The 144,179-nt window shown below is 35.2% G+C and overlaps 1 protein-coding gene across 1 annotated transcript; it reads right to left on the minus strand.

Moving 5' to 3' along the window:
- Positions 1-34,687: 34,687 nt before the first annotated feature.
- On the minus strand, positions 34,688-85,676 carry LOC145675276 (uncharacterized). The gene is made up of 6 exons (XM_081745680.1): positions 85,558-85,676; positions 76,542-76,739; positions 70,378-70,531; positions 44,194-44,330; positions 39,592-39,761; positions 34,688-34,791 (listed from the first exon to the last, which is right to left on the minus strand). Exons 1-6 carry the CDS (start codon positions 85,674-85,676, stop codon positions 34,688-34,690), a joined length of 882 nt encoding a protein of 293 aa, XP_081601806.1.
- Positions 85,677-144,179: the final 58,503 nt, after the last annotated feature.

The raw sequence follows: 144,179 nt of genomic DNA on the forward strand, positions 1-144,179 counted from the left end.
CTTATATCATCTTTGAGCTGTTTTATCCTTTCTTCCATCTTTTTTTTATGTTTCTCCTATGTAACGTTTGCTACACACCACGCATCCCGCTCCACATGTTATCGGTTCCTAAGGTGGCTCAGTGGTAGAGCGTTCACTGGGGTTCCTGTGCATGTGGTTAATGGTTCAATCCCAGCTCGCGCCAAATGAACTTTCTGGTGGACAAACACAGTGAGCGTGGGTTTCCTCGGGGTTCTCCCGTTTCCTCCCACTGTTTTCATTTCACCATTTCATTTCATTTCTTCTCATCACCGTCTCTTTTACCCTTGTCGGCATAAACGTGGGACGTGAAACTCAAATATTTCATTTTCTCTATATGTTACCCCTTTGCTCTTTTTCCACTATTGACTTTCTCTTGTTTTCTCTGACTTATTCAATTATTCTGCTTCCTCCTTTCCTGTACGTCCTTTTTCCTGCTTTCTAAAGTATCGCGTTTATCTTCTCTGTTTCATTGCCTGCGCTCTCTAACCAAGACTTTCTTTTTGTTCTTCTTCTTCCTTCCTTCCTTTCTCGTTCTTGGTACACTTCTTCTTACTCTATTCCCTTCACTGTATCCATTTTTCCTTAGTTGTGTCCAGAACTTCTTTAAATCTCTTAATTTCCTCTTTATCTGTGTTTAAGTCTACTATTCTTTCCTCAATGTTTTTTTTAATGAAATTCTTCTTCGTACCCTCATCTATACCACCTCTTTTTCTGTAATACACTCCTGCTGCACCTCTCTCTGATACCAAGGTGTTACAATTCTCAACCTACCTAATTGCTTATTTTGATATCTAGGTAGTTCGTCTCCTTGTCCACTTCTATCTCATTATTTACGCTGTTTCACTGCAAGACGATTGTAAAACGGAAGTCCGTCAAACGCGTCAAAGCAGTGTAGCCAGTAGCAAAATGTGCACTTTTCTGTCAGAAAGGATGAAAGACTATCGTTCTTTTATACAAAATGTGCATATAGTCTCGTACAACAAGGCTACGGACCCTATAGTTTCCTGTATTCGCAGAAGAGTTGGGAAGTGAATTACACAAGTCATTTTATGTAGTTATTTATAACAATATCTTTACTTAAATCCTAATGGTGTGTGCAATCGAATTTATGAGTGACCAAACGGCAAAGCAGAATGATAAGATTTCGGTTTATATTACACTCTAATCATAATTATAATATCAAATTGATTATAATAGTGTTTCAAGGAGGATTGGGGAGGAGTCCGAATTTTTGCAAAAAGGAAATTAGTTTCTTTCCAGCCACTCAACTTAGAAAGCTGAAATTCGACATTTTTAAAAAAATAAGCAGACCGCCTAGCAATTTTAGCGTTTTTGATAATTCCCTTCAGATCCTAGACCCTTCTAATACTCAATTTTCTTATACACACCCCTGATAGAAAAGGAATCCAATTTCATCTTCAAATCCAATTCTATCAATCACTATCATATGTTTATTGCATCAATTAAAAAACGTTAGGTTTGCTGATTTATAAGTTTCCTTTCAAAATACAAAGTAAACGCATTCTCCTGCCTGGTTTTGTAAAACAATTGATTTTGTTGTTTCGGAGTTTCGATCAAGACAATTAACAAAATTAACATGCTTAATCCTTCTCTTCTGAGCGCCGTAGTCCCTTCCGTGAAATACTTACGGTATTTTTTTTTACCAAATTGATATGCATAAATGAAGATTGAGAGAAAGGAGACCATTAAATCAGTTATTATCGCTAATAGTTGAGTTACCGAATATACTGCTTTGTGAATACATCCCCTTTTATTTTGAATATCCCCTAAGTAAAAGATCCTGACGCACTTATTGATTCCTTTTTCAGTGGATACGCGCACTTTTAATATATGACGAGTTGGTAGTGGGTTGATATGTAAAAGTGATCGAAAACGATTGATGTTAGTGTTCACTGAGATGAATACTAACTTCCCCAAAGTTTTTCAAGTCTAAGCTTAGCCCTCATCCACATGGTGGGGATGAAAAATAAGATATCCAAACTCACTAACATTAGTGTAGAACACTTAGTTTTCGGGGGTCGCTAGATGAATAGTGACAATCTCCAATCTGCCCAAATAAGGTCTTCTCGTCTCGTCTCGATTATGGAAGATTTATTCCTCGTCTCGATTATCGGAGGACTAGTTCTAATGTCATGTCAAGATTTACTCGGATTGTTTCGTAAATTTATTTATGCCCTGATTTTTTAAAATTTCATCTACACTTTATGAGATTACCTCCTCATCACGAGAGGTTCGCGAAAGGTTGAGTATAAAAAAATTTAAACTATGTTATTTTTTGTAGCAGTAGTGTAACCAGGGAAGATCTGGGGCCATGCACAATGTTATTTTTTTAAATTACTACATTATTATTTTTGTCGAAGTTATACCTAGCCAATTTTAAAACTGTTAAAGTTAATAGCCAATGCTATTCTTATTTGTAGTACACTGCATTTTTTATGTATTTTATTGTAATTTATGATGTGAAACCCTTTTAAATGCGCTTGCCCTTTTTCTATTGAAAGTCTTTAAACGAAACAAAACTTGCTTCAACAAGTTATTGAAGTAGTGGGGGAATATAAAGGGTAAAATTTGTAAAACATGAAGCCTAAAACAATGATAATGGGAGAGGGTTCCCGAAGGACTCACTATCCTGTGATGTATTCCATACTGCTGGTGCGAAAAGAAATAACGGGTTTTCGGTTTTTAAAAGAACCCACAAAAGTTTTCAACAGATTACAAAACAGTTCCGTTTTTCAGAGAAATTGTTTCAAATTAAAAACTGTTGCGTTTGTACTGAAGCCGTTTTTTAATAGAAAACCGAACCGTTTATAGTGGAAAAACGAGCTCGTTTAAAACCGAAAACGATAGTTTATAATTGAACATTTTAGGGCAAAACCCCATCATGTCCAAAGAGTGAAATTGTGAAGGAGATAGCTTCAAAAGGATCTCTCGTCACCCGATTTTCTCCAAACTTGGCACATATATACTATACCGAAAACAAATCGACATGAGTTTATAGTTTCTTTCGGAAAAAAGGTTAAGGGGCAAAGGGTCCATTTTCAAAATATGGTAAACTTGATTAAAAGGACTATTTTAAAGAAGCGAAACTCTGCCGATGCAAGGATGACTTCAAAGCAGGAAATACGGCTTTTGCTGTTTTCGCCAGAAACGAGTTGCAGGGGCAATGTCACCTTCCAAATGACAAAGGACTCCGCACAATCCTTACGGAAGTTGGATTTCTTTGGAATTGCCAGAAGCCGTGAGACGTTGTAGATATGGTGTTCCTAACGAAAGGGTCTCAATGGGCACAACCAAAACTAACTGACCGTTTGGCCACTAAAGGGCCACTTTTTTGAAAACACAAGAAAATAACAACATACTGGATTTTGGTGAAAATGACTGAAATCGTGATATGTTGTACATATTGTGATTCTGAAAAAGGTCTTAATGGGCATAACCACCACCAATCACTGTTCATTTGGCCACGGCGAGGTCACTTTTTGGAAACCAGCCCAAGATAATGATATTATGGATTTCGTTGAAAATGATTGAAGGCATGATATGTTATTGATGTAGTGATCCTGAGAAAAGTCTTAATAAGCACAACCGCCAATCACTGACTGTTTGGCCAGTACAGGACTACATTTTTGAAAACAGCAGAAGGTAATGTTTTTCTCAGGATTTCGGTTGAATTGCTAGCAACCGTGATATGTTGTAGATATTGTGATCCTGAGAAAAAGTCTCAATGGACACAATCATGTAAACATTTGGCAACTACGGGGTCACTATTTTTAAAACAGCAGATTATAAGGATATTCTTGAATTTTGGTAGAATGGTATGAAATCCTGAAAAGTCGGAAAAGGGATGGGGAGAGTAGCAGCTAATATAATTTAAGCATTGTCAACATTCAGAGGTCCATTTTACCGGACAAAGAAAATCCTGGAAAGCCCTAGACAATTCTTCTCAGAATAATGACATCTACAACATATCACAGTTTCATACATTTACATCAAAATAAAAAATATCGTTATACCCGACTGTTTAAAAAAAAAAACAAAAACATCTGGACCTGTAGTGGCCAAACGGTCATAATTCGATGGGTATAACCATTAATACTTTTTTCAAATGGTGACAAGATCTTCAACATATCTTAGTTCCACTCAATCTTACCGAAATTCAGAGCATCGTTATACAGGGCTGTTTTCAAGAGCACTGTAGTGACCAAATGATTAGAGATTTGTGGTTGTGTCCATTGAAACTTCATCGCTGAATGACACTATCTACAACATATCACGGATCCTGTCATTTTGATCGAAATCCAGAATATCACTATCTTCGGCTAGGCAGTTTTCAAAAAAAGTGGCGTCACAATGGTCAAACGATCAGCGGTTGGTGGTTGTCCTTATTGAGACTTTTCATCAGGATCACATCTACAACATATTGCAGTTTCAGTCAGTTTCATCGGAACCCAGAATATCATTCTCTTCGGCTCCTTTCAGAAATGTGGCCCTGTAGTTTCCAAACGATCAGTGATTGGTGATAATACCCATTAAAACCTTTTCTCAGAACCACGATATCTACAACATATCACAGTTTTAATCACTTTTACCGAAATCCAGAATGTTAGCTTCGGCTGTTTTCAATAAAGTGGCCAAACGGTCAGTAATTTTTGGTTGTGCCCATTGAGACTTTTTCTCAGGAACACAAGATCTACAACATATCACGGTTTCAAGCCATTGCACCGAAGTCCAATTTCCATAAGGATTGTGCAGATTCCTTTATCATTTCGAAGAGGGCCATTGCCCCCTACAACGCTTTTCTCGAAAAAAAAACGACAAAACCAGCATTTCTTACTTTGAAGTTATCTTTGCATCGGCAGAGTTTCGTTTCTTTAATGTGGCCCATTTAATAAAGAAGATCTTCTTTGGAAAAAGGGCTGTTTGGCCCCCTTAACCGATTTTCCGAAAGAAACAAAACATATGTATCGATTTGTTTTCGGTCTTGTATATATGTGCCAAGTTTGAAGAAAATTGGATGACGACAAACCCTTGTGAATCTAACGCCTTTACACTTACACTTTTTGGACTTGACGGGTTTTTGCCCCAAAGTCTTCAATGTTCTTCTATCCAGCGTAGCTGGTACGTTTAGCTAGCATATTAATATAAATACTTGCAGCCCTAACTGTAGACGATGACAAAAAGGAAAGCATGACACAAGTAAGATTGTCAGATTTACTCTCAGTCAAATATCAGTGCATCGAATACCTTTTTCAAAATATAGCTACTTTTGCTCTAGATACACAAAGAAATTAACACTGACTGTCATAATAACAATAGAGGTGTGCAAACTCATTCTTTATCAGTTAAACCTCTTACGATAAGTTAAGTTTGGCAATATGAGCTCAGTTGTTACCACGTCGCGGGTCCTTCTGAAGCGAAAGGCATGACTTTTGATTAATTATGATCTGTGCTAGCTCAGTGAATTTTTGATGCTCGTATCTTCTGTTCTGTTTTATTTTATTATTTTCTCGTTTTATTTCTTCCATGTGTTATCTGTGTTATTATTAGTGCTGTTATTAGTTAATTTTTTGTTTAACTGCTATAGTTTAACTTTTGGAGACAGTGGCTGAAAATTCCCACATTGTTATAAGAAGCGAAGAAAGAAAAGGAAACCTGTTTCTACTGATGAAAAAAATTTACTACATTTTTATTCATATTTTCGAAACCAGGCAGTGAAGCTAGAGAGAGAGTTAGTTCTTAGGCGTTAAGCCACCTCTGGAAAGGGGGAAGAGTAACAGTGATTCATACAATAACTGAGAGTGGGCTAACTCATTGCGGCAGAAAAACGTGATTATCACGGAGAATTATACACAACAAAATATGAACAACATTTTCAAGAAAAACTCCTTCTGAATGTAGCAATAAATTCCGTGATTGTTATTGATAATGACCCCACACACTGTAAAAGACAAAAAAATCCCGACGGAATCATGTACTGAAAAAGAAATTTTAGAGTGGTAAAAAATTAAGATGGTGAATGTGATTCAAGTTTGAACAAATTTGAAGTAATAGAAATGTTATAGAATAGTAATAGAATAAAGTTGCATCTAACATAGAAGTCTCCTACAGAATAGACCGTATTGCAAAGGTAGCCGGATATGAAATTATTCGGCTCCCCTTAAGTCTCTCGAACTGAACTTGTGTGGAGTAAAGATCTGGGTGTTTCTTGCCTCCAGGAGTAGATGATGTATGGTAAGTAATTAAACTTTCTCTTTTATTATTATTATTATTATTATTATTATTATTATTATTATTATTATTATTATTATTATTATTATTATTACTGCTTTCTTGACGCTTAGCGCTGCGCTGTTTGGTTTATGTTCTTCCTTTTTTTATTTTTTTTAAATCGACCGCCTTCTACTCATAATAAGTGGCAACGTCACGCTGTAAGACGTCTCGTTGAACGTTATTTCCTTCTTATAATCTTCCTAGTGTGAGGCAGAGAGTAGTAATGCCTTTCTCTTCACCTTCTACTTTCTTATGAATTTCTCCAGCTATCTTTTCGTTCCCTTCCATATCCCTAAACAGTCATCTACATAACGGCAAGGAAGAAGCAGCCTTTCTCCTCTTCTTTCTATCGTCTCCTTGTCCCATCGATTCATTACTACATCTGACAGCACTGAACCCAAACAAGATCCTATATTAAGTCTATCCTTCATTTCAACAATCCTGTGTCTGACTATACAGTATATATTCTCCCACAATGTCTCCAATCCTCTTTTTGCCTTCTTGCTGTCTCAATCTTCTATTTCCTTTTCACATATTTCTTCTTCTAATGCCTCTGATGGGATCAATAATGTTTGGTCTCAAGTTATCCTGAAAGTGATTGGTTGTATTAAAATCAAATTTTTCTTGTGTATACTTGATAAGTGCTATTTCGAATAAAAGTAGAAAATTCGGTAAAATTGATATTCACATATATAAAGTTGATATTCACACACTATATTGAAAATTGATAACTTGTGAGATTTATTTCATTTCGTCTGGTAATAAACCGAGGACCAAATTAACGAGTATTTTTTCTCCATTTAGTAACTTGCGTTCTTTTCATGAAACTATTAGACTTAGGATACTATTACTTAAGTATGGCAGAACAAGTATTAGATATACATCACGTCCTGAAACCACGAAATCAGCTGACACACATGGAATCAAATATAATCCATGATAAGTTTTTAGCCCACAGACGAGTTAAACTGCGCGAGTTATCAATATATACACACGTCTCAACTAAGTGGCCTCATTTCAATTTGACGAATTAATTGCAAATAAAAACTGCAATAGATGGGTGACGCGCTTATTCAATAAGAATGGAAAATTATGCTTTGATTAGTAAAAGTGGTCCTTTTTTCCGCCCTGACAATTCACTAGGTTTAGCTGCCTCACGCTACCAGTTTTCCTAAGGCTCAGGTTTTCCGAGACAGGACAAAAATTTGACTGAAAGAAATGGGGTCATAGAACAAGTCAACAAGTATGACCTAAGTATCTAAGCAACTTGGAAAACAAAATACCTTACAAAACGAAAATTGATTTATTTACACAAAATCATGTTACATATGAAATCGCTCTTGTATTTATATAACTCTTTTAATGCCTCAATATTGATTTGGTTCGATTTAACTTGATTAGAACATGAAACTGAATATTTACCACCTACAATTTGGAATCGGAGAGGACGAATTCGGCACAGTGTTACTTGAATTTTATTACTTGTGAATTTTCCAATATTTTACGATCCTCGAAAAATAAAATTACTTTTCTTTGTCGTGCAGAATCATCGGAATAGAATGTGGAGACTTATCATACTGCATACACTTAGTGGTGTGCATACATCACTTTGGAAGATTTCTGTCATTTTCTCGCAAGAAACGTGTAACTCAAGGAGATTTTCGAAGAATTTTCAGCACTTGAAATATCATGTTTTTAGAAAATCGCCTTCTGGTTTATTTTATTATTATTATTATTATTATTATTATTATTATTATTATTATTATTATTATTATTATTATTATTATTATTATTATTATTATTATTATTAAAATCAACAGTCAAAGTTAAATCCATTATCTTGCAGTATTGCATTCCACGATTATGCCGTGTTGGCTAAAACAGAATGTAGTTATGAGAATGAATAATATGTTTGAATTAGAGATGTATTGGTCCATCAACATGCATTTCACATGGCCTAATGTCAACTCTGCATATTTACAAGCTAGCAATGTTACCTATCTAGTATGTGTTTACTCGATTCTTCTACTCCTGTTGTTCTTGTGCACAAACTTCATGTTCAATGTGTGTCCCTCGACCTCGGATAATATATTAAAATGACGAAAATGTGAGAACCAAGAGACAGTCCACGCTCATGTTGTTTGAACTAGAAAATGGCGTGCAATCACATTAACCCATGTAATCCTTATACAGTTAGAAGCAATATTAAGTATAAGTTGGACGTATAAGCAATGATAGCTACAACCTATGCTAAATATTGTTTCTGACTGTAATAGAGGGGAATGATCTACCACAGAGCCACCGTGGCCTCTGTAAGTTCGTTATCATTTTAGTTTCTAAACGTTGATCATTCATACTTTTATACCCTAAGATTTAAATAACAATGTTCGATTTTACGATGTAAGGTTAATTTCTGGAAGCTCTCTTCCACCTTTACTTTCTTGGTTTAGTGCACTACACGAACTTTTCAATTGTCATAAGTTGCTTTTCTCAACTTTTATCATGGAGCCTGGTTTTTGTTTTCTATTTCTCAATGGAATCTCGTACATTCTTTTCGGAATAATTAATCTACCATTAAAAATCATTCAATTTTGTTACGTTTCGAATACGTTTGTTTAACTTACATCGTATTTTTAGTGTTTTGATGGGTATTTGTCGAATTTCCGTTCTGTGTTCTAATGAATTGCGTGATGTGTGTTGTGCGTTAATATAAATTTCATCATCGGGGAATTCAACTGTTTTGGCATATGCTTGAGACGTGGTATTATCGTTCGTTACTCGTAGCTACCATTTATTTATATTCGAAAATTACGGGGCAAATTGTAAAGTTTCTATACTCCTTTTGCGTCTGCGTTTTCGGGAATTTCTTTGTAATATGTCATTTTCGATTTTATAAAGGCATACCATATATTATTTATATTTACAAGCACTCTAGTATTGTTAATAGATAGAGTTTAAATATGCAATTAATATGTTTATATGTTGTAGGGGTAAACGCACCGTGATTGTAACCAGACGGTTACAATCGTCTGAAATTTTTATACTTCATTTATTTTCATGATCGGAATTTTTAAACTTCATTTATTTTGAGCAGTCGGAATCAAGAAATCACCCTGTATAAACTTTTAAAGTATTCATTCTTACGCACAACATTATTTCTTCTTACAGAAAACCCTAGGTATCTATCAGAGCCCGATTTTCATGAAACTTCGTATATAAATAGAGTACCTCGGGATAAACGCACAGCTAAAATTGTAGCTGCAGAGTCCAAGACGTTGGGACACTAGGGCTCGAGAAAGATCAAATGTGGAACGTCAGTACATTAAGGACATGGTGAGAAAATGCAAGTTTTTCTTTAAAACTCGTCATTGTAACCACACGAAATGAACATACATGGATACGAGATGGTAGATATGATCTGTTAAAAGTGATGAAAAGAATATCCACCATCTTGAAAGAGGCTATGTTGAAACTGGTGTGAATGATGTAAATGAGAAGAGGGTCATGTGATGCATCAATTTGAACGTAAATAGACGCAAAAAACATGTTGGTGAAGCAGACATATTTGAGTTCGACTCGAGATCTCGGCTCGAAAAATTTCCCCCAACTCGACTCGAATTCGGATCGAGTTTCCAGTCGAGTCGAGCCAATTCGAGCTAAATACTTTGTGTAGTTCCAAGTACTACTATGTTCAAGTATCCTACATAGACAATATAATTATCAATGATACTACTACTACTACTATAACTAATTATTATTATAACACCGTGTACCTGTATAAACATGGAACATATGCGGTTTGTATCGGAATACTAAAAATTACTTGACTGTCGATCTCGGTAGTCAAGAAATCTTCAGGAGGTAAGGACATCGGTCACGAGGTTCTTGGTTTGAGTTCAGGAGGAGCAAGTATTCGGGCTCGAGCCAAAAATCGTTAGAAGTAATGGGATTCCAGCCAAACATGTTTAAAACTGCTCGACCCGGGTTTAGGGTTATGAATGACTCAAGCGGCTCGCTCACAGCTCATTCACTTATCGAGCCGAACCGAGAAGTGAACCGAGCCAACAGCCGATGGCTCACACGAGCCGAGCCGAACCGAACCGAGCTGATTGCTTACCCCAACCGAGCCGGTTCGAGCCATTGGCTCAGTTAAGCTGACTCGAACCCAGCCAATGGACTCGTTTTAACGGAGCTGGTTCGAGCCATTGGCTCCAATCGAGCCGAGTCGATAAGTCGTCTTTACCGAGCCGGTTCAAGCCATTGGCTCAATTGAGCCCAGTCGATGGGTAATCCCAACCAAGCCAGCTCAAGCTGTACGCTCAGTTGAACCGAGCCGGGCCGGTTGACATCACTATTCCGGTTGGGCTTCTACTTTGGCTAAAAAATTGGACCGTGCAGTTCTCAGCCTTGATGGTAAGAACTACAAAAAATGTTATGAAATCATTAGTTTTACGTCCCACGATTATGCCGGTTAGGCTAAAGGAGACGGTGATGATGGGAAATGAATGAAATGAAGAAAGTGAGAGGAAACGTGAGAACCCCGAGAAAACCCACGAGCACGGTGTTTGTCCACCACAAAGTCCAAAGTGCGAGAGTTGGGATCGAACCAGGGACCTCAAGCACCGGTGGTGAACGCTCTACCACTGACCCACCGCGCCCCCTGGTAAGAACTACAGTATATACTTATATTGGTGCTCACGGCGTCATTAACTTGTTCCACCACCAACGAATTTCGAGGTACTTTGTTTTGCATCTTTTGTGCGTGTTTTGTGTCGCTTTGTGCGCCTATTCCCACATTTTGTGCATCACCGGAAGTGGGTCAAAATGGGCCTACAAATATGGCGGAAGAAATTATTGCTCTTCCGCCACCAATGAATTTCGAGGTCGTTTCCTTCACATCGTTTTGTGCCGTTTTGTGCGTCTACTTCCGTTTTGTGCGTCATGGGAAGTGGGTCAAAATGGGCTTGCAAGATGGGACGAAAATGACCAAGAGTTCCGCCACTATTAAATCTCGAGGTCGTTAATTTCACATCGCGTACCCTTTTGTGCGCCTATTTCGACGTTTTGTGCGTCACTGGAAGACGGTCAAAGTGGGCCTCGAAGGTGGGACGAAAATGACCCACTGCTCCGCCACTACCGAATTTAGAGGTCCTTCCTTTTGCATCGATTACTGAATTTTCGTGGTGTTTCGTGCCCCCATTTCCACGTTTTGTGCGTCACCAGAAGTGGGTCAAAATGGGCTTCCAAGATGGGACGAAAATGACCCACTGTTCCGCCAATATCGAATTTCGAGGTCGTTAATTTCACATCGCGTACCCTTTTGTGCGTCACTGGAAGACGGTCAAAATGGGCCTCGAATGTGGGACGAAAATGACCCACTGCTCCGCCACTACCGAATTTCGAGGTCCTTCCTTTTGCACCGACTACTGAATTTTTGTGTTGTTTCGTGCCCCCATTTCCACGTTTTGTGCGTTACAAGAAGTGGGTCAAAATGGGCTTCCAAGATGGGACGAAAATAACCCACTGTTCAGCACTATCGAATTTCGAGGTCGTTAATTTCACATCGCGTACCCTTTTGTGTGTGTATTTCGACGTTTTGTGCGTCACTGGAAGACGGTCAAAATGGGCCTCGAATGTGGGACGAAAATGACCCACTGCTCCGCCACTACCAAATTTCGTATTCCTTCCTTTCGTATCGACTAGTGAATGTTTCGTGCCGTTTGGTGCCCTTATTTCCACGTTTTGCGCATCACCAGAAGTGTGTCAAAATGGGCCTCCAAAGTGTGACGAAAATGACTCACTCCTCCGCCACTAATGAATTTCGAGGTCCTTCCTTTCGCATTGACTAATGCCTGTTTTGTTACGTTTTGTGCCCCTATTTCCACGTTTTGTTCGTCACCAGAAGTTTTTCAAGATGAGCCTCCAAGGTGTGACGAAAATGACCCACTGTTCCGACACTATCGAACTTCTAGATCGTTACTTTCGCATCGTTTAGTGCCTTTTTTAAAGTTTTCTGCACCTATTTCTCGTGTTGTGCATCACCCGAGGTGAGTTAAACGGGGCTTTAAAGTGGGAGTTAAATGGCTCACTGTTCCGCCACTATCGAATTTCGGGGTTCGTTCTTTCGCATCGTTTAGTGTGTATTTTGTACCGTTCTGTTCGCCTATTTCCACGTTTTGAGCATCACCAGAAATGTGTCAAAATGGTCTATCAATGTGTGAGGAAATAGAGCCATTGTTCCGCCACTATCGAATTTGGAGGTCGTTTCTTTCGCATCGTATAGTGCCTGCTTTGTACTGTTTTGTGCTCCTATTTCCACTTTAGTGCGACAACGAAAATGGGTCAAAATGGCCTACAAGTATAGCGGAATAACTTAATGCTGTTCCGTCACCATCGAATGTCGAGGTCGTTTCCTTCACATTTTTAATGCATGATTTGTGTCGCTTTGTGCATCAGTGGGAGAGGGTCAAAATGGACCTTGAAAGTGGAATGAATATGTCTTTTTCTGCCATATTTGTAGGTCGTCTTTGACCCACTTTCGTTGGCCTACAAAACGTGAAAATAAGCGCAGAAACGGTAAAAACATGCACTAAACAATGCGAAAAAGCGACCTTGAAATTCGATTCTGGTGGGAGAGTGGATCATTTTTCTTCCCACATTGAATGCCCATTTTGACCCCCTACCATTGATTCACAAAACGTGGAAATAGGCTTACAAAAATGTAGAAAACACGCACAAGATGATGTGAAGGAAACGACCTCGAAATCGTTCCTGACGGAACAGCATTAACTTGTTCCGCCATATTTGTAGGATAACATTAACCCATTTCCGGTGACGCAGAAAACGAGGAAATAGGCGCACAAAACGACACAAAAAATTTCCATGTAATTAAGCTAAATTTCCATTTAAGTTTGTAAGCTTAATTATATGGAAACTTTTATACATTTTTCCTTTACGTTGGTCTACTTTACGTTGATTTGGGACTTTTAAATTGTATTCAGTTTTCCACTGAAAAGTATATATAATTCAACAAGAAAATAATTATTAATTATAATTATAATTATAATTATTATATATATAATTGAATTCATTGTAATTTGTTCCATAACAAACACTTTACCATTTCGTACTAGCTGTTATGCCCGTTCTTCGCACGGATCAGATAAAATATCAATGTAAACAAACTGAACAACGGGAGAACAATTAAGAAACATTTCTAAAATTGGATATATTTTGTGTGAATATATACCCAACAACGTACATGTGTTTTCATTGGGAAGGCCGATGGGGGCTGAATTCGAACGTAAACACTATCGGGGGTGTCACTATACGTCTGAGCAACCCCAATAAATATGGATTCGACACAAATTCTACTACTTTTACATGTCCCGGTGAACCCCCCTCAGACCCCCTTGGTTCGTATTGTGAAAAAATCTCTTCTGGCCCCCACCAACCCCCAACCAATACTGCGAAAACTATGAATGTGAAACTAACATCTGCTATTTTCTACTACTTTTTACATATGCCGGTAAAAGTCCCTATAATCCTCTGGTTCCAATTTTGAAAAAACAATGCCTCTGGCCCACAGCCGATGGGGGCTGTATTTAGAAGTCAACGCCTGTGGAAGCATCACCATTCATCTCAGCAACAGCGAAAACTATGGATTTGACACTAATATCGGTCACTTTCCATTATTTTTACATGTCTTGCAATTCCCCACCCCCGGTGACTCCCGACCCGCATACAATGGTGGCTAAATTTGAAAACCATCGCTAATGAAAGTATCACCGTTGATCTCAGCCACCGCGAAAACTACGGATTTGACATCGGTCATTGTGGATTATTTTTACATGTCTCGTGATGCCCCCCTTTATAATATTCCCCTTTCTTACCTGATGGGGGCTAATTATGAAAGTAAACGCGGTCTTGCGTTTCACCATTGAACTCAGCTATCCCGAAAATTATGGATTTTACATTAATATCGGTCATTTTCGATTATTTTTACATGTCTCGGAATTCCCCCCTCTGGTGACCCAAGGCCCGCATACAACGGTGGATGAATTTGAAAGTCATCGCTAATGGTAGTGTCGCCATTGATATCAGCAACCGCGAAAACTATGGATTTGACACTAATATCGGACATTTTGGATTACTTTTACGTTTCGGTATCCCCCCCCCCCCCGTTGACCCACGGCCCGCAGCCGAATACAGTGAATTTGGAAGTTAATGCGATCGGAGTTTCACCATTGATCTCAGCGACCGCGAAAACTATGAAATCGACACTGATATCGTTCTACTTTTACATGTCCCGGTAAACGCCCCCCTGAGACGCCCTGGTTCGAATTTTGTTGAAAACGCTTTGCCTTGGTGTGGGACCTGGACCAAGGTATCTTTGACCCAAATTTGGTAACTCTCGGTCGACTTTTCTGGTCCCCAGGCCGGTCCCGGTAAACGTCCCCTGGAGACCCCCTAGTAAGAAATTTAAAATAAAATCTTCGTCTTGGTCTGGGGCCTAGACCAAGCTACCCGTGAACAAATTTTGAAAAGTTTCGGTCCACTCGTCTCGTCCACAGGCCGCACAAAGATAGACAGACAGACACACGAACAAACTCTATTTTATTTATATTAGAAAGGTCAGATCCGCCGTTATTGTATTAGTGCGGCGCTTGAGCGATTGGTCGTAGAAATTCAAACTCCGATGATTGATAATTTTATAGGATTGTTTTATTACAAGTTTAATCTCTTTAGTCAGTAGAGAAGAGGGCGTGAATCATGGGTCAGAGTTGATGACAATGGGTTTTGGTGGGTCTGTGGGTCACAGTGGGTAAGAGTGGTTTATGGTGGGTGGTGGGTCACAGTGGGTCACGGTGGGTCGTGGGTCACGACGGGTGGTGAGTCAATTGGTCGTGGCTAAAGTTTTCATTGCCCCACGCCCTCTCTGAACTACAGTGTTGAAAATTAATCAGTGAAAATCAATTGCAATTGATCAATCAATTGAAAGTAATTGCTGTGGAAATCAATTGCAATTGAATCAATTGCCAATTAATTTCAATTGCAATTGAATTACAGAATTCAATTGCAATTACTTTCCACTGCAATTACTTTCAATCGATTGATCAATTGCAATTGATTCTCCTTTATTAATGGCCAACTGCAATTAACAATTAACCATTACTTTTTTCAATTGTTAATTCCAATTAACAGTTAAATTTACAGATTAATTGTTAATTGTTAATTCAATTGAAATTTGCCCAATACTGGGGAATTGTACGTGTCGATTTCAGGTACTATTGTTAGTTTCATTGTTGAAGGCCACCATTGTTAAATAAACAATCCCTGGAATTCTACATTGTTAAACAAACGATCAACTTTATCTACCATACTTTCTACCACAAACTAACCAAACTTTGCACAGTGAAAAACGATTGAGATATCTATAGAATGGTATGTGTCGATTTAACATATGGTTGTTCTTTCATTGTAGAAGGCCAGGATTGTTAAATAAACAATCGCTGGATTTCTAAATTGTTACATAACCAATCAACTTTATCTTACATACTTTCTACCACAAACTAACCAAACTTTACATACTCATTTACGATCGAGATATCGATAGAACGGTACGTGTCGATTAAACTTATTAATGTTAGTTTCATTCATAGAGCCCACCATTGTTAAACAATCAACTTTATCTGCCATACTTTCTATCAGAAACTGACCAAACTTTGCACAGTGAAAAACGATTGAGATATATATAGAATGGTATGTGTCGATTTAACATATGGTTGTTCTTTCATTGTAGAAGGCCAGGATTGTTAAATAAACAATCGCTGGATTTCTAAATTGTTACATAACCAATCAACTTTATCTTACATACTTTCTACCACAAACTAACCAAACTTTACATACTCATTTACGATCGAGATATCGATAGAACGGTACGTGTCGATTAAACTTATTAATGTTAGTTTCATTCATAGAGCCCACCATTGTTAAACAATCAACTTTATCTGCCATACTTTCTATCAGAAACTGACCAAAATTTGCAGACACATTTACGATTAAGCTATCTATGAAATGGTATGGGTCTATTTCACATATTTTTGTTAGTTTCATTGTTAGACGCCACAATTTTAAATAAACAATCAACTCTAACGATAATACTTTCTACCAGAAACTGACCAAACTTTGCACACCCATTTAAGATTTAAATTTCTAAATAATGGTACGTGTCGATTCCACATATTGTTGTTAGTTTCGTTGTTGAAGATCAGCATTGTTAATTAAACAATCAACTTTATCTGCCACATTTTCCAACAAACTGACCAAACTTGACACACCCATCGGATTACCTCAGAGATATCTGGAGAATGGTACACGTCTATTTCACATATTGTTGTTAGTTTCATTGTTCACGGCCACCACTGTTAAACAATCGTTGGATTTCTCCATTGCTAAATAAAAAATCAACTTTATCTGCCATACTTTCTAACACAAACTAATGAATCTTGGCACGCTCATTTACGACTGAGATATATATGGAATGGTACGTGTCGATTTCACTTATTGTTGTTAGTTACATTGTTAGAGGCTACCATTATTAAATCAACAATCTACTTTATCTGCCATACTTTCTGCCACAAACTAAGCAAACTTTGCACACTCACGAACAATTGAGATATCTATGGAATGATATGTGTCGATTTCTCATATCTTTGTTAGTTTCATTGCTGAAGGTCACCATTATCAAATAAACATTCGTTGGATTTCTCCATTGTTAATTAAACAATCAACTTTATTTGCCATACCTTCTACCACAAAGTAACCGAATTTTGCAAACTCATTTACGATTGAGATGTCTATATGACAGCATGTGTCGATATCACTTATTGTTGTTAGTTTCATTGTAGTGGCCACCATTGTTAAATAAACAATCAACTTTATCTGCCATACTTTCTCCCAGAAACTGATCAAACTTTCACACGCATTTAAGACTATAATATCTAGTGAATGGTACTTGTCGATTTCTCATATTGTTGTTAGCTTCATTGTTGAAGGCCACCATTGTTAAATAAACAATCAAGTTTATCTGTCACGCTTTCTACCACAAACTAACCAAACTTTGCGGACTCATTTACGATTAAGTAATCTAAGGAATGGTACTTGTCGACTTCACGTACTGTTGTTAGTTTAATTGTTAGAGGCCACTATTGTTAAATAGGCAATCAACTTTATCCATCATACTTTCTACAAGAAACTGACCAAACCTTGCACAACCATTTAAAATTGAAAAATCTAGGGATAGATATGTGTCGGTTTCTGATATTGTTGTTAGTTTCATTGTTGAAGGCCGCCTTTGTTAAATAAACAATCGTTGGATTTCTACATTGTTAAATGAACAATCAACTTTTATCTGCCATACTTTCTACCACAAACTAAGCAAACTTTGCACACTCATGATTGATTGAGATATCTATGGAAAGATATGTGTCGATTTCTCATACTTTTGTTAGTTTCATTGTTGAAGGTCACCATTGTCAAATAAATATTCGATAGATTTCTGCGTTGTTAAATAAAGGATCAACTTTATCTGCCATACTTTCTACCACAAAGTAACCAAATTTTGCAATCTCATTTACGATTGAGATGTCTATGGGACAGTATGTGTCGATATCACTTATTGTTGTTAGTTTCATTGTAGAGGCCACCATTGTTAAATTAACAATCAACTTTATCTGCCATACTTTCTACCAGAAACTGACCAACTTTCGCACGCATTTAAGATTGAAATATCTAGGGAATGGTACTTGTCGATTTCACATATTGTTGTTAGCTTCATTGTTGAAGGCCACCATTGTTAAATAAACAATCAAGTTTATCTGTCACACTTTCTACCACAAACTAACCAACCTTTGCAGATTCATTTACAGTTAAGTAATCTATGGAATGGTACTTGTCGATTTCACATATTGTTGTTAGTTTCATTGCTAGAGGCCACCATTGTTAAATAGGCATTGAACTTTATCTACCATACTTTCTACCAGAAACTGACCAAACCTTGCTCACCTATTTAACGTTGAACAATCTAGGGATAGATATGTGTCGATTTCTGATATTGTTGTTAGTTTCATTGTTGAAGGCCGCCATTGTTAAATAAACAATCGTTGGATTTCTACATTCTTAAATAAACGATCAACTTTATCTGCCATACTCTCTATCACAAACTAAGCAAACTTTGCACACGCATGAACGATTGAGATATCTATGGAATGGTATGTGTCAATTTCACATATTGTTGTTCTTTTATTGTTGAAGGTCACCATTGTTAAATAAACACTCGTTGGATTTCTAAATTGTTACATAACTAATCAATTTTATCTTACATATTTCTACCACAAACTAACCAAATTTTGCACACTCATTTACGATTGAGATATCTATGGAACGATACGTGTCGAGTTCACTTATTGTTGTTAATTTCATTGTTGGAGGCCACCATTGGTAAATAGAAAATCAACTTTATCTCCCATACTTGGTACCAGAAACTGACAACGCATGGCGCAACTATTTACGTTTGAAATATCTACTGGATGGTACATATCGATTTCACATATTATTGTTAGTTTCATTTTTAGAGGCTACCAATTTTAAATAAACAGTAAACTTTATATTCCATACTTTCTACCAGAAACTACCAAACTTTGCTTACCTATTTACGATTGAAATATCTATGGAATGGTACATGCCGATTATCAAGGGCTAACAAGCCCCTACCCAAATCATGTGTAATACGTCAGTATGCGTTGGGATCAAATGATAATTATTCGTGATCAAACGAGATGGCCAAATTCCGATTGAACATGTTTTCATGGTGGCTGTGGTGGAGGGGCTAAAGCCGCATTGCCACGTTAAATGAATCTTGTAGCTGTTATATAAAAAAAAAGCTTTCAGCCCGATCTTTCTATTTACTCTTTACATATTACAACTTCCTGAAGGCAAGAAAGGTTTCTCCACACAAGCAGCACTTCACTCTAGTGGACAAGCAGTGAACCTCCTTCTTAAAAAGGTGTATTTTGGCACACTTCCCCTCCCTGTCCAAAAGAATCCATTGTTTCGGAAGCGGTGAAACTGGGTTTTCTTTTGTCAGCAAGAGGGCGATAGCAGTTAGCAAGCAAGACGTCCCAGAAAGTTCTGCAAAGTTCAACTACTTGCAAGAATGTTTTATGTTTTATTATGCTTTCAAGACTATATGTACACGGTGAAATATGGTAGGGTTTCCAGATTTTTTTTATGACAGCTACAAGTTTTTCTAACGTGAAAATGTGGCTTAATAGGTCATCGGCGCAAATGTTATTGTTCGGAAAATGGAATAGTGAAAAAAAAATAAACATCTTTCATTCAAAACTTTGTTTACCTGTTTTGTAACCAGCGTCAATTAGTTGTGTGCCACCAGATTTTCATTTGTCTCAGGTGGAGCTTGATGGTCCCCTACAGCTTTCCTAGAATTGCACTCTAAAAGCCCACAGCGTTCCTAGAATTGTGCTCCAAAAGCCCCTCCCATATAACTGACCTGTGTTTCACAGCAGACACCTCACATTTCAACTCTTTTGAGATTCTGTGTAAGTTTGTCGGCTGTACGTACAAATTGAGAGAAAAACATGTATTAGTGAATGAGAAGTTCTCGAAATAATTTTGCAAGCTGAATATTTTTTCGCGACATAAGTGAAGAGTAATTATATATCCTTGAAGACTACCCTGGAGAGTAAGAAAGCTCTAAGCAAAATAATCATTGAATAAATAGCAATGTAATCACAGTAATGTATATATGGCATGTTGTATTTCTACCAGATTGTCAGACCACTAATTCTCTCATTTTTTGATGTGAGTGATCTCGCTATCGAATCTCCAGAAGAACATTAAAATAGTTGTATTTAGGTCTATTCCATTTTAAGCAAACGAAGTACGTTACGTAAAATAACTTTCTATGTTAAAATATTTGATGGGTAGAGTAGTTTCTGTGGGATTTGATTGTTATAGCATGTATCTATTGCATGCTGAATGGGTAGCTGGGAAAGCAGCCAGGATATTCATTCTGACGGTTGCAAGCCCGTGAAAATACAGAGCAACAGTTACTCCAAGGGAGTAGATAATAGATGATAATTCTTAAAACTACCGTGGGGGAGAGAGCTGAAAGAGGGTATAGTGTAAAAGTTTGGGCCGCAACTAGGGAAGTTCCGCCAGGAGCGCAGGATCACCAGGCATTTGTCCATTAGCTACATTTCGATATAACACACACATTGGCCACATTTCAATATCGATCACGCGATCCCACTAGTGACAATCCTTTAGTTTACCCAGTTTCTTTGTGAGTCCCCTTGCACAATTTCAACTTGGACTCAGTTGTTGCATCCTTATTGGTGTGCAACCGTGCATATCACATTGCATCGGTTTAAGGGAATATTATTGGTGAATTGGCCTTCATGTTCTTGACGCTAATCCTTACATATCCGACGCTTTGAACTCACGTTTTCTTAGTATCAGTGCATTTTTCCTGGGCATTTTTCGTTTCGTGTCCACACACATGTGAATCACCCTGCTTCATCAGTTGTGCTCTACCGACACTCCAGATGTCTTTCTAGAGCATTTGAGTACAAATTCGCTATACTTAATACTCAGAATGTCACTATTAACCAGCATTCGTACATGGCAATTATACAACCATTCGCTGGGCCGCGGTGGCTCAGTGGTAGAGCGTTTACCTCTGGTGCTAGGGGTCTCGGGCTCAAACCCTGCTCCCGTCGAGTGAACTTTGTGGTGGGCAAACACCGTGTGCGTGGGTTTTCTCGGGGTTCTCCCGTTTCCTCCCACTTTCTTCATTCCACCATTTCATTCATCTCTCATCATCACCGTCTCCTTTAGCCTAACAGGCATAACCGTGGGACGTAAAACTAAAAAAAAATTCATTTCATTCCATTTGCAACCACACGCAATGGTAAAGAAGGTATCCGCAATTTTGTATTTGTTCCAGATATCGACTTAATACAAACGAATTGTTACCTGGTAGAAACCCTACCAATTCATATCCATTTGGACCCATTTTCATTTGGCAGATTATCCGGGACTCCCTACGTTACTTTGGGGAATCCCTTGCGCGTGCATGGTAGGATTGTGAAACATGCAAAATTTAATACAGCAGGTATGACTTTTTCAGTGAACTTTTTTCCCGCCCTCTTTACGTTGGATAGTTTCCGAACTATTGGCGTCCGAAAGTCGTTTTCCCACGCTTTCGGCACCGTGTAGATCCGAAACAATATCCGATAGCCGAAAGTTCAAGAGAACGTTTTTCTTGTCTCAGTGGCAGGAGTCAGCTCCCAAGACTTGTAATACTTATTTTGCAATACCCGACATATATATATATATATATATATATATATATATATATATATATATATATATATATATATATATATATATATATATATATAGAGAGAGAGAGAGAGAGAGAGAGAGAGAGAGAGAGCGTTCAAAAAGTCTCTATACACCTAATTCCTGGCGAGTCAAAGTCGCATTCAAAGTCACATGAAATAAAATTTTATGCGAAGGTTTGCAATACTGCTATATTATTGCCTTGCGTGAAGTTCCTTTCTTAGATTCCAGTCGGCAAAGTGACGTTGAAGTGATTGTTGCATCTAGTTACCTGTCTCTGAAACAATGGTGTTAACTTTGGAACAACTAATATTCCTGGTTGATCATGTGTTCCGTGAACCTCGGTCTCCTGACTTGTCTCCTCCGGATTTTTACTTCTGGGTTATGCAAAGAATTCTGTTTATAAAGGGAACCCCCACACGCTACAAGAACTCGAAACAGCTATTCGAGATTTTGTTCATAGCATTCCACATGAACAACTTGTGAGAGTATTTGAGAACAAGAAGAAACCTGTGCAAGATGTTTGGAGGCTCGTGGGGAACATTTCCAACATTTGCTGTAAAAATGTGTGTGTATATGCTACGCCCTGTATATAGTGCTTTTATGCCATAAAATATAATAAATTTTGAGTAAAATAATTTTCTCGTTGCTTTGAATATGTGACAATTCAGGTGTATAGAGACTTTTTGAACGATAATATATATATATATATATATATATATATATATATATATATATATATATATATATATATATATATATATATATATGTGTGTGTGTGTGTGTGTGTGTGTATTGGTGATAGTATTTTACCTTACATTCTCTCAGTAGCGGAAGTAAGGACGAATGGGCCTCCCCGCAAAAATGTTAAACGGACCCCTTCTTTCCACATGCATGAGTCACGTAAAATTTACAGAGAACACTTTTGACTTTCTATGTTCTGTGTAGTGAGTCACTACTTGCTCATATTCAAAAAATGCACATTATTATTATTATTATTATTATTATTATTATTATTATTATTATTATTATTATTATTATTATTATTATTATTATTATTATTATTATTATTATATTGTGCTATACTTTGCTCTGTAGCTGAATAACACGGCTTGTAAAAATAGACTCTGACTGACTGCAGATACACGATAAAAAAAAACTGTTCCCCGCCCACTTCAATGTGGATACCATGGACACTTTCAAACTTAGCGCTACGATCTTTCAGTTCTTCCCAGTATAGGTGCCAGCAGTGATTGTTAATGAAAAAGTGAGCATCTTGTGGCGAAAAGGCGAAGTGCTCGGAGAAGGGGAGGGAACAGTAACCTCAAATTGCTCATTCAAAGCAATAGTGATATTAACAGATATAAATTACTAAACCAATACGCCTGGCTATGGTCCGTTTAAAGAAACCTACACATAACAAGTGGAAAGCGCAAGAATAATTTCGAGCGGCATCTATCAGTAGTACAGCGCGAGTCGTATTCGTTATTTGTTTACAAAAGCCATGCAGCGAAGGTAAGGTAAAATGCAATCTTAGAAATACTTATTTTTTACATTTTTTACGAATATTTGGTAGCTAACAGGAATACAAGGAATATTTATACATTGCAGAACATTAGACTGAGTTGTAAGATTATCTTGTAAGTCTTATTGGTTTAAATGTTTTAGTTTGTTTAAAAATCGAAATTTTAAACTTTCGGTCTTGCGTTAAATAGGTTATGCTAGTTCCGTGGTGTAAACAGAAAACTATATCGATCTAATCTCGTAACATATATTTTTGCAGTTATCAAATGTATTTACTATTTTGAGTCGAAGTGTTAGTGTTGATATTTATATTATATGGAAGAAATACATATCCTAATTTATAATTTTTCGTTCATGCGTATAAAAGATGGAAGTTAGGCAATAAAATATAATTAGGAAAGTTTCAAGTGTTAGGTTACTCAATAAGTGCAGGTTTAGTATAGCAACTAGACGTTTCGGCGTAACTATTACTTGAAATTAGGTTTTTCTAATTTACTTTGTCCGTTAGGAAATTGTTTTTACAAAACCTAAAAGATTAATATATTATATGAAGGCCACAAATAGTAACCTTTTCGTAGTAAAGTAGTTGATACTATAGCACAAGGGTGCTAACAAACCCAAATATCGTGTGTTTACTGTACTCTCCAGTGTGTCGAAGTGTTAGGTACAACGGTGGACTGAAGTATCGTCCTCCTCAATTGTTTTTTAGAATAAACCTTTGTTACCTTGTAGATAGTTTTTTATATTGTTTGATGTTCCCTATAAGCTTTGATCTATGTCATGAGTGAGAGTGGTGTGTGTGTGTGAATTCCATATTAGGTTAAGAGTAAAATTTAGTTATATGTGGAAACCTCAGTTAGATAATATTTGTTTCGTCAGCTGAAATCTTCGTTCTCTCAGATAGTAAGTAATAAGCTATTGGAAGTGACTGATAAACTTATCTACGTAGTAGCAATGGAACTACAAGATTTTTCTAATAAATTTCCTTGTAAAAAAATACAATTAGTAGATTAGGCCTATATAGTTTCTCATTTCCGACGGGTTGGTCTATCTGCAATAAATCAAAGATGAAGTTTTTTTTTTTTATTTAATTACTAAAGATGAGTAAACATGTGTCGAATTGCATTTAAATTTCCTACTAAGTTGAGTTTTTTTTGTTTTCAGGACGGATATATTTTTTTTTCTTTTTCCTGATTTATCTCTCAATTTGTGTCACAGGTGTTAAAGCTATTTTTTTTATAATTCTCGTATTTCTCTAGTTTTCTTTTCCTGCCTTTGAACCTTCTTCTCGTCCTTCCCCTCTTTCTTCTTTTCTTTTCTATACTTTTCCAATTTTCGAGCTCCTTGTAATCAATAATCTAGCAAATAGTTTTGTCTTTCACATACACGGTCATTATTGAACTAATCCAAATATTAGTCTCGAACGGAAAGATAATCACCATTAAGCTTATGACAAATGCACTTCTTAAACGACAATATTTGACAATTGGTCATTGCATGGCTTACGAAAAGTTCTCGCGACCGTTTTTTAAAAAGTAAATTTGTAGTCCACTTCATACTTCAAGAAATATTTAAATATTCTTTTATTCCGTATATATTCTGAGTGGATAACACGTAACGCACATTGGTTATTCTCAATACATGTCCAAATATATTGTCAATCATTAAAACTAGAATATTATTAATCTATTTTGTAATATGCAACAATGTTATATCTATATATCTGTATACCGGGTTTTCGAAAACTCGCTCACCAACTATACACTACCATATAGGGGACATCAAAACAAGAAAGAAGGTCCTCTGCAACTTTGGTCAGAGGCCGCTATTTTCGAATTTATTAAGTATCGAAACCATAGGAAAATGAACGTGAGAGCTCTATATCACTACAACCCTGAATGATAGAGCGAATGCGGCAGGGTCATGTCAAAGACTTCAAACCTACTCTATTCAGAAATGTGTATGTGGCAATTTTGAGATGTGTGCGCAAGGGATTCCCGAAAGGCAGTGGGGATTCCCCAGATATTACCTGAGGAAACTGGGTCGAAATTAGCATGTATAAAAAGACATGTTAATGGGAAACAAGTATTCGGTTGCTCAACAACGATATGTGAAAAAGCTGCACGAAAAACGTTTGATGTTATGCTTGGTTGCATAACGAGTAGTAACTGACAGAGCATAAAGGGAAATAAATTCCATCTCAGTGACGCTCAATTGTGAAGGAGTAATGGTTCGCTCATGTGGTGATGAATTGTATATAAAATGGAACAATTACAAGAGGAAAAACACTTATGGGAAGTTGGATGGAAAAGGGCCCGAGTTTCATAAGAACTCCATTGAACTTGTACCCTTTTCCCATCCAAATCCTCATGTACTGATCGAAAAAAATTAGAAATAGCCCCATGAAAGGCCTACAGTAACGAGGCTGTCTAATGTGATTGAGGATGACGTGTGGATGTATGCTGTGTAGATATTTACAATTCGTTCGTACGAGCATAAGAATGATGATATTATCTAGCGCGTTAATTCTATTGGTAGAGCATTTGCTTCGCATTTGGGAGATTGTAGGGTCGATTCCTACTGCTGACCATTCTGGTTATGGTGTTTCCAGGGTTTCCCTCAATCGTAATTGTAAATGCTGGAATTGTACCTAGCTAAACATGCCCGGGGCAATACTTTTCCAAATCCCCTTTGGTATTATTGTTGTTATAGTATATGCAATGTAAAATGGCTTCTATATGTGGGTTATCTGTTGTGGATTAATAATTAAACAACCATTGCCGCGCAATTTCGGCATGAACGGATGTCTGAACAGTATATTATGTGAGCAGAATTTAAATTTCCATTGCTGATTACTGACTGTTTGCACAGTAATTCGTTGGTAGGTAACACCCACTCTGTATAAAATGATGGCGGTTGTGTGGGAGGTTGCGTTATACAAAATGGTAGGGATACTATACAACACGGATACAAGACAATCATTGAATTGCTATATGTAGTTTTCTGTTTGAAATATCATTGCCGTCCACGTTCATTTCTGTGCCATTTGTGTGCAAGAGCAAAGAAGTAATGACGTTATGGCAAGTAGTGTTGCCACGAGACGAGATAAAGAAAAAAGCATACGCTGTCTCGTTTCGTCTCGTGCAAGCGCTCTCTCGTCCCGTGTTTTGTTTCGAAAATAAAGTAGCGTCTCTTACTTGGTCTCTTATCTCTAAAACGAGGTACGAGACGAGACACCAAAATGTCACGTTTTAAAAATGAAATGTGTTTCTTGTTTCGAAATATCGTCTTGTTTTCGAGAAAGACCTGAAATACTTGTCGTCCCGTGGCAACTCTTATGGCAAGGAAATATCTGAATGCATTATAGTTTTGACGCCTCAACTAGACTGTAGCACAGTCTCAAATTTTGCAGATACTTTAGACATGGCACAAAAACCCAAAAGTTCAGGACGCCTAAACGGTTCAGCATACTGTTCGATATCATTAACTAATTCCTGTTTTATTTCAACAGGTATTGTCTACAAGTTTTATTTTACATTTCGTTGCAATTTCGTTGTGATCAAACTGATTAACCACGAGACCATCGTGAATATTTCTTGGCGTGTACACCTCCTTGCTGCTCCCATCCTTAACTTGCCAGCCCTTGGTGCCACTCTAGTATGCGGCTTGATCGTGTGTCTTCCACTCTGTGAGTTATGCTTTGTGTGTGGTGAAATATATGAATCTGGAGAAAAGTGCGGGTGGTGTTTTCATTAGTGAAGTCAATACTACTGCCAGCGAAAGTGAATGCTGTAAAGTAATACTCCCAGCCTGAGGCATACTTCAACATCATTACATAGCGATTGAACAAACGTAAATAAAGCGTGCGTGTTGTGATTGTGCTTGAAAGCGTTGTAAACAGTGTAAAATGACGTACCAGGCCCATGAATATAGTGATGTGTTCATGATTTTTGGAAAATGCCACGGAAATGCTATAGCATTTTCTCGTGAGTATGCAGAGAGGTATCCAAATCGTCAGCACCCAGATAAAAACACCTTTCAACGGTTGGACCAAATATTACGAGAACATGGCAGTGTAATGCCTTCCTTAGCACTTGACACAGGTCGTCCCCGTACTCGTCGTACAGCAAACGTAAAGGACCGTATTGGTGATATAGTGCGACAAACTCCAACTGCCAGTTCTCGTGACATAGGCCATGGATTAGATATGGCGTATTCCCTAGTCTGGGATACTCTGAAGGATAATGATTGGCGTGCGTTTTATTACACTGCAGTGCAAGCTATGTCGGAAGACAGTATGAGTCTCGAATAGAATTTTGTCAATGTATCAGAGCACAAAGCCGTCTCGATCCTAACTTGTCCAACGAATATTGTGGACGGAAGAGGGAATTTTACAAGCGACAGCTTCTTTAAAACACATAACAGCCACATTTGGGCACAACAAAATCCACAGGCCACCTGAAACTCTAGCCATCAGGTTCGATGGAGAATCAATGTGTGATCTGGTATGCTTGGGAACCATGTAATTGCACCCTATCTTTTCCCTGCACGGCTCACAGCAGAGGGAAACTTAATATTTCTTCTAGACGTTCTGCCATGAATCCTGGAAGATTTTCCACGGTTTCATCTCCAAGGCATGTGGTTCCAACACGATGGCGCGCCTAACCATTCCACTGCTGCCGTTCAAACATGGTTGAATGGTCGATTACATGATAGGTGGATTGGTCGCGTGGTCCCGCGGCATGGCCACCACAATCTCCTGGTTTGACCCTTAGATTTTTTTCTGTGGCCTCCTATTCAATCCGTATTATACCGTGACCCACCACATACTGCAGAAGACCTAATTTCCAGATATATATAAGGATGGAGGTTGGATATTTTGAAAATTGGCGCTAGTTTAACATCAGATGTTTCACTTTGTCATTTTTCCCAGACATAACACTGTCTGTAGCCGTCATAGGTAATGATGTACGTATCATGCAATTATCTTCAGATTTTTTTGACAATATCAGCTGTTTCCTGCTTGTCACGTGTACTGAACATATTGATTATATTGTATAATGACCTGACATTTGTGTACATGCAGTATTGTACGTATACTTTCTGTAAATACGTTGTATATAAGCCGCACTTCAGCCAATAGCAAACACATGGCTTTTGTATTTCCATAGCATAGGAGCCGAACGAGATGTTGTTTTATACTCCCAATCATATTATTAAATACAATAATCATTTTCTATTTTGTAACATCTCCATTCTGTCGCCATATATCTGGACCATCACACATCGGACGATGTGTAGAACAGACAAATTTACTCTCATAATTGAATCGCTCATTGCAGAAAGTGCTTAAATCCATTATCATTAAGTCGGATTACAATTCGACAAATTCAACAATTCCTATATTTATACCCCTCAAACAGACACCCCTGATTTGTGATACAGCTTTTAAGGCTATAATGCTAAAATCACAAGTATGGGATGTCTGTTCGAAGGATTTGAATAAAAGAAAATGTTGAATTTACAAGCTCAAATCCTCGTTAATAATTCTGGACTTAAGCCCTTTCTGTACTTGGGGCTCCGTCGAACAACGTTGCAAAGGACAATTTCTGACAAATTAAGATTTGAACAGAATAGCTAACAACATATCCCACTGCGTGGATCAGTTCGTTTTTAATACTCTTGAGGTTGGTATCCCTAAACAACTAGTGGCATGAGCTTGAAAGCATAAGCCTATACGGTATTACCATATAGTTCATTGTTTCGCTTTCTGCAAACTTGGTGTTTTTACTTCAACGTTGTCCTGCGGAGCCATTAAATTGTGATAAGTATTCTCTTGCTTATGACATGTATGACGTGAACTTTAGATTCATACTATGTAAGGACATGGGTTCCAATCCAGACGTCAAATACCCCTCTCTAGAGGAAAGTACTCAATGCAGGTTGTTCACAACAATCTAACATTTCCTTCGTTCTGGACAAGTGTTTTACGGAAGTGTTCGGCAATTATTAATTATTTCATTTAACAAACAGTAGATACAACTTAGAGGTAATTGTACATTGTACACTGTAACATGTCACTTCGTTAGTTACCCCCAAAAGAAGGTTGTAAGATATTATATAAATTCATTCTATTTCGAGTCTTCGATAAACTAGTTTCGTTTGTCAAATTTTGAATATAGCGCCTCTAGTGGCGATTGTTGTTACTTCACCCAGCACTCGAGTTATTCTCATTAGATGTGTGCTGGAAATGTACTCGGTATAACTTGTAATAGTAGGCTCTATCTATCTAAAATTGATAAATTATTCTAGTAAAGAGTGGCATGTATATTACATGTGAATTTAATTTGACATTCTAAACTGTGGACTGTTATTTACTTAATATTCTGTTGAGTTGTATAATAACTTTCTTAAATTTATATTAAATTCATATATGTTCTAATGGAAACTTAACTGTTTGATTAAATGGGATATAGACGGTTGTGTGTTAACCATACTTATAATTCCTATATTCGATATATGCATATATATTTGAAAATTCGGTACAATTATCCAAATCATTTTAAGTTGTCGTGGAACACGATTAAGTTGAGATTTATTGGAACTCATATTAATTTCATTTGCATTTGATTTAATGTGTCCAATCAGTACCAGCGAGTTTAATGACTTGTAAAGAAATTTGTAATGTCGATTGATTTTGTTATAAAGAAGAGCTTCCTAAATCATTGACTTATTACTTAACGAATGACCTATTTATGGTTTTGCGATTGGCCTACTTTTTAGGAAGGTTATATAGTATTTATATTTAAGCTGAACATATGGAGGTGCTTAGGATTTGTAGTAACTATTCTTAATTTGAAAATATATATATTGTTTCTCAAATGTGGCGGGACTTCACCGGTGGGAGACCCGTACCGAGTAACGAGCTCCTATCTAAATAGGAACGTTACACAAATTTCCAGCACACATCTCTCTCCGTTCTTTAGATTAGGAGAAAAGAAAATACCGTTTCAAATTTCAGACTTAGTGACGATACGTTATATTGGTGGCAGTAAAATAAATTATTTTGGTCGTACTTTATATTAGACTGTTCTTTAATGACAAGTTGTGAGGTGTTAATAGTTACGTATTTAGTAATATTCAGTTATTTAAATTGTGAGTTAATTTTTGGGTCTAATAGCAAAATGCAGCGTGTCGGAGATAGCCGAATTAGGCCTCAGTTAGTTTTGAACTCGTTTCGAAATGGAGATACCGGAATCATACAACATCCTGTGTGTTATTCTATGCTGGATTTGTCATTTTTTGAGAGTAGCCCCGTTCATGGCGTAAATGTTGATTCCACAATGTTTAATACAAACGATCGGGTTGTGGACACTACGGCATATCGTGATACAGCTAATTCACGATCTTTATCTACCAAGGTCGCAGGAACAGGTGGCCGTGAAGGCGATAAAGAAACGCATGTCAAATCAACTTGTTCTGTATTTGTACAAACTAGTACACCTGTCGATTTCATTGCTTTCGAAGAAAAAGAAAAAAGAGTAGGGAAACACTTCAGCCAGCAAACAGCTGATTTTCGTAAGCCATTCTTTTGCGATCTGAGCAAAATAACTGTGAATGCAGCTAATGTTGGTTTTAATGAAGCTTTGAAACGAATACCATTTGGCGATGAAATTGATCATTTAAGTTGGTTTAAATTTTTGTGTTTGGTGTTTGATATCATAGATCAGGATGTATACCCGATCCATGCTGTAATCGTTGGGGTTTTGGGTAAGTCTTCCACTAGATTGCATGCTAAAATATTGGAATTGTACGAGTTAAGTTCAGACTGGGTATTCATTAGTAATAATATTATAGAGGAATTGATGTCAAATTTAGGAAAAATGGATATTGTGAACAGGTTTATTAACAGATTACAACAGCCACATGAAAATACTTGGCAATACATACATAGTGTAAGGAAAGCATATTTATTGTTGTTTGGAAGGTTTGATTATGAAAGGAAGGTGCTGCGGGTTGTGCTTCGAGGGATGAGGCCTCAGGTTTGTTACGAACTTTTTCGTGGGAACTTACCTAATGATTTAGATGAGTTGTTTGTTGTGGAACGATATGGACTACATTGCCGGGATCTATTAGTGTATGCTGGACTTACGTCAGTAAATGTTGTAGAAAAGAAATCCAAACATTGTTAAGGTTGTTTTGGAAATCATCTTTATAAACAGTATCCCTTAAAATATGAAGTAAAAGGAGCTTCGACAGCTAATGGACCTTTTCTGAGCCGAGCTTGGAATAAACCTAATTCCGGGATTTGACGCTCTCAGCCAGTAGTGCAGTCGACGCGACCAGTGATATCGTCAGAGATTAATGTAAATAAACAGACTGATAGTGAGTTACCTGATACTGCATTGAGCGATAAAAATGTTGTTGCTGTTTTTGTGTGCGGATTTTTTATGGGAAAAAGGGAATTTGGGGCTGTAGATTCTTGTGCCTCTATTTCAATGTTACATAAACAGCGTTTTGTTCAGTGGAATGAAACTTTACCTCGTCCATTACAGATTAGGAAGGAACATTTCAGTGGTATTGGTGTTGATAATAAAACCATCGAGTTTAGTGAGACTGTAATAGTTCTAGTTAGATTTCGTTTTAAGGTTTACCATTTAAAGTTACTTTTGGTTGAAAACTTAAAACCAGTGTTTATAATAGGAATACGTGAGCTTCGTCAGATGAAAGCCAATTTGGATCTAGTTGCTCATAGATTATTTTTGACTTTAGAAGAATGACGAGTTGTTCCACTAACTTATACTCCTCCCCCTCCCCCTCAAAATGAAGAAAGTGATCCTGCTTCCAGTTTTGCTTTTCATAGTGGTCAAAAGGAGGGAAATGAGGCGGAAGAGCGGAGTAGCGTTCTTCAACGTACCAGTCTGCAACGTAAACATACCCGACAACAACAACATAAGGGCGGCTCTGAGGCACGTCAGCTAGCACAAAAATCAACTGACGGGAGTTTGGAGAGTACAGGGAAGGAGGCAAATACTTTTGTTAACCCGCTTATGGTGGATCCCAAGTTTTTGGAGCAAGATGCTTCCTTACAAAGGTATGTAGACAATTTAGTGGCTAGGTATTCTGATATTTTTACAAATAAAATAGGTTGTATTAAAAATGTAATGTATGATATACAGTTAAGTGATGAAACTCCGATTAAGCAAAAAGCATGTCCTCTCTCTATGAGTGATCAAATTAAAATGGATACTATTTTAGATGATTGGCTTGAGAAGGGTATTATACGTCCTAGTACGTCCGCTTGGGCATCACCTTGGTTTTTGGTGAACAATAAATCGGGAGATAAGCGTTTAGTTATTAATTTCCAAAAAATAAATGAAAGATTACATGTTAACCCACAGTATACTCCTCGGATAGAAGAAGTATTATCTGAATTGTCCTATGGTGCTATTAGATCGTCCTTAGATATCAGGAAAGCTTATCTACAAGTAAAATTGACTGAGAGGTCATCTAAATTCACTGCCTTTCTTACTCACCGTGGATTGTTTGAGTTTTCTGTTTTACCGTTTGGTTTAGCTAGTGGTAGTCATGTATTATCTAAGGTAATGACTGATATTTTGTATCCGTTGAAATCAGAAGGGGTACCATATTTTTTTGATGATGTCGCCTTGTCTACGCCGACAATTGAACAGCATAAAATTCTTCTAGAAAAGGTGTTGAGTAAATTTCGAGATGCGGGTATAACTTTATCTATTAGTAAATTTACATTATTCCAAACTAAATTATCTTACCTGGGCTATATCATTGAAGGGAATGATATGTATATGGATCCTAGTCGTTTGGAAATAATCCGCCGGTTACCTCCACCGAAGTCTAGAAAGGGAGTGTTATCTCTGTTATCATTTTTGAATTATTATTCTCGATTTATTCCAAATTTTCAAGAAGTTGTTGAGCCTATTAGTAGGTTAAGGTCTTCTAAGGTAAATTTTGAATGGAATTTAGAACAAGAGGTGGCTCTTAAGAAAATTAAAGAAATATTCGAGACTCATATAGTACTTCCTTTGGCAGATTTAAATAAAAAGTTCATTGTGTCGTCTGATGCTTGTACTCGAAGTTTAGGAGGGACGTTAGAACAATATGATGATTCAGGGGTTCTCAGACCTATTATGTATTTTTCGAGAAAGCTTAGAAATCATGATTTTAATAAACCAATATATGTTCTCGAACTTCAGGCGGCTGTGGAATCGATGGAAAGATTTAAGCCATTCTTGCATTCTAAATTTGAGTTACGAATTGATAATCAAGGTCTCGCTTATGCGATTAGAAATATTAGAAAGATAAATAAATATGGCAACTTATTATATCGATTATTTGGATTTAATTTCGAGATAAAACATGTACCTGGAATTTTAAATCTTCCTTCAGATTTTATTTCTAGAATCCATGATACGGAAAATTTTGATCCAGTAGAACTGGAACAACCTTGGTCAGAGCAGGTAACAAATTATTGTAAGGTTAATTTATGGAGTCTTCCATTTGCAAATGTTTCGGTGTATGAACATCAAAGGAAAGATGTAGAATTAAGTAAATTGATACAGCAACTTGAATCGGGGGTAAATTATCAGGATATAAATTAGTAAAGGGCATATTATGTAAACATACTAGGGCAGTTAGAAATCCCTATAAGGTATGTTTGCCTAAATCTTTAGCAAATTCAATTATTGAATATTATCATTCTTATTTACTTCCGGGAAGCCATCTAGGCGTGACCAAGACTACCAGTAAAATTTGTGCGAGGTATCATTGAAATGGTATGTAGAAAGATATTCGAAATTTCGTTTCTACCTGTAAGGACTGTCAATTAAGCAAGAGCTCCAATGTTAAACAGATGGGGTAACTTGTTTCTCAATATGAAAAAGTGATTAATGCTGTGTGGTTTACAGATTTGGCTGGTTCTCTTAGTCCTACACGCTCTGGTCAATATTGCCTTATAGTGGTGGATTCGTGCTCCAAACGATTATTTTTAGAACCTATAAAGATTTTAAATAGCAAGACTATAATTGATAAACTGTACAAATTAATGTGCAGATTCGGATTCCCACATTGTTTATCGAGGGATAACCACAGTATATTTGTGTCTAACATTTTTAAGGATTTCTAATATAGCCAGGGTATTAGGGACATAAGAATTAGTCCTTATCACAGTGCCTCAAATAATTCGGAAAGGTACTGGCGTTTGGTGAAGGATGCCCTGAAAATATATTTCCATGATAAGCAAACCCGTTGGGATGAAGGACTATCGGAATTAGAATTTTCCATAAATTGTGCGGAACATGAAGAATTAAAATGTTCGCCGATGGAATTAACATTAGCTTATAATGTTTGTGATCCATTAGATATTAAATGGAAAATAGAAGAACTAAATTTACGTAAGCGTGATCCCAATATTTTGGCCAATGCCATGAGTAACATGGCGAAGGCTTGGAGACGGCGTAAGCAAATATTCGACCGGCGTAGAATTCCTGTCACCTATGAAGTTGGAGATAAAATACTTATTAAATCCCAGTATAAATCCTCTCTAGCTGAAAAGCTTAACAAATTATTGATGTATCGCTGGGAGGGACCATTTCAGACCATCTTGCGCTTTTTGAACGCAAATAGCATTCAAGTAAAATCTCTAAGCAATGAGAATGACGTTCGTAAGACCCATGTTGCTCTAACGAAACCTTACAGGGAGAGACGAGAACAACATGTAAATAATTGTACAGTAAACAAATAAAAGGTAAAAAAATCAATCCATGGTTTAAAGTTGCATTTAAAGTTAAATTTATATCTTGCTATAAACCATTTTTATCCAACGAAACTATCGTCACTCTAGTCATTCTGAAATTTCAATTCATTATTGTATATATGTATAAAATGGGCAAGTTTTTAATTTTTATGTTTGTATATCTTATATGTGAATGTTAATATCTGTTTGTTGTTTCCAGGCCTGGTATTGTAGATTGTCCGTATACGTATGTTTAATATTGTGATCGGTTGGACTTCACTTCTCTTGTAAACCTGTTGTATGGAAGAATAGATCTGCCGGACGGAGTCTATTCCCACATAGGTATCACAAAAAGAAAGTGTTACTAATGTTATATATTATTTATTTTAGAAAAAAAATATCCCATTTGTAAAGAATAGTAAAAATTGAATTATTCTGGTATCCACACTTTCAATATAAGAGATTGTAAACTGTAAATTATTTTGGATATGGACTGCTGACTTCAGATCTACTAATCATGGTGTTAGATCGGGTGAATGAGAAGGATGAGTGATGGTGAATGTTTTATTCAGGGGAATTTTTTTTATTTTTAGTTTAGTTTTGTTTAGTTGGTATGAATCGTGAGCGGAAGGTTATTAGTAGAGAGACTTAGACTAACTTACACCTGGACAAATTCTCAAAATAATTTATAATTTAAAAAATAAAAATAATTAGCATTATTTGTATTTATCCTGGCTAGGACGAGTGTGTAACATGTCACTCCGTTAGTTACCCCCCCCCCCAAGAAAGGTTGTGAGATATTATATAAATTCATTCTATTTCAAGTCTTCGATAAACTAGTTTCGTTTGTCAAATTTTGAATATAGCGCCTCTAGTGCCGATTGTTGTTACTTCACCCAGCACTCGAGTTATTCTCATTAGATGTGTGCTGGAAATGTACTCGGTAAAACTTGTAATAGTAGGCTCTATCTATCGAATGGTGTGTATATTACATGTGAATTTAATTTGATATTCTAAACTGTGGACTGTTATTTACTTAATATTCTGTTGAGTTGTATAATAACTTTCTTAAATTTATATTAAATTCATATATGTTCTAATGGAAACTTAACTGTTTGATTAAATGGGATATAGACGGTTGTGTGTTAACTATACTTATAATTCCTATATTTGATATATGCATATATATTTGAAAATTCGGTACAATTATCCAAATCATTTTAGGTTGTCGTGGAACACGATTAAGTTGAGATTTATTGGAACTCATATTAATTTCATTTGCATTTGATTTAATGTGTCCAATCAGTACCAGCGAGTTTAATGACTTGTAAAGAAATTTGTAATGTCGATTGGTTTTGTTATAAAGAAGAACTTCCTAAATCATTGACTTATTATTTAACGAATGACCTATTTATGGTTTTGCAATTGGCCTAATTTTTAGGAAGGTTATATAGTATTTATATTTAAGCTGAACATATGAATGTGCTTAGGATTTGTAGTAACTATTCTTAATTTGAAAATATATATATTGTTTCTCAAATGTGGCGGGACTTCACCGGTGGGAGACCCGTACCGAGTAACTAGCTCCTATCTAAATAGGAACGTTACAACCCTTAACAACTGTCACTGTTATGATCACGACAACGAATTATCGATACATACACAGCATATCCTACATCCACACGTGCATCTTCAATCACATTAGACTGCCTCATTACTATCGGACCTTCATGGAGCTTTTCTTGTTTATTTCCGATTAATCTAGTGTTTTCTTTTTGTAATTGTTCCAATTTACATACAATGCATCACTGCATGAGCAAACCATTACGCCTTCACAATTCAGCGCCACTGAGATGAAATTTATTTCTCTTTATGCTCTGTCAGTTACTGCTCGCTATACAATCACGCATAACATCATACGTAATTAAATTTTCGTGCAGATGTTTCACATATCTTTCTTCAGCAACCGAGTACTTGTTCCCTATTAACATGTCTTTTTATACATGCTAATTTGGACCCAGTTTTCCTCAGATAATTTCCTGGGAATCCCCACTTCCTTTAGGGAATCCCTTTTGCACACATTTCAAAATCGCCACATACACATTTCTGAATAGAGTAGGTTTGAAGTCTTTGACATAATCATGCCGCATTTTCTCAATCATTCAGGGTTGTGGCGATATAGAGCTCTCAAGTTCTTTTTCCTACGGTTTCGACACTTAATATCTCCGAAACTAGTGGCATCTGACCAAAGTTGAACAGGACTCTTTTTCTTGTCTTGATGTCCCCTACATGCTGGTGTATGGTTGGTGCACGAGTTTTCGAACACCTGGTGTATGTCAATTGGTTGTTGTGTATCTCATACTACTCAATATTAAATTCAGCTCATATTTTAAAATTTTATAGTTTGATACCACAGTTCCTTTAGTCAGCTGTTATTTATTTATTTCCGTGAAAGTGGGAAGGAAAAGTTCATGCGTTACATGACGCTTATTTCCTTGGTATCACCAATTGACTTTACCAAAATAGTTTGTCATCTATTTCAACTAAATAACATAATAAAGTATGTTAAATGAACATTCTAATTCTCAGGAATCAAACACTTGTTTGCTTACGAAGGTTGTCAGCTCGTGGAAGGTACCGCTTCGGGACACTCCTCTTTTAAAAGTGCAACCTATCAGCATACAAATAAAATAGTAAGCTTGATTGAGTTTCATCTGGTTTTATTGCCATCTTCCCTTTATACTGTTTTGTAATAATGTTATTAAGCCGGTATAAAATACAACGTGTCATTCTGGAGTCAGCAAGCGCAGCGTCAGAATTTACATACTTGTTCCTGCGGCAGTTCCTCGTCTGCTTATTCTCAAAACATTGTAAGCAAACATATCTGTTTTTGCCACAATTCGAATTCCCTTTAGTTAACACAATTGTTTATTTGTTTTATAATTTCGAATGTTTCCTTATATTGCCATATTTTGCTGATGCTTGATGTTAGTGTTGTGTTGCTTTTTCTATATTTTAATAGCATAATTTCTCACTGAATAAGATGCAGGCAATCCTAAATACGGTATACAGAAAGACAATCAATTCTGTATATGTGTAATATAAATTTGCTTCATGACCATTATAAGACAAAGGATTGTTCTACAGAACATTATAAGTTCTGATCATGATATCTTGATATCTTATTCGATGGCCATTATAAAGATAAAAAAAACAGTTTTAACATGGCTTCTGAGATATAGATAAACATTGTTACTCTGCTGATATCTTCTGCCAATAAAAAAACTACTTCAAGAACATTAATATAAATCTAGAAATACACATAGTTTCTTATTAGACAAATCTGTTTTTTTTTATTTTACCTGTCCGAAGCTTGTTTAGTCTTTAATAGTACTAGAAAGGAGTATTCTATAGTATGCATATTATCAGTGCTTTTCTATTCAAATATCTTATTCACAATCTAAAAGCGATGTCGAATTTCAAAGTGATAAATGCTAATCATTTCTAATATATTTCTAGCTATGTTTCAAAAAACTATTTAATTGCTTTCAACTAATGAACGTACCTTTTCGCTGTGCAATACAAGCCAATCCTTTAGTGTCACAGGGTTTTAAAGGACCTGCAAATGATTATTTTCCTGTAAATTTCTCTCATTTTGCTAAACTCGTAAATTACAAATTGAAAACAAATAAATATGGATACAGCGTATAGTAATATAATTATCACAACAAAATATATAAATGAAACACATCTTCGCATGAGAACCAGAGGAACGCAACTCCAAAAATGCGGTTTTTGTTTTCTTCATGTTTTGACATAATTTTGAAAGCCTCACTTGGCATAAATGGAACGTAACGCCATCTGTTCTCCTTCTTGATAATCTGTAGTAATGTAGCTCAGTTATCATCTTATTAAAACACATTTTTCTAAGAAAATAATATTTTTGCCCTCTAGCCTGTAAACCTACGGAAATGGGAGTACGTTCCTCTTGTTGTCATGCGACGTTATTACCTCTATCGTATTTACATAATGTAAACTACATATTTTATAAAAATTATCATGCCTTAAATAAAAGATCATTGGGAATTTTATGCTTTAAATTACTTTTCCGTCACTATGCTATACGATTCATGGACCTGCGAAAAACATATGCTCCAAACTGCATGCATACCCGCAGAGAATCGAGCACAGATTTTCAAATGGAAGGCAAACTATTAACACATCATAACCTAGGATCATTCTTATGAAGGAAAATGTTATGTTCAATCTGGTACTTAATATCAAAAATAAAGTATTTAATAGAAAATCTCAAATTCTTTAGTTACCCTTTAATCTATATTGTGTGTATCCTAGTAATATTATTTTATATGAGATAAAAAATACAAGGGGTTCAAATCCAAAGAGAAATCTGGAGGTCCTAATAGATGACATACTCGTTTTGTAGATATTGGCTTCAATACCGGTAAATTTGGGCTTTTTAGTCCTATATTAATCATATTTATATACAGCTAGTATTATTTAAAAGGTCTATCTGTGTAATACTTCATTAGCGTCCTTACCGAAATGATATAAGAAAGGTGGAGAGCATTTACAATGCTCCATAGCGTCCTTAAACTCGCACTGCATGTTACAAGCTGCAGGACTGTAGATGAGACTGGTGTTTAGTTTCCTTTCATCTTCAAATAAACATTTTCGTTGCTTAATAGTCAACTTTCGCAAACTTGGAGAGCTGACAATTGCAAACATTTTCACATCATACAGGAAAGAGTTCATCTGCCCCACTGTATTGTGAACGAGGTAATTCATTATCTTCTGAGGAAACTCGTGTGTAGCACTTAAAAAGATCTAAAAAAGTAACAGACCTCAAATTTAATAAAATATTATGACATAACTCGATTTTCAACTTCACGTTTTTAGGATAGATTTATTTCCGTTTAAATTTTTTCTGTATCTCTTTTACTGATGTTTTGTTTCCTTCAGATGCTTATCACTTGAAGTGTGTTTTCTAAAAATGCACTCTGGATGTTCAAAAATATCGTCCATTATATTAGAAACTGTATTTTGAATATAATTAGGAATGGCTGTAATAAGTTATCTATGTAGACAAGAGAACTGACTACCAACGGGAAATATGATAATACTGCTTCAACAGGTCACATGTAACTTCCAAACTTTTACATTAGAAGCACTTTCATGAACTTCACCATTTTTAGTCGGAACATATCAAACGAACATGAAGCTATCAGATTAATATGATTTAATCTCAAATACACTGATCGCATATGAAGCAGAAATGTTACAACAAGCGTAGAAGGCAAAGTACATTTTCAAATATTTAAACATAAAGATGGTGAAAATAATTGAAAAAACTAACCACACTAGTTGAAATTAACCTTCATAAAGTTTGTAAGAAAAATAAGATGTTTTAATAAACTGAGAAAGGTATAGGTCACTCCAACTTTGTAGAATCAAAAATAGTACTATTTTCCACGATGACATGTCACAAAGAGAATTGAAGAAGTGCATCGTGGATAACGATGATGAATAATTTGTAAAAAAAAAAAAAAAAAAACTGAAATTTTAAAGAAAAGTTGACATTGATGTAGCTAAGAAAATACCTGAGTGTACTTCAATACATATCTTAAATGAAAACGTAAATTTTCTCCACTGCTAGTGATAGAGTGGTTGCTGATAATTTCCTTTAAATTTGTTCCTTCACTGAAATAGAGAAATATTATTTTAAGTTTGAAGTTATATTATTAAGTATAACTTTCTAGTGTTACGTCATTAATTATCACAACATAAAATATTCCACATTAGTGATAATATACACTCTTAAGAGAAATAATATAAGTCAAATGAAAAACGAAGTAACTTAATATAATAATGATATACTGTACGTCTCTTCTTTAAATTATTTAATAATTTTGTAAGATGAAATCAGTAATTTTATTTAATGATTATTATGGACTGTTAGTTGGTCAACTGTTACACTTCATTAGGGCTACATTTAAGCAAATTCGTTAGATGCAGGATGTGAGGTTGATGTAATATATATATATATATATATATATATATATATATATATATATATATATATATATATATATATATACTGAAAAGGCATTCGAGAGTCAGCCAAACATTATTGTTACATAAGCTAGGTGAATAGAATTTCTCTTCTTTCCTGATCAAGTTCTTTTCATCATATTTAAATAATCATAAACAAACTGTTATCTAGAAAGAATATAAATCAACTCATTATATTGCGTATTCCGGAATTCACCAGGGCTTTAAACTAGATCCGTTTTGTTCCTTTTATTCATTAACGATCTCAATGATCATATATTATTAAGTGACAATTGCTTTCAGCGGATCACAAAATATACGGTTGGAAAAAAGACTGTCTCAATTTCCAACGTGACATGGAAAATATTGTTAATTGGTGTTCTCTTATCAAACTTAATTAAATATAAACGAATGCATCATTTTGTCGTTTATCAGAAACCAAAAATGAAAAAAGTTTAATTATTGAATGAATTAGATCTTACTAGGAGTTACATTTCATAAGAAATTGACATTTAATAACCATATAGGGAGCACAGTTCATGATTTTCTCAAGATGTTAGGGTTCATAATTAGAACTGGAAAGAAATTTAACAATATTACTATACTAAGTAAAATGTATTATTCCTATTTCCGATCAAAACTGGAATATGCTGCTGTGATCTGGAACCCATCACAACAGCAATACCGGCACCAACTGGAAAACTTCCAATCTAAATTTGTCAAATACTTGGCGTACAAGAGAAAAGGAATCTATCAATTTTATGAAGATTATCTTACATTAATAGACAACTCCTGTACCCTACACTTCAACAAAGAAGAAAAGTGACAGATTTAATTTTCCTACATAAAATAGTACAAAAAGAGCTTAATTGCACGGAACTCATATCAACACTAAATTTTTGTCAGCACAATACTTAAAACACTTGCTGACAACTCTGGTCTGTTCTAATGCAAAAAAGCAAGTACCAACGTTTTATTGAAATCACCTATCTGGAGACTATGCTCTTCTTATAACAAAATGTGTATCGACCATAAAAAATTCACATGTCTAATATGAACTCTTTGTTTAAGAAAACTATTGTAAATTTATTATGTAATACACCAACGCTATAATTAGGCTTGTGCCTATTCTGTTGATGACAAATAAATAAATAAATAATTTAATAAACACACGGCAAGCTTAACGAAACAGTTGTAGTGCGACGGTGTTGTATGTGATGTAATCAGATTAAAGAAGTATTTTTCCTTACCGTAAAATACGGTGAATACTCTATGATGACGTGGGTTTTAATTGTCTGCTATTATGGCAATCATTTGATTATACTCAACAGATAAACAGCAAAACTGTTTATGTACACATTAAATGATGACGTGTGTATTATAATCAAGATATTATTTGCGATGAATGACGTAATATTCTAATGCGATGAATGACTATACATTAATATTTATGTATATGCATTAATAATGAACATGTAACTGTGGAGGCGTGGTTTCATTAAAATTGTGATACACTATATCCCTCCTTCCTTGAAAAGTATCTGGTCTTAGCACTGCTAATCACCTATAGATAATTCGGAGGCACAGAATCAGAATTACATATCTTTCAGTGTCATCGTTGTCGAAAATAAAATCCTGCACTATGTGATGAATGATACACTTTATGTAGAGGCCATCTACGAACTATATGCGGCCACTTCCCTATGGTCAGAGATATCTCCAAATTAACACCATATTAATCAGATTAGATTTTCTGAGGGTTAATCATGTTCGATTTGCTTGAGAGATTTCTGTTATATTGTTAAAAATAAAAAATACAGTTCCCTAAGACCAATAAATGAACATGTGAAAAATCAATGTGTGGTTGTTTATACGTCCAAAATACAAAATAAACCATGATTAATACTAGACACAGATCATGGGTTAGCTCAATGTTGCAGCAGTAAAACCCAAACTTTACTTATAATGTTTCTGTTAAATTACTAACGATTTCCTGTAGTAACTGATACAATTCAATATAGGCCATATACTGTAACTTCTTGTTATTAAATGTTTCTTCTTAACCTGGTCCTATTGCCCTATTTTTGTTGAACAAATTGCAGATATATTAGGATCATGCTCTAGCTGCAGAAACACACTTTTGTTCTCGTTCAGACGATTGTAATCCTTGCCAAAGAAAGTCGCGAAGCAAAGTAATCCTCAACTCACGGTAATAGAGAGGTTCTCCCCTATCAAGAGATGATCGAGATGTCGAAATAAGTAATAGCTGGTTGTTGAGACGAATAGTAAGGAGAGCATTTACCCAAAGCTTCGTTCGCCTTGGTCTTGGCTCAAGATTCATGCCCTTTGTCTTTAGTTGGAAGGACAAAATATGTATGACGTGAAGATTAAGATTTCGTAACTATTTTAAGATTAAGCGGAGAACATATTAGCTACCTCAATATTTTACTGTTACTTAGAGTCCTCATACAGCATCTCTCATGATCATCTCATAGCATTACACATGTGTATCAAGATTAAATTCTGGATTTTATTGGAGCTTTCATACTGTTTCATATCCATATACTATAAGAGAGTATATACTCTCGAAAAGGTAGCCCTACCTTTTGTTACGTTCTTAACATTTAATACGGTACAAGCCAAAATTTCCGTGCAGTCATTGTAACTGGTTATTTCTTTATGTACTAATCGTTCTCTTTCTCGTCTGCTCTAGAACGTACATCTATCAAAAGAAGTATCTAAATCACATATTAACTCAACCAAGTTTCCATTTAATGATCATACCTATAATCATGTGTCCGTGTATGCCCGATTAGTTCTTCCCTATACCTAGCTCTACCATACTTAGATATTGCCTTGTTATAATATGGGCATAGTAATTGTAGCCTAGGAATATATTTAATGTATACATATCGTATGATATTATATAGTGTGGTGCTTTGTGTACCACTTGAAGTCATATTACGAAATATAAATATTACTTGAATGGAGCTTTTTTCCCCGCAAAGATCGAACAGTCTTGTTCTGTTCAATTGGTCATTGAGCACATTCCGAAATGTGAAATAAACGCCACTACGTGCAATGAACCTTACCTGGTCATTCTTGGTAATGCAGAGTTATAAATGAAACAAGGGCCGTATGGATTGTTAAAGAAATCCGGAGTTTCGGCTTGAGTTATCACTCCATCCGGTGATGTAAATGAGGCATACAATTGTGGCGTAGCTATAATCTGAAAATATAAATAAATTAATTGATGTTTAACTAGTAGCTCTATCCTAAATTTAACTTCACCTATATTTTACAGAAACCCCCGATTTACTAACCTAATTGAACTCTGTAATACAATTAAGAAGCTTACGCGAGATATACATATAAGATTGTGCCTTGGCCATAGTTAAACCGTACAGTATTAAACACTCTGTCGTATGTAATGTATACTCTCGTTATCCTAATAAATTTCCGTTTTATCCCTGTCAATATTTTAAGTGTGTTAGCAAGAAAAAAATGTTCAAACCATGGAAAGCATATATGTTTCTCGCCACTTTAAACAGGAACAATACTCTATAATTTAGTACTTTAATACCCTGAAAATATGAAGATATAGCCTCACGAGTATTTTAGTGTCAAATATGTTTCTTTTTGTCAAAAATATTTTAATACAAAAATAGTTTCTCTCTTTTCCCTTAAAAAATTCTAGTCTCAACACATATTTCCTTGAATGGTATGTTGATAGCCACTGTTAAGGATCCCGTTCCCCATGAATATAATAACTGACTCGATAAATGAACTGGGTCGAAATAACCACTCAAATAAATTTGAAAAAAATGGAAAAAATCCGTTTATGTTCAAGATTTATCGAGTAGAGCAACAGACGGATGGATGTAATCAAATAAATGCAATAATATTACAATTATATATATTATATAAACAGATAGATAGATAAACAGATAATATACCATTAGCATGATCCTAATATTTAGAATAAATAGATTTGAAGCTGCATGTAGGTTTATTAAATTTATGATAATTACAAAGTAAAATTATGATAACTTACGGACGGTACCAATCTACATAAAGGCCCAACCTGAGTCAGATTTTCATTCCCTTGCTCCGCTTAGAATGGGTAAGAATACCTCGAAAATATAATTTGCTATTATGTAAGCAATGTAATTTAATACGGTTGCTAAGGTAGGAAGCTATCGTAGCTTGATTAGGAGAAAGTAAAATTCACACACTGAACAATGTCCAGCAAGGAGTTGTTCCTTCGGAGAGATAATGAATCAGTTCCATTATACAATGCATCAGTAGAGATGGCAGATATGTTAGGATAGGGAATTATACCATACCCTCTATGTAGCCAAAGCAAGCATTAAGTGGTTTCGTTTTTTAGAATTGAGCTACCGGTTCAAGGACATAATTTGAACTGCATTTATGTTATCATTCCTGAATTTAAAAAAATCCTTTTTTTTTCAACCGGGGGTTGCAGAGTTTTGAAAAAAAAGGTTTCTCAAGTGTAAGACAGCTTACGAGAATGTTACGAAACGCAACGATTATATAGAGGACTTATGGAAGCATGGTTTCAAAGAAAGTCATGTTTTTTTTCTCTAGGCGTTTACACGAACCTTTCGGTCTGTGATCGTAGGAATTTTACTGTAGAAACAACGTAAATGTTGTTCAATTTTGATAAAAGCATAAGCGTATTTCATTTAGGACATGTCGATGGTATCGAATACTGTGGTTCTAATACTTTAAAGATAAGTAAGTAAAACTGACTATATTGCTCGAAATTTTCAAGTTTTATATTTAAAAATTCTGATATCTTCAGAAAAAATTCTAGACTTCCAACGTCAAAGCGAATAAGTCCAAAAATCATTTTTTTTAAAAAAATCTCACATTTGGTTTATTTTGCAATGAATTTTCAGTGGTCAAATCGACGTTCCTCTAATCCAATAAGTTGGGGAGATACAAAGAGTGCACTGAATTGGATAAGTCAGAACACATCAGTTATGTTTTTAGTATCACGGGATAAGTTAGACTTATTCCCTTATAGTTATAGGAAAAGAAAAAAATCCAGGAAATGGCATTTGCCAAAAGGAATAAATCAAGTTTGTTTTCGTTGTAATGCATGCCTACCCTGTTGTTTCAACAATTGTAGGAGCATCTTTGATTTAAAATGAAAGGAATGTTCTTCAGTATTCTTATATTAAACCCCATTATTTATTTATATTGTTATCGGATGTAAAATACTGCACACATGCACCACGAGGCGTAAACAATACGCGCACTCAAGGTTTTATTTAATTTTTAGTTATTGTTATTCGTTCTGGACGTACGTTTCTTCCTTTTCATAAGCAATTTTATATTTGTATAGAGAACATTTAGCTTTCTGGACGGAAACTTGTTGAATAAGTACACTGTGATTACTAGCTTTTTTTATGAATGAATTTCGTTCAGAATGGAAAACAACGAAATTAGTAATATTCTTTCTGAACTGTCAGATCGTAGTTTCGAAGACATATCTGTGTCAGAATCCAGTTACGATACTGATGACAGTGATATGTTATCTGGATTTCTCAACTCGTCTTCTGACTAAGATGTGAAAAGGGTTCAACACAATAGAAAACGTAAAATGAAGGAAAAGATTTGTGGACACTCGGGAAACTGTAGTGTAAAAACTGGGAAAAAAGAGAAGTCAAAGCCAGAAAGTTTATTTTCCAAATAACTAGAATGGAATTAAAAAAAGATAAATGAACTTAGTGAAGATTTGGCTGATGGTAATACACACGAATATGCTAGGAATAGGAAGAGAAGTAAGCAGAGTGTAACTAGAGCTGTACCGGAAGGTAGTGCTGATGAAGGTGATAAGAGGAATGAGAAGAGAAATGATTACTCTATAATTAGTGTTCTACCCGAAGGTACTGCTAATGAAGGTGATAAGAAGAATGATAAGAGAAATGAGCAGAGTGTAACTAGTCCTGTACCTGAAGGTAGTGCTGATGAATATGATAAGAGGAAAGCTAGAATGTCTAGAAAAATGGCAACAAAAGAAAATATTTTCGTAATGAGACTGTAGCAAGGAGTGGTAAACTTATTCCTAAGCGCTCTTGGCAACCTCTTTTGGTTTGTAGAATTAACTGTAAAGGTAAACTAACAGAAGAGCATTCAAAATCTCTGTTTCAAAAATTTTGGGAGCTGAGTTATCAAAGTATGCAAAACCAATATAAGGTGAACTGCATTTTAATTACTCCTAAAAAAGTCCACGAGACCTTGAAAGTTAAATCCACGCTCGCGAGATATATGCTACAGATTTTTTGAAACAATTAATTTTGTAAAAGAGCAAATTTGTAAATGTTGCTTTTTAAAAGTGTTTGGTATTGGCGTAAAATATTTAAATATCAACATTCAACAGAAGAGAAAATCATGTCATACACGAATAATATCACGTGATAAGAGGGGTTAAAAGACGCCACCAAAAGAGATGGTAGAGTGTAAACTATCATTTTTACGATAGCATTTCCGAATATTCCAACATATGAATCATATTACAGTCGGCGCAAGGGTACGAAGAAATATTTGGCAAGTTATCTAAACAAACATATGTTGCATGAAATGTAAGAAGACCAATGTTTATTGAATGGAGAAACACCAGTTAGTTATACGTACTACGACAGTTTATGAAGAAAGAGTTCGGACATATTGCTATCAAATCTCCCAAAGTTGACACATGCAATGCCTGCCTTGCCCTAAACATGAAAATAAAGTGTGTTCCAGAAAGCGAGAAAAACGTATTCAAAGAAGAAGTAAAAAAACATCAATTAAAAGCAGAATGAGATTACGAATAATAAGAGGGACACGGAAAAGCGTACAAGTGAAAATGCTGAAGGCTGCGCGTTTGATCTGCAACAGTAGCAGCATTACCAAACTTCCATACGAGTATTGCTTTTTAGAAACGATTTCTATGGACTTACAGCATGACAGTGCATAAATTTAATGCTAACACCCAGTGCCGGATTTAGGTTTGATGCGGACATAAGTTATTGAAAGTAATAGGCCCTTTATATATGTATATATATATAATAGCTTCCATTCACAAAAAACAAAATGTCGTCATTTTTGGGATTTGAGTATGTGCTATATGGTAATTTATAAACTTAATAGATATCTAAATACGTTTACACATCAAATATGTATTTTATTAACTTACATATTGATCAACAGTGGGGGATCTAGAAGGTAAAAACTGGGAGAGCCAGACAGTACCCAGACTATAATAGGTATATATAAACTTTCAAAAATATTTCAATAACAGCTTAAATTATTTGGTCACTGAAAAAACTGGGGAGCCTAGGCAGATCCACCACTGTTGATCTATTTACTACATTTACACCACATTGCAAAAATCTTTAGAAACAAAATATAGACTCATAATCTAGTCTCTTGAAGCTTGCTATAACATGAAATAATAAGAGGTGTCAATATATTATGCAAACTGCTAATAATTATACAGGGCAAGCTAAAATGATTTACCCGAATTCAGAAATTTATTCGGTGAAATCTAATAAACGTATGGTATTGTGAGACATGCACTTCGAAAGGCTAACTTGCAACGTTTAGTTTCCATGCAATGTTTTCACTTTCTACCGGTAGGAATCAGCAGGGAGCAGTTAAGGAAAATAGCGTTGAATGGAAGGCAAGAGTCTTTCTGTGTGCTTGACTTGATTCCATCTGATTTCTTCACTTGGCGTTTTGTAAAGGATCATGTTTACGTACCACGACTTCCAACAACATTGAATGATCTGCGTTCCCGCATTAAAGCAGCCATTACTGATATTGATCATAACATACTGGAAAAGGTTTGACGGGAGTTAGACTATCGGCTTAATATGTGCCGTGTTACACGAGGATTTGTGAATATGTTCCAAGAAAAGTTTGACAGTTTACCTTTCTTAGTACATGTTTCATAATCACATGTTTGATAGATTTCATAGAATACATTTCTGACATAATGATATAACCTAGACACAATACGACTGTAGTTAATAGAATGTATTTATATAACATCAATATCATCATAGCAGTCAATACGGTTCATTGGGGCAGCAGACTTTTAGAGAGCCGCAAAATAAATGCCGAATGTATAAATAGATGCAAAGCGAAGGCAGCTCGGTGAGTCATAGTAACATGTCTCATGCAAAATAATATTGTCTAGCCCAGTGCATTTCAACTTTCCGATTACTTTTGTCTATTTTGAAGATAAAGAAAATTAACTGTAGTTTAAGTTTGTCCCAGTTAAGCAAATGGCAGATCCTCTCTGCTTCCTTTTGCGCCAACTATGATCAAAGCTCCACTTCATGCTTTTATACGCGGAGGTCGCAACATTTCTAATTTCCAGTTGTTTCTATTCAGGTTTTCTGGTAGTTTGAAACTTTTCCAGAGATCCAATGTATGTAAATACAGTCTGAATATCGCCCACGGTTAGTAACTATTGCCTGACGCTCAATTCCCTTTTCAACCAATCGTGTGAAGTTTTTCAGGTAACATTACTAGAGTAAGCCAAACCAACATGGAATGCAACCCCCGAAGATTGCACGAGGTGTTGTACAACGCAAATTTGTTGAAAATAGTCAAAGTATTGTGGGAAAACGTCACTGTTAGACTAAAATATTTATAAAACTTTTAAATATTTTACATAGCTTATTTTTACTGCGACGTGAAAAGATTTAGGTACTTTACTTTGCTATTAGTAACTAGTGCCGATAGACCTAACACATTCAGGCTGCTGCATATAAACTTATACAAGATAAATTCACTTATGCAGTTCTGTACACAACAATAGATAACAAGAAACAGTGCGCAGTTAGTATATAAAATCTAACGACTCAGATGCCTAAAACAAATGAATCGTGCGGACCTACTTTCCTTTAGTGAACTATTATTGACACACTGAGAAAAATCCATTATCCGGACAGCGGTATATTGTACACATACAAGGATTCGTTATGTTTACTAAGGAAATCTGTACGGAGCGTACTTTATCCATATACTACAGAGGTACTGCCTTTTACCCGCTTAGATGTTATATCATGTCGCTGCAGGATGTCTGACATCTAACAATCTTCCGTATATTACATACGTATACGTATGTTAAATACTTCAGCTATATGTTATATACGTCCATCTGTGTGTGAGATCCAGACCGCCTATAGACACTTTCTTTCGAAATGGCTGACGTCATTGAACTACCATCTTTTGCTTGCGAAACGAGATTGTTTACAAACGGAAAAGAAGAGAGGAAGGAAACAAAAGCCTGGGTAAGTACAATAGTTAACTATTACTTTAGTTAAATATTCCATTAATTATATATTCTTTTAGTGTAACTTGCTTTAATATAGTACTAAGTAAGTAATATAGTTTATGACTACAATTCTTACTATTGTAACTCGTTAATGATTGAGGAGAATGGAATGGGTGAATCTGAATTTTGAGAAATCTTTGAATATTAATGTTTTGAAACATTTTACGTTTCAAGGTAGGAAAATGAATGTTATGTGTTTATTCATTCCGTTTTATGTGTGACGATTTAGTACTTGGTGCAGAGTTACTACAGGACTGCTTAACATAATTGCTATGAAACCGTTTCCAGCGCGAAAATTTCCTTCTGTAGTGAAGATTTAGGATTTAGATTTCTGGGCTTTCGGCATCAATGGCCTTGTTAGCCCGTCACACATCAGGGATGACTTCCCTCGGTGAGCACACTATCCGGGGAAAGGAAGGGAAGAAAGGATTGGGGAAGGAAGAAAACGGCCTGGGGCCTATATGTTAGGTACCACTCCAGCATTTGCCTGCTGTGAATGAGGAAAACCCAAGGAAATCTCATTCAGGATGGCTAAACTTAAAATCTTTTGATACTTTTTCGACCGATTTCCCCCACCGAGATGAAACCCGGGACCGTTCGCACCGAAGGCGAGAGCGTTAGCGACTACGCTATGCGGGGCTACTTGTGTAGTCTAGAAAACTCATTTTTACTAGGATATTTGCAAGATTTTTTTTTTTTTTTTTTGCTTTTAGTTTAACGCCCAATGATTGTACATAAATGTAAGTGAGAAGGTGACGATGAGATACATGATAATGGTGGAATCAAGAAAATGTAAGGAAACTGGAAAGTCTTAAGAATAACCACACCTACAGTGTTCACCAAAAGCCTATTTGTCGGGAGCAGGAATCGAACCAGGGACCTAACGGGTCGGAGGTAAGCGCTCTACTACAGAGCTTTCTTTTGTTTAAAGAACTTGTTTACATTGAAATATATATATTTTACGAAGATATTGACATATTTTACAGCCTCACGAAAATTTTTTAAAAATAAAGTAGTCAGGGAGAGCTTACTTGTCAGGTTTTTATTTTTTTAATTTAATTTGATTTTATTTTTATTTATTTATTTATTTTTGCTCGTTATGTCCCCTAGTTAATCAATGTTTAGGTTACTGAGAATTAAAATCTTTTTTAGTATCATTGTTATGTCATCACTTTGGAATCAAAAAGTTAGATTTGTGTGTGTGTGTGTGTGTGTGTGTGTTTTCATATAGGAAGTTGGTGAGTTTGAGCCTTAGCGTTGGTTTGGTTTCTAGAACGTAATTGAAGGTCATGTTCAGTTGAATCTTGGCAGGTTTGAGTTCGTGAAGTGTCATACATTGCTTGTGCCCCTGTCTTCTGTCTGTGATGTTTCCTGGCTTTGGGCTGTGACGTATTTATGTTGAGGAGTACCAACGCAGGCCGCGTGATATAGCTACAACAGCTTCAACAGCTACGAGTGCCAGGGGTTTGAATTTCACCTTTCGTTACGGCGTGACTAATGCAGTATAGTACTAGGTTCAAATTCTATGGCTGGTAAAAACTGTATATAACTTTCGTGGTGGGGTAAGAAATACAATGTAATAGTTATTAGTTTAATTAGTGTTTCTTCATAGTATTGTTTTACTATTTTTAGAAGGAATTAAGTATTAACGAAGTAATGAATAAGCAAAAGTACACTTTGATTGACGTTTACTATTTCTCATACTACATTGAGAATGTTTTGATCCTCAGTTGCGCAAACATCCAGTGTTTTTTTTTTTTTTGTTGTTGTTGTTGTTGCTTACACTGCCTTACAGATGAGTTCCCTCGTGGCTAAGTGATTAGTGTACACGCCTTTGGCGTGGAACACCCGGGTTCGATTCCCAGCCGGAGCTTATGTGGTTCGGATTCCACGTTAATCTGTAGGTCCACGTCTCATACAGCCTTGCTGCTGAACAGAACGTTAAATTCAACTCCGCACTGCTTTACAGATGCAATTGTTCGATTCCGAGTCCGGGCAGGGGCGACTTTTATATATACAATCCAACCATTTTAGTTATCAGTCAGTGATGATATATATATATATATATATATATATATATATATATATATATATATATATATATATATATATATATATATATCGGGTGTTGCAAAATAAGTGTTACAACTCTTGGGAGGTGACTCTTGCCACTGAGACAAGAAAAAAAGTTATCTTCAACTTTCTGCTATCGGACATAGTTTCAGATCTACAAGGTGCCGAAAGCGTGGAAAAATAACTTTCGGACGCCAACAATAGTTCGGAAACTATCCAACATAAAGAGGGCGGGTAAAAAATTCACTGAAGAAGTCATACCTGCTCTATTGAATTTTGTATGTTTCACAATCCTACCGTGTACGCGCAAGGGATTCCCCAAAGGAACGTAGGGAGTCCCGGATAATTGCCAAATGAAACTTGGTCTAAATGGATGTGAATTGATAGGCTTTCTACCAGGTAACAATAATTCGTTTGTCTTAAGTCGATATCTGGAACAAATACAAAATGGCGGACACATTTATGCCCGTTGTGTGTGGTTGCATAATCGCTAGGTACGGATGCTGGCGAACAGTGACGTTCTGAGTATTAATTGTAGCGAATTTGTACTCAAATGCTCCAGAAAGACATCTGGAGCGTCGGTAGAGCATAACAGATGAAGCAGGGTGATTCACATGTGTGGAAACACTTAACGAAAAATGCCCAGAAATGCACTCATACTCAGTAAACGTGAGTTCAAAGCGTCGGAAATGTAAGGATTAGCGTCAACAACATGAAAACCATTGCCAATTCACCAATAATATTCCCTCAAACCGATGCAATATGATGTGCACGGTTGCATACAAATAAGGATGCCACAACTGAGGCCAAGTTCAAATTGTGCAATTGGACTCACAAAGAAACTGGGTAAACTAACGGAATGTCACTAGTGGGATCGCATGATCGATATTGAAATGTGGCCAATGTGTGTGTTGATATCAACATGTAGCTGATGGACAAATGTCAACATGTCCCACTAGTGCTGGGACACCGTCTCACGTGCAAAAACTTGGAAAATAACGTACTTTCTGCTATTACATCTGGTGCACCTTTTGGTAGAACGTAACTAGAACACGATTGTATCAATGTCCCCTTTGTTTGGGACATTGTCCCACAGTCGACACATATGAAAAGAAATCTCTTAATGCATGGTTCAAATTCTGATTGAGCGTGAAAATAACAAACTTATATCATGTCTCACGTCTTCTGAGACATATGACGTACTTGAAATATAGGAAAATACCTCCAGAAATTCGTATCTTACACACAGTGCACATGCCAAGATAAAGACGAAAATGAACCGATTTGGCACATTTAACACTATAGCTGGAACACCATACATATGGAAAATAAAACGACATGAGAAATAGTAAGAAACGTCTTAAAGCTCTGATTGTTTACAATTGTGCAGTAGGAGTAAGAAAAGAAAACACACAAGTATGTCGGGGGGCTGTACAAGAGGGCTTGCCAAACAAAGTGGGTACTCCTCAAAGTAATGAATACAGAGAAAGTGAGGCTCCTTCGAATCTCAGGGCTAGAGCGTTCGCTTTTGCTTGCGTGGTCGCAGTTTCCAATCCTACTGGGAGCCCACGGCCTCAGATTCAAGACCTGAGTAGTTACTTTTCTATTTTTCGCACGTAGGACGATGTCCCAGCAGTAGTGGGACATGTTGACATTTGTTCATTAGCTACATGTTGATAACAACACACACATTGGCCACATTTCAGCATCGATCATGCGATCCCACTAGTGACATTCCTTTAGTTTACCCAATTTCTTACTGAGTCCAATTGCACAATTTGAACTTGGCCTCAGTTGTTGCATTCTTATTGGTATGCAAACGTGCACATCATATTGCATCGGTTTGAAGGAATATTATTGGTGAATTGGCAATGGTTTTCATGTTCTTGACGCTAATCCTTACATTTCCGACGCTTTGAACTCACGTTTACTGAGTATGAGTGCATTTCTGGGCATTTTTCGTTAAGTGTTTCCACACATGTGAATCACCCTGCTTCATCTGTTATGCTCTACCGACACTCCATATGTCTTTCTACAGCATTTGAGTACAAATTCGCTACAATTAATACTCAGAACATCACTGTTGGCCAGCATCCGTACCTGGCGATTATGCAACCACACACAACGGGAATGAATGTGTCCGCCATCTTGTATTTGTTCCAGATATCGACTTAAGACAAACGAATTATTGTTACCTGGTAGAAAGCCTATCAATTTATATCCATTTAGACCGAGTTTCATTTGGCAATTATCCGGGACTCCCTACGTTCCTTTGGGGAATCCCTTGCGCGTGCACGGTAGAATTGTGAAACATACAAAATTCAATAGAGCAGGTATGACTTCTTCAGTGAATTTTTTACCCGCCCTCTTTATGTTGGATAGTTTCCGAACTATTGGCGTCCGAAAGTCATTTTCCCACGCTTTCGGCACCTTGTAGATCTGAAACTATGTCCGATAGCAAAAAGTTGAAGATAACTTTTTTTCTTGTCTCAGTGGCAGGAGTCACCTCCCAAGAGTTGTAACACTTATTTTGCAACACCCGATATATATATATATATATATATATATATATATATATATATATATATATATATATATATATATATATATATATATATATATATATATATTACAAAATTGAAAGTGACTATGTTTGTGATTCATAATCTCTTAGGGCCGCGGTGGCTCAGTGGTAGAGCGTTCACCTCTGGTGCTTAGGGTCCCGGGTTCGATCCCAGCCCCCGCCAAATGAACTTTGTGGTGGACAAACACCGTGTGCGTGGGTTTCCTCGTGGTTCTCCCGTTTCCTCCCCCTTTCTTCATTCCACCATTTCATTCATTGCTCATCATCATCGTCTCCTTTAGCCTAACCGGCATAACCGTGGGACGTAAAACTCAAAGGTTTCATTTCATTTTTTCTTAATCTCTTGAACCGCCCGACCGATCTCGATCAAATTTCCAAGGTAGATATGGTTCTGGCCTGGGAGTGTTTTTAGCTATATACTTTGACAGTAGAACTTAGGGGAGGGGGAGGAGGGTGACAGAAAAAATAAATAAGACTTAATTTACTTTGAAGTGTAAAAGTGCGAGCGTTTTCTTCTCTCTTTCTCCACTCCTCCAGTCTCCTCTCACTTTGATTTCATGATTTCACACTCTGATGAAAAGTATTAAATACCGCCAGGAAAAGTACTAATATATAACCTCTCTTTTAGGCGCCCCTCCAACCACGCGCCCGGGGCACGTGCTTTGCTTGCTCGCCCATAGCTGCGGCTCTGTGAGCTACATAAGTAACATACAATGCTTACGTAATACTTTGAGTTATAAATACTATTAAGAAAGGAAGAATTGCATTTTTTTAACTTTCGGAAAGAAGCTACTATAGGATTAAAGATAAGGTAGGAAAGGCAACACAATGCAAATGAAGTGAAACACATTCCAGTCTATGCTTTCACCCAGCAGACACATTGTTTGGAACCAAAAAAAAATGTGACTTTTGGAATCTTGTACTTAGGTTCACCTCGGAAGCGACAAAATAACTTGACTCATCCATCATAGCTCTCGGGGCCGCGGTGGTTCAGTGGTAGAGCGTTCACCTCTGGTGCTTGGGGTCCCGGATTCGATCCCAGCCCGCGCCAAGTGAACTTTGAGGTGGACAAACACCGTGTGCGTGGGTTTTCCCGGGGTTCTCCCGTTTCCTCCCACTTTCTTCATTCCACCATTTCATTCATTACTCATCATCACCGTCTCCTTTAGCCTAACCGGTATAACCGTGAGACGTAAAACTCATTTCATTTTCATTTCAGCTCTCCCCGCAACCAGTGTTGCCAAAATGTTGACAATAAGTTTGCGAAACGAGAGGTGACGACTCCAATTTTGGGTGAAAAGTTGCTATAAAAAATAATCGAGAAATTCATTGTCTATAAGCATTATTTTAAAGTTGTGGATGTAAACTAAACAATATGTTCTACTCACTGGCGCAAATCCCTGGGGGGATGACAGATACATGCCCCCTCCAATCTTAGAACTGAGGGGGGACCTCCCCAATAATCCGATTTGAAATGTGTTTTTGGGAGAAATTTGATGATTTTTGTCCGATTGCTACAAAGGAACGTGAGATAAAATAGACGTCTCCCAGAATAAGACTCAAATCTGCAGCCTCCGAACGCTGAAGACAACTCTGATCCTCCACAACATTGTTTTTCAACTTCATAAGTATTTTGGACATCGAAAAAAAAAAGTATGGTAACGGTCTTACCCTTCCCCCCCGATGTTGAAAACAGATTTGCGCCGCTGGTTCTACTCACATCTTTATGAACAGAGTGCAACCAATCCTTGAATTCAGGGATCATTTCAGATTGTTTCGGGTACTTTTGTTCATATTGTGGAGTCAAAATAGTTCCGAAATAATTAACCCTACAGTATTTACCTTAAGCAATTTTTTGTATAAAAAAAAACAGAATAATTAAAAGACCCCAAAGGACAAATATAACAAACACCCACTTCGCCTTTATTCACGCATCTATAGCTAATCTTGTTGCTATCGGTAATGATGTATTACGTGTGTCTCTCAACGGAAACTCTGCGAACTAAAGGACATCAAGTTTGTAGTTGTTCTTCGTTAGAGGGCAAGGGTAACATAATAATGCAGGATTGTGGAGCAGTGAGTACGCTGTATTTCCAAACTCATCACTTGCGCTGATTAAAACAAACAGAAAAAAAGAACTAAAAACTGTTTTGAACTAATAATGCTTCTCTACAGATGAACATTGTGTTTGCAGAAAAGGTCGCTAAATGTGGAAGTAGCTAAATCGTCATTTAAAAGTCACCGAAAAAAGTCTCCAATCGAAAAAAAAATTTTGTCGCTATCGTAGGGCGACCATACGTCCCGTTTTGACCGGGGCAGTCCCATTTTAGGGGCGTGTCCCGGCCGTCCCATCAGTAGATGGAAAAAAGTAGTATTCGTTCCGTTTTATGCAAATGAAATAAGTAAATAACAAACCCAGTACCTTTACTCCTTTTAAAAGTATTAATAATTAATAACAACAAACAGGCAAAAATTGAACTGAAATTCTCTATATTAAACATACTCTATAGTTCGCAGTACTGCTCGAAAGGCAGTACAGGCTTTAGCAGTTTGTGTGTTGAACAAACTTCAACGTGTCTTTCATTTTTCATAAGTGCCCGCTCTGTAACAACTGGGGGAAACTGATATCAAGGCACTGATAAGAACAAAGGTATATCTAAAAGTCTAGGGTTGCCAGAACCTGTCCCGTTTTTAACTGAAAATTTTATGGTTACCCTACGCTATCGTGGAGGTCGAATTCCCCTGATTAGCGACTTTTCCCAAAATTGGCAACATTGACCCCCACAGAACAACACCCCGACATCTTTAGCCTAGCCAGCATAATAGTGGGACGTAAAACTTAAAGATTTCATTTCATTTCGAACAACACCCCCAGAAACCTACTGTTATACCATTCGCAAAACACCCTTTTGTACAGTTCTTCCTATTCGAAAAACCTGTAAATAGCAGGGTTCATACATAAATATGGAACTCAATTTCCCTGAATTTTTCAGGGTTTCCAGGTATTAATTTTGCAATTTCCAGGTATAGTGAAAGAAACTAACAATACGAGAACACATACATTTTAAGAATAATATATTTATATATTTGAGAATAGCCACCCTTCCCCCTAATGAACGATTGCAATTAAATATTGAGTCACAAGAAACTAAATAATTAAAATAAATAAAATTTAAGTTGAAAAATATTAAGTTGAGAAGCCTACTAAGGGAATTAATTAAATACTTTTGTTCCATACTTGAATACATTCAAAATATACAAAAATATTGGGGAAGAAAAAAGGGCCCGCGAGATTTTAACTGATTCTTGTAGTACTCGACGACAGAAATCGATTACTGAAAGAATTTTCAAAATCGGCGCAGGCAAACATGGAGAAAATCGTATTCTCATGTACCGGTTCAAAATGGGGAAGAAAAAAAGGACCGCGATATTTTAACTGATTCTTGTAGTACTCGACGACAGAAAACGATTACTGAAAGAATTTTCAAAATCAGCGCAGGCAAACATGGAGAAAATCGTATTTTCATGTACCGGTTCAAAATGGGGAAAAAAAAGGGCGCGCGAGATTTTAACTGATTGTTGTAGTATTCGACGACAGAAATCGATTACTGAAAGAATTTTCAAAATCGGCGCAGGCAAACATGGAGAAAATCGTATTTTCATGTACCGGTTCAAAATGGGGAAGAAAAAAGGGCGCGCGAGATTTTATCTGATTCTTGTAGTACTCGGCGAGAGAAATCGATTAGTGAAGGAATTTCCAAAATCGGCGCAGGCAAACATGGAGAAAATCGCATTTTTATGTACCGGTACAAAATGGGGAAGGAAAAAAACCCCGCGAGTTTGAACCGCGACGTATGTCCACGAATGTGTCCGTCTTCTCAAATTTAGTTAATTACTGTGACACTGAAACATGTGACACAGAGTCACATTGTGGATGACTCTGCAATCGGCAACCACTTGACACATGCTCCTCCCTACAGTTTGATTATTTCGATCCATTCCTCACGTGCTAATGGCATTTGCAAGAAAGATGTAAGTGTAACGTTCAATTGGCAATAGCTGTTCACCAAATTAAGCTGCATGAAATCTGATTGCATATTTGACATACTGAGAAAATTCTAACCCGTGGTCATATGTATCATATATCCCACCAGTTCATAATAAAAATTTTGAACACAAAATTACGGTCGTCCGTGTGACGTACTCCCAAAAGGCCTAATGTGTATCACCCACCTCACATTCAATTTAACCACATCCGTGTAGAATTTAGAAAGGAACTTCTTATGATGTATACAGGATGTCTCAAAAGTTCCCTAACATAGGGTAACTCTGTTATCAGAGTTACGACAAAATGTAAGAGGGAAAAAAATCTCGAAATATGACGTTTTCAATCTAAAGTGAACACTTTAAAAAAAAATCGGACGAGATGTTTGTGCTGTATACTCTTTATGCACCCAATTTTAAATGAAAATGCAACGTTGCCATTTACCTGAACCCGCAACATAAGTGAATGAAGTTACTGTTTGAAACGGGGGCTGGCCATCGACATGTTAGCGTAAAAGACAGTAACTTCACTCACTTATGTTGTGGGTCCAGGTAAATGGCAACGTTGCATTTTCATTTCACATTGGGCGCAGAAAGAGTGTACAGCGCAAACGGGCCATCCGATTTTAAAAGTTCCTTCACTTTAGATTGGACACATCATATTTGGAGATGCTTTCCCCTCCGACATTTTGTTGTAACTCGGATAATAACAGAGTTACCCTATGTCAGGGGACTTTTGAAACACCCTGTATATCTTATTTAATATATGTTTGATGTCACTATAACTGTAGTATAATTTAGTTTGTTTAAATTTACAATTTAATACAAGTAGATTCGGATTTACATGCGTAGAATTTTGTATGCATCTAACTAATGAATTCTTTTATATTCATACTTACCTTAGTGACTTGGCTTTGGACTGCAACTGATTATTGTAACCCATTATTGCTTGAGAAGAAACAAGATATCCGAATCTTCATTTGGAGAAATCAAAGGTCTATTGGAAAGCTGGGAATTACAATCATTAATTTCTACATTTCAAGGTGCGTAAATTATATATTCTGTGTTTAATATTACTATTATTGGGTTTAGAATCAATCAAGCACTTCATGATATTTTAGGGGGATCAAGATGGGTGCCGGACAGATAAGTATTTGAGCGTCAGGCTCTTATTTCTTTTCAATTTAATATTTAATCAATGATTATTTTTCTCCCTCATTATTCCACCAAATCGTATTCCAAGATCATAAATTTTCATTACTCATTTGTGACCGTCAGCCTACATATTCGTAGGACGTAAAACAAAAATTTCGTTATTTTTTGTTTCTATCTCTTTTCTCCATAGCTGTGAAAAATAATGCATTCAATATCATAAATTTGTATGTCACTTGCCTGATTTCGCCTTCAGTCGTCTTACTCTTCGGACATCACGAAGCAGAGCAGGTACTTTGCAGTTGGCATAGTTTTGAAAGGATGTGACATAACATAATGATGATGGTGTTGGGATGTTCAGTACCGTAGATAATTAAACAATGCTAGTAAACAAATCGTGTAGCAATTGTAATTTTTTAGCTTACATGCTTTTCAGACCGGCCATTTTTTTTACAACATATTGTTATTTCTACTGTATATGAAATATATTCTGAAGTTGTGTTTTAGGCGACGTGGTAGCTCAGTTGTGGAGCGTTCACCTCTCCTGCGTGAAGTTCCTGGATCGATCCTAGCACGTGCTAAATGGGCTTTGTGTTGGAGAAACACTGTGTGTGGTTTTTCTCGGGGTTTTCCCGTTTTCTCACACATTTTTCATTCTACTATTCCATTCATTCTCATCATCATCGTCTCCTTGAGCATACCCGGCATAATCGTGGAACGTAAAACTCAAAAATTTCATTTCATTTCATTTCATATAAACTTTGTTGCAAAGTAACCTGATAGCTGAAGATACTTTGCAACACATACAAAAAAGTATTTTCAACATACGAACATAATGTTTCTGTGCAGTGTTTTCTCTCCTCTATTTATACATTTCACTTCCTTTACAAAACTGCATGCAGTCTACAAATATTGAGGTTGGACTTACGGTACCGGTGTCAGTACTTAGTACGAATTATTGATATTTGTATAGAAAATCATGTATTTTCTGTCACCGACATAGAAACCACATTCTGATAGTTTAGTATGTCCCACAAAAATGGCAACTCAAGAACAGCAAAAATCTTCGAGATCTGATTTGCCTTGGTTGCTCTTTATATCCAAGAATATCATCCCAACCGTAATCAGTGGAAGATTTACGGGATTTGAGACTTTCAGGCTGAAGCTCACCCAAATTGCAGGATTTCTTTTTTAAAAAATCTGATGTTAGTCATTCCTATGCGTCTACGCTTCAAGCCCTTCAAAAAGTCTAGTCGTTTCTAAATAAAGGAAGTCTTTCTGTGTGAAGTCCCTCTCAAACTATTTTTCTGAATCCGCCGCTGTTCGTAATTTATTTTCCAACAAGAAATCCATCCCGACATTTACCTGAATAGGAAATTTTCCTAAAGTTAAATGGCAGGAGGTACCAGTAGTAATAATTTCCTATCTGAGAGGTTACGTTTGATCGGTGCAAAGTAGATTAGAGGCTGAAACAACCTTCTCCCAGTTTTATTTTTCTATGACTTTAAAACGTTTCACACTTCAATTTCAACTATTGTCTCAAAGTCACATTATACACAGAGTATTCTACGAAACTGACTTGATTTTGACGAAAATTCTTGTAGGTGATATCTTTCAAATTTTGTCGGCCTTTACAGTGACTGCTTTCCATACCTCTACAACAACAAACCCTTCAGGTAATTAGAACTGATGTTAACCGCCAACCAAATAGTCAAAATCCAGTTAGATGTTCTATCTCACGGTGACAGTTGAAACTTTCTCTTTACAGTCCATCATTTTACCGACAGAGGACTCAAACTTTTGCCGTATTTTGTGCAAAGTTAATCCTGAAGTGCAAAATAATCCCGTCTTATGGTACTTACAGAAGATTAGTCAGCAATTTTCACATTAATTTTAAAGGTGACAACAGTTGGAGCCTAGGGCTGTGTGATATTTAGATCGAACGGTGGATATTTTCAAATATCAAAACATCGATATCGAAATTTTTGATCGATATATCCATATTTTTTCTCTCTTTCGTATTTCTATATTTTCGATTTTTGATATTGTTTATATTTCGATATTGCTGTATTTTTCGATATTTCGAACAAGTTTCGATAGTTTGTCGATATCAATTATCTATATCTAAATTTGGATATCGCAAAGCCCTATCGAACCCCCTCCGAAATGAAGTTTTTGGCTATGGACCTGATTAGGGATGCGCACGAGACAAGACGAGACAGAATTTTTGTTACGAAATTCGAGACGAGACAGCTCTTCCAATAGAAACGGATCCAGTTTTCGAGACGAGACATAACTTTCGCTGCACCTTTTCGAGAGGAGACAATCTCAAATCTTTTCTCTTGCGCATCCCTAGACTTGATCATGAGTTATAAAAAAAATGTTAATGAGAAATAACATGTAAATACAATATAGCTAGCTAAAACATTTTTGTTTTCATTCTTCAGTAATGCATTGCTATTAATCTCAGTATTTTATAGTGTATTCTTAAGCTTAAGGTGATGTATAATTAAATTTTGAATTCAGTTAACTTATTTTGTTTCTCATATTGTTTTTAAAATGTATGTACAAATGTTTTTCATTCTTGAGTGTTTAAAGTGACGTATAGTTATTAATCATAGTATTTAATATTGTACTCTTAACGTGAAAGTGATATACAGTTAACTTTTGAAATCAGTTAATATTTTTCTTTTTAAAATTGCTTTAAAAAGTATGTAAAAACGTTTTTATTTTCTTTCTTTAGTGCTAAAAGTGATGCAAAGTTATTAAGCTTACTACTTTATATTCTTAACCCTAAACTGATACACAGTGCGTTTTTGAATAAATTATGTCAAGTTATTTGAGTGACGAACACTGGTAGAAAATCCTAACTACTACTGGAACATTTTGATTTTAAGGTGACGACTACTGGTGCAAGGATTTTAAAATATTGTTTTTCCTTCAACGGCTACTTCTTTTTTAATTCTAACTACATGGTCATTATAGGAAGGATCAGTGAGTCTTTCCAACTATGGTACATCTCCGACAGATGCACGATGCTCAGAGAAGAGACAAAATAGTATGTTTTCAACCTTAAAGTGACAACCACTGGCGTTTTTACCCTGCTATGCAAAAGTAAGTGGATACTCCAATGGGGTTCCAATGAGGTACCTAATTTCTGCATTTTAGATATTTGGAAATACATGTCTCTAAAATGTAAAGAACTGTTTTTTTTAAACTGAAAATTGCAACTCGGTAAGCCTTATGGATACCAATATATGGGAAAATAAAGAGCGATACCATTGGTATGTGGGGCTTGCATACTTGACGCTACAATTCGGAAAATGGATTAAAATATGACTAACGGCTATCAAGATGTCAAATAAAGGGAGGACCAACACAGTTACGAGGTTTTCGTGTTAGATGCTAAAATTTCCGAAACCAGTCATGGAAAGTTAATAAACGCAAGTAGCAATTTCACCTTAAAGTAATTAGATATCTTCATGGGGTGTTAGAACATCATGGAGTCTACCAAAATTAAATTTTAAAAGCTTTTGAAAATATAATCTGGCATTTGTAAACAGTATTTGAAATATGTGTTTACCCAAAACTTCCAGCTAGTACAGAACTGTTTCTAACATCTGGAGAAACAGTGTGAAATAAAAGCGTATGAGATCTTGAAATTTCGGAAACAATTATTGGTCGCAACAAAATTAAATAAGGTGGTACTTCTATGGGTTAAATGAGTACCTCAGTACAATTTCGATCGAAAGATTAGTTCAGTCCTAGGTTTTCTTCAGGCAATTCCAAGAGTGCATCGAGCTGTGCAAAAGAATGAAAATTCGCTGTCAATATCTAAGATAGTAACTAAGATGTAAGGAATTATATATTTTATGAAGTAAAAATAGAGATCTTTATGGATTTGTACTTTTGGGTCTTTCCTATAAGAAAAAAATTCAGAAAACTACTGTATATACTTTAATAGACAATTCAATGGGCGGAGACACAGTAGCTTAGTGGTAGGGGACACAGTAGCTTAGTCTAATCTTTTTTGCAGAAACTATTAAAGTATTCACTTAACCCATAGAGATAGATCATACTTAACTCCCTATTTAATTTTAAAATTAAATAAAAGGAAATATTTCAGAGTAGCGACCCACGATTATGCATTTTAGTCTCAGGGAGATTATGATTAAAGCAAGTGAATGTTGCTGACATAATTGATGGAATGCAAAGGTGGGAGGAAAGAGAGTACCCCGAGAAAACCCACGAATACGATGTCCACTACAAACTGATGGCCGCGGATCGAACCAAGAACCAATACACCTGTGGTAAGCACTCTACCACTAAGCCACCGTGCCCCCGCCCATTTGTTTGTCTATTAAGGTATATACGGTTGTTTTCTGAAATTTTTTCTTCTTACAGCAAAGACTCAAATGTACAAATCTATGTGGGTCTCTATTTTTACGACGTCATAAAATACACAATTCCTTATATCTCGCTTGCTATATTAGATATTGACAAAAAAAAATTGAGTCTGTCTGAGGTACTCACTTAACCCATAGAAGTACCATCTTATTTAGCTTTTGTTAGGATCAATAATTGTTTTCTGAAATTTCAGGATCTAAGCTTTTATTGTATGGTGTCTCTTTAGCTGCTAGATGTACTAGCTGGAAGTTTTAGGTAAATACATATTTCTAATACTCTTTACAAATGTCAAAATATATTTTCCAAAACTTTTAAAATTTAATCTTGGTAGACCCCATGATGTTCTTAAACTCTATGGAAATACCTAATGACATTAAGATGAAATTGCTACTGATGCTTATTAACTTTCCATGACCGGTTTTGGAAATTTTACCACCTAACACGAAAACCCCATAACTGTATGGATCCTCCCTTTATTTGACAAAATCTTGATAGTCATATTTTAATTAATTTTCTAAATTGTACTGTCTAATATGCAAGCACCACGTACCTATGGTGTCGCTTTTTATTTCACCATATTTCGGTAACTGTTGGGCGTACCGACTTGCGGTTTCGGTAAACACACATCTCTAACGTTCTTTACAATGTTATTAAGACATATTTTAGAATGTTTAGAAATGAGAGTTCTGCGAATGTCATGGTACCCGAAAACCCCCATCAGGGCGTGTGTATAGTGTATTTAATTGAAACTACTTTTTAGGTTGTTGTAAGCCCTCCTAATTACGTTTCCGAAACTGCACCATCTAGTACGCAGACTCCACACTTCTGTAGTGTCGCCTTTATTTTCCCATATCTCGATATCCATAAGGCTTACCGAGTTGAGGTTTTCGGTAAACAGATGTCAGTTCCTTACATTTTAGATAAATATATTTTCAAATATCTAAAAGATACAGACATTAGATACCCCATGGTACCCCGAACACCATTGGGGTACCCACTTACTTTTGAATAGTAATACATTTTGAGTTGTTGTTCAGCATCAATAAACACTTCATAGTTTTTCTACGTGCAACCCAAAAGTCCATACCTGACCGAACAGATTTTGTCCATTTAATCTCAAAAATGTTGAGATACTTTGTATTGTTAAGTACAACCAAGTTAAGCACACCGAATGTAACATTTTAAATATTTTCTGATTTTTGTTTCAGGTATTTCGTGCATCAAACCAGGATTCTGCTTGAAAGACAGTCAAAAGAAGCAGTGTAGGTTGTGGCTAAAAGTACGTCCTTTCTGAAGGCAGACCCAATTGTACTTACATTCTTTTGTACGAATATATAACCCTAATAAAGATACTATACTACAAATTATTTCTTTCTTCCATAAATTAGAATAAAATATTATCTCTGTTTAAAGAAAATGTTTGTTAGTGTTAAGTCATTCCAACTCTTTTTATCTGTAATAAGAACATTATCCCTCGCAATATTTTTTCTCTTTGTGCTATTACGATTGGATGAAGTAAAATTCTATACGAAGCACTATTATTTCAGACATGCATTAATAACTAATGTATTGTTCTGTATGTAAGACAATGTGTATACTGAACATGTCTAGCGAAAGTGTTGTTTTAATACAGAATCTATAACTCAGCTTTTCAGTAGTCAACTTTATTGTGAATCCGAAGAAAGAAGTAAAACAAAAAAAAAAGACTTACCAACGTATATGTGTTCGAATTCTGGACTAATCCAAATTATCCAGAGAAATCATTATATATTTCTTTGTTGCTATTTTCAGATGTATATTTTATCCAAGTCGTATGAAGCGGAGACTTCATACATCACTATACTTTGTATGAACTATGTTCCGTATTTACTTAATCACTTTGTAACTTTCTCAAGTGTTGACAAGGCCGCAGGTGTCAATCGAACAGTTTAGTGTTTCACTCATGTCATCTTGTGACTAAGGTACGTCCTGTCGGTATATATATGGTACTGGGTTCAATTAGCGATAAAATACATTTTTAGCATTAAACAAATCTAAAAATCTACACGAAATGAGATACCATGATCTCTGACTTACGGATAACACCAAGCAACTAATGGTACTGAGTGTGATTGAGTTTACTAGTTACTATCTGGCTAAAATGAGTGTTCCTTTAGCTATACTTCTTTTCGTGCTCTGAATTGCAAAGTTTGAAATAACCGTTTTAAATTATTGTATATATATATCTTCCGAGTAATTCTGAGAATCATTGCTCTTTCTTTAAGCAATGTATGAGACTGTTAAACTGCTCGTTGCTTAAAATGTTGCACTAAGAAGGATGCAGCCAGGAAAGTCCAAATTTGTAGAATGTCTAGAGCAGGGAAGGATAAATATGTTTAGTCGATGGCTGCACAACACCTCCGCTGTCACCACGTTGTCACACAGCAAATACTATTAGGATGTTAAGAGTATTCTGCACTTACTATTAGGTATCGGCCTGGGAACTTTGGCGCAGCTATCTTGTCTCCTTCTTGGTGTTGCATTTTTAATGCCGAGTACTGAGTAGGAATCATCTTTTGAGCGAACACGTTTTCGGCTGACACCATACTTTTAATTATTGCGACATAAAAGAAAAAAAACATACCTGTTAATTAAAATGTACAGAGAAGTTATTTCTGGAAAATTCTATTCAGGCCTCTTGTGGTAACAACTGCACTTTAGAAGAAGATACTATTAAGGAAAAGAATGAGGTAAAATAATCTTTATATCGTACAAGCAATGGATGATAACAGCTTAATAAATGATTGTACGTAAATCTTGTTTGTTTGAGTTTGAATATAGGATTGTATATGGCTGTGCATTTTGCATTATTATTCAATTGCTGCAACTAACTTACTGCAAACCATATGATAAATTCTTACAGTAATATATCACATATTGATTTACTCTGTATGAAAACGAAAATAGTTTAACATATGGTTAACCTCCTTTGTGCCCATAATTTTAAAATTAACGCTTGTGTCACTTTTCAACGCTTGGCTTTGCAGTAGCTTTCCAACGAATTAGCAAGAAGCCCAAACTTATAGGACACCCTGCAGGTAAATACATTCCTTTGGACAGTTTCACTGCTCCAAACTAAGATTTGAAAAGTGTAGTATTGTAAATTTTATTATTATTGGCACAAAGGAGATCAGCCATATTTTAAGCTATTTTTGTTTTCTTACAGAGTAAAACAATATTTGACAACATTACAGTAAGAATGTATCATGCATTTTGCAGTATGTTGCAGCACTTTAATAATGGTGCACTATACGTACAATCTAGAGCCTGCATATGTCCAATCCATATATTACAAGAAGGCAATACGTATGCGATACAGGTAAAATCCGTATATTTCATATAGAGAACCAATTAGCTACATACATCCAATCCATACATTACATATGGCCAACCTGTACGCGACATAAGTATAATCTATATGCTGCATGCAGACAGTCTGTAAGCTACGTATGTGCACTCTGTATGGTGCATAAGGATATTCTGTATGTTGTATCTGGACAAGCTGTGTGCGACATAAGGAAAATCTGTATAATACATACGTACAATACGTATACTGTATCTAGTCATGCGTACGGGGCATAAGTACAATATAGATGCTGTCTCGGGGTTGAACGCAAGAAACATACGTACAGAACGTATATTGCATACTTGTTGAAATTATGCTGCGTCCTGATAGTCAGTGTGTGTCGTCATTATTGACCCACATGCTACATACGGTCCTGACGTCACAAAGCTAGATATTACCTCCGTATATACTTGTTACTACAGATGACGTCACACGAATGACGTCATTGCACTTATGCAGACAGTGCGTATAATACATACTTTTTCAGCTATACGTTTGCAGCAGGATGTTATATACGGTTGTACGTTAAGTCCAGAAACTACAGGAATTACGAATGTAACCTACGTTTTTAAGTATGCCACCTACATTTTTTTTTCTCAGTGCACTTTGTAGATCAGTATGAAAATGAGTGGCAAGGATGGTAACCTTGAATATTATGAAAATATTTCTTTACACTGCTTGTAATACGTACACCAAAATATCTATAATTTCGCGACATAAAAAGTATCGCTGCTTAGGTCTCTAATTTTTTGTTATTTTTTCATGCCAGCTTTTCATGTCTTCTTAATAAATCCACTGTTACCAGTCCCAATTTCTTGTCGTATTCCAAAGAGTACGAAACATTGCAGCACTAGAGTTCTATCAGCATACAAGTGCAAGGTACCATAACTCTTATATTGTAAGTCTTATTAAAATAGCTAAATATAATGGCTGGGAAACAAGGTCTGCATTACAAACAGGACTCTGAAACAAGTGTCCCGTTAAAAGCGGAGCTGGCAAGCAGGTGCGCATTATATGCGGGGCTGGTAAACGGGGCTCCATTATAAGCGAGATTGGGAAACGGGGTCCCATTTTAATAGAAGTTGGAAAGCAGGGCTCCTATTACAAGAGTGACTCTGAAACAGGGGCTCCATTTGAAGCAGGGCTGGGAAACGGAAGTTCCATTATAAGCGAGGCAAAGTAACATGGGCCTTATTATAAGTAGGGTTGGGAAAGAGAACCCCACTACAAGCGACGTCCTCCTTACTTGATTCATAAGAGCCTAGTGCGTAACAATAGTCTACAAAATACCATTGTTGACTCTCAGTCAACCTATTTGCATGCATCTGAAATCTGTAACGAATGTGTAATTCAATTTACTTCTATAGTTTAAAAGAAGTTCCACGATAACTGTCCTTACTTGGGTTTTCATTTAGTATGCAATTTATATGTGTGTTAAGTGTTTGCAAAATCACCACTGTATAACGTCAAAATCAATCAGAAATAATTAGTAATTTTTTTCAATTACATGTGTGCCCCTTGACAACATTCGTGAAAAATTCAATATCTGTGAAAAAATATTTTTTCTGAGGCTTCTCATTCGTTACTACTTTGTGTTAAAATTGATCAATAATAAGGGAGTGAATTAATAAGTATTATATCCTATGTTTTTTTTTAAAAAAAATCGATATGTATATCTTTCGATCGTTTTGTGGAAACGAATTAATTCTTGTAAAGGACAAGTCGTGTATGTTTCTGTATAAACAATACTTATATGCTTATTCCTATTATTTGGATCCGGAATGAGACTGATACTTGCTGTGCACTTATTAGCTTTCTTAGCGATTACCATCACTTCCTGATTGCCTATTTGCTAAAGAATGTGCTTTTGGTAAATACCTTCCCGAGTTTCGTTCCTGGTGGCAATGCAGAGAAAAGTAAATTCAAACACTTTCATTAATCATATATTTCTTTTAGCCTAAAGGACAAAACCATGGGGTATTTGAAAATACCTTCTTTTTATGTTTTTCTTAAACATAGCAACTACTAGATAGGAATAGACGTGTGTTGCGTGGGTAATACACACAACTCAATATTTTCTTATTCTTTTCATTTGGATTAAACATCATCAGGATGTTTCTGATTATGTATTTTAAAGACAATCTACCGTAATGAATGACTTGAAACATCTCTACGAACACTTTTATCTTATTTCACGATCAAACATGTAAGTACTTCAAATGTTAATATGTATATGTTACTACATACGGTGAAGTTATGAATGAATATATACTTACCATTTTCTGCAGATCTTCTATTATGATGCCATCAACTCTATCATCTCCTTCATACTTAATCATATCCTTGATGTTGGAAGCATTGAGACGAGCAACGTCTTCGATAAAAGGTTTGTAATCACTTTGTTGTTTCTTGTCAAAATCTCCAAAAAGCCTTCGAATAAGACAGTTCTATTCTGAATAATTGTTTTAAAATAACGTTTATTTATTAATATATGCATAGGTATATAATTATTTCATATATGATAATTCACTAAAATAAAAACGTATTGTCAACACTACACGTGTCTCCATAAGGAAGTACTAGCCACAATTTTAAATACTTTTCAAACCAAATAATTTCACACTGAAATATTTTGAACTAGAAAATCTAAACCTAAATTTTCGAATCAAAACATTTCACACCATTTTTCAGAACTAGAAAGTTGAAACTAAAATTTTCGAACAAAAAATTGAAATAAAACTTTTCGAATTCAAATTTTTTCAAACCACACAATTTCGCACTGAATTTTTGAACTAGAAATTTTAAATTAAAATTTCCGAAAAATGAAATCAAAATTTTCGAACCAAACATTTGTCCAAATTTTTGAACTAGAAAGTTGAAACTAAAAATTTCGCATTCAAATTTTTGAAACCAAACAGTTACACACTGAAATTTTTGAACTAGAAATTATAAGCTAATTTTTTTCGAAAAATGGAATCAAAATTTTCGAACCAAAACATTTCAATCCAAATTTTAGAACTAGAAAGTGGAAATCATAATTTTCAAATTGTAAATTTCAACCTGTTTTCGAACTAAAAATTTTTATAACGAAATTTTCAAATGAAATTTTTTGGACCTAAAATTTCAAACCAAAATTGTCGAACTGAAAGTTAAAGTTTCGAACAAAAGAAATAATTCGAAATTTTCAAACAAACTTCTTGAAAATATTTAACCAAAGCCGTTTACTGATTTTAAAATTTTAATTGTCTTGAAAAATATTTGAAACTAAGTTTTGGGAGATGAACTGTTTGGTAGGCCATAGCCAGACCGACACATTGATATTGCTTGAAATGAAGTTTTATCAAGCTTTATTTCATCTGACACTACTAACTTACGATCCGTTTTAGTGCATTTTTCTTTCAGGTCAACGGCCAGCCATAATCGGACTTTTTTTTCGTATCATCATGAAAGCACGCAAAACTTCTTACAACGGTTACAGACGTTACGCTACGACAAACTCGAATCCCTACCACAGAACAAACATAAACGCATATTTCAAGACCTTGAATCGAACCTGGGACCATTTTAAGAAAAGGTTACTTACCACAGCGATTCCCAACTGATGAGATCAATCGACCCAGCCAATCTCTTGAAACAATATTATACTGTAAACTGATCGACTTGCAATTTAAAGAAATCTTGATTTTGCATTCGAAATCACTCAGTTTCGTCATAGGTAAAGAATGCAGCATTTGCAGTTTTGTTTTGAGACATCATTCAAAGCTCAGTATGCTTCGTGTTCTGCAATAGGATTTCTTGAAAACGTGTTTTCAATAGCTAGTGATGAAGCATGTAGATGTTCTGAGTTTGATTTCTTCCCTCAGATACGATACCAGTGTTGTGCCGTTCGCGATAAGTGCCTACTATTAAGGATCGCTGTTTCACAGCAGTGCGTAAACTTCATTGAAATTTTTGGCACATACTAAAATATTTTTGAAATGATGATTTAAACTAAACAGTCAATTTTATTTGAGATATACATTACACGAACTAACACCAGGACCAAGAAGGTGACCTTAAAGTATCGTGGTTCTCTCATCAAAAAGCTTAAGAGGAGTGCATTTAGGTACGCATATCCTCATTATATGTAAATAAAGTAACAGCAAACTCTACTTTGAAGTGCTCAGACAACGTCTATGTAGAGCATAAATCCTAAACAGCACAAGAATTTAAGTTAATATCAAAGTCATATAAACTCTCATCGAAAATCAAACTCATGACCTTCGGAGACTAAATATAGACCGTGCATGGCTATAACGTAATAAAGAGAATACATGAGGCTAGAAACCTTCCCAAATTATATCTTTAGCAATTTTAGGTGATCAAATACTAACATTAGTTCTGGGGACCATGACTTTGGTTTTGCCAAATTAACCCACAAAAAGTTGGTACCAATCACGTTCGTCCATATAACCTTGCTCTATAAAAGCCTATACGCATCCATGTATTGTAATAAAGAACCAATCAAGCTTAGAAATATTACACAATATTGAGAACATTTTAATCATGAACCTAAACAACATATATAACAAGCATATAACAAGTACTGTCGGAACAGTTTTTCATCAGCTAAGCCCTTACTAATTAAACTAAACACAAACGCTGAACGTTTAAATCATTCAAACCAATAACAATGTTTTGTAATTGTTATTACATGAACTAATCACATTTAAGCAAAGAGTAAATATAACGTCATTATTATTTATCCACGAACGGAAACGAAAGGTAGTAACTAGGTTCGAAGTCAGCTCATCATTTCCCTCTTTTACCTTCTCTAGGAATGAATATATTCTTTCAAAGTAAACCATTACACATATATGTTCTTGTTTTGTCATAAGAAAGAACTCCTCAATGTTATCTCGTTTCATAAGTAGATTAATCCTTATTACAATGAACCAATCAGATTTAAGCGAAAAGTGAATGTGACGTCATTTATTTTAATTCACAAACGAAAACGAGGTCCAAAATCACATCATCCCATCCCTTTTATCCTTCTCAAAGAATAAATATATCCTTTCAAAGTAAACCATTACAGACTATTTGACAATTAAACACCGTATTTGTTCGAACAAACAATGCCAACGATACTGTGACAACGAGTACGTAAGCATTTGTAACACGATATAGCTGACGTTTCCTTTTCAACATATGATTATAAGTCAATTCACGAAGAAACTTTTTTAAATCTTTCCAACAGTTTTATTTAACTCACAAGCGAATACGATATAAATTATTGTTGTTAACCAGGTCCGGGATCCCCTCCCCCTCTTTTATGCGTCTCAATAAATGTATGCTTTCCTGGACACACTTTTTGACAATTAAATATCGTGGTTCGAGTCCCACAAGTCCCGTGAATGAAAACTATATCTTAATCAAAAATCAAGTATTCCTCCCAAAGTTTTCGAGTTAAGTTGATTTTGAGTTTAACGTTCCGTTCAGCAGCGAGGGTAAAACCTACTAATTAACGTGAAATCCAAACCGCATAAGCTCCTTCCGGGAATCGAACCTTGGTCTCCCACGTTAAAGGTACATACGCTAACCGGTTAGCCACGGAGGAACTCCAAAGTTTTCGAGTTTCATATTAATACTAATACTAATTTATACTATTACTGGGTCTACTAATTCATAATGTAATAGTTCATCAAAAAAGAGATCAAACCTTGTTTTGGTAATTTTATACTCATAAAAGGAAACGAAACAAGCCATCATAACCTCCAAGCTAAACATCCCAGTTCAGTGACGTCATACAAACACATTAGCCCGAACCAAATACCTCTAATTCATTCGCACCAGTAGAGAGCGCTGTGGCTCAGTGGTAGAGCGTTCACCTCTGCTGTATGGGGTCCCTGGTTCAAACTCCGCAAAAGTAGTTTTGTGGTGGGCAACATTATGATCGGGATACTCCAATTTTCTCCCATACTTTCATTCATTTCTCATCGTCACCGTCTCCTTTAGCCTAACCGGAATAACGTGGGACGTAAAACTAAAGATTTCATTTGCACCAGTGTTAGTCCATCTTATGAAAGGGATAAGAATCTCCCAATTTTATGCCATAAAAGGGAACGAAAAATAAAAAAGCATTCGTAAACCTGTACTATTTCATAACATAATGAATCATCAAGACCATATTTTTAGTAAATTTTAAAGAATCATCATAACATCTGATCCAAAACTCCCAATTCAATGACGTCATAGCCGGGCCAAGGTACCTCTGACTCATTCGCTCCAGCGTGCATGGCCCCTGAATAAGCATAAGCAAAATTTCAATAGGTGACGCAATCCCGGGCCAAAGCATCCCAGATTCATTCACTATGGTCCATGGTGGCCCCAAATTGGATAATCAAGAGTGCGGTCAAGTCAGGATCATACTACTACGATCGTGTCCTCTCAATGATAATTTTAATAACTATTTGTAAAGGTATCTACATGGTCGCACACTCTTATTACTTACTCGCTTAGGAAAAGATCCATGAAAACTGCGTAATGCAAATCATCTTCTACTACCCTTTAATTTTCGTTTCATTTCCCAACTTACGATTCTACTTGAAGCCACACACAACGTTTTTGTTCCTAGGACACTGTTAAAATCATTCTGTCACCACTAAGTTGTTCAAAAAGTTACTTATGGCATGTTGTGAATAGCGAGAATTAAACTAGCACCTAAATGAGGAATGCTGATGTCCGATTTTCTGTAAATATCTGCTTGCGAGTGGGATAGAGAAAAACTTTTAAAATATGCATTTGTTTTAAGAAGAATCAGGTGTTACGGGATGAGAGGTGAAAACTGACAACAACTTTATTTACATCTAAATCAGTCAGTCATCCATTGAGAGCTTAACAGGTTTCGCTGTTGGACTTTACCTGTTAGGTGTCATTTACACTGACCATCGACATCGCCAGGTGACATTGTATTTGCAACTAGGAAATAATTAGTTGCATTCTGTTTGCTTTACTAGAAAGATGTCCATGTATTTGTAAGTAACATATAATAAACATTGGTAGTACTTTCTTATTACCTTTTTCCTCTTAAATATCAAACGCGTTAGTTGAAATTCAGTTCTGCTTAGATCAGATACTTTCTCAATAAGTTTGTTTTAACTGAGCCCTCATTGTAATGCACCAGCTTCTAATCAACATTCGCTCTGTTCATCAACCTGATAGAAATTAACACAATAAGGAAATATTGTTGTTCAGTAGTAAGTACTATGGATCTTGGAAGACTCTTTCTTTCTGTTTCTGGTCTATGTGATCCTGACGACGTTAGCAGCCTAGTAGGAAGTATAACTACTTCATGTTGTATCCTCGAGGCGAGGACATATGTACTTTGGCTGTGTCACGTTGGTAATTGAATGTGCATGTCATCGAGTGAGTTTCACCACCTTCGCTTCCTTCTTGACATCAGAGAGACAATCGAAACAAATAAACTTGCGAAAGTTTGATAATGGTCATTTGATCTTTTGGTCTTTGGATCTCAACCACTACGGAGAACACATCGACGCATTCTGTCTGACATTCGACGCCTTGCTGTATTGCTCGACAAGTTATCATGGAGATCTTCAAGGCGCCCTGACCTGCAAATCTACGCATATCATCACCTAAGAATAGGAGGGCGAAGATTGGATCTACTGTGTATTTTTGACAGACTGTTCCAAATTAGTTGCAAATCCTAGCTCTACCATCTATTTCTTAAACGTCCTTATAGTTAACATTCAATGTCATCAGAATCATGCGTTTCATTTCAAAGAAATTTGGTATTGTTACCCTGCACCTCATAGCTGCCTCTCAGATCTGACCCCGACAAGCAAGTCTTTAATGCAACACAGGTATACAAATTACTACGTTCTATATAATACCTTGGTATGGATTATAAGTATAGGTAGAAGTTTTATTTATATTAAAATGTAAGGTATTTATATAACGTTGTACTACTATTATGAAAATATAGTAAATAAGCATAAAGTAAGCAATTAATAGCATTTGTTACTTTGTGTATTTTATTATCAAGCAAATACTCAATTTCCCTGCTGATCACCCAAATGTGTAATAGAACCGTCGAGATTCAGTTATTCATCCGTTCTAACTTTCTAACAAGTGTCAAGTCATATACACCTTTCTATTTCCAGGATTATAATTGCATTCCAAGAAGCAATTATTGACGTCGTTAAATAAGAAACAATTTCCGGTTCCTTTAGTTAGTATTTTATTATTAAATCTATTAGTAGACAGTATTTACAGTAATCATACTGTGAATTTAAATATTACTAAATAAAATTATATCCCTAAATGTTTGTGAAAATTCCAGCACTAAAATAAAAATTTACTATTCATAAGTTTTAAGTGCAGGTAATAAATCTGAGTTTTAACCATATGGAAACGTAGAATGGTATTTGTTCGTACTTACTCCTTCATTACTTTCTCATACTTGAGACCAAGAACATTAGGAGGACAAACAGTTGTTGCAGGCATTGGGATTTTCCATTCATTGTAGTTTCTCTCTATAGTTGCCACAACTGGATTATCCTTAAATTTTCTCCATGAGCGATAAATTAGCCAACAAGTCATTATCATACATAGTACGAATAGGAAAATCCACATAAATCTATGGAAAAACACAAATAAATATTACAATTAAATTACCTTTGTGCAGAATGTATTATATAACAAATCGTAATGTGAAATTATTTTGAAACACGTTAAAGAGAAAAGTTGTGGAGGTCAAATTATATAGAAACTGTCTGATATTTAGTCGGACAAAAGCGGAGTTTTTAACCATCCTAAACTAATTCTACATTCCACATATAACATACACAAAAAACGAAAACATGATTTATGTATAATGGGATATTGTTATCTAATCTTATTCAAACCTATGTGTAATTTCCACTTTGAATTTTTGTTGCGTATACTTTCGTGAAGAGTGCTAGTATTCAAGGAATTAAAGACACTCCGCATTGCGACATAAATCTTGCCAGCACTGAATTGAAATTATTAACACATAATGAAAGAAAGTACTTACTGGTTCCAGCATTTACAGTCTACGTTTTACATAGAATGCATTTCACTTTTATCTAAAATACAGTAACAAAATATGCTGAAAGTGTTCTTCATTAAACACGAAAAACAAACTAAGCCGTCGCCACTAATTTGTATCAACGTTTTCTATGTGTTAGCTCAGATGCCACTCATGCTTTAAATTTTGTCCCATTCGATATCTTACATCATCACGGGAACGCTGTGGTATAACATATTCTTCACATAACTACATATATAAATATCTGGTAAACCCAAAATATCTAAGAATTTTGAAGGTACAAAAGAATTTCGTTAATAGTCTTTCTTAGAACAATTCACGACACATATTCATATTTGAGTTTGATGTATAAGCCTTCCATTTGTCACGTTGGCTTGAAAAATTACATCAAGTTCACCAAGCACAGCTAAGATTTAAGTGATTATTTTAGTGTAGGGGATTAATTTAGTATCAAGGACAAAGATATTCCATCGAATTCACCACTTGAAACTTCTATCTACGTACCAATAAAAGCATTTTGACCAAAGAGGATGATCGTTACTCAAATTGGATACTTTTAATCACTCACTTTGGATACATGTCCCTAAGTTATTTCAAGAAGTGGAGTATTTCCAGTGTTTTTTTAATTCAGCGAATATATCAGTCAATCCATCTTGACGAATAAAAAACGATCATTAAAGAAAATACTCAGTCTTGGTCACTCTTTTCTGGTAGAAGTTACCTAATTTACATTCACGTCTTGCGGTACTTCCAATGATTTCATGTAAGCAATTTACATATGAATCAAAACAAAATTAAAATGAAAATGGTCTATAATACAATTGGACAGTTCCGGATATACACTTCCGGTCCACTTAGTGTACTTTCTGGGGTATGGTATATTTTTAACGATTGTATTATGAAATATGTACAGCAATCAACTCGCCTTGACGAAAATACTGAAATTTGGCATTTCCAGTCACCTGCACTAGATGTAAGTGCATAATATACTTTTATTTGGTGTAGTATTTTCAACTATCCCACGAAGATAACTCTTCAGTAGATCTACTCATCTTAACAAATCGAAAACACCTCTAACGAATTTGAACATATCGGTCAGCTACTTCAAGTGTGAGACACCTAATTCATTTCCATATGTGTAGTTTAGCAAGGATCGCTTACAGATAATCTGCAAAACAATTAATTCTTCTTGATAAAAGTGAACGATCCGCTGTAGAGGAAAGTAGTTACAATCACATACATTTGATACGAGGTTCCCCTTTTACTTGACTTAACTTTAGTATTTCCAGGAAGCATTTAAATGCAGTATACGTTCTAGTCAAGTGAATTTGACGTAAGAAATCCATTGATGATGGCAATGGCCGCTTTAGTTAACCCATTTCGGGTACACTCCTAACTTACATGCCTAACGTGCATTTGTTCCAGCATAACGCACAGGCAAAATGTACACAAATTATTTCACATTTATCACTGCGAAATCGGGCAGTTCCGCTCACTCACCTTTCGTCCTTAGAATTTGTTTATTCTCGTGTGGAGTTTTTTCAACCATTTCACACAGGCATTGCATATATCAATCACCTCGCCTAAACGAGAGGAAGGGGTATGCACCGGAGTTAGACTGTCCTGGCCTGGAACGTGAAGTTCATATTACCTATTTTACTTTCCAATGAACTAGGATTTCCAGTAATGTACGCAGAAAGCTATACATGCATTAACTTGTCTTGACGAAAAAGAACAAAATTATATCTGGAATGGGCATTTCCTGCCACCTACTTCCGGTATGTTGTATATAATTTACTCATTGCGGTAGAGGTACAGCAACTGCATAAATTAAACCTTATATCATGAAGTAATTATGACGAAAGCAATTAATTGATATCGGTGTCAAAAAGTTCTGGTACACATTCACTAAATGTACAGTCCATACGTGAAGTATCTCCAATGGCTGTTATTCGCTTCAATGCATTTTATTGTGATTGTTTTATTTAATTTAGTTTTGTTTATTTCAATTGTGTGGGTAGGTTGTTTTTAACTTTGTTATAGCTTTTGCATTATCCATAAGCCAGTTATTTAACGTATGTAAGTGAGATTGTGCTTCAAATGTAGTTCGTTCCATATACATAGGTAGGATAATGTTAGAAGGAAACTAACAAGGCAATATTCCGATTTAGAGAATTGCTGAAAATGATTGCTAGCACTGCATTAAAAACCAAAAGAAACCGACAAAAACCTTGTGTTTACTGGCAGACCGTATGCAGAGATGGAAGTAAGTGAGCTCAAAGTGCGAAGATAGAACGTAGAAAATGTCTAGAAATGTTATGTTAATTTTGAAACAAGTAGAGGGATTGAAGTCAAATGTTGGATATAAGGAATGCATGGAAGGCTCCACTGAATAGATGTAATGTGAATCATGGGGGCATCAGAAGAGCCGCCATGTTGGAAGTTGCGCAAGATGAATGTATGGGAAAGGAGTCATGCGACACATGGCTCTTGACGCACTGTCTATTGAAATCAGTAGTGGCAAATACAGATTGAGACCTCTGTTTAATTGCAACTGTTATGGACCTTTAGAATCATTGTGTGGTTCATACAAAATTGAGACAACAATGGGTACATCAGAAAGAGTATAGACGGACAATCGGGCTCGTCATAGCTGTCCCCGCTATTGAAATTGGACCAGTGGTTGACAGGTGTCATAAATGCACCTGGTACTGTTTGCAAACATCCAGTTTTGTAGAAAGTGTATCTAATCATAGCTTTGAACTTCGGTGCAATAAACTGGAAGTGGGTGAGTGAGTGCAAGCTAATGAAGTTGTCTTGTTGGCATGCTTTGAATTCAGATGACAGTAAAACGTTGTCCCTTATATATATTTCACGCAATTCTTATACAGACGCTATAACAACACATCCAACGGTTGTATGAGTGACGTGCAACCATCGGAAATAAGGAGTCAGGCAAGTTGAACATTGTCCGGTTTCTATACGAACTGTTCATCTTTATTGGTTGTCCATGAATCAACGAGGAGCAGCAGTTTTATCTGCTCTATAGAAGGCCTGAAAACGTCAGTCATGAACTCTCTCAGGTTGTCTGTCCTTGGTTATATTTCCTCCTTTACCAGCGTACGAACAAATATTGTGCCGATCGGGACTTTTGTTCGCTAGAAATAACCTCATTCACTTTTGTGGTAGTTTCTCTTTCACGATACCTTTACAACAGTATTGCTACATTGCCATATCGTGGAGCACCTCTTCTTACAATGGTCTTAAATTCTATTGGCCACTATTGATTTCAATAGACCGTGTGCGTCATGAGCCATATGTTACATAACCCCTTTTCCGTATATTCTTCTTACGCTAATTCTAACATGGCGGCTTTTCAGAAGTCCCCCATAATTCACACTATGTATTCAGTACAACTCTGCATGCATTTCTAATATTCAACATTTGATCTCGATTTCTTTACTCTTTCCAAAATTAAAATGGTGTTTCTAGACATTTTCTACGTTCTATCTCCACACTTTACCTTCATTCATGTCCCACTCTGTATGCGACCTATCACTAAACACACTCTTTTCCTCAGTTTCTTTTGGGGCTGTATCCAGTGCTAGCATTCGTTTTCAGCAGTTTAATTCACCAAATTTGAATATTCCCTTGTAGGAATCTTAAATTATAACACATATACAGTATTTAGTTGAGATTTCAGAACCATTAAATAGTTTAAATTTATATTTTGTATTTGAGTTGAACGTAATAATATTTAATAGCCTTAAAGTTCAGAATTATTAATTATTTAGACAAAAGCCACTTTGCAACTTTTCTGGAGGTACTATTTGATAGGAGCTTAGAATTAACAAATCTTTGTTTTCTTTTCTCAACTTTCTATAAGGCAAACCTAAGTTAGTATTATGATGTATTGTTGTGAAATGAAGAATTAAAATATTTGTATGTAAGGGTTGAAATTTGAAAAACATAGTACTTAACAAATAACAACAAATGTAAGTAATATGCATCTTGAATAGTCCTATTATTCCGTGCATAATTTTATTTCAATATATGTTCTAATGTTATTGCGTTCCAATTTGGTTTGTTTCCCGTGAGCTATATGCTTTATTTCAGTTTGCACGTCACTTCCTACAAATTAAAGAATAAGCATATAATTTCACTACAGAAATATAACTCATTGAATTAATTAGTCCCTGCAATGCCAAGTAATGTAACTCCAAAATTGAAACTGTACAGGAAAATACTTTGATTTAACATATCATGTAGATATCATGAAGATAATGTTTTGTACTACATAACATTCGAAAATAAATTTCATGCTAATAGTATAATAAATAGTAATGTTTTTTTGTGGCAATCTTAACATAAACGTGAAATTCTCATGACATTTCGAACTTGAAACTACTCTCCCAGAAAAAAATCCGTTTCGGATACACACCTCTTGTAATCTAAGCGGTCCAATTGATGGATACTTAATGTCCTCTATGCTAAAAGATAAGGTAAATAATATTGGTGTACAAGGTTTAATTAAACCAGGCGCAAATCTTAAAGAAGTAACCCAACCTATCACGGCATCTGTTGATAAACTCACAAAAGAGGATACAGTGATAATATTCGGAGGCACAAATGATGTGTCAAAAAATGAATCAAAAAATGTTACAGATACACTGCGTCAAAGGTTGCCTTATATGACACATACAAATGTAATAGTTGTAAATTTGCCTTATAGGTATGATCTTGCTGATTTCTCGTGTGTAAACAAAGAAGTGCTGAAAACAAACGAGAGTTTGAAGAGGTTGTGTAAGCACTTTGGGAATGTAAGGCTGTTAGATGTTAGTAGTATGCCAAGGGAATACCACACAAGGCATGGTATGCATTTAAATCGTAATTGTAAAGATTACATTTGTAACAAACTAAGTGAAATGATAAAACGTAACATAGTAACCTGTCCTATACCCCTCCCTTATCCAGAAAGTAGGAATGAAAATATGGTAAATTCCTTTTCAAATGTGGAAGAACTTCCTTTTTTAGTTCACAGCCAGAAAAATTATGCAAAGGTCCATTAAATATTTATCATCATAATGTACAAGGGCTTGGTACAAAGGTTGAATTATTAGAAGTGCTCCTGGATAAATTAAACAATATAAACATTGTATGTCTTTCTGAACACTGGCTTGATAAGAACGCAATAAAATTAGTGAATTTTAGTAAGTTTAAGTTAGCATCATTCTATTGTCGTACGGAAAGGAAGCACGGCGGAGTCTGTATCTTTACAAATGATAATATAAAATATACTGAGATAGATATAAGTCAGTTCATCTGTGAAATGCACATTGAAGCAACGGCCCTGAAACTAAATGAGTCTAATGTTTACATAATATGTCTATATAGACCTTATGCTGGCGATATGTCTATCTTCTTTAATAAATTAGAATCCATGCTGAATCATTTGTTTGTTAAGCCTCGAAATGTAATTATTTGTGGTGATGTGAATATTAATTGGTTAATTGACTCGAAGTATAAGTCTCAGTTAGAAGGTTTGCTGAACACATTTAATATGCATGCCGTTATAAATGAACCCACGCGATTTGGAAAAACAGCTTTAGATCAGTTCATAATTATGAAAAATCAACCAATAAATGTATCACGTGTTTTCAATCCTGGTTTTTCAGATCATGACGCTATATACGTACAATTACCATTGATAGATAAATTAGTTAAAATAAAAACTATGCAACCTTAAAGAGATCCTTTTCAGAGTCGAATATTCAATATATGTGTTATTTAATAAGCCAAGAAACATGGAAGGATATATATAAATATAGTTCCATGGATGAAAAGTTTAAAGCTTTTATGGACACATTTTTATATTATTTTAATATTGCTTTTCCCTTAAAAAGTCGTACTATTTCGAAACACATTGATAAAAGTTGGATTACAAATGGAATTAGAAAATCCAGTACCAATTTGATAAGATTTAATAAGATCCTTAAATCTGGTAATTTTAAATCTGATGATTTAAAGAAATACATACAACTGTATAGGAAAACCTATAAGAAGGTCATAAGGGCAGCAAAATTAATGCAAAACAATAGCTTGATTTTAAATGCCCGAAATAAGACTAAAGCAATGTGGCAAATAATCAATAAAACTCTTGGCACAAGCAGGCCTAAGAGTGTAGAATATCTTAAACTAAATGGTAAAGTTACAAACAATCCACAGCAAATTCCAGATATATTTAACGATCATTTTGTGAATTCAGCTGATCAAACGAAAAATACTGATCACTCAAAAATAATGCAGAAACTCCCAAATCAAGGAGAAATAAACACAAAGTCTATGTTCTTATATCCAGTTTCTGTAGATGAGTTAATAGGAATAATTAAATCTTTATTAAACAGCAGTTCTTCAGGTATGGATGAAGTTCCTTCCATTGTAATTAAAAAATGTGCGAAACATATCACATATCAACTTTGTTACCTTATAAATTTCTCGTTAGAAAACGGTATATTTCCCACACTACTTAAAAATGCTAAGATTCTTCCAACTTTTAAAAAGGGTGATGAGAATGTCATGACAAATTATCGACCTATTTCAGTGCTATCGATATTTTCAAAAATATTTGAGTCAGTCATGGAAAACGTCTTAGCAAATTTTTAATAAATCATAATATTATCTCGACTTTTCAGCACGGATTTCAGAAGAATAAAAGTATTGATACCGCTTTATTTGATTTTCTTACAGATGTCCTGAAATCACTCGATAATAAGAATTATGTTATAGGTTTATTCATCGATCTGTCAAAGGCATTTGACAAAATTGATCACAATATTATGCTAAATAAATTGTCTCAATATGGCATACGTGGCGTAGCAAACCAGTGGTTTTCATCCTACTTAACAAATAGATACCAAACTGTTCAAATTACAAAAGTTGAATCAAATCGATCCTGCACTTTCTTCTCAAAGCAAACAAAAATTACCAGAGGTGATCCCTCAGGGCTCTATTTTAGGCCCTACTCTATTCATAATTTACATAAATGATCTGATAAAAACTTTACACCCCACAAAATGCATGTTATATGCTGATGATATAAATATAGTTATTACTGAACAAGACCCAAATTTAGTATTGGTCAAGACAGAAAAGGTTATAAGCAAAATAGTTACTTGGTTGAATGCAAATAACCTTCTCCTAAATACAGATAAAACAGTCGCAATTAACTTTCGTTTTCCAGGAAATAATCCATCCTTCCCTTCGCTAAACATTAATGGAAAACAAATTGAGTATTTTAATGCAACAAAATTACTTGGTGTTTACATCGATGATGATTGGTCTTGGCAAACCCATGTTAAAACATTAAATAAAAAATTGACTACTTTATGTTTTGCGTTCTTTAGGTTACGAGATACAGTTTCACGAAATAGCTTATTATCAATATACTATGCAAAAGTCCAATCACTCCTCAGTTTTGGAATTATCTTTTGGGGGTCAGCCGTATGCAGTCAGGAAACATTTCGGATACAAAAGAAAATACTACGAATAATATTCAGACTAAATAAAAGAACATCATGTAAACAAATATTTAGATCACAAAAAATTTTAACCCTTCCAAGCCTATACATATATAAATGTATACACTTCGTGAAACAAAACAAACAGATGTTTATACAAACAAGAGATATTCATGCGTACAACACGCGGCAATTAAACGACATTTACGTAGTACAACAAAATTACTCCAAGTACCAAAAAAATGTTTATTTAAATTGTACGAGACTTTATAATACGTTACCATCACATTATAAAGAGGTAAATTTTAATACTCAAAACAAAATTCGTACTCTGTTACTTTCTAAAGCATATTATTCAGTTCAGGAATTTGCAAATGATAACGATGTATGAATATGATGTAATTATGTAACAAATTTAACATGCGATGTTTATTATAATTTTGTACTTCAAATGGTGTAATAAGCTGTAATTACAATTTGATTTATATGCATGACAACTGTAGAACTTCTAGGAGATACTCTCCATATTGTAAGTCAAAACAGGCTAAATAAATAAATAAATAAATAAAATAATAATCAACATATTTTTCCTACCTGTAAATTTAAGGGCTTAGTAAACGAAATTCTCGTATTTTATGCAAATGAAATAAGCAGGGTGCTTTTATAAAAAGTATTTTTAGCTGTTTCTACTTCGTGAATAAATATGTTTTAGTAGCGTGCGATTGCTACTAGGCAGTTAATTAAAATTGAATGTGGATATAATAACAATAGTAATAAGTTGAAATAATAGCAAATAATATAAATAAGGATATGTGTGAGATTGAGATCTAAAATAGGTAATACAGGGTGAGGCAAAAGTCTGGATATACCCTTGTAAAAGTCGAACGGTGTGAGGGATCTTTACGTCGTTCGGTATGGTATGCCTATAGGTGGGGGCGCAACATATAAGAGCTGTAGTAACAGCAGCGGCTATCTTGAAATCCGCCATCTTACATTTGGATTACGTTTTTCAGATAGGAAGGGGCTCACGTCTCATTTCATTTTACACTGTATTTTTCTGAGCAATTTACGTGTGCAATCCATTTTGCTGTATCGTTTTTGTGTGGGATTTATGACCTGTTAAAGTTTAAGATTACAAGAAGGAGATCAATTTTCTTTATTGTTACAGGTGACCCACAATGGTGCTTACGCAGGAGGAACGCGTTGAAATTTTGTTAATGAGTGGTGGACGAAGTATCAGAGTGATTGCTGATAACTTGAATGCCCGGTACCCTGAGAGAAATGACATTTCAAATATCACCGTTTGCAAGTTATTGGACAAATTACGTGCAACAGGTTCTGTGGCGGACAAGCCACGCAGTGGACGTCCCAGAACAGCCACCGACGAGAAGACTGCAATAGCAATTGTGGCATCGGTTGTGGAAAGTCCACATCTCAGTACGCGACGGTTATCATCAATCCGTGTCAGTCAGAATTTAGTCCTACGTGAGTTGCATACACACCATGGGCACCCGTATAAGTTACAGTTGTAACATCACCTCACGGGCGATGATCCTGATCGGCAGTTGCAGTTTGCAGAATGGGTTCTAGATCAGTGCGACAGTAATCCAAACTTCGTACGACAGGTGTTGTTCAGTGACGACGCTAACGTTTATGTGCAATGTGAGGTAAACAAACAGAATCACCGTTACTAGTCACATGCAAGCTCCCCGTGGGTGGATCCCTGTAAATATTCTGATGGTGGAAAAGTGATGGTTTGGTGTGGGATTTGTGACACAAGAATCGTGGTTCCGGCGTTTATTAATGGAACTTTGATTGGGGAGAAGTATCTTAAGATCTCCCGTGATTATGTGTTTCCAACGTTGTTGAATCTGCAGGGTGATTTCCAAACTTTCTTCCAACAGGACGGTGCACCTTTCCACTATGCTACAGAGGTCAGACAGTTTCTGGATGAAAAGTTTCCACGTCATTGGATAAGTAGGAGATGTCCTATGGACTGGCCACCACGGTCCTCTGTCTCACATCTCTTGACTTTTTACCTATGGGATCATTTGAAATCAATCGTGTATGAGGTAAAAATCAACTATATAGCACATCTCTGCCGACGTATTGAGAAGACGTGTGCCTCTGTTGACCCACAGACCCTGCGACGTGCCAAGCATGACTGGCAAAAAAGATCCGATTGTTTATCCAGTGCAATGGGGATCATATTGAGTATGGTGTAATGCCGACTCTGACAAGTGGCCCAAATTGTACAGGTCATAACTCCTACACAAATAAAAATATCGCAAAACGGATTGCGCCCGCGTATACCCCAGAAAAGACAGTGTAAATGATATGCGACATGGCCCCTTTCCCGTTTAGAAAACGCAACCCAAATCCAAGATAGCTAATTTTAAGATAGCCGCCGATGTCGCCATAGCTCCTAAAAATTGCGCCTCCAGCAATAGGCACCCCATACGAAACGACACTATCATTCCTCACCCCGTTGACTTTTATAGGGTGCATTCAGACTTTTGCCTCACTCTACATAATTAAATATATGAGAGGCCATTTAACATGTACTCATCGTATACCAAAGTCTCCTTCTAGTCACTACCAGGAAATAATTTATGCAAGAACTGCCAATGGAGTCATTTTACCCGTGTGATTATAGTCTAAAACAAAAAACTTTAATTATCATTTTTATAAACTTAATAACGTTAAATATGATAATAAAATATGAACTTAATATGCGGTTTATTTTATAAGGATAAAAAATGATGCACGTTTTAAGGACGTGGTACCTAAACCTTGACTATAGTTTATATTGGAACGTTGGAACGTGGCGAAATCTTTCTTCTCTAATTACAATTGTAAGGTTGAAATAATAAATTTCCTCGCAATTTTGATGTTTTGCACCAAAACAAGGTCTACGTGATAGGACCTCGTACGTGTTCGTAAGAGATAGGACATATAGACATTTTGAAACCACTTTCCTGGATGGTTCACAATGGAATTTGCATCAAAAACACCAACCCAGTGATTCGTTCATCTTGTAGTTAATAATTTGACACATCTGTCACTTCTGGTATAATTGGTAACTTCTTGTATAAGAAGTACGAGTACAAGTGTATTTTTCTGCCAGCAACCATTACGCATTTCTATTGGATATCTGATTATAGCACTCTTTCCAACTTTGTATTTATTGTAAAACAAACGCGTTAACAGTTCATTTGTGTGCGTGCATCTCTCATAATCTGTACTTCAGCGAGAAGGAGGTTCATTGAAACTACATATTTTAACATTGGTGTGCCGAAAGCGCTATATAGCTCACGATTTTTATTTCAATATTTTTACAGAAATCCTTTTTACGAAAATATATTGAACCCAGAATCGAAGTTGTGTTGCCTTAAATATTACCAAAAATACTTATTTGCTTATTGTTTTAACTACCATGTAACATTTCTGGACGTGAAAATGTTAGCACCAAGAGAAATGCGACTCTGGTCATCTTTTCCTACATAGGAAAAGTTTTAAACTTATAGGGCCGGACCTTCAAATTCTTGCTATGATCTTGTGTAACGTTGACTTCGGTATTCTCAGTTCCAATAACCTACGTTTAAGCGACTTCATTGGACTCCTGGCTACTCTGTCCTGCAACGTATGAATCACATCGTTACTCGTTCCTGGCCTTCCACTACGGGGTAAATCTAACACACTTCCCGTTTCTTTGAACTTCTCGTACCACCTCTTGATACTTGTTTCTGCTGGGGGTGTTTTCACATATGTTGTTTGGAATTTTCTCCGCTCTGAAACGCAAGATTTTAATTCCGGAAACCACAAAACAGAATGTGCCTTTTTTTAATGGACGCCATCTTATGTCACGTGATTAGCAGCGCAAACGTCATCGAGTATTGTGACCAGCATCGAGCATTGTGGCCAGAACAAAACTTTAAACTTCCCTGCTTCCAACCCCAAAAATTATACACTTAAACGTAACGGTTTCGAAGTTTTGGAGTTTTAGTTTCCCGCAGGACTTTATGGACTCCCTGTATATATATATATATATATATATATATATATATATATATATATATATATATATATATATATATATAGAGAGAGAGAGAGAGAGAGAGAGAGAAACTCTATAAGTTTTTAGTTACCAACTCGAAATATTAAAATTTTTTACGGTTCCCGAAAGCTACTTGGAAAATTATTCGTTGCTGTTTAATTTTCCTCTAGATCAATTCAATTTTATAGCTCAGTGTGCAGTTAAATATGGTGGAAAATTTTCCACTACACGTAATATTCAAAATTGTCCGGGTTATGAAAAGTTTTTCCACTTGTTTCTACATCGTAATGAAAATTTTCCGATCCATGAAGATTCCTTTCACTTGTTTATACAGAGAAAGAAAACATTCCAATTCATGAAATGTTTTACTTTTTGCTTCTAAGTGAAACTTTTACGACTTGTAGTTTTCTTCTTTAATTTTTTCATAGACAGAAATTTTTTCGATTCATGAAAATTTGTTTCATTCTTCCTACATTGTACCGGAAATTTCCTGATCCAAGAAAATTTTCAGACTCTTTAAAGGAACTTTCACTTTTTAACATTTCTAAACATTAAGTCAATCATTATGGTTATGAGGAATTGTTACGTGATCACTGATGTTTGGTCAAAACGGAAAATTTTCCCACGCAAAAAAATACAGGGGAAAATTTTCAGGAAAATTTTCTGAAATGGAGCACTTTCCACCCCACATCATTAATTACAACTACCAAACCTGCCGCATACTGTGAACAATATTTTGCACTCGTTCTTCCGTGTTGCTCATATAGAATTTATGTTATCTCGTAGGTTCACTTGAAATTGAATTACCTCTTGTAGTCTTGTTACTGAATAATATATGTCCCTCTATCTTTCATTTAGGTTAAATATAAATTGTTAAAAAGATTTATTTCAAATGGAAAGATCATATACCGAATTTCATGTATTTAAGCTTAAGGAATAATAAAAGATCAAATCTGATTATAATAGTGGCCACCTGATCTAATAACTTCTACGTCGAATTTTGCTTGATCTCCCCATCGTTGTAACTCAAACTTCCTAAAACGCTACAACACTTGCATTCAAAAAATCAGACCCGCGAGGGCAAATTTAAATGACTGATTTACAGGTTGGTTTTTCACAATCGCTGTAAGTACGTCATACTAGAAATTAAATATCACAAGTGAATATGCTGAACATCCACTGTTAACACCAATCGCTTTCCTTTGTCGAAAAGAGTTGATTGATACTTGAGTTAAAGGCGTGTAGTTACTGATTTTTTTTCGTTCCAGATTTGTTGTTAAGTAAATATCGTCTTGAAATTCAGTAACTACATCGCTTCGATCGTCAACCTGCACATGCATGCTATGTAGTTAACATGTTTGGCAGGATACATCATTTCGGAAACAATCGACCATGTTCACCTTCTTGCGAGTCGTTAAAATGCCTCCACCAATTGAGAATTCCGCCGACTGTGAAATACCCCTGTGATTCTTTTTCTTAGTGCTAAAGTAGTGACATTGGCTGAAATTTATCCCCAAACTAGTGAAACATGATGAGCGGTGCAATGGTACGAAAATGGGTTAGAGCTTTTAAAGATGAAAGTACGAATGTTCATGATGAGGAATGAAGTGGGTGACCTTCTCTCATAGCGAATACTTTGTGTAGATGTTTCACGTGAATATGAAGGAAAACAAACGCGTTACGATTTCGTCTTTATCAGATAAGTTTCCTTCGATTTCAAGAAGTGTTCTCTTTGAAAGTGTGACTCAACGCTTAAATTAGACAATGATGAAATCAAATTGGCCGTGTTGCAGATGTTGTCTAATTAGACACCACACTTCATGCAAATGGTATTCAAACATTTGATGTACGAAACAATGAATGTCTTAATTTTGGTTGAACTATGTATAAAAGTAGATTAAGATACAAGTTTTCATGGAACAAAAATGGATATATAAGGTATACTTTTATTATTTCAAAACGAAACTTATTTAATAAATACGCCTCGTACTAGAAATCTCAAACACCTGGGAAGTAAATAACACTCATATCTGGAAGTGGATGAGCACAGCTGTCCATTTTAGGTAGCAATTGCTTTGCCACTAACACGGGTTGATTAATATATATTACATGCATGCAATAGGTGGCAATATCCTTTGTGCGGAAATTACATTACTTATCCTGTACTAGAAGTGAGGGTGGAACTATGTTGTTTCAAATTCGTTTGTTTTCTTTAGTCTAGGGAAGTTGACATATGCAGGTTGCCTGTCTGGAATCCATAACAAAACCCGAAAAGAATTTAAGTATCGAGTACTGGAAGTGAGAAACCACAACTGCCAAATACGGATACCGATTGTTATCTCATCTAGACGAATTGTTCTTGATGAAGGAATATAATTTCGTCCTTTAAAAAAATGTAGGAAATGCGTGATCCGTGGGAAGGAAACTATTGCACAGCGTATTCTGAATTTATAATTATGTATATAGAATTACTCGTCTCAAGATTTGCCACTTACATTCTTCGTTGCGTTTACCTGACATAGGAATATCAGTAAACTTTGCTGAAAGGTGTGGAGACAATTCTGATATGATTAGTTGCTCAAATGAACTTCTCCAAACGCACTCGATCATTGCCAGAATCTTAGTAATCGGTTTAACTTCGTCTTTGAATTCCTCCTTACTCTTGTGCATCGTGTGTCGTTTGGATCTACTTTCTAACAATGGAAAGAAAGTTTCCCAAGGCACCATACAAACGTTGCAAGGAAGGCTGCTTGTAAATCTTTACAAATTTTCATTTGAATCCCACTGTGTTATATGTGGAAACAGAAAACCTCTAGAAACATTGCGTGAATGAAGCCATACGTTATTACTATAATTTGTAATTATGCATTCAAAGAACGCATAAATAAAAATAGTCGAACAATTTTAGCTTATTATTCTGAAAATATGTAGATTTACCTCAGTGTCATCGCACATAGAAACTTATTATTGAATTGTTTTCTGTTCCTTTCTTTATTAAAATACCTGAAAAAGTTAACGTTTAAAATACAGTTTAGTGATATATGATATTAATTGATATATGATATTAATTACAGAAAATGTCTAAAGGTTACAGCTGATTAATACGTCTTTCTTATTTAACATTAATCCACACATTTTGCATATTGAAATTTCAAGTAAGTTATTACACAATGATGAATACGTACCGTGAAACGATATTTTCAAACTAAAGTAGAGTACGTAAAATTCGATTACCTGTCTATGTAACATAGTGTTACATAAAATTTAATTTATATTGTTACTGTATTAACCTAGAAAGTAAAAATGGTGTTCATTTCTATAATGGGAAGTAAATTTTAAAATCGTGGAATTTCATTTTCACCTTTCTTCGTCATCGCTCGTGTTACTGTAGGTTTAATCAAAGGAACATAAAAGCATGCAGGCAAAAGTACCTTCACACGCTGAGAAACTCGTATGTACTCTACAATTCAGAATGTTTTTCAAACTACTATTATTAAGAAAATACGAATACCACAACTGAGCTCCATTGAAACTACGCACTTTTGATGTGGAAGACCAGGGATCGATTCCAAGCTCTTCAGGTTCTAATCCTACGTTAAGTTTTAGATCCATGTTTTATATAGCCTACCTGCTTAAATGGGCGCTAAATTCCAATCATATCAAAACGAATTCCACCATTGCTTTATATGCCAACATATATTAATGTTTCTCATGAGTGTTATTTATTAAAAAGTATTCTCATTGTGAATTACTTAATGAAGCAAATATTAAAAGAAACAAGAGGCTTGTAAAAGTTTACTGAAAATATAAGACCTTATTAGATGAGAACGACATTTGAATATTTTCTTTCTAAAATATCTTAGGTTCAAAACTTGCATACTGAAAATCATAGATAAAATAGATTCAAATACTTGTAACTACTAAGTAATAACATTTCTATTCACATGAGCGAAATTAGAAACGTCGCGTGGACAATTCCGAAATTATTAATAGCTTATTATGGGTCCAACAGGTTTAGATTTCAAGAAATAGTGGTCGATTTTTGATATTTTATAAACAGGAAATATAGTTGTTACCAAATGAATTATCAGGCATTTGTAAGAACTTATTATTTGAATCTTGCTCCTGAGCTTTCTATTTTGCACGTAAAGAAACTTTGAAATAATTCATCAGTAAAATGTCATCCACGGCAAGGTCACATGGACTAAAATAAAATCTGCGCTTCAAATCTCTCCGCAATAAGAAGTGTCATCAAGACGGCTAACGTATCTTTTATATATAATAAATATATAATTTTAATTCAATTGTACATATTTTAGGTCCTTTGTACGAGTTACATCTTAAGATTTAAACAAAAGTAAGAATTATAAGTAAAATTAATTATAAATGAGTATACAAGTAATGTGTTTCATTTACCTTTCTAGGACAGATCTATTTCTCCTTGCTGCCTCCCCAACACCATGGAAAGTAGTTTCCAGCAAAATATCTCTTACACATTGAATCATATTTGGAGATTATAAAGTCAACCTACAGGGAAAGAAGGAACTTATAACAAACTTTGCCAAATAGATTACAACCAAAAGATTAAAAAAAGGAATATGGGAGACATGATTTGAAACTCTAGAAATGGATTTACAGCATTTCTCGTGAAGTTTGAACAATTTTTGCAGTGTTTGCATATATTTGCGATACTTTGGTCGAGACTAATCACTTTAAATCTAGTTGCTTGTAATTGAGCAGGCTGTTCTGTAAAAAATATGTACTTTATGTTGGTTAGTTCTATGTTCGCATTTCTTTGATTAAAGGTTCTCAAAAATTAACAAAGAACAGGTAACTGGTAGGGGAAAACCGAACAGAATGCAAAATTAGGATTTAGTTCTCATTGATGACTGGATTCAGATTGATGGTTGTATTTAATGACAAATATATTACAAGAAAACTGCCAAATATATTATTGTACTGTATAAGTGTGTGGTGTATACTGAAATACAAATGTATAAGAAAAATAACAAAAAATAAAAAATAAGAAAAAAAAACGTTATAAAATAAGAACAATAACAAAAAATGATTAAAATATTTATTTTTCGTTACTAAACTAGTACTAAGTAGAAACCTAACTCCTAACATGTTTTAAGAGCACATTTATAACTACATGATTGAGGTACACCCTTTTTCGTGAAGGGAAATTTCCAGATTGGACAAATGTATCTTTGGATTTTATGCGTCATATATCTTAGGTGTTGGAATGTATGTTACCTCTCATACTATGTTTGAAACTACCAAAATTTATTTTTTAAAGTATCAGTGGAATATGGAAAATTAAAACAAGAAAGAAGTGGTGGAATGTGATTTTCTTTCCATAGATTAAAATTAATACCTACCCTTTGTTATGGAACCCAAATGACTGACTTTACTCCTAAACACATCTAACAAGACACGTCTGATACAATTTAAGAGAAAAGTTCAAGTGTAGTGTACTAACTTTAAATGCTACAAAAATACTGTGGACTTATGTTAAATAAGATACTTTAGAAATTATTTTTGGTATAATTTCCTTTTACAAGAAACAAATAAATAATTATTGACTGTAAATAGTTTAGGAAAATATATTTATGTTAGTACCGAACATTATATGAATCATAATTAAACTGCACACAACTTTAATATCACTTAGCTGGTGTAGAACACCTGCAGTCCTGAATGCTTACATCCGCATAATGTGGATTGCATGTTCTAACCCAGTTGTTTATCAACCCTCTTGCCTGACTTGAACTTCCTCGACCATTTCGTGTGAGGATATGTGAACGACACATCACATTGTGTACGACACATCACAGTTCTTTTCAAAGGAGAAGCAACATGAAAAATAAACAATGGAATGAAATATTTAAAGCAGAGTTGGCGGATTGCTGACGCCCGTTTCCCTTCTTATTCTTTCTCTACCTAGCATAAATAGCGAATGAACTGACATTATTCATAATGTAATAAATGCTATTCCAATAAAACTTCACTGTCCATGCTTGAGATATAAATATCAACTAAATTAATTGTTTTAAATGTATTTCATTAGAAACAACATTGTATTCCTTTACAACTATTAAAAGCTCGTCAATTATTTCACTCTGCTTTTGCCATCGTTTTGAAAGTTTGCATTTTGTCGCTGTTAGAGCCAGAGTTTTACATAAATAAGCGACTGCATCATTTGTTGTTTGCAGAGGCAATTCCTGTTCATGTTAGCTGTCACTGAGCCCGAGAATGTTGAGCATTATTGTATCAATCCAGATGGAATGTCTCATTACATCATTAGCAGTAATAGAGTTCTTAACCTTCTCTTATTACACATTACTTGAATCAACGACACTAGTCTATTCGGGTATGCATGTCCTCAGGTAGAAATTCATGCATCATTCTAACTTTATAAACGTACAATTTCAAACACTTGTAAGATCGTGCACGGATTGCCAGTGTAGAACTTAGACTGACAAAAAGTTGTCGAGCTGATCGCATCGGTTTTATGTTAACAACTTTCTTCTACCCCTTTACATTGCTTCCACCATATTAGCTGCCCCTGTAATTTAACCTACACCCGTTTGATAGAGGGCACGATTTTAGTGAATACTCAAACTGCAAATGATATATTGATCTTTAAGAACACTAACTACTATATCGCAATTCCACCTTTTCACCTCCTATGATGAAGTTATTACTTTTTCATCCAAGATTAGATCAATAATTGATAGAAGGCACGTACATTGTGTGAACTGATTGGGTCTTCTATTCTACAAGAGACAATAGATATTAGCCAGCAAAGAAAGTACATTGTTTTTTGTGACACATAATACTTTCTGATACGAAAATCGTTTTTAGTATTGCCATAGATATAGTTTCATATGGTTTAAACTGTTTGTCTCAATATTCATAATCATAGTACTTCAAAATATTAAAGAAACAACTACTTCTTTATCCAAACTAAAATAAGATAATTGTCTTGTCATTTGTAAATTTTAAAGATCTTGTGAGCATAAGAGTAAAACAATTTTACAAAGCAAGAAATAATGAGGTCACTCACGATCTTTCGCAGAACAACTATTAAGAGTCTTCTAGTTACCCTTTGAGATCCAGGTAACCTCGAATAAGAGAATTCTGTTTAATTATTATTTGCTACAACAAATCAAAAAGCGCTCAATATAATTTATATAATTAAATATGGAAACTATAGTCTCATATAAGATTATTATTCATCAAAGTGACAATTGTCAATATGTGGGAATTGTTCCAACGAAAATTACTTCTAACATTACTATTTTGATATATACTTACCATGTGTTACCTGAGACTGACACCACGATAAATAGTTTGACTTAATTTAGGATCTAATGGAGAAATAACAATTTTGTTCAACTTATGTAAATTTGAACATACTTGATAGATGATATGTGTTTACTCTGCAGAATAACATTTCAGAATGCACTGGATAAATAATGAGGTTACTGTTTACCCTTCAACCTTATATTAGATAAAAAATATAATATATTGCCTGATATTGAATGATTGTTTTGTTCCCAGTAACTTTGGCTCCGAAGTGCATTTTGTCACACAAGGCTAGCAGTAATCCACTTTGTAATATGGTATAGGTTTCTCATTAATAACACATATCAACAAAGTAACTACTAGCCTACTAGGTTTCTGTTATAGCTGTGTCGGCATAAACACCATTATCGACACGTGTAAAATTAATATTAATATATAGATTAGTTTTTGTTCTTTTATCTAGCGATTTCTAGGCGCACTTCTACTGCAATAGACATAGAAATATATTAATTCATGTTATTGACTACATATTCCTTAATATTTTATTTTTTCGTAGTTGACATATGCTATTAGAATCATTACAAAGATAAAGTATTATCATTATGAACGAAGTAACTCTTCTAACATCGAGAGGGGCGCGGTGGCTGAGTGGTAGAGCGTTCACCTCCGGTGCTTGGGGTCCCTGGTTCGATCCCACCTCGCGCCATGTGGACTTTGTGGTGGACAAACATCGCGCTCATGGTTTTTTTCGGAAATCTCTCGTTTCCTCCCATTTTCTTCATTCCACCATTTTCACTCACTTCTCATTATCACCGCCTCCTTTAGCCTAACCGGCATAAGCGTGGGACGTTAAACTTAAAAATGTCATTTCGTTTCATATTCTTCTAACATCAAACTTTAAAGAACAGTAAATATTAAGTAGAATCCTTCTTCGTAGTAAATTTTAAGATTTTATTTCTCTTGTACCATCTGAATACATTTTTCAAGTAGAATCCATTTCTTTTTATGATTCAATCAGTTTTTCAATTGTTAGATCTTTTAACTTCTCTGACATTAAACATTTTCAGTTTAGAATGATGTTTCACGCTTCTGATGACAAAAAGCTAAACGGCCTAAACCAGATAGAAAACGTAGATCCATATTTATGTACTTAGATCCAACTCATTGTTCCTTCATATTTTTATCACATACACTATGTGAAATTGAACGGTAATATTACTCAATGCATAAGGTAGTTAGGTTAGTTGCACTGCGTAATCCAAAACATAGCCACTGTGCAGGAATAGGTTATAACTTGATATTAGAAATTTGATAACTAATATATATTTGAAATCTAGAATGTCGAAGAAAAGTAAGATCGAAGTAGTATGAATATCACAACTACAATTAGACTACAACCAGTACTCATATATTTTTTCTTTCTCTGCGAAATCGAATCTCCACATATGTACTTGCCCGGTGAGATTGTTTGAAATGGAACCAAGGAGTATTTGATTAAAAGAAAGTTGAAATGGGTGCAAGCAATTCTGTTTTAAAACATTACCTTCTTCCCTGAAAACATGTGACTCATCCTTTTAATCTGTTGTGCAGAAAATAGAAAGAAAAGCCCGGTTTGTTCCCAAAAGAGGTGAAGATCTCGAAAAACAGAAGTAACATGACATTTACTTTTTTTGTCAATATTACAACCGCCATGGCACTCTAAATTTGTATTAGAAGATATCATACAACAAGAAGTAGATCGAAGTTTGAAGAATCAATATAATTCTACGTTAATACACTTTGCTGCATATACTGCGACGTCCCCCCCCCCCCGTTGCTCAAAACAAACATTCTTTCTTCAGAGTGGTTAAAATAGTTTGTTAAGTACTTTCTGTTATAGTGTAACTTTTGTAACATCAACTAATTCATGAGTAGTTCTATTGCAAGTTACCACAGTAGTTAGAAACGAAAATAAAAGTGCAAATATTATGTTGAAATAAATGTGTTATATATATATATATATATATATATATATATATATATATATATATATATATATATATACTTTGCAACCATCATTGCCTTGTTTAATTTCACCTTGCATGAAGCGAGCTTTTTGATAGATACACACAGTTTGCGTGGGTTTCCTATGTAATCTACTGTTACCTCCCACTTGCTTTATTCCGCAATTTCATTGATTATCGTGACCGACTTCCTTAGCCTCGGAGTATATTCGGAGACATTAAATTAAAAGAAAGCTTAATTCCGCAACAACATACTCTCTGGCAGGAAGAGCACTTTTTAATGCATGAATAACACTGATGTTTCATAATATTTAATTGACACTTTTGAAGTTATTTGTTATTTTTTCACAAAGAAATGTTTTAATATCAACTCTTCTAAAAGCATGCCCTCCTAAAATTTCAGTGGACAATATTCACGTAACTCAAAGACTTAAAAAATTCATTGTTGTTTTTACAAATGTAGGCAGAGAGACATTTATAGAGTATCGTGTTATATCTCTTCTTGTAAAATATTTATCCACGACGTACGTTTGGAAATTGAGATAACAAAACATCCTATTGTACACAGTTTATGCTAGTATTATTATTATTATTATTATTATTATTATTATTATTATTGAAATGATATGAAATCTTTGAGTTTTACTTCCCACGGTTATGCCGGTTAGGCTAAAGGAGACGGTGATGATGAATAATGAATGAAATGGTGGAATGAAGAAAGTGGGAGGAAACGGGAGAACCCCGAGAAAACCCACGCGCACGCTGTTTGTCCACCACAAAGTTCACTTGGCGGGGGCTGGGATTGAACCCGGGACCCCAAGCACCAGAGGTGAACGCTCTACCACTGAGCCACCGCGGCCCCCATATTATTATTATTATTATACTGTAATCTATAATTCTATCTAACACAATAAAATTTTTATGCTTTTGTATTAGATGCTACAAGCTCTGTATCTTCGTTCAAAAGAGAAGTCTACGATTTACTGTTATCGAAGCAAGGCTGAAAATACACAGAGGCAGAAGAGCCAATAGAACATCTTGTCAGAAGCATATGAAATTTAGATTATAACACGTACGTATAAATGACGTTATATATCGTAGTGTAGTACTAAAATATATATGTAGATGTGTGTGTGTCCACAAATGACCATCTGTTCTTTGAAACATATACAGTATACCTTACTATTATATTCTTTACTTTCTATTTTCTATTTCAAAAATATTGCCTTAGAATTCCGTATCATGTTTAGGTGATAGATGATACTTTTTATAGCCTTAACCTCGACATGTAAAACAAAGTCGAAATAAATAAATCGCCAATATAAATAACATCAAATTCTGTTCAACGCTGACAAAGAGAGAGTACTGATTTAATATTTTTACATTTTACTGCCTTTTCCTGTCATTAAACTGTGAGGGATATCCCTGTAGCATCTTAATAGATTAATACTAAACATTGATGTACATAAAAGTGAAGTAAACCATGAAAAGCATTTGAATGCTTGAGCTGCAAAACTTCTCCTACGGTCTCTTAATATCGCAAGAAAGGACGGCTACACCTAGTAAGAAGTAAGAGAAAATAAAGTGGCAGGGAGAATGATCAACGAATAATGTAAAAACCTAATATGGACGGTTGATATAATGTCACATTTTTAAAGCGAAATTTCGGAATAAGAAAAAGATGAAACGAAATATGAATATCACCACTTAGACAAAAAAAAAAAAAAAATACATTAAATCATTGATACTAAAAGGAGAGCTACACCTAGAAAATGACACAAGCTGGGACGGAAAAGCAAATCATCTAACTTATTAACATTTCAAACGAGAGTCAGAAACAGATGAATCAATTTTAGAAACTTCTTTAACTACAGGAAAGTTTATCTATTGAGGATGATTGAATACTTTATATTTTCCAACAGTATGGATCGCCGAGTAATAGGCTCATGTTTCTTTTCCTATTTAGGAAAGCAATCGGAGAAACTAATGAACGGCATTAAAAATTCTTTCAGCGTTGAAAATCTTAGTATTTATCTAAATGATATTAGACTTTCTTATTTGGGAATAGGTAACCTAGAGGGTTTGGGGCCATATTTTTCTTATGTTTAAGAAAGTAATATGAAAAACAAGAATAAAAGCAGTTTAATTTTTTAATCATTCAAACAGATGAGCGCCCCCATTGGGGAGCAAGGGAAAATTCTTTCCCCTGGATTGTTTAATAAATTGAATTCTTGGTAATTTTTCTCAAAATAAATTTATTTCCTTCCTCACCACTACATTACCTAATACATTTACTCTAATAAATAAAATTATGCAATGGTTGTCATTATAAATTGTTTTATATTAAGTATTGTATTTATGAAAGTGTATATATTAGTGTTTTCGCTTATGTATCGCACTAATATCAAATGGACCTTGCGGTAGATAAGCGTCATGTGTGATTTTTCTGGAGTTTTCCTGTTACCTCTCACTTTCTTAATGTGAATTTTTCATATACTTTTAATCACCACCTTCTGCGTTAGCCTATACAGCATAAGTGTGGGACGTGAAATGAAATATTTCATTTTATTTACATTTTTCTCTACTTTTTGCCCCCAACATCTTGGAAAAGTTCTAGGGGTTTACGTTTGAAAAGCTAAGATACAACATATAATGACACATCATTTTTTATTTCAGAATACAAGGCAGAAATGTCCTGAAGTGCTTTTTTCTAGATATGTAAGAATTCTGAGAACGTACTGGATCGGTTTTTAGAATTTGCTTAACAGTTCGAATGCTAATTTAATTTAGTTGGTGATATGTATTTTCGCTCGGAGATGGAAAAGGAATTAAGTGGTCCGTCTATTATTTTATGTGTATCATTTATCTTCTATACACGTTTTATGATAATTTTACTCGCTATATAGAAGAAAGAATTTCGGATGTGGTCCACCAAATAATTTCACCATTAATGGCAATGTTTATTATTTCAATTATAAATAATATAAAACATTTCAGTTCATTATGTCATATAATGTAATTACCTGCCATTAGAGCACAAGTGTACTTTCAAAGGCAATGTACAGCTGTGACTAGCGGTTTATGGCAGTGGTAGTTTTCGGGATTTAATTCTTTTTCGGCAAGATCATGGAAAAATAAATATTTGCCATATTACCATCATATATACAATTATGAAGTGAACTTTATCGTAGAGCAACATCATGTGCAATTGTTTTTTCATTGTTTTCCAGCTTCCTTTCGATTTCATTATTAGAACCTTATCATTCATCTAATCATAACCGTTTCTGTTAGCATCGCTGCATAATCTCCATGTTAAACTTAAAACAACTTAACTATTCTTACTAGACGACTCCTTTGGTCAAAATCTATATACGCATAACTCGGAACTGTTCGGCGTTCTTTATATGAGTTTTTAAAGTCCTGTGAACTTAAAATTCAAATTCAACAACAACCTCATCCTTGTAATTTAAATCAGCGAAGTCAATTCCAATGATTATAATGAACTCCGCATTTTTTTACAGAGCCAGTCGGTATAAACTATATATTTCAAACAAATCAATAAGAAAAAATTATATAGCGATTGATCAGGAAAGCATGGAGCCATTCAACATCTTCAAAGTGAAAGATCTTAAGCTCCGGAAACATTCTTCGGTTGACTATCACAGAAGTTTGTGAAGTGTGGGTTAAGCTATGGAGAGAATTTTCCTTTTGTCACAAAATCAAGTGGCACCATAACTGTAATTATATTAGAATATGTATCCTACATTGGCTTAAGGGCGGGGATAAATTTTCTAGCAAGAATTGAATGTCTCAGCATCCTGAATTTAGGCGAAAAAATCGGAGTATAGACCCTTGATTAAAAACAAGGAAATGTGTCTTTTAGCATTTTCCAAACTTCGGCCCTAGGGGAAAAGGACATCGTTTCTATACGAGATCTCGTAATTTTCATAATTATATCTCTATAATAAGAAAGTGGCCAATAGTAAGATAAAATTTGTTTTATTGTTACACATGGATAATTCCATCCTCCGGGGAACATTTAAATATGCATTTTTCTCTTTGTTTTCTGTATTTTGAAAGTTTCGTATCTAAGGAATGGCTTAAGATGGAAATATGAAAAAGGAGAGGTAAATTGTTAATTAAAAATAAAGAAATACTATTTCATTATTTGTAAAAATCCCACTCCGAAGGATAGAAAGGAGATCATGTCCATAGTTTCTAAATTGGCTTTCTTTATTCAAAATAGCCCAAGCTAAGGATACTCAAATTGGAGGGTTAAAATTCGGTATAAAATCTTATTTAAAGGTAAGGGAATGCATGTTTCAGAGTTTCTGAGTATCGACTTCTAAGAAATAAAAGAGGAAAATTTATAAAATATATTAATTTCTCTTTCTTGTTCAGAAAGTGCCCAATATTAGGATAGATTAATAAGTCTGAATTGGATTTTGTGGTACTCAAACTATTCACTAAAAATACATGATTCTGAATTTTCTGAAAGTCGATATTTGAAGAGAAAAAAGATCATTTCTACAATATTCAATGTTCTGCTTTTATATTTACTTAATCTTATTATTCTCGTACATAAAAAGAACACTTCTGTTAGTGTTGATATAGTTTGTGACCATTTGTTTTCTAATACAATGATTCCCTTGGTCACAAGTAGAAAAAATTCTGATTAATAATCGCTCGGAGAGGACTTCCCGATATAATAGTGTTTGACGTTTTTCTTTAATACATTATTAAACTTTTGATTAAAAATTTCATGCATCTCATTTCAAACTTAAGGGCGCGATTGCTTGTCTGCCCTTCTCAAACGACTATCCTGCTTGAGCAAAATGCTAGAGAATTAGTTTCTTTGGTAAACATCTTTCCATATTGCTTTCTGTTAAAGAGTACACGATAGATTGGGTTGAATTAGTGTTCAGCATTCACATCAGCACTGAGCATATATGAGATATTGACCTACTGCTTAATGTTGAATCCAAACCACAGGATCTCCAACCGGAAATTGAAAATCGATGTTCCGCACCGGAGTAAACGTTAGATTTAAGAGGAGACAAAACTGTGATTTGTTTAATGTTGCAAAGTACTATACTATATAGCTGTAATCTATTTATAAAGTCCTACACTCAAACATGAATAATCTATGTCAGTAAAAGGCATATTGTTTATCTACAATAAATGAACAAATAAGGTTCGAGACAAATAGTCATTAGTACGTTATATTACTATGAATCATTTAAGTTATTCACTAGATGACTGGATGTTTATTAGCCTCTTAGATTTGCTTCTCTTACTATTGTGTTGACTCTATGCTTTCCACCGTCTTTACCCTAGTTCAATGTCTTTGAATTTTATCTTTTTCCTTTTGTCATATCTTTTGTTTCCTACATGCAATGTGAATATTTACTTGAAAACAATTTCCAGATGGGCTATTTCTATTGTCCGATACGGAGGTAATATGTAACAGAATGAAGGGTAAATAGATTTCCCTTGTAAGGATATTCATGATACTTAAGGATGTAGGTTCAATATTTTAAACTTGCATTCTGAAAGGTAGTTTAGCATTTTGTGACTAGAAATGTAATGCCAGTCTAGCTTTATGTGACTATTGCATTAAACATGAAATATTATGTTTATTTTTTGTAACGTAGAAACAGTCATTTTAGTTGTTCAAAACTGGAATTCTACTATTTTAATTTTTTGTTTGGATTTAGCATTTGTTATTCAATATTAAGTTAGTTACATGATAATGAAATTGAAACGTGAAGGTTTCGGAGGTAAATTTCCTTCGCCCATATATATGAATATAATGGAGAATCTTCTATAGATCCTCTCCCATACAACAAAAGAGTACGTAAATATAAACTTAGCTACAATGACAATTACAACATTTCGTTTAGTTTGGTTCAAACATTCAATTTGATTTCCTTTAAGATAAGTTAGATTTTTCATCTTAATAACGTAAAAAATTAGTTTTCTATTGTATTATCTGAAAGCGCACTTAGAAAATTTTCTACCCCACGGTTTAGAAATATAGTAAGTATTCCCACTATCTATTGGAAGTCAACTGTCGATCGTCATTTTACTCTTTGTATTTTAAATTTGAGACCAATAATTGCAATTCTTAAAGTGAGTCTGTTTTGCATTCAAATAAGCACTCTTTCCATACATGTTTAATGGTATGTCCATTGCTGAGACAGAGCTAAAAGTGTTAATACCATTATATGTACACTTCGCAACAAGTGCTCTTATAGTGATTTTTCCAGTATTCTTTAGTTTTCATAGTGTTTTCTAGTGTCTAAACACTATCTCAAGTGTGTCAGTGTTGCGGTGCAGTTACCTTTCACTAATAACAATTATATGTTTTTCTAAAAAATAATCTTCCAGAATATTTTTCCAATGTGGGGAGTGTAAGGGTCCCCACATCAGGACAAGAGCACGTGTCAACACAAGACATGCTATTGATTGTAAACAGCAGAGCAGAAGAAAAGCCGACACGAAAGACACCGAGGATCGCCGAAAGAAGACGGAGCTCACAGAAGGACCCGAAGAGGATAGATAAAAGGTGGACCACAGAGGGACCCAGCATCAGTCGTCCAACTGATCAAATCACCTACACCGCCCTGAGGTAGCACTGGACTAGGAGTAAACCTATCCTTACAGGAGGCCGCACTGGACTAGAGGTCCTTACTATAACCAAGCAACGTGAAGCTGCCTTGAGCTGAGATAGCTATTCCTCAAAACTAACCAGAACCGGCAGGTACTTGGAGACTGCCTTGAGAGAAGGGGCACCGTGCAAACACCTATTTCCTCTCATGTGGATATAACGAGATAGACACTATATTACTTTTTGTAATCAAGGACGTTTTGTATTTTACAATTTTTTATAATAAATTAGCGAGGGGGTAAATCTCGGGTCATTATTGACTCTACCAAAGTCATTACATGGTGATAAGCACCGGCGTTTGTACTGGACGCTGTTTTTACTAACTTTTTAACAGGCACAAAATCAGTATCAAATTTATCTAAGTTTTGCTATCAAAATTCAACTAAAATTTATATAAACTCCCTCCCTTCCTTTCTTTGCTTTCCTTAAGTGTGATTTACGCCGGAAACTAGATCAGGTAAAGAAACATACAGATCAGGAGAGAATAACACAAATATGATAGATTGTACATCTAATATATTGTTTAACATGGCATATTTGAGGAAGTATGCGGGACATGTGCATGAAGACCCGGACAGATTTTTATGCTATTCGACCATATGGCAACCATGCAGTCATGATCACCGGCAAAAAAGAAGGAAATTCTACGAATATATTTACAGGACACAGCACTACGACACGTGTTACAGCTTGAAATCCAAAATGAATTTGATACGATGTCCTATGGCCATTTAAAGTATAAGTTTGTAGCATTATGTAGGGCAAAGGTCCCATCGTATAAAGCAGATAAGGATTTGTCCGAGGTTCAACAGGAAATTGAAGAGTCCATAGACTCATACCTTTTACGTAAGCTCCGAGCAATAAGACAGTTAATGCCAGAAGCGACTGAAGAACAAAAGATCCATCCTTTCTCCATGGGATTTCAGAAGGATTTCCTTAATAAGATAGCATTAAAAAGGTTTGCACCGGTGGAAGCTATACAGACTAAATTAAACACTTTGGAAGCCGCCAATGACCTTCTAAGAAAAAGAGAGAATGCAGAGCTATCGCAAAAATTACACATGTTATTGGGCCAGAACATATACCTATACCGCAGTATATATCCTATGGCTTATCAACCAAACCAGAGACAATATATCCTGGACAACAATTATATCACCATACTTATCCTATACAAACAAAACCAGTCACACAACCAATGAACAGTTATGCACCTGCATATCGACAACAAATAAATCTTGTCATAGTGATTCCTCAACCTAACCATCAACAATTTCAAACCCGAAGTCAAGAACCCAACACCGTTCCCCACCAAGAGCAAAATCCTCCACAAAATGACCTCTCTACTTTGGCCAATAAAATGACATAATTTTCGCTGGTAATAGCACAGACCAGCTATAGAAATCAGGGAAACAGATAAGAAATAATAATAACGGGAAGAGAAAAGTCGGAACCAGCTCAGAACAATCAGCAGCCTACACAGACGGAAGATGAAAATTTTGGTGAGCGCGATATGACGGAAGCAGGGCATGGTGCAACTTTTTGCTACAAGAGTCAAAAAACGTATAAGACTGCCTCTTTAAAAGGGGGTTGACAGTCATCATCCTTGCCATAGTGATTCCTCAACCTAACCATCAACAATTTCAAACCCGAAGTCAAGAACCCAACACCGTTCCCCACCAAGAGCAAAATCCTCCACAAAATGACCTCTCTACTTTGGCCAATAAAATGACATAATTTTCGCTGGTAATAGCACAGACCAGCTATAGAAATCAGGGAAACAGATAAGAAATAATAATAACGGGAAGAGAAAAGTCGGAACCAGCTCAGAACAATCAGCAGCCTACACAGACGGAAGATGAAAATTTTGGTGAGCGCGATATGACGGAAGCAGGGCATGGTGCAACTTTTTGCTACAAGAGTCAAAAAACGTATAAGACTGCCTCTTTAAAAGGGGGTTGACAGTCATCATCCTTGCCATAGTGATTCCTCAACCTAACCATCAACAATTTCAAACCCGAAGTCAAGAACCCAACACCGTTCCCCACCAAGAGCAAAATCCTCCACAAAATGACCTCTCTACTTTGGCCAATAAAATGACATAATTTTCGCTGGTAATAGCACAGACCAGCTATAGAAATCAGGGAAACAGATAAGAAATAATAATAACGGGAAGAGAAAAGTCGGAACCAGCTCAGAACAATCAGCAGCCTACACAGACGGAAGATGAAAATTTTGGTGAGCACGATATGACGGAAGCAAGGCATGGTGCAACTGTTTGCTACAAGAGTCAAAAAACGCATAAGACTGTCCCTTTAAAAGGGGGTTGACAGTCATCATCACTCGGAACAGAGAGACCAAAGAGAAACTGGCAAAAATTACGAGAAAACATTGCCTTGGAAGGCGAAAATAAAAGGTCGCATAACAATTAAAACAAAATAGGGCCTTCAGAAAGCGATAATTGATACAGGGAGTACGGTATATCTCTGGTCAGCCGACGCCGTACCCCCTGGGAAAAATCTAATTCCATTTCAGACAATAGTAAAAGGAATTTCAGGAAATAATATATGTTTGAACCAAATAGCAATAATAAAATTGAAAATAGGTCAAACAACATTTCCTCATTACTTTAGAGTAATTGACAAGACAATATCAAAAATTATAGAAATTGACTTTCTCCAACGTTCGCATTCTTCCATAGATTTAAGCAAGAATACAATCTCCTTCTTTAAACGTCCAAGGAAACCACATCTACCACTTGTGAGCAAAGAAAATACGCTGCAAGCTATTACCACTCAGATACATCGCAGACACAACAGAACTGTTTATACGTGGCTAAGCAAATAACTTTACTTGCACGTTCTCATACATTCATGCAAGTGGCAGGAAAGAAAAAAATAGCTGACAAAGAATTCCTATATGTATAATTGCTTCCTGGAATACGGGAGAAACATAGGTTAAATGCCATCAATCAAAAGATAGGAGCAAACAAAATGACAATTTTAATTTCAGATCCCAATAGCATTAGCGTCACTAAAAAGGAATACACCAGTGGCGGTTCTTGAGGAGGGGCACAAAGTCTCTTTCAACGCCTTAGAAGAATCATTTTTTTAAAAAAGCATATCAGTTTAAGACAAAAGAGGAAACGGAAAAACGCCTAAAATATACACAAAACACAGATCTGGACAGAAAGCAAAAACAAGCAGTTTATGACTTATTATTTAAATATACAGACGTTTTTAAGTATGCTTGTGACGATATCGGACATTTTAGGGGATACGTTCATAAAATTATGATTTTTTAAGTCTGCCTTATTCCACGACCGTTTCCCACCCATTCCATCACACATCACAAACCAGGTACATAAACAGATTGAAGACCTTATCAAAGCAAAAACAATCAGGCCTACCGACAATAACAAACTTTCTTCTCCACTTCTGGTGCTCAAAAAGCCTAACACAAGAATTTCGGATAGTTCTCCATCTACAGATATGTAACAATTATAACAAGTACTTATCGGTGCCATTTCAATCAACAGAGGACGTTTTAAACCCTATAAAAGGGGAAACCTTTAAACCAACTGTCAATGTTTCGAATTCATAATTCCAAACTTTGTTGCATACTAAGAGACGCAAACACATGACTTTCGAGCCCAATCATACTTGAAAATCATACGAATTTTTTAGATGAAAAATTATCATAGAACAAGTTCTCAAAGTCTCTGTGTGACCACGAGAATGATTTCTCAAGAACTACTTGATAGAATTACAAATTTTGCAGACGACCTTGTCACCAGTTCATATAATTTTCCACAGCACCTGCATTATTTAGAATTATTATTTCAGAAGCTTATTAAACACGATTTTCGGGCATCCTCCAAGAAGACATACATTGGATACCATTTACTTAACGTATTAGGACACCTTGTTAGTGGGGAATCCATTGAAATTTCTCTAAAGATAGCCAAGAAGATACGAAATTTTAAGAGACCGACTACTAACCGGATTCTCAAAAACTTCATCAGACTATGTTCATATCTTAGGGCGCACATCAAAGACTTTACAAAAAAAAAATCGAGCCTTTCCAGTAATTAGTAACCTCTAAATCTAATTCTAAATGGACTGAGAAGCATGATGTTCTCTTTGAACAATTAACAGGTTGACTGCCAAGGCGAACTGAGAGTACTGCTCCTAGGAGGCCATAAATTTCCTCTTACGTTTGGCTCAATTATGGATAGTCATGTCACATTTTTTTCGCAATATTTTGGTTTTCCCGAAAGTGCACCATATGTCATGCTCATGGTCTCACAGTAATTTTGACAATGAGCATCATATATGGTGCTCATAACCTCACAAAAAAATTCGGTGAGCACGCGTATGATGCTCACGGCAGTCAACCTTTTAAAAGAAGACATATTAAACAACCCGTCACTCACTCATTTTGACGACACGCTGAAAATCCGCGTCTATATCGAAAGTAGTCAAACTCAGGTAGGAGGAGTACTCGCTTGCTATGACCCAAAAACGAACACTGTGAAAGTGGTTGCCTATTGTTCTAGAAGGTTAAGGAAAAGTAAAAAGAAAGATAGCATATGGGAAAAGATTTGTACGCTCTCTTATACACATTGCGCAAATTTCAATACTTTTTACTAAATAGAAAATTGAATCTCTACCTAGACGCAAAGTGTATAGCGACGATGAACACAGCCTAACAAAGTTGGAAAATATACACGATATAAGTTATCCTTAGCTGACTATGATTTTGATACACAGTATCTCCCAGCGTCTAGGCATCCATCAGACATAATCAGTAGGCTCGAACAAACCCAAGATATTAAGAAAGAGGAAAAACAAGAAAATAACGAAGAAAAGGGTGAAGACTACGATGCCTTTAAATCAAACAGACTTCAAGTTAATATGATAGAAGCAGGAGATAACGTGCTTTTACCAAACATCGAAAGAGAACAGCGTAAAGATGACAATTTACAAAGACGTCATTTCTGTTTTAGAGGGAAAGGAACCGGACCAAATCTCCACGGTCAGATTAGCTAGATTTTTTGTCTCAAAAACAACATATTATATAGAAAACAAAACAACCCTGATTATGGCTTACTATATGGTCTATGTACACCGAAGTCGTTAGACAATTTGTGGTTCACAATCTTCTACCGCCAGGCGACCAACCCGTATTTTGGGTTTTCAAAATCGTACAAAACAGCTATCAAGAAATTGTATATGCCTATCTCAAAAGTTAATTTGCTCGCAAAATACGGACTTGCGAGGGTTGCCAACGGTTAAAGAAACTACAACAAAAGAAGCAGGCCGAACTGTTATATCACCCAGTGGAAGACATAGCAACAACATGGATAGATGAAGAACTAGGGCTTTTACAAGTAGAGAAGGAAGAAATAAGCACATACTAGTAACCACCGAACTAGCTACAAGATATGTGATCACAAAAACTGTAGACGCCATATTCCGGAAAACATAGAGAAATTTTTGGAACATGCTTTATCCTCAAATTTGGAGCATTTACAACAATGAATTGGAACCGACATCCAGTACATGGAGCGACTCGTTTAAAACATTTAGCCCAGAAGTACGATTTCGTATATAAGTAGTCACCCACATATAATCATGCTTCTATAGAACTAGTAGAACAGACGAATAAAATCATACAGACTTGTCTTAAGTTTTTCGTACAATAACACAATACTGACTGGAAAAGTTGCCTACAGCATGTTATTTTTGGTATCAACACTTACGCACAAGGAGGGACCAAATATTCAGCAGAGCTTCTTATTGTTTAGTTACGAACCTAGGAACCCGAAAGATGTATGCACGAATCAAGGCAACATATACATATTGACAGAGAAACTACTAGCGACCATCACAAAGAAAGTACGAAGTCACCTGGAACAAGCATATAACAAACAAACGCAGTTTTACGATAAACGCCATAGACAGATAACTTATAATTCTGGGGACCTTGATTTGGTATATTATCCCAGAACAAAGATTGGTTTACCTGAACATTTTACTGTTGACTATGAAGTCCCGGCACGAATCTTCGCGAAATATAATTCAAATTTATATCGAGTCGAATTATCATCTAAATTCAAGAACAGAATTCAAGAAATTGCGGTGGACCGTTCAAAACCATTTTACGAGGACCAAGCTAAGAGAACACAAAGTAAAAAAGAGAGAGAAACAAATTCTAGAAGAAGAAGAATGAAATTCCAAGTATTTACCGGGAACAGGAGAAGGACCAACAATGGAAGAAACAAAAAAGATGCACTAACATAAATTCACACTTCTTTATTTCAATTATAAGCTGTATCTCATTCTATTATTTAACTTCGCTGTATTAGTATTTCCGTTCTCTTCGCAAAATGCTAGATCAACATGTTTTCTCTCTTTTTTAGTCTCAAAATTCATTAATCCTTCAAGATCGAAATACAATGCCTTCCGGTTCCTACCTTGTTTCTTCAATACGAAGTACATGAATGCTTATTACGTCATTTTTTCTCCTTATACAATATGTTCCTCAAATTAGGTTCTGGACAACATTATACAGAGTGACCAACAGTTCACATTCTCTATTTTGAGTCTTTTTTAAAGACAAGTTTCCAAATTCCGAAACCGATTCTTCTCCTTTCCTTAGTTCTAATACTATTCTATTCGTGCCTCACCTTCATACGTCCAGATACCTAACCAATCAGCGCCTACTATAGCCAATACCGGATGTGACATGAACATGGACACCGCCCATCCATGAACTTGCATATATTTATTCATCACAGTGATGACACTTCTGCCCACTTTGAGAGAAATGATAAACTGTTTTGATCGTGCTTAGCTGAGACAGAACTAAAAGTGTTAATACCATTGTATGTATATTTTGCAACAAGTGCTCTTATAGTGATTTTTCCTGTATTTTATAATTTTCATAGTGTTTTCTAGTGTCTAAACTGTCTCAAGGTGTGTCAGTGTTGTAGTGCATTTACCTCTCACTAATAACAATTATGTGTTTTTCTTCAAAATAATCTTCCAGATTATTTTTTCCAGTGTGGGGTTGTAAGTATCAACACATCAGGACAAGAGCAGATGTCAACACAACACGTGCTATTGATTGTAAATAGCACAACAGAAGAAAAGCCTACACGAAAGACACCGAGGATTGCCGAAAGAAGGCGGACCTCACGGAAGGGCCCGAAGAGAACAGATAAAAGGCGGACCACCGAGGGACCCAGCATCAGTCGTCCAACTGATAAAATCACCTACACCGCTCTGAGGTAGCACTGGACAAGGGGTAAACCTATCCTTACAGAAGGTCGCACTGGACTAGGGGTCCTTACTATAACCAAGCCTCGCGAAGCTGCCTTTGAACTCACGGAGGTATCCCTCAAGACTCAACAGAACGGGCATGTACTTGGAGACTGCCATGAGAGAAGTGGCACCGTACAAACACCTATTTCCACTCATCCGGATATAACGAGACATACACTATTTTCTCTTTGTAATCAAAGACGTTTTGTATTTAACAATTTTTTTGTAATAAATTGGTGAGGGGGATAAACATCGGTTCATTATTGACTGTATCAAAATCATTACATTCTATATATATATATATATATATATATATATATATATATATATATATATATATATATATGTATATATGTATGTATGTATACAGGGATAGGACAAAAAATTCTAAAACGTTATAAAGGTGTGAAAATCTTACATATTATGGTGTGGGACCTTCTTTTGCGTCCAAAGCAGCTTTGTTGTGGAATGGGCGTATAGAGCTCTTGAATCGTGGTGTGTGGTATTTTGGACGATTGTTCCTAAAAAAACATGCTTCTTTTCCTTAAGGGATGCTGGTGGAGAGTAATGAGACCAAACACGCCTTTGTAAATCAGACAACAATATCTCAATGATGTTCAGATCTGGTGATTGTGGTACCCAGGGAATGTGTGATAGCTCCTGGTCATGCTCCTCAAACAATGATCTTACCGTTTTTTCAGCGTGACAGAGTGCTAAATCATCTTGGTAGAGACCATCACAATCAGGGAACAATAGTTGGGCCATGGGGAGAACCTGGTCCTCCAAAGCGGCTTCATACGCCTTAGTATTCATCATTCCATGCAGGGCTATGATGGGACCTGCAGAAAACCAAGATATTACCGCCCATACTGTAACAGAACCACCCCATGCTTTACAGTTGGGAGCAGACAGTCTATATCATATACCTGCATTGATGTTCTCCATACATAATCACACCGGTTGTTGGAAATAAGGTGCATGTCGATTCATCGTACCATATTACGTGTTTCCACTGCTCATGAGTCCACGACTTGTGGCCTTCGCACCACTGGATACGTCTCTTCGTATTTACTGCTGTGTATAGGGGTTTGGCGATAACGGCCCTACCTTGAATTTTCATTTTATGAAGTTACCGTCGCATTGTTTCAGATGAAACCGGGTTCTCTACACCGAAATTGAGTTTAGACGTAATGTTCATTGCAGTGGTCTTCTTTTTAGCTGCTACAATCCGTTTCAATACCCTCCGATCCCTATCTGACAGAATTGTCTTTCGACCACTGTTGTGCTTTGCAGGTTCGTTTGCCCATGAATTGTGTATAGCTTGTGACACGTGCCTTTCGATTCCTTCACAATGTTCGCCACTATAGCCACTGGAGCTCCAATGAGACGGGCACCAACGATCATGCCTCTTTTGAAGTGTGTCAGGTCACACATTTTACAGCATCTCTTTCACACCACGACCCTCACAGATGAACTGGTTACTGCTGACGGAAGAGGAAGGTCCACAAACACATTAACAACGAAAAACGATCGGCAACCGCAACACGTGCTGTACAGTGGAGAGCCAAACTTACGTGTCCTGTATGGATTTTTTAGTTTTTTTTTTAGAAATGAAATGAAATCTTTGAGTTTTACGTCCCACGATTATGCCGGATAGGCTAAAGGAGACGGTGATGATGAGTAATGAATGAAATGATGGAATGAAGAAAGTGGTAGGAAACGAAAGAACCCCGAGAAAACCCAGGCACACGTTGTTTGTCTATCTATCTATCTATCTATCTATCTATCTATCTATCTATCTATATATATATATATATATATATATATATATATATATATATATATATATATATATATATATATATATGCTAGTGCAAATTAAAGGGGTACCAATAGTTTGATTAGTTTGGTGTCTAGTTAATTATTAGATTACAATGTGATAACATTTACGATATTTCAAATAAATATGATTCCTAAAATTATGAATTCATTATTCACATCTGTGTTCATATCTGATATGAACTGATAATATTTTTAGCAGTAAGAGAAAGGGTAAGAACACGCTATTATTTTGAAAATTTTTCGTAAGCATTTTTTTAGGATGAAGAAGAAAATTAACTGTTCAATCCTGAATGAAGGTAATTCCACATAATCTCTATGATTAGGAAACTACAAGGAAAGTATCTACGCTGTATTTGGTATAACCACATAAATGAAGCAACCACCACATGGATACCAGTAAAGTGAGCACCAACTAAACACGTTTACATAAATTTGATTAACACAAACATTGGGAAGAGGGGTTGCCTATTGTTCAAGACATATATTGGAGCGTGTGTATTAATATTTTTATATTTTTTTAACTATTGCGTAATTAGAATCTTAAGCAAGAAGCATTTACACTTTGTTTGTATTATACTCGTAATATTCTCGATTTTGAAACAAAAGTGCTTTTTATCGGTGGACATAGTTCGGAAATGACTTCTTTACAGTATAGTCTAAGGAACGATTAATGATCACATAGACAGTCCAAATATCGCTTTAGAATATTGCAAAACGCTTTAAAACCTTTTTGATCTAAGGTACTCCTATTAGTTCTAAATGGCAAAGTTAGTTCTGAATTTGTAATTTTAAAATTGTATTCTACCACTCAATTCTGTAACTTGATGATGATGTTACAAATGTACTAGTATTATGAGAAGAAATGCATACTATTAAATTTCAATATTATGTAATGTGGATTCTAGAATGTGGAGATAGAGCACACAAAATTAAAATGCAATGTAAAACAAAATAAAAACTTATATAAAGATTATAAATATATGGATAAGTAACAACAAAATACCTGCTTTCGTATAAAAATAGATCAATGAAAGCTTTACATTATGAAAAAAGATGATTAAATGTTGCTACTGATTACCTAGACATCAAGTAAGCCATGTAAAGGACTCAAATTCAAATATTCAAGAATGAAAGCTGTTTTCTAATCTTCACTATATATATATATATATATATATATATATATATATATATATATATATATATCAGAAGAATTGAAAACCAAAAGTCGAACAGCACTAGGAAATAGCTACCGCTCAATTTTCAATATAAATGATATCACAACATGGCAAAAAAATCAAACTCGGCCTAGGTCTAAGATTGTCTTACTATACTGCATTAACATTAATACTGCTTATAGACTGTATAAATTAAATCTAATAAACATAAAATGTATACATTTTACTGAGTCACAAAAAATTGGAACTTTAGTCATATAATATTTAAATATTCACTTTATGTTTAAGATTGGAATTCAATTATAGAGGAGTGAAATTCAAACAACACATAATTATAGCCATGGGATCTCTTCCAACTAATATGAAAACTATAGTATATACAAACAATTGAACTAACATTAAACATCAAATACAATTCATCCAGGACAATGAGTTTAATGTGTGACAATGTTATAGTACGCTTTATATAATTACCAACAGTCAACACACAGCCTTTTTTATTTTATCAGTGGATGAAACTAATACAAGACATTTCCAATCACATCTTCACATATTAACGTACGCACAGAAGAAAAAAATAACGTTTCAAGAAAAATCAAACTTTTTCGTTCATTTAATGAAGACAAATACCGGAAATATTAAGACGAAGAAGGATAAAAAGTGATCTCAGTATGAGACGTCTCAGCCAGGTACATCTTTTGTTTACTACGCAAACCTTAATATATTATTTGAAACATCTACCTTGTAATTATAATTCGTACTTTGGAGACAATGTAATAAACTATCTGGTTGTTTTGTCACAATAAAGTGACGTATATATTTATCTACGACGAAATACCGAACAAGTAATTTAATGTGATATACAACATTAATTATCTCTCAGTTTTATTACATAAATACAGTTACTGAGCATCAATTGATGTTTACGAAGTGTCTTTGTGAGGAAAAGATATGCATACATTGAACATTATGTGTACAAATGAGAAAGTTAACCTTCTAGTAATAAATCAATAAAGGTTTATTAAGTGTATATCATAATTATCGTTTCAATATTGCTTAGTAACAATACCAAAAACCCTTTTCCGTAACTACAAAATTGTATTTCTTTGCATCTATTTTGTTAGAGCAATTTCTCGTAAAAACCAATACACTTATAACATATTACCTGACATAAGGATATGACATGTATAAAATATTATGATAAAGTTGTATTCCTCGTGCAGAGCGCATTATATAACTCTCGACAAAATATATCATTTCTGTTGTCTGATTAATCCTCAATAGACCCCTAATGTAGTTTTGGAAGTAACAAGAGCAATCTATTTGTACATAACAGTGGCAGACATTCATTATATTTACAATATCATCACTATATTTTGTTAGTATTACATGCACTCAATATAGTAACGCGTAAATAGAGTGAAAGCGCTTCATTTGTTAGGAATACGTTCCGTAAATAGAAGGGGAATAAGGAAAAAAGTTAGAAGGATACCTAACAATTTGTGGAATTATAAGAAACGTTCGTGATTTGTAAAATTAAAAAAAAATGGCCAAATGATAAAACATTATATTATCTTCAAACGACAATTAATTATCAGTCCCCTTGAGTTTCTTACCGAATTTAATTTTTTCTCACAACTTTGTAAAGATGTTGCAATTCAGATTGTATTCAGCAATGGCTTAATCATTTTTTAAAAAAATAGAATGACTCAGTTCATAGTTGCATGAAGTGTTGACACAACGTCACATATATTCTTATCCATTCGTAGTCCTTCACTCATTTCCTTTTTTAAGATCAATGTTTTTACGTAACTAATTGGAAATACTCATATCAACGTTTTTGCACTCATGTCAATGTTAAATACTTCTTTCAACTCAATTTCAGTTAACTATTTAAATAACGTTTAAATGTCATTCGATTCATACTATCTCATCCTAAATTATTCCAATTTGAACTGAACAATTCTTTCAGTCATATTGAATCAATATTATGCGTAATTGGCATGGTTGGCTATTTATATTTCCAGTATGTACATGGATTATCTCAAATGACTTGCTATTGCAAACATACACTTCATTACACTCAAATTATTCCAGTGTCTGAAAATATTGATTTTATGATTGTTCCAAAATGACGAGTGACATCCCTAAATTGTCTTCTTAAATGATAGATTATGAAAGCCTAAATTATTCCTTGTGTATAGGTTGGAAATATGACGTATTGTTTTGTGTCAAAAATGACACGTTTATATTACATTGCGTTACTTCAAGCTCGTAGGAATAGCGAAGTCAGCCACCTTAAGATCTGAATTGTTTTTCAACAAATAAATTTAAAGTTTGGAAACGATTCTAAAATAAATCCTTGAAAATGACACCAGTAACTCATGATGTCCTGTTCCCGCACGTGTAAGGTGTTCTTATTATTTACTTTTATGTACCACCAGTATTTGACAAACTAACTTCCGAAATCCACTTTGATACATTGCTACCGCAGTGGTGATACATATGAATCTTGCTCCATATGTTATTCTGGAGCGACTGATGCGCTTAAAATATGTGAAACTAACCTTGTGATTTTTGAAATCCTGCACTCGGACGTTTAGTAATAACTACATAGTAGGGGTTCGAATCCCTCTCCAACTTCATGGGCTCTGTTTAAGAGACGTCAGGTAATCTGACCAAAAGGTGCATCCTCATAGGTATCAGTGACCACTAGGGTCAGTGACCTCTCAGCGATACCTTACCCCACCCCAAAGTTTGGGACCAGTGCAATGGCATCCAGGCCCTTTAAATTTGGGAGGCTGTAACTGTAAAAGTAGAAGTTATAGAACAGGGATATGTACCTCTGTAAGATTGGCTGATCCACATCCTCCCATTACATGGATAAAAGTTGCCAAGTTTAAAATTTGGAGGACTTTGACATATTTTACTTCTCTGTTGAAGCTTTATCCCAATAGAGGTAATATGTATGAGTACATGTGGCCATTCTTCTTAATAAGATATACTGCACGATATGCTGTTACGAATGAGTACATTGGTATTTGTTTCTTGAATAGGACGTAGTTAGCATGATACGCGTATTGAAATTTTGGAAGGGAGTAACTTTTATATTTTGAAAATTGTCAAAACTAATAATTTTGTAAATGTTCACTGGAGCAATGGTATATAACTCTGTACATATGGTTCGACCATTTTGTTGCCTTCCATCACTAAAAGATACGAAAATTTCAGAAGGTTTTGACTTCATCTGACAGAATTTATTATATGATATCATCATATGAAAGAGTACAGGGGTCATTGTCAAATAGTCTAAGGTCATTGGTGAAAGATTATCTTTGGTGAAATTTGATTGTATGATCGCAGTACATAACTTAAAGTTTTGTAGTTGAAATCTGATAGGTTCCTATTGTAACCTACCTCCTTAAATTTTTGACAAGTGTTTGGAAATTTTAGTTTTTTACGATTCTCTACCGTTGTTGTAAAATTGGTCCGAAAATCTATGAACCTCAGGGGTGTAGTTATGGCTCACAGTCTGGTAATAATAGAAAAATTTTAGACCGAAAACCTGATGGTCAATTACTAAAATTTAGTAAGGTTCGTGTAACAAAAGAAATTTGACACTTAGAAAATTAGTCACAACTCATAGATGTTATCGCAACCCACCGAGATTTACAGAGTTACATGTTCAAGTGATATAAAACATTTAGTAAAATTTGTGCCTTACAGTTCATAAATTTAATGAGTAAGGCAATATACCTTTCCTAAAATTTAGAAGGGCTGTTCATTTTATACATATATTGTGAAAGAGAATGAACACCAGGACTCACTCTTATACTCATATAACGTAAGAATTACACATCAAAGAGGATGACGTAAGTCAACATCCTCTAAGATTGATTTATGGCAATTTTTACTGATGAAAAGAACCAGATGGGCCTACCGAATGTACAGAAATCAACAAGACGGACTTATATCACCATATCGAATTTTTAAATTAGGCAGACTTCTAAAATATTAGTTTAAGATCGTACGTACACTTGCTAAAAGTTGTTAATCGTTAAGGTACCCAACACAAAATTTAGAACACATCGATCACTATAGCAACGTACCACGCGATTAGGTCACCTGACAAGTCTCGCCCAATTAGAATCCATTAAAATGAAGGAGATGCCACACTACTTACGTTCTTTGAAACTTATGTAAGGACATTTACCTTTCTTATAGTTTATTACACCACTCAATGGTACCATTTTCTAATTAAATTATTTAATCCATAGTGGTAATATTGCTTTCATTTTTGAATTTCGGATCACGTAAGTATTTTGCTCACAATGAAATCAAATTTATAGAATTCCCGGTTTTGTCCTCGGATATTTTGATATTTCGTACAGTTGATTCGGTGATACAAAATAATGCAATACGTATGCAAACGTCTTAACAAGATGTAAATAACCAAGAATAATCATTTTAATTGTAAGCGGCAACGGCCTTTTTCCGTGATGTGATTTATCGTTCATTCATTTTTACTTGATATTATAAAGTTTATATGTAACTCATAGAAAAGTAGGTGTGAAAATACTTGATAATCCCGCGAAGCAGTAATGATATAATGATATATATGACGAAGTATGTAATTCGTCACGACACAAAGCATTATACGTTCTTATTAAAGGAATAGACCTAGTGTTGATCCTCGAGAGCGGATCTAGTAGGTGGTGATATGATAATGGGAAATTGAGATTTAATAAATGACTAGATAGTCATACTAAATAGATCGAAAAAGACTGCTTTTAGATTATTAAAGTATTAAATAAAATATTATCGTAAATGTGAATACCATTGAGGAACTTTGAAATCATTTTAATTATCAAATAATGAAACTTTAACCCCGGAATGAAAAAATTACTATTACCCTCTGCTTCCCAAGGAATGAAGTTATGAAGAAAAAGAAAACTTCTTATGAAACATATTTTTATTATGATAGTAAAGGAAAAAATATTACAATAACATTTTTAGCAATAATTACAGTGTTGTCAAACGTGCTTTCATTCTGAAACCTGTGAACAATAACTGAAATTACATTTTTACTATACTGAAGTAAACATATTTCTAAATATTTGATTATACTAATAGAAATTGAGTAATATGACATTAATGTATATATTATGGCAACATTTATAGGGTTGCCAAATGTGGTCCATTTTGCAACCACCAGGGCATACCTAGCCTTGTACTTCCTTATGTTGATAGTTATACAGAGTCCAATGTTGCAGGTATTGTATGTTGTTTGCTTTCGATGAGGCTCCCAGGCAGTGCTACAGAACGCGTATCTGCGAGATGTTACTCTTACTATCACAAGTGAAGCTTTTGTAAATTTGTTTCAAGTGAATCATATGGCTTATGTTTACTGAGACACTGCTTTCGCTATCCATTCCGGAAGTTTGACCATTGCGGTGCTCCAGACACCCCAGAAATACAACAAGTAGGAACTGCTTCAAAAAATGGCTTCTTCCACTGTTCTTTATGAATACAAATGTATGCTAACAGTGACGTCAAGGGGGTGCCACAAAATTTTCCCTTTCTCCACACCCCACCACTCCTCAGAAGTGACATTAAATTTCCTCACATTATATAGTTTCCGTCACTAAGGAATGTTAATTTCTAAAAGAAATACAAATACATATTCCAAGGAAATATATGAATTCTAACAAAAATGGTAAGATTTACGGAAAACAATGTGTGCTGTAATATGTCATTGTTGGCCGGTGGTTTCAATGTGAAACCCCATATATTTTCAAGAGAATATAACATGTTTAGAGTAGATAATTTGACAGAAACACTTCTCAATAATATAGAACATACTGTACAGCATCAACATTATAGAATAAAATATTCAATATTACCTTTCCTATTGAAAAATGTATCCAGAAAGTGGTAAAACAGTTCGATTGCTCCGATTACGCAAAAAAGCTGCTTCAAACAACAAACTCTGAACTTCAGTTGGAGATACGTTTTACCACCCAAAAAAATCCTGAAAATAATTTAAACTCCTGTTTCTAGATGGCTCACACTAAAACAAGTGGGCTGCATGGAGAAAGTAGTTAAAGATGTGGTTTCACACTGAAACCACCGGGCCGGAAGAGGTTAATGAAGTAACAGCCATAGTTTTCTTAGGAACTTTATGAAATCTCATTGCATTTACTCCCTAAATATGCAAATATAAACAACAATACAACTAGGACAGGGTCACAATGGGTTGAGTTGATGAGTTGATTTTTAGTTTAGCGTCCCTTTCAGCAGCGAGGCTATATGAGACGTGGACCTACTGATTAACGTGGAATCCGAACCACATGAGCTCCCGCCGGGAAACGAACCCGGGTCTCCCACGCCAAAGGCGCGTACGCTAACCGCTTAGCCACGAGGGAGCTCTCACAATGGGTTAATGTGGAGCTTAATGAACCTTTTAATACAGAAACTATGTGAGACATAAACCTACAATTTAAATTGGAGTCTGAAATACCATAAAAAGATACGTTAAATTTCAGTGTTTTCCAGTAGCGTAGAGTGGTATTCCGAAATGGGGATGCCAAAGTTAGTCACTTGTGCGATACAATACTACTGCAATCAGCAATACATAGCTATTTCGAGGGGAAATGTAGGGTTATAAAAAATTAAGGGGCAGGCTCCCCTAATTGCGGGCCTAGTGGGGCATACATAGGTAATTGCTTGGATTACGTTAGAAGCCAATAAGCAATTGTCTCGGCTCCGTCTTCTCACTACCGTTGTGACGAGAAAACTCGGATCTACTGTTGTAGGAACATTGTTTCCAGTATAGTTCCCTTTATTTTTCTCTCGTGGGCAGCTTCTTTCTCCGCATACCATACTTCAATCTCGTTCTTTTAAAAAATATATCCCTAGAAATTTGTCATCTTAGGTCAGGATCTCAGACGCCCGTTCGTGAATGTGGGGATGAGTGTATATCATTTGAAGATACAAATAAAAGCACTTAAAACAACTCTGGGGGCCTGTATCTGTATGTCTATTTCTTTGTCAGATATCCAGATACTGAAGGGTCCAAGCAATCTTTGCGAGGGGAGGAGCGTGCTGTCTCTCTTGGCCTACCAGATCGGAGACCTTGATTCTTCTTGGCTTTATATTACCGGTATGCTTGTGTGTATGAGTCTTCTCAAAGCGTTTCTGGCTACGCCACTGGGCATATAATGTATTTATGATGAAGATTAATAGTTTAGCTTTAATTACAATTACAATTACGATGTACGTATTTAATTATATTAAAGCATAACTATTTTTATACTATCATTTACATAAGCGACATACTTCAAAAAGGCGTTGAACTAACCATCTCTGTTTTGTTTTATTTCCTTGACGTTAGCGCTCGTACGTTCTGTACAGAAACCATAGCTTAGCTCTAAATAGAGAGAGTTGGTAATACTTGCGAATACGCCAGCTTATATCTAAAGCAAATGTTGGGTTGCAAGGGATGAAGAGGGGCAAGAAACAGTAGTTGAGCATCGTAATTTCCACCTCAGATTATTTTGGTTTAAGAAAAAGGAGGAGTAGGGGGAGGCTCATTTTTCTATTTCAGAGATCCTTCTTGATCAAAATAATAATAAAAAGTCAAGAAAACTTTTTATTATTCATTTAATGAATATGAACCACAAACATCGTCAAATCATTGCACTTTTATTGTTCCCAGTGTTGCTAACTGTGACATCAAAGTTAACGAAACTTTAAAAGGCTGCAGTTAATTCATGAAGCATTGGTCGAGAATGGTATTTGGTGTGTTTGTTATTCATGTAAAGTTAAACCATCTGACAAAATTTCAGAATTTTAAAAGGTGGTGTTTTCGAAAAAATGGCGCCCAAAAATGGCGATTTTTGAAAATTTTACAATTTCTCGAATTTTTTGCGACAAAACGGTTGCACACAGAAGCGATACAATTTTTTTCGGAAAGCGGGTAACCAGGTCTTACCAACCGTGAAAACAGAATTTTAAAATTCGAACCGGAAGTGCTCGAAAAAAATTCAAAAACTTCGACTTTTCAGATAAAGAGACGTTCATTTTTTAATTTATGTACAAAAAGACACGCATGCGCAAACCAAACCATAATAAAATATAGTTTATTTATATCCCTATGTAAATACCACAACAAGAATTATAACTCTACCTGTCTCCATAGCCTAATGGTGAGGCTCCGAAGTTGACCATTTTCCATGTCTTCTAAAATTCATAAATTGTACTCCCCGTCTTTGATGGCCCATTACTTGGCGGGAAAGTTTTTTTTCGACAAAACAAAAAAGTATGGATCTATTTAAAACAGGTCTAGTTGCTATAAAAAAGTTTCAACAATATCTGAGATGGCGATGGTACATGCTCTGCCTGAATTGAAATGGAAGGCACCATATATCTCTGGTGGGGGACCTGATAAAAATATACAATTCCTCCCCATAACAGGTCTACATGATATTATTCTATTTCGAAAATTAGGAGTTTCAGATTAGAATATAAGTACTTTATTATGAACACAAATTTATACCCGTGAATAACCATAGGAAGAAGTACGGATAAACGAGAGTATAAACGAGTGTATATCCATCATAAATCGGTTGGCAATGGATGAATAATGCATAGAGTGGTTACGCACAACATACCAGAACAAGTGTTACACTGTTAATAAGCAAACAGAACAAATGTACTGAAAACACAATTCAGCTTCAGCAGTGCTTGTTCCAGCATGCACAATCGTGCTCAGACATGCATCATATAGGAATTCACTACTGCTGCTTCATCCAGATGCTTACAGCACAAGAAGACGGTTGTGTTTCTGCAGATCTGTATATCAATACTATAACCGAAGGACTTCCAGAATTTTCGAGTACCTTAAAGGACAAGAATTATGCAGTAGATCTGATTTCTGGCAAATCATTATGTGCTACGTGCTACACAAAAATTTGTTGCACAAGAAAAAAGCAACATCGAAACCAATAATGTTGAATCAGGAAGAGAACCTGATTTTGTCCTTCCATCAGACAATATTGAAGTTTTGAATGCAACGTATTCAAAATTAGGCGTGTCCCCTGTTTCGAAAATAAGGAAGTTAAGTGTTGAACAGAGACTAAAAGCAATGCGATAAAAGTTAGAACAATTGAGTAAAAGAAGTCTTGAAGTTTCTTTTGACAGTGCAGTTGCTAGTGAATCAGCTACAGAAAATATGCAGTCAGTCTCGCTAGCCGAAGAATATGAAATGAACATCGAAAAATTGAAACAGAAATGCACTGTTGCTGAGAAAGAAGAACAAGGGAAAATAATAAGCTTACTATCTGAATCTTCGTCAAGGAAAATGTTGTGTGCTGAATTTAATGTTTCAGAACGTTTAGTTAAACTGGCTAGGGTACTTACGAAAACTCAAGGAATATTGCCTGATGTATGTAAAAAAATTAGTAGTAAAACTATTGATGAAAGTACTGTGAAGAAAGTTGTTGATTTTTATACAAGTGAAAAAAACAGTAGGATCCTTCCTTGTAAAACAGACTATGTATCTGTCCGAATTAATGGCGTTAAAGTTCACAAGCAGAAGCAGTTACTACTTGGTACCTTGAACGAGTTGTATTTACACTTTAAGGAGACAATCCCAGATTGTAAAATTAACCCTTAAGGGATCCTGGGTTTTGGGGCTATTTTTTAGACTTTCAGTCAAGCAGCTACTACATCGTCACTATTTATCCTAGGATCAAGGTTCATACCTCATTCTCTTCAGAATGGAGCTGGCTTTCAAATGGTATACATGCATGCTCATACCATATACCAGGAGCGGGAAAAATTATGTCAAAAGGAAAATTTCGGAGGGAAATTTTTTCCTAGTATTTTGGGACCTTCTGGAGCGGCCCTGTGTGAACGTAGCCATCTAAAAAAATCTGATAAATAGTACTTGGTACACTGAATGTGTGTGCCAAATTTCAAGTTACTATCTTGAATACCAAGTATGTATCTAAGGTGGGAAAATCCCGTGAAAGTGACTTTTTGGTAAAAAGTTCTCTTTTTCAACGTTTAGCCCCTCTGTACCCCCTGTTTTAACGCAGAAATATGAAAAAAATCTGGTAAATACAACTCGGTGAACTGAATAGTTGTGCACAATTTCAATCTTCTAGGTGCAAAAATAAGCCCGCAAAAAATAATACCGAAAATGTCCAAAATTCCCCTAAACAAAAGTATATTTTGATAAAAATTCCCTGACACTTCCCTAATTACCCTCGGGCCATGTGTCGCAATCATTCTCTTCAGAATAGAACTGCCTTTCAGGCGGTACCATTCACTTGTCTCCATCACGTATCTAATTCGGGAAAATGAGGAAAAACGGGATTTATTAGTAAAAATATCCCTTTTTTCAACTTTTTGCCCCTCTGGATCCCCCCTGTTTTAACGCAGAAATCTGAAAAATCTGGTAAATACTACTCGGTGGCCTGCATGTTTGTGCAAAATTTCAATCTTCTACGTGCAAAAGTAAGCCCGCCAAAAATATTTTACATACCCCCCCCCCCCCGAAAAGTATTGCACGAAAATATAAATTTTAGACTTATGACGTCATCACCTCCTATGTCTCGACGCAGGAAGGTGTGAAATCATACGTAATGTCTTTTAAAATGCCTCTGGACTTGAAAAACAAACAAAAAAAACCGGACGAAAAATCTCAAATAGGAGAGTTATAACGCAATGTACCATGAAATACCCCGTATGGTACAAATTGTACCATGGGATCTCCAAAGGGTTTCTGTGAACTGAGACCCAAGTGGTGTGTATTTGCTGGTACATCAGGAACACATTCTATATGTGTATGCGTACATCATCAGAATGTGAAATTAATGCTCGACGGTGCTAAATTAAATGTGGACTATAAAGATTTGCTTGAAATGTTGACCTGCAATCTCAACAATGAACAATGTATGATGGATAACTGCATCCAGTGCCCAGATTCTGAAAATTACTTCAACAACTATTTCAAGACGAGTTAACATACGAACTTCCTGATAATATTATTTACAAGCAGTGGATAGCAACAGATCGTGCTGAGATGATCACCATAGTTAAACCAAGAGAAGACTTTCTTGAGGACCTTGCAACAAAACTCAGAAATCTCAAGTCACACCACTATGTGTCCACAGTACAATCTAGTTTTCATGCAGACAAAAAAAGATGTCTTTCACACTTTGAATGCATTGATTAGCTTATTTTTCAGAGAACTTCTCATTCGTTATTCAAGACGAGATTCAAAGTTTTCATTGGGTGTACAAACAGGCAACGCTTCACCCATTTGTTTACTACTATAAACCAAGTGATGGAGGTGATTTAAAATCTAGAAATCTTTGTATTATCAGTGATTATTTAGAACATACCACCATAGCAGTTCACACCTTCCAAAGGCATCTGATTGCAGATGCTAAGTCACATGTTCCGTCCGTGACACATATCTTATACTTTACGGATGGGGCTTCAAGTCACTATCCCTTTCGCAACCCCATGGTACAATTTGTACCAAACGGGTGTTTCATGGTACATTGCGTTATAACTCACCTATTTTAGCTTTTTCGTCCGTTTTTTTTTGTTTGTTTTATTTTTCAACTCCAGAGGCATTGTAGAAGATCTTACGTATGGTTTCACACTTTCCTGCGTCGAGACATAGCAGGTGATGACGTCATAATTCTAAAATATATTTTTTCTTTTATTATTTTTGGCGGGTCTATGTTCATTATTTTTTTACGGGCTTATTTTTCAACGTAGAAGTTTGAAATTTTGCACAAACATGCAGTCCACTAAGTAGTATTCACCAGATTTTTTTTCAGATTTCTGCGCTAAAACAAGAGGGGATCTAGACCTTTACCAAAAAATCCCTTTTTTCGAGATTTTCCCGCCTTATATACATGATGGAGACACGTGAATGGTTCCGCCTGAAAGGCAGTTCTATTCTGAAGAGAATGATTGGCGGATTATAGTCCTAGGGTAAATAGAGGTGTCTCAGGATTTTTTTTTACCTGAGATCATGGTGTTTTACGGTAATTTGGGGTATTATGGAAATTCTTGATAAAATTTCTGCCGCCCTTAGTATTCAAGATAGATACTTGAAATTTAGCACACGCATTCATGATACCAAGTACGATTTGTCAGATTTTTTTGAGATCTCTACGTTCAAACAGAACCGTTCCAGAGGAGCCCAAAGTGTGAAAAAAAAATGCCTCGAAATTTTCCCTTTGACATCACTTTTCCCTATCCTGGTATATGGTATGAGCATGCAAGTGATACCATTTGAAAGCCAGCTCCATTGTGAAGACAATGAGGTATGAACCATTATCCTAGCATAAATAGTGACGATGCAGTAGCTGCTTGACTGAAAGTCTAAAAAATACTCCGAAAACCCCGGATCCGGAAAGGGCTATAAGAACAGGAAAAATTTCATCATTTTTGTGTAAACAAAACGATGATTTTGGTCTTGAAGCGGAGTGGCACTTCTTTGCTTCCTGCCATGGAAAAATGCTTGTTATAAGATAGGAGGGACAAGAAAGCGAATAGTAACTAAAAGGAATTTAAAGATGATACGTAATGATCAAATTTTATCTCCACAGGACATGTGTGATTATAGTGTAAAAAATATTTCTGGTATAAAGTACATTTATGTCAGGAGTAAGGAAGTAGTCAACCGTGAAGCTGAACTGCGATGGAGATTTGCTACTTGTTTGCCTGTTCCTAAAACACGTTCATACCATAAATTTGTACCTCTCAGTGACGCCAAAGTTAGACGCTTTCGCACTTCAGTTTCTGCTGAGTTTCAGGACGTAAACATGAGAAAAGCGTCCTTGCACTGCCTCCAAACAGGTGACACACTTATATGTATTTATAAAGAAAAGTGGTACATTGGAATTGTTGAAGATGTGAGTATCGAACATGATGACATGAAAGTGCATTTTCTCAAGCCCCCAGGACCACGAACTTCAATCAAAATTTCAAGAAACGTCAAGACTTAGTACCTTTCAAGAGCATTTTACGTAAGCTTACTTACAATGAGCTTTCAACAGCAACGGGTCGCTGTCATAATATCACTCCGCATTTGCGTGATCAAATATCCAAACTTTTTGTGGAACAAACTGTTTAAGAGCCAGTAAGAGCCAGTATTGTTCTTGTATGTTGTGCTTAACCACTCCATGCATTATTCATCCATTGCCAATCGATTTATGATGGATGTACAATAAACTCTCGTTTATCCGTACTTCTGCCTATGCTTATTCACAGGTAGAACTTTGTGTTCATAACAAAGGTACTTATATTCTCATCTGAAACTCCTAATTTTCGAAATAGAATAATATCATGTAGACCTGTTATAGGGAGGAATTGAATATTTTTATCAGGTCCCCCACCAGAGATATATACCTGTGAAATATGCACTTTTTCTACTTTTCAGAATTTTGGATAATTTCTAGAAAAAACATGGGTCACGTCTAAGGGTTGAAACTTTGTCAGTGCTAAGAACCATATCAGACCTCTTTATTCAGTAAAGCTCAACTTTCTGACCCTTCCCTTCTTAAAAAAAGTTACCAAAGTTGCGATTTTAACGTCAATCACCTACTTTTTCAAAATTTAATTTTACCCATTCATAATTTATGAATGATAATAACTAATATACACTCTTGAAGTGTAGAATGTACTGAACATTTTGCTTTTTGTTTCACATCGATAGGGTAATTAAGGGCTGAGATATTTCAGATTCTGTAACCCCTTACAACACCACAAAGTGACACATCTTCAAAAATAAACATGACTGCCACTCGAAACCAAAAGCCAATAAAATTAAATCAATTCTTATTTTGAACTAACGACATGATACGTTACCTGTACATAAAAAATCAGATTTTTAAAAATTGTCCAGCAACGATTTATTCCTTTTCTGGACCACTTCACATGGATTTACCCTGTTTTCAAGATGGAAGACATTATCATCAAGTACACTAATCATTTCCAAATTCAACAAAGCAGCATATCATGGAAGGATTATTCTAACTATCATTTGTTTTCAGATCAAGTTTTGTGAAATATATAATTTTAGTTGCTCTGCATAGCTTCATTGCGACATCGCATCAAACAATATTAGTTTGAAACATTGTATCTAACTCTAAAGTCAAGTAATATCATCTCGATATTTGTTGATACATTTATTGGGACTTAATTAGTGAAATAGGAACTCAAGATGTAGATGAAAATCTATTTTTCGTTTCCATCTTTTGACAAATTTGAACCAACATGCACTGTTCTTCAAAAGAATGTGATATTTTTTTTTCATTAGGAATGCATGAGTTTTTTAAGAGAGATCAGGACTCAGGAGATTTTTATTTATTCTAGACAACATGCAAAGTGATTTTTAAGGCGAGTTCTGTGTTCATTCGGAAAATTGTTTTCGGTTTTCCCTGTGAAGCATATTTGAAACTAGAGTCTAGTATTTTTGTGACATAGTTCTTTGATTCATGTAAGTTAATAAATCTAAAAGGTTAGTAATCTCCATTTTATTTGAACTGTTAGGGAAACATTTATGTAGCATCACCATTCAATATCAAATGTTCTCAATTTCGACTGAAACGAGAAAGTTCAACTGGAACTTGCCGGTGATATTGTTTACACTAGCCATTTTGCTTATTGGTAAAAATTACCTTCTTGAACAAAATTCTCGTTTTTCTTCTGCTAAGTGAAATATTGTTTATCAATTATCAAAAATTGTTGAAAAACATTTTTGAAAAATATATATTTAGTTTATATTAAATTTACTATTACATTTTAAAATTTTAAAAAAATAATCAAAATAGTCAATAATAAGAAACAGTTATTTTTTGATGCTGATAGTATTTTTCCAGCATAATGAATATAAAATAATCCTTCAAGTTGTGCATGAGGTGCAAAAGATTTGCACTTAATATCTAAGAATCTTTCTTCATATTTAATGTGGGTATCATATTTCACCATATATGCATTTATTGATAGGTCTACATATAGCTTACCAAGTACTACCAACACCCGTTTCGCAATCGATACTACAACTTCTTCTCAAACAAAAGAAAATGTATCTTCAGTTAGTGTCTAACACACAACTTACCTGCCTACATATCCACACTCTAAAATTGTATTATTTGTTATTCTTTGCGAAACTACTGAGCAGATTACAACAAACAATATGTTTTAAATCGTTTATTGATTTCTTGTGCATTCCTCAAGCAGGTTCAGCTGTCTAAGACGTTGTTAATATTTGAGACACGTTAAACTAAAATCTGGTATTGTACCAGTAATTATATCTTTTACGAAATATTAAATATTGCAATAGAAGAGACGTGGTTATGATGATTAGTGGGAAATTGGGATCATCATTATTTTTTAGAAATTACATGCACAAACCCGTTTCTAATATTTGTTATACTGTGCCTATAATTAACTCAAATGCTGTAGGTTTAAAACCGATATTCTGAGAGTTAACTCACAGAACTTACCGAAGATAGTTTATTAAGTACTCTTCTACAAATGTACAGTTGCTTCTTAATTACATAATAGTATTAATTTTAGTAATTTGCATTTTCACTTATAGTTACAAAAACTATGTTTTATTCACTTTCTATTAAGTGTAATATCATTATTCTCGTTTCTCTATGTAAAATAAAAATTAGAACATTTTCTGGAAGTCTCTGTTTGGGAATCACATTGATCTTATCTATAAAATAATTCTTTATTTACGTTTACATGTGAATACGTACATTAAGAGAAGAAAAATTACTTGATTCGATTCAATAACCTTACGTAATATATAATGGTGAATAATTATCCCTAGAGTCGAAAAGAAACTGATTATATGTTTTACTTTTAATCCTTATTACTGTAAGATTATTTATACTTGTAATTTCGATTACCTCAAGCTAGAGGAATGGGGATTCTTATCACTGTAGATACCTTATGAACAGACTCTCATGTGAACACAAGACTAAATAATGCTACTAAATACTATGTAAAAGTCAAAATTATGCTCATAACCCTAGTTCAAATAATCCTTAGTGTTTTCTTATATCACCCAGTGAACTTAAATATATCTTTTGCACTAAGTAGTTCAACTTGCATTTCATAACATATAAATTTCATTCTTGTTTAGTTGCCATCGTGCACTGTGTTAGATAATTGAAAAAATATTTGTTGATTAGAGTTGTCTAATCATACACACAAATGATAATAAATTCACATGATACAGTTTAAGGCCAGCATTACATATATTCTTCTTGACTATGACTTATAATAATGGTTTCATATGTAGCTTCTCCGGTGATTGCAGAAGATGAATAAAGGTCTAATAGCAAAGAAGTAAAGAACTTCCGCAACACTCATAATGCTAGCGCCTATGAAGAAACTAAATACTCCACCAACAGACACTGAAACAAAAAGAAGTGATGTCGATATATAGATAGAGCAAGTGCAGATATTATACAACATTAAAGAATTTGAAATCAATATTTTTAACTCTAAATGAAAATATTCGGACATTTATTATCAGCGTAATGTTAACACAATATACTGTTAATTGATGCTGTGGGATTCCTCATAATTGACGCGTAAACGTGTTTCCCGAGCACTCATACGCTATCAAGTGCTATTAAATCATGGTCAGGTACGATTATATAAGTTAGTTGAGAAGAAGAGAAAGATAATAAACAAATGAATCAGACTAAGAAAGAAATATGGAGGATCGAAGCTTGGAACGGAAAGAGCATAAATATTGTAGATCCGATGAAATGAATAAAAGTGATGAGTTTATGCATAAAAAACACACGATGGAAAGAAAAAAGGTAATAATACCGACCAAGGCTGCAAGCGTTTCTATAGTAGAACAAATAAGAGGAAATAATGGTGTAAGAATGAGTATTATAAAGTATCATTGATAGTTTCTAAGGAAAAGATAAAGAACGTTAGAGTTATTAGTGCTAAGCTCATCGTAAGTGTATAACATGGTCAACAAATTACATTCTATTCCTCTCAAATATGATATCAGGTAGAACTTGATCAAACGTTAATTGAAGTACCTGAGAACGAAACGCGAATTGGTGGAGACGAGAAATATGAAGACATGGGAAAGAACAAAAAAGAAGAAGATAGGGTGTACGAAAGTTGAAAAGTGAGATAGGAATGTACTCCCATGCGCGAAAAAAAATTGCGCGTATACTGTAACTCACGATTTTCCGTATTTATTCCTTTTTCCTTACGTTTATGGGTAAAATTGAGTTATTAGTATGTGGAGATAATAGAGAGCAATCCATCTAAGGAGATATTTCCAAAAAATATAATAAAATAATAAAAATATAAACAAAAAACAAAATTATGCTCGGTTTTGTGTATACTGGCAACGATGATTTCTAGGGATTTTTTCAGTAGTACAGCACGATTGCGGAGGGAATTCAGTACGGAAGTCGAGGAGATGGATCAAGGAACTGGATACTGAACTAAAATGTTGCATTTATTGGTTAAAACCTAGTGTGTAGATTGCCTGCCAAATATAAATTAGCTTCTGTAACTAAGATTTCGTACGAAAGTATAGAATTAAACAGAAAAACTCTTATGTTAAGGTTCGAAGCGATACGCACCATGGTTATGAAGATTATTTCTTAAGAAAAAAGAACAAACACAACGTAGCCTCTGTGATTAGGTGGATAGAGTGGCGGACTCGTGGATATTTTATTATTTTGACACCACATCGAATCCCATCCTATCCCATCCCATTTTTTTTTAGCAAAACATTATTGGAAGTGTATAACTTTGATGTTAATAAGAACCGAAACAGTATAATAAGGAAATAACTTATTGATAGTATCCTTTAATCGACGTATTTATTCAGTATTAGAATACGTGTACTATTGCAAACAGTTATTGTTTTCAGTTTATGGTCTTGTATGTTACCTGCCCGTTCTTGAACAGCAGACAACTCACTTCGGATTTGTGTGTCAAGAACAGGAAAAATAACATACGCGACCTTGACAGTCTTCCCAAGTTTACCCCTTGTTATATCGACATGACGTTACATCGAATGATGCTTGTTGTCGTGAAAAAAAGGAAGAAAGGAAAAAGCTGATGTGAAATTATCGTTTGTCTGTGTGTGTGTGTGCTTGTGTTTGTTTTTTTCTTTTTAGAGTATTGACTTTCTCCCTCTCTCTCTTTTTTTTCATATCCACAATTGCAAGAAATTATGACCGACCTTTGTGGGTTTATTGGGAATAGGACGATTTATTTTGGATTGCTAACAGACGACATTTTTTTAACCATTTGCTTTAAACTTTGGCTTTGTGGCTCTTAGCACCCACAAAAGGTCATTATAAACTATAAAAACAGTTCCCGTTTTCACCGGCCGCTGAAAAGATATTGGGGAAGAGAAAAGTGCTTGGCGTAAAGATAATGAATAAAAAAAACAAATTAAAACAAATAATTTATAAATCTTTATAATACACTGTAAAGTTACGAGCGACTATGGCTAAGAATTTAACGTGAGATTAAAATTACGAGTATTATGTATTATGATTAAACAAATAATATACACTAAGTAAACTACAAGCAAATTATATATTTAACAACCTGAGTGCTTAAAAACAATTACTTTATTTTTAGTTTTTATTTTTTTTTAATTATTTACATTGATTAGATGGACTTTTTGATTTATAGGAATGATTTTTTTTTAAATTTTATTTATAATTTGCGCTAGCGGCAACGAATGCACTTGCGTTTTATTATGCACTGCACAAGGAGGGTGGGTCAGCCGCAACTTTTTTCTTTTGGGCTTTTTTTTACAGAAATTTGGTTTTCTGTAAAAGTCAAAAACTAATTTGAGTGTTATGCTTATATTTACTAAATTCTAACAATGATAAAAACACGATTTCAAAATGGAATCATAAGTCGGTGTAAGGAATGTTTTCGTTGATCAAAGCTAAATTATACAGATCAACGTATGCGGAACACGAATATTTCCAAAAGATAGCATGAATATGAACGATAATCATACCATATTTCTACACTATATAGTAGAGTGAAAAACTGTTATTAAAATGATATAACAAACAGGCATAAGCTTTTTTTCTAGCACGGCCACACATTAAACTTAACTCATTAAATTTTGGGAATTACAAATTATCACCTTACGTGTCGTTGTATTCCTATTCGTTTTCACGTTCGAGCGACGAAAGAAGAAATCTAATAGTGATAAAAATCGAATTCGAGATTTCAATGAATTCAAGTTTCACGCCCCAACATATCGAAAAAGTAATTTTGATGTCTGTCCATCTGTTCGTCTGTCGGTTCGTCACGCTTTTTCATGTATTCAAATAAAGGCCATACTGTTCGACGTATCTGGACCGAATTCTAGACATGAAGTTTTTATAACACTTTAAAAAAAAACTAACTAACTATATGGCCTATGGAACCCGGAGGTTCAATGCCGCGTTCACAAAAGCTCTCCACTGACTTCTATTCTTAGCTAACTACATCCAGTTTCTACTTTGTATTCCAATCTCTGCGAGATCCATCTTAATATTGTCCTCCCATCTGCGCCTAGGTCTTCCTAATGGTCGTTTTCCGATTGGTCTTCCAGTCAAGACTTTGAAAGCATTTCTACTTTCTTCCATTCTAGCTACATGACCCGCCCACCTAAACCTCCTAGACTTGACGACCCTAACAATGTTGGGTAGATTATATAAATTGTGTAGTTCCTCGTTATGAAGTTTCCGCCATTCCCCATTCCCGTTCCTCTTGGGTCCGAATATTCGTCTCAGGATCTTGTTCTCAAATACTTTCAGTCTATGTTCTTCCCTCAGAGCAAGTGACCATGATTCGCAGCCATACAGAACAACAAGCATAATAATCGTTTTGTATATTTTAAGCTTCAAATTCCTCGACAGAATTCGCGACAACAAGAGATTTTCAACCGAATAGTAACACGAATTCCCTGCTTTGAGTCGACATTTAATTTCTTCGTGAATATGATTTCCCTCTCTTAATATTGATCCTAGATATTTGAAACTACCACTTTACCAAAAGTATTATTTAATATTTTAACGCACCCGTAATTTGCTGTATTCCGGTCCCGACACACTTCCATGTATTTAGTTTTCTCTGCATTTACTTCTAAACCCATGTCCCTGCAAGAGGTTAATAAGATCTCTGCATTTCTTTCTATTGTTCTCCTATAATCTCCTATTAAATTTACATCATCAGCATATGCCATAACCTGGTCAATACCGTTCAACTGTAGGCCCTGGTTGCTATCTTTCATTTTCCTTATAGCGTATTCCAGAACGAAGCTAAATAATAATGGCGACTTGTTTCAGGCCATTTCTGACGTGAAAGCTCGTGGACAAAAATTTTCCTACCCGGACTTTACTTTGGGATTCATTTAAACATATCTTAATTAATCTAATTAGCTTTCTCGGTATTCCAAGTTCTGTAAGGACGTTCTATAATGTTTCTCTCCTAACCGAGTCGTACGCCTTTCTAAAATCAATAAATAGTCGATGTACCGGGGTATTGTATTCCCACTTTTTTTCGAGTATTTGGAGAATGGTAAATATTTGGTCGATAGTTGATCGATTTCGTCTAAATCCGCACTGATAATCTCCAATAATTTCATCTGCGTATGGGGTCAGTCTTGCTAACAGAATATTTGAAAGGATTTTATAGGATGTTGATAGAAGAGAAATGCCTCGATAATTATTACAGTTTTGTTGCCTTTCTAGTAAATTGGAACAATGACTGATTCTTTCCACTCTTGTGGCAATTCTTCCTTGTTCCATATAAGGAGAATGAGTTTGTGTATCTTGTTCCACAATTTTTCGCCCCCAGGTAAAATTAACTCAGGCGGAATTTCATCTACACCCGGAGATTTGTGTTCATAACACTATCGTTTCGAATTCTATATCCTCCGACATCGGAAAATAAGGGTAGTTTATTGAAGGATGAAAATTTAAAATCATTAAATTGTCTCAAAAACGGCTGTAAAGATTTTGTTTGTATTTTTACAAATATAGTATGAATCATTGCTCTGAAAAAATACGTAAGGTGTAGTTTACTGTATGGGATGCATTTTTTTGAACAATTTTCTCAATCACATTTTATAAATAAATGTATCATTAATAACCTGACAATATGACACAACTCGTTCGTCCTGTAAACATTCAGAAGAGGTAGTTTAGCTTCCCATATAAGGAGAATGAGTTTGTGTATCTTGTTCCACAATTTTTCGCCCCCAGGTAAAATTAACTCAGGCGGAATTTCATCTACACCCGGAGATTTGTGTTCATAACACTATCGTTTCGAATTCTATATCCTCCGACATCGGAAAATAAGGGTAGTTTATTGAAGGATGAAAATTTAAAATCATTAAATTGTCTCAAAAACGGCTGTAAAGATTTTGTTTGTATTTTTACAAATATAGTATGAATCATTGCTCTGAAAAAATACGTAAGGTGTAGTTTACTGTATGGGATGCATTTTTTTGAACAATTTTCTCAATCACATTTTATAAATAAATGTATCATTAATAACCTGACAATATGACACAACTCGTTCGTCCTGTAAACATTCAGAAGAGGTAGTTTAGCTTACTCTTCTACGATTTTCCCATTAACGCCTGACCCAATTTTGTTCACATTTCATAAATAAATGTTACATAAATAACCTAACGATATGGTATAATTCCATCATCCTAAAAAGCTAGAAGTGGTATATTACTTTTAGGAGCAAGTTTTACCCTACGATTTTTTCGATAATTACTCTGGCAATTTTGTTCGTATTTCATAAATAGCATAACTCGTTTGTCCTGAAAAGATATACAAGGGATAATTTATTTTTGGGGATGACTTTTTTAACGATTTTCTCAGAAAGTACTCAAACGCTTTTGCTCATAGTTCACATACAATTATCTGCTTAATAATTCTAATGTATGGCATAAGTTATTTCTAACAGAAATATGACGAATGGGTACTTTACTTTTGGACGTAAGTTGCTTCGAACAAAGTTTTCTAAAACACATTATTTTATCCGCATTTCCCAAATAAATGTTTCAGTAATAGCTGCAGCCTAACACGAGTCAGTTTAAGAAATTCGAGCGAGAAAATTCAGTGCGTTTCATCCGTACCCATTCTGAAATATATTTTTAAATGTTACACCCAATCACAATTTTCCTAAGAAAATCGAAACTTCTTTCTAAATGTGTCTTGCTGTGGCCAAATGGTTCAAGCGCATTGGTTCTGGATTTGATTCCCGGTGAGAGCTAGTGTATTTTTATACAACGTTAAGGAATAGGTGCAAAGAGAAAAGTGTTTAAACAAGTCTAACCAAGCTAATGAATAATACAAAGAAATAATACAATATTACGAAATTCTAGAAGAAACGTTGTTAATATTAGATATTTGCGTGTAAAAGTCCAACCCATGACTGTCAACTCCAAAGGTAAGAAAGTGAAACATCCAATACCAGGTTAATCAGTGGTCTCTAGTTAAAGCTATCCTACTAGGAAGTGATTGAGATACCAAAAAATATTGTAATCGCTGGGAGACATGTTAGGAGAATACATTGGGTGAGAGAGTTTAATACTGGAACTCATGAATAGTCTCTGCACCTTCGTTTAGTATTGAAGTGCGTAGGTCTATATAGGTTTGCATTGAAATGACCATTAATGCACAACATCTGTTGAACATTACGGGGGGCTTGCGGACAGGTTTGCAGTACATTTTACGGGGTTCGATATTGTAACGATCCTAGCAAACTCCTCAGCCTTTCTGCGCTATACTCTATAAGTTAAATTCGTGCTTAATTAAAACTATGTGTTTAAATTTAACACTGTTAACCGTTAATACCTGTGCACAACGGGCAACAATCCGCCAGTAATTCTTTATTTTTGCCCTTTGTTTTAGCGCCATAAATGTCTTTGTTCATACATTTCTTTGTCTATGGTTTTGCATATACGTAGCGTGGACATTAAATTTTGACTTCTACGCCATATGCATCTAATTACAAACACACCTATAGAACGAACACAACAAACTTGGAATATATAGTTTATGTATGGAAAATCATTCACGAGGCGCTGCACGGGAGAGCAGTGTGCATACATATGGCAGTCAACTTCCTAAGAAATTTATAATAATAATAATAATAATAAAAACAGAAAACGAAACAGTTATTTACATAATGTATTTATTTAAGCATGGAAGTGCAATAGACTTAAGTTATTTCTCTCTCTCTCTCTCTTTGAAGGCAACAACCTTTAGGGTGCCAAGACGTAGAAAAGGACTTGTGGCACTCATGACTATAGAGTGGTGTGTGTTTGGCACATCGGGTTCCTTCGTTGTTAGCCCCAGCTTTCTAGACCGGATGCAGTTATTCCCGGTAGAAAATACAAGAAAGTATACCTTTCTATTACTATTAAAGTAAATAATTACACTCATTCCCTCAACGTGATACTTGTTTAACTGTATACAGACAGCTGATCCATGGGAGAATCGTTGATAATAATAAATAAAATAAACTCGACAAATATTCTTGTAATTTGCTGGACACGCCAGTGTGCCTGTTATCCGGTTGTGGCACACTGGAATATAGGGTATGGCTTTCTAATTTTCCCCCAACTATTTTAACTGCTTCAATTGAAATTAATCTATAATAATAAGAGTGAATTTAGTCTTCTAACCCTTCGATTTAGAAATAAGGTCCGCTAGAATTGTATATTTAAAAAATAATAATACTGTACTCAGAATTTTATAGAGTAGTTTGTTTTATTCGAAATGACATACTTCCTGCAACTGTTTGGGTTGGAATTATTTGAGATCAAATCTTTAAGTTTTACGACCCATGGTTATACCGACTAGGCTAAAGGTCACGGTGATGATGAGAAATGAATGAAATGGTGGAATGAAGAAAGTGGGAGAAAACAGGAGAACCCCGAGAAAACCCATGCACATGGTGTTTGTCCACCACAAAATTCACTTGGTGCGAGCTGGGGTCGAACCAAGGATCCCATGCACCAAAGATGAATGCTTTATCACTGAGCCACCGCGGCCCCTCTGAAATTATTTACAGGAGAGAGTGACTACTTTATGAAAACTTGATATCGAACACATTTGTTTAAAAATACCAGCTTTTTGTGAAATATTTCTTAATATTCAGGAAAACCTAAGTCAATAAAATAATAATAATAATAATAATAATAATAATAATAATAATAATAATAATAATAATAATAATAATCTTAAATTAAAAACTCTCTGGACCTAGTGCATTGGCACAATTCCACGAATTAAAAAGAGTTTGTTTACTTCTCATGTAAGTGTAGAAGGACTTAATCCCTGTTGCTTTCAATATACGAAGAAAGTGTCCAACTGTCAAATGATATGCTACATAAAATGCCCTATGCAACATAATGTAATATAGAGTCATCATTTCAGGTTGTCTAAAGAACACTTTCGTTTTAGCAAGAAAGGGAGAAAATAGAAAATACTCAGTTTTAACCTAGTAGAAAGTTTGCAGATTTAAGAGAAAATGTACAGAGTTGTTGGATATTAAATGTAGTTCGGATTAATGGAGTAAAACACCGTAGTTCATTGTATGAAATATACTGGGAGTGACCAAGCCATTACCTATGGAAATATCGAAAGAGATACGTTAATGGTGTTAGTTGCCAACTGTTGTAGAAATGAAAAATTTAAGGAAATCTCTAAAACTCTAAAATCACAAATCCAAATTGACTAACTGCTAAGTAAAACTGCTAAATCTGACTAAAGCAAAAAAAAAAAAAAAAAATCTTAATGACCTGTGTTACAGTTTCAGACACATCATTCTCATATCAAAACTACGATAAAAGTAAATTATGAATACAGGTGAATTTGCAGATCTGGAATACCAACAAATGATTTTGCTAGATGTAAATTTTGGGAAAACATTTTTATAAGGTTTTAGATTTATTTATTGGTTTGTTTGTTTATTAGCTTCTCCATGCCGTAAACGTCGCCAACACCTAGTGGCCCACTTGCTGGTAAATGGCGATCGTCAATATTGCGACGCGTCGAAGGATTGCCGCTAGTGTGCCACTAGTGGCAGGGATTCGTCGAGTCGAAGCAGATATCTAGAATCGGGGATATTGAAGTTACCACCACGTAACAGCGAGGACTTCATTTTGATCCCCGCTCCTTTGATTTGTCACGGAGAATCGCAAAGGGACCAACACGAACTATCCCAGTCATGTGCATGCGGTTATTATTATATATTACTCTTCCCTGACGAATTGTTATTATAAGGACAATACTTGAGCTCCGGGGGTCAAGAGTAACTCCTGCCTTTACATCATGAAGTGAAAAATCTTGAGATGGGTGCGTATAATTGTATGAATTTAGTTGGCAACTGTCGCCGATCACTAGCAAGTGAATATGAGAGAACTATGAAAAAAGTAAATAGACGCTTGCCATTTTGTTATAAAATTACATGACGAGTGCATTTGATCTGATTCCAAACAGTTATCGTCAAATATACACGGTTAATGGAGCACTCTGATTAGAAATATTAAAAATACTTCAACGATTTATCACTTTACAAGCTGTGTCTTCACAATCGCCTCCGTGGCAAATTTGGAAGAACACGCACCTAATAACCCTAAGGTTGGTGGTTCACGCCCGGCTCAGGGCACTTTATTTTTACTTTTTTAAAAACTGTTTGTAGACTCACCTTAATGCAAAGGCGATTTAACGTATTTTAGGGGAACAATTTTGTGGTTCGTTGGCGTTCCGTCGCTTCTCTGCCAGTGGTGGTATAGTTTTCAAAGCGGAAGTGGGACCAAGTTTTGGCTGCGGGACCACCAATTTTTGGGGACATGTCGCTAGTTGCCTATCGGTAGTCCACCGACGCTTACGGCATGGGGTTGTCCTTTCACAAGTGAGGCAGATTGTAATCGACAAAGAGTGTTTTGGGAAAAATGGGAAACATCATCCGACTTCGACTTCTGAATAATCCGTTTAGGATCAAGTCGAATCAAGGCTGAGTCACGGGAAGGTAGAACAAGTGAGGCAATCTTTCCAAGCACTACGCTGAAGAGCCTCTGTCTCATTCAAGACTTAGACTCTTCAGGAAAAGTAACAAGTTTATTACTTGTAATTTATTCTTTGAGTCAAAGTATTTTGCAATAAACCATCGTTTTGTAAGATATTTTTACGATTGTATACTATTCATTTCGAAAATTGTACACATAATATAATTTCCCATCATGGATTTGAAAAAATCAAAGTTCGAACAAAGAAAAATCTTCGATCCACATGTCTCTTTCATTATTGATCCTTAATTTATTTTAGTCCTAGGCAAAGCGAATCGACGGGATGGCTCTAAGTGAAAACATTCATTTAGATGGTTAAGTAATCTGGAAATTCCTGCTGTTATTTCACGAAACACAACAAATCTTGAGAAACAAAAACAATTTTGCTTACCAGGGGAAGGGAATAAATCATCTGCTTACGTTTGCTTAACTAGGAAGAAGGCAAGCGCGCCGATCCCAGGGGGCCGGGCCCCCCAAAGCTCATGTAGGCCCCCTTTGTATTTATGAACATACAATATTTTGCATAATTTGAATGCAATTTGATTAAAATCCTAATATATATCGTCTGCATTTGAATGCCCTCCCAGAAAAAAATTTACAGAGAAATCGGCGCCCTTGGAAGAAGGTCTAGTGAAAGGAATAAAAATGTGATAACGTAATGCTTGAACAACTCTATCTAATGGAGAAAAGTAAATTAGTATTCAACACTTCTTTCAATTTTAAGCATTTCAAAGATTCTCGTAATTTAGTAGCGTCCCGGATTTGCATTTTTGAAGTACGGGTACTCTATCTATACCTTAACGTTTCAGACCACGCACTTAAGCCGCTTTGCCACAAGAGGCACATAGTAGTTTTTCTTTCGATTTCCTTAGGAATATTGAGAATGGTATGACTTTTAAAACTATGTTTAAAAAAAGAATACATATCGACACAATAAGATGATAATCTAATACCTAGGAAATATATTTAATTGTTTTTAATTTGTTCTCACGCTAATAAAACAGTATTTATTTTTTTTATTCCAGCCTTTTAATATAAGCATGTCACACTATTGTCTGTTCTAGGACAATACAATTCTAGTTCATGTATATGCTAGCTTTGGAAATACAGTAGAATTTCGCTTATCCGACATAAACAGGCAGGCAGAACGCAGGATAATATGGATGTGTTAAGAAAAGACCTGTTAAAAGTAAAACTTATGATATAATTTTACATATTACACATGTAATAATAATGTTTTATAACAAATAACTGCACTGCACTGAATCAGGGACGTATCCAGCGTGAGGGCCTGAGGGCTGTCCCCCTCCGAAACTCAAGCACTTTTCAATAAACATGCTTTTACCCTTTTGAGATTCTTTTATATCAGTTTATTACTAGTCAGTGTCCAAACTTTGGGCAATGTGTTGTTGTCTTGTTATAATTCTAAGAACATCCATTAATGCCATTATACCATTTGGAATTAAAGAACAGGAATTAAACAGGATTAACATTTTGTTTCCGTTATGTTTTTAACTTTAATATATTAGAACGATACACTCAATGTCTTCTTGCTATTTTTGTTATGTGATATACGTAGCAGACAGTTTTCTTTAGTTACATTTCTCTCGAAAATATGTTTCATTTTGTTTGTGCTATAATGCAGTTTCCAAAGTAAACCGGTTTATAAATGAAAAGTAGGAAAAAGTTTAAGAGAAATACAGAACTGCTGCATTATTATTATTATTATTATTATTATTATTATTATTATTATTATTATTATTATTATTATTATTGATATTTTTAAAACATTAGAATTGCGTGCTTACGAGGATTCGTGTTGGGCCCCCTCCGAATAGAAAACCTGGATACGTGTCTGCACTGAATGATAGATGTATGAGTCAATGTGTAGACGGGCGCGCTAGGCGATATACTCCAGAGCATGAAAAATAGATTAAGACCACAACTTGCAGTTCTTCTTCCCGATTGGTGCTTTCTGCAATGAAATATCGGATCATACGGTATGTGTAACAAAGGATGGTCGGATAAGCGAGACCATTGTGTATTGGTGTTTCACGCACCTAAACCTGTAAAATGTTTGTATAAACGATTATTATCTTTCACACCCTAGCTAAATTTGTGGGTATGATCACACACCTTGCCTCATAAAGTATAGTCTTATAAAGAAAAAAAATATTTTTTAGCTAAAAGATAAAGGGAAGTCAACTTCAGTAATTTACTTTAGTTTTTTTTTTTTCTAATAATGGCAAACTAGTCCATTTCATCACGATAAATCACGTTTGATATTAAGATGTCTTTTTCTGTCCGTATATATCCTTTACATTTTGTTGGAGACAAAATTGTTATTTTCCCAAGAAAACAGGGTGAGACAAGCTATCCAACAACATGAACTGAAAACCATAGCTATTACCAATAATACTGTAATCCTGGATATCAATAAGTTGTCCTTAGTATATTGCTTCGGTTCTTATTAACATGAAAATTATAATGTTTTGTAAAAAAAAAAAAAAAAAAAAAAAAAAAAAAAAAGATAGGATGGGATTCGATGTGGTGTCAAAGTAATAAAATAACTACGACTCCGCCACTCTATCCACCTAACCACAGAGGCTACGTTGTGTTTGTTCTTTTTTCTTAAGAAATAATCTTCATAACCATGGTGCGTATCGCTTCGAACCTTAACATAAGAGTTTTTCTGTTTAATTCTACATTTTCGTACGACATCTTAGTTACAGAAGCTAATTTATATTTGGCAGGCAATCTACACACTAGGTTTTAACCAATAAATGCAACATTTTAGTTCAGTATCCAGTTCCTTGATCCATCTCCTCGACTTCCGTACTGAATTCCCTCCGCAATCGTGCTGTACTACTGAAAAAATCCCTAGAAATCATCGTTGCCAGTATACACAAAACCGAGCATAATTTTGTTTTTTGTTTATATTTTTATTATTTTATTATATTTTTTG

The sequence above is a fragment of the Thermobia domestica genome, chromosome 1 (assembly GCF_964235325.1).
Source record: "Thermobia domestica chromosome 1, izTheDome1.hap1.1, whole genome shotgun sequence".
NCBI lineage: Eukaryota > Metazoa > Arthropoda > Insecta > Zygentoma > Lepismatidae > Thermobia > Thermobia domestica.

Coding starts and splice junctions, on each gene's coding strand:
- LOC145675276 (XM_081745680.1), bottom strand. CDS start 85,676: ATGGCGGATTTCAAGATAGCCGCTGCTGTTACTACAGCTCTTATATGT. Junction 70,532..76,541: donor TATGAGAAAGTAATGAAGGA/GTAAGTACGAAC, acceptor TCTTATTCGAAG/GCTTTTTGGAGATTTTGACA. Junction 44,331..70,377: donor TAGAAGATCTGCAGAAAATG/GTAAGTATATAT, acceptor TTATATTTTCAG/ATTATAGCTACGCCACAATT.